Source organism: Alligator mississippiensis, chromosome 4 (genome assembly GCF_030867095.1).
Source record: "Alligator mississippiensis isolate rAllMis1 chromosome 4, rAllMis1, whole genome shotgun sequence".
Taxonomy (NCBI): Eukaryota; Metazoa; Chordata; order Crocodylia; family Alligatoridae; genus Alligator; species Alligator mississippiensis.
Genome location: NC_081827.1, coordinates 143,974,806 through 144,095,744, shown reverse-complemented (window position 1 = coordinate 144,095,744; position 120,939 = coordinate 143,974,806). Strand labels below are relative to the sequence as shown.

The following is a 120,939-nucleotide window of genomic DNA, read 5'->3' as shown; positions in this document are numbered from 1 at the left end:
GATGGAGGTGAGACTGACTGGCCTATAGTTGCCCAGGTCCTCCTTCCTCCCCTTCTTGAAAATGGGGACCACATTGGCCCTTTTCCCGTCCTCCGGGACTTGGCCCATGCGCCACGAGCGTTCAAATATTCCCACCAGTGGCTCTGCAATGATGTCGGCCAGTGCCTTCAGCACCCTCGGATGGAGCTCATCCGGTCCTGCCGACTTAAAGGCATCCAGTTCTTCCAAATGACTCTGCACCACCTCAGGATCTACGTATGGAAGTCTGGCGCCTTGCTGCTGCCTCTCTACAACCCCAGTGAGAGACTTGTCGTGCCCCTCACTTAGGAACACTGAGGCAAAGAACTCATTGAGGAGTTCAGCCTTGTCCCCCCTGTCTGTCACCAATTGTTTCTGCCCATTTAGCAGGGGTCCTATTCCTCCCTGGGCCTTCCTTTTACTCCCTATATATCTAAAAAACAATTTCTTGTTGTCCTTTACTTGGGATGCCATCCTCAGCTCCATGGTAGCTTTGGCCCGTCTAACTGCCTCCCTACAAGCACGAGCAGAGGAGGTATATTCATCTTTGGTGATCTCTCCCTGTTTCCACTTTTTATGTGCTCCCCTTTTGGCCCTTAGGCTGCCCTGGATTTCTGCGGTCAGCCAGGGAAGCCTCATGGCCCCTTTCCCTCTTTTACCCCGCACGGGGATCGTCTCGCTTTGTGCCCGAAGGATCGTTTCCTTAAGGCACAGCCACCCTTCTTGGGCTCCCATCACTTCAAAACTCCTACTCTGCAGTGAGTCCTTGACTAATCGCCTGAGTTCATTGAAATCAGCTTTCCTAAAGTTCACTTTCACCCTACTAGTTACCTTACCCACTCGACGCCTTATGGTGAATTCTATTATTAGGTGATCACTGTCCCCCACATGGCTACCGATCTGTAGGTCCCCTACCATGTCATCCCCTGTTGCCAATACCAGATCCAGTATGGCATTCCCCCTAGTGGGACCGTGTACCTCCTGCGTCAGGTGGAGGTCCTGTACACAGGTTAGAAACCTGCGTGAGCTGTGGGACTTTGCCGTCTGTGTCTCCCAGCAGATGTCTGGGTAGTTTAGGTCCCCCATGACTACCGCCTCTTTAGCTTTTATGGTCTCCATGAGCTGCCTCAGGAGCCCCGCATCTATTTCTTCCCCTTGATGTGGGGGTCTGTAGCAGACCCCTACCACCAAATCCCTTTCTCCTTGCCCCCCATGTAGCCTAACCCACAATCCTTCTACTTCCTCATCCTTGGATTCCGTCTTGATGAGGGTTGACGTATATTGCTGACTGACATAGAGCGCAACCCCTCCCCCTTTCTTCCCCACCCTGTCCTTTCTGTACAATCTATAACCCTCAATATGTACCGCCCAGTCGTGGGACGAATCCCACCAGGTTTCCGTTAGCCCTACTAAGTCATAGGTGTTTTGTGCAAGCAGGAGCGCTAGTTCATCCTGCTTGTTTCCCATGCTCCTAGCATTAGTATATAGGCACTTGAGTCCTGTGACAGGTGCCTTTGCTGCCCCCCTGCTCCGAGTCCCAAGGGGCCCCTTATTTCTTACCTTCTCATTGCTTACCTGTGCCGTAGTGCTGGCCGCCCCACGTCTTGCAGGTTCCCAATGTTCTCTTTCTTCAGGCTGGGCTGTCCTTGTGGGTGCCACATGGTTTGGTGGTCCACAGCTTCCCCCACCCTCATCTTCCCCTCCCCCCGGCGAGCCTAGTTTAAAGCCTGCCTGAGACAAACTCAGCAGTCCTGGAGAATCAAGCAAAGAGCTCAGGGTTATACCAGGCAGAAAAGGGCTTTGAGTTTTCCCTCAGTCTAACTGACTGTCATCTCCCATTACTGCAAATGGAGGTAAAAGTAACCAGATAGCTGCTACAGTCTGGTGGAGAGGAAGGGGATGCAATCAGGAAAATTAAGCTACTGGACATCAAAGTGGCTACCAGATCCCATTTTTTTCAGGGAGAGTGAAGCTGTGCACACATACACATTAGTGGCCCCTCTGGTGCAGGGGGCCATACAGTCCCCTCTCATGCCTTGGGCTATGAAGGGAATGGAGACCTTGTCGGAGGAGGGGGGAAGGTCACTGGGGCCAAGGGCTGTGGGGAGCAGGGGCCTGAGGGGCTTCAGGGGCAGCGATAGAGTAGGAGATGGAGGAGGCCAGACAGCAGCTTTGTGTCATGTCCCCGGGAAACAGGCAGAGAAAGACAGCACCACCAGCTCTGGCAAATCAGCCATGGGTCCTGGGTAGTGGTGCTGCAGGAGGAGCTCTCCTTGCCCCATGTGAAACTCCCCCACTCCTGCAGCGTCCAGGGCAGGATGCAGGCAGAGGTCTGTGCCAGAGCTTGCCCCAGTGCCCACAGCCAAACCTCCCTGCTTCTAGCTGCAGTGCTGGGGTGTTTCCTCTGTCTGGGCCCTGGGGAAGTCTGGACAGCAGTATCCACAGAGAGGTGCGGGTGTGCTACTGGGTCCATGCACAGGGCACATTCAGTGGCAGTGGGAAATAATTAAAAATAATTATTTTTAGCAGTTTGGGCAATTAAAAAAATCTATTATATTAGAATAACTACATTGACAGCAGTCAGTGGGAGCTGATCAGTTCTGTTCCTCCTTGCTGCAGACTAGGGTTTCTCTTCAGGGTGGCTCTGGGGCCCAGGGAGATGTTGCGTACTTCACTTGGGGTATCACTTCCATGCCCAGAATGCAGGTGTAGCATGTGCATAACTCACCTGTCCAAAGGTCTGACTACATGACATTAATCCTGGGGTAACTGACAATGCTTTTGTCCCACCAATGTAAATTACACCAGTGTCCAAAATGGACAAATGGCCATCTCTCCTTTGGTAGCCACTGCAATGGGTGCTATTACATCCAAGATTCATCTACCTGCACTTATACCAGCTTCATATACAGGTAGTCCTCGACTTACAACATTTCAAGTTACAACATTTCATGCTTACAATGTTTATAAATCGACACCCTGTTTCAACTTTACAACACCAATTTCGACTTACAACGCTTGATCCGATGCAATGACATGCCAGCGAATAAGTTCGCTGAGTCGCTCATCTCCCTGGAGAACATCTGTCCAACCTTCCTTGGACACTTTCTTTAAGAAAGCAGACAAGACTCCAGAAAGCCTTCAGCCAAGACTCCTGAGAAGACTCCATCTAAGAGCCCTTCAAAAAGTCCAGCAAAGCCACCTCAAAGAAGTCCTTCCAAATCAATGTGATTGCTATTTACAATATAAATATATTAACGTAGCTATATTACTCATCTATAACTGATCGAGTACAAAATTCTGGGGTATTTTTGGTGAAAATAGGGTGTCGGGCCTTGGTTCAGGAACCAATCCCCCATTTATAACATTGTTTCTTATGAAAAAATTGGTTCTGAGTTACAACCTTTCGACTTATGACGTGGTTTTTAGGAACCAACTGTCGTAAGTCCGAGGACTGCCTGTATACCATTACTTGTTTAAAGTGCACCTCTGCTGTCTACATAAGACAGGGGTGAGTGCTACGAGTAAGAATGAATGAACACTGGTCTGACACCAGTTCCAAAAAGTCACACAAGCCTGTGGCAGAACAGTTTAACCTCCCTGTGCACAAAAAAATCTCCACAGACTGGATACTGTTAAGTATGGTCTAAAACAAGACTATTGGTTCTTATCCCATTACTTAGATTAGCTGTTATAACCCCTATGTCCCACAATGAGTTAACTGCTTTGTTTTTCTCTCCTACCCACCTTGCCTCTCTCAGAAATTCCCCTTTTTCCTCCCCCTTCCCTACCTTTTGTATTCTAATCACTGCTGTGATTAAACACACATAGAAAGCTATGTATAATCTCTACTTCTCTCAGTCCCTGCACAGAATCTGATGAATTAAGCTTGCTGCTTATGAAAGATTATGCTATACATCTCTGATATAGGTAAGTCTGTAATGTACAAATCTACCCTGCCTTCTGAAATGTGATTGTACTTTGGCTTGATTTACAAAAAGGATAATTAGTAAGGGAACTGTAATTGTCCCTGAATTCTGGGTCTAATCTTGAAAAGAAGTCCTGGTCATAGATGGGCCAGTGTCTTGTCTCTCAGAAGACTGAAAAGTACTTGGTTTTTGACACCAGGAATGGCTAATGGTCAGCAAAATTGCAGAAGAACAGATAGTTGGAATAGTTCAAGACCATTAAAAAGATGGGGGGTCGTTAATACCTGTGAAGTGGAGAGGGATTAGCGGGAATCAGGGGGAGGATAATGAGCCAGGAAGTCAATTGACTGTCTCAGCACTGACATAATAGAAATGCTGGTGCCCCACACATGCAGTCGGTTTTAAAGTTTGAGTGGAGCAGGAATCAAAGGGCTGGGGGTACCTTTGGCATCACTGTACCCACCCTGGAGGGTACAACTATACCACTGCTCCCCCCTTCTGCCCATAGATTTGTCCCTGGACATTCGCTACAGAGCAGGCTCCAAATGCACCGCAATAAAGAGACAGCTCTTCTGTGTCCCAATCAGAGAAAACAATGGGCAGCCCCAGTAGCACTTTACCCAGAGCAGAGCCTGGTTTTCAAATCAATCCTCTCAGAGCCCTGGGCAGTGAGGAGGAGAAGCAGAAATGTAGCTCATACATGGGCACAGTATTACCTACCCCCAAGGTAATTATCAGCCATAGTGAGAGTCAAGCTTTCAGGCCAGTCTATGCAGCCAACTGGCAGCCACTGAATGTCACTTCCAGGGCTGGTGCCCATGCAGCACTCCCATAGGTCTGCCCGTAGCTCCAGGGGCACAGCCAGGTCCTGGGATGTCAGCAGTAGCCCCAGAGATGCAGTGCCCATGGTGAGGTCTCAGGAGGTTCCTCAGGGCCAGAAGGAGCAGGAGCACCCAGCACTCTCCCAGGCCCTGCCAAAGGAATGGAGAAGTGAATGGTCCTGTCCTTTTGGTTGTCATGTGAAGCCTCAGGGTCTCCCCAGCAATAGCTGTGGAAGGAAGAGGATGTTCCATGGCAGCAGACAGGCCTCCCCCTGCCAGTGCAATGAAAGCAGCAATGATTTCCCCAAAAGAGCACAACTACTCTTCTTAAACACAGTGTTGGTGGTATCAACAACAAAGGGAAGATGCAATAAAGAACTTAGGCACTGCCACACAGGATCAATGCCCCTTTTGGAGGGGAGGGGTAAACTCTACCCCAGGGCTCCCCGAGAAGCAACCTTATACAGTCTCCCTCTCCTGAGAGGCTCCCCTGAAGTCACCCTGGTGTGGCCTCTCAAGGGGCAAGCTTCTGGCTTTGAGACCCTGGCTCTTCTAGGTCACTGGCTTCCCCCGTAACCCACAGCACACCCACTTCCATGAGCTCCTTCTTTTCAGTCAGTTCGTGGGAAGAGTGGGGTTTTCTTCTTCAAAGAGGAGGGGGGTCAGAATGCCAACATCCCCAACCACTCAACAGACTCTGCTTCAAAATAAGCAGTTTTATTAAGCCATTCTCTTTCCCTTTGTCCTTCCATGGATTCTACCTTGTCCTCCCTGGGATTTTATCTCTGTCCTCACTTAGACTTTCTCTCTCTATCCTCCCTGGGATTACCCTTTCTCCAGCTCTCTGTCCTCCCTGTTTTCCCTCTAATCTGTCCCCCCATGGGACTTTTCCTCTCAAGCCTCTAGCTCTTTGAGGCTCACCTTTTCTCCTCAGGCTCAGTCAGTCACACTTGCAATAAAACAGTTACAAAACACTAGTACTCTGTTCACCTGGGGATAACACTCACACAATACTATGAAGCAAAGACATGGGGTAATCAATTAGGAAACAGTCTTTGTGACCTGAGGTCAGGCCCAGACTGCCACCTCCCTCTAGGATGAGAAGGGCATATAGGTGTTCTGCTTATGAAACTATGTACAGGAATTATTTACAGGTCATACAGAGCCCCTCCACATTGTTCCCAACAAGAACTGCAGTGTAGAAGTCAGCCACATCAGCCTCTTCATCAGAGGCACCCAAAGATGAGGATGCTACAGTTCTGGACATTCAGGTGCCTGCTTTCCGGGGTGGAATCCAGACCCAGCGTGAGTGCCTGGCATCTCTATATGGATCCTCAACAGCCAGCATGCTGAGCAGTTTTTAACACACACCTGGTGTGTTAAAAACTCTGACCCTCACATCCACAGCCCAGACCCCATCCATGAAGGTAGATGCCTAAACCCTTTATTTAAACTAACTAAGTAGGGCTCAGACTTTGAAAGCATCATTGTTTGTTTGTAGGCAGTGTGCCCCTTCTTACATAATAGCCTGGAGGTAGGAGCAGTCATGCAAAATATGGGAGACCTGAATTCAACATTGATGCAAGGAGTGTTCAAAATGGCTGCTGATGGGGGCCAACCGCAAAATACGGTTCCCCAGAGCAAAGGGAAGCAGGGAGGGAAGTGGGCTTCAGAGATGCTCCTCCTACAGTGGTGCTACTTATACATTCATCCCATTGTCAGGGCTTTGCATAAAGGCACAATCTGGTCCTCAGCTCAAAATATGCTTAAAGGACACTTGATATAAAAGAGTAGTGACTGGTTGCCCTGTGTATCAGAGGAGTTCTTGGTAAGAAAGTTCAGATTTCTGTGGAATAGGGGTGGTGTGCGTACAAGAGAGAAAGCATTTAACTGAAAAGAAACCTTCTCCTGATCAGGCAATGCACCACAAGATATCTGGTCCCCTTCCCACTGCATCATACCCCAGTGCTCCTTTGTTACACCATAATGGACATTTTTTTCTGACAATGAAGGAAACTCTGCCAAACAGGACATTATCACACAATGTACGGACAGATATTCATTGGCATAAATCACGGATTTCTTTATTAGCATCACCACAATATACTATGAAGACAGAATGCATAGCTGCAGGTACCAACTTCAGATGCATGTCCTTCTGAAAAAGTGATTACCTTCTCAAAGCAGTAGAGGAAATTCTCTTCCTTGAGACTTTTAAAACCGTTTTGGGGAAAACACTCAAGGACAGGCTTTTGGGATTAATCCTGAATTGACAGAAAGATGGACTAGACTAAATGGTCTAAACAGAGGGCGTTGCACCATCTCTAACTCATGGGGCTGTACCTTGTTGTCCTCAGCCTCTTGTTGGTCAAAAGTCCTATAGTCTTCAAAAGGAAATAAAAGCTGAGGAAAGGCTAGATTGCCCCCTAAGGCTCTAGGAAAACAGCACTGTTTGAACATGTGGTTCCAGACATAGAAAATAATTTTTCCCAAAGATTAAGAGAACCACAAAATGATTTAAAGTGATGCTGAATGAAATACACCATCAACTGTAAATGTAAATTCATCACAGGTTTTGCATTCATTCCTGATATGGCTGTACACATTGATCTGTAGACTGGGTTCTTAGCTGGGTGTGCATAGTGTTAAGAAAGAGTTTGATGGGGGAGAAAAATACATTTCTGAAGAATCCCCCCAGTCACATTTCATTGGGACGGGGTGGGGGGAGCAATGGGAAATGGCTTCAGAGAGAGGAAATCTGATCATTTTCCATTTCTGTTTTTTCCTACCAATATCAGCAATTCTGTGCATCAGGAAAACACGCACTTTTGCTCCAAGGATCTCAAAACACTTCACAAAGATGGGATATTGCTCTTATCCCTGTTTCACCATGCAGGAAATTGAGGTACAGCATTTTGAAAACTGGCCCTTGATGTGGATCATTGGAACAAATTTGAGATGTTAGCCTGAAGCTAGGCACCCAGAAATCACTGCCCTTTTCTGTAAATGTGGATATAAGTGGCTTCTCTACAGCTACACAGTGAGTAACTCAGCCTGTGAAACTCAGAGATTGCAATGCCCTAACTCAGATTTGGAAATTCACACACATTCAACCATATGCATATGTGAAGCAAACATGGAGTCACCTGTTATAGCTCTGTTGAACCCAACAGAGCTGTTCAGATCTGGCCCATTGTTTCAAAGTGTAATTTGACTGCCAGGATACTGCCAAGCCCCTGACAGATGCTAAAGTCACAGATTTCCATTGCACAAGCTATCATTACTAAAAGCAGAACAAAAGAGAACCCTGATTCAGAATATGAAGTAAAGCAAGAATGTTTTGTTTATCCTCCCTACCAAGAAAAATCTGAGTTTCATCTTTGAATTATGAGTCTTAATTCTTTGCACTACTATAGCCATATTTTCACCCCTGATACTACTGTATATTGATTCCTATTTTTATTTCCTACACTATATTTTTCTTGCAATTGTTATTTCCTATATTTCTGCTAATTTTCATTAAGTTTTATATATCTGCAATCACCAAATAACTACCAAGCTGAGAGTTCTTTAGAAACAAGACAACAGAAGAAGAGAAGCTGTCATATTATGTTGTTTTTTAAATCATAAAGACAGAAATTTCTTTCCCAGTAGAAAGAAATTGGCTAAAGAGAGTCCCAGTAAGAAAGGAACTGATCCGGGTCTAATGTGCAAAGAGTAAGCAAGAAAAAAAGCTGAACAGAAGGTCTATATATCATTCACATTGATTTAGCCTTACGTTATTTCGACTGACAGCTAAAACAGCTGCAGAATATTGGATCAATCATAAAGTGGAATGACGGTTTTCATCAATTCCATAGTTTTGCCCTGTCCGTCCTAACCAATCACTCACTGAGAGATGTATCGTTCCATTGGATTCTCTGACCATATTGGGAATGAATCGGCCAGTTGCTGGGAAAGATTTTCCTCGATAGGCCAGCCCCATGCCTTAAAGAAAGGAGCCAAATTCTTCTTCACCTGCTGAGAGAACATTTCTACCCACAGATTCATCTTCAAGGCCTTGTCTCTTGGGATATAAGGCATTTCTTGATATTTAAAAAAGATTTCGATGAAGGCCTCCCATCCAAAGGCCTCTTGTAGCTGAGGATCAGGAAAATAAAAACATAATTCAAAATGCAATCCCCTTCCTTGGAATTTTAGAACATGCTTAAACTTTACAACTGTGTGACACATCTTCACTTTCCTCTTTTCTTTTTGCAAACACGGCTAACAAATTTTAGGGACAGTCATAAAAATTAGAATAATCTCTTGACGCTACCAAACTACTTAGCAAACCCTGTGCTAAATAACCTCTATATGCATTCTATTTACTTCTAACAATCCTATGAAAATACAAATAAAGAATATTATATTTATTGAGCTCTTTTCAGCCAATGTGCTGAAAGATCGCTTGCCATCCATATGTGCACATACATCCAGTCGTGTTCATATACCACACATACGTGCACACATAGAGAAATCTTTTTTGCCATCACTAAAGTGCAGCTGAACACCGCAGCTGTGCTTTAGGGCAGGAAAAGATACAGAATACGGTTTACCATTTTAACTAGAGGGGAAATAAGCTGAATGCAGCTACGAGAACTGGAATTTGGCAAAGACAATGACAGCTGACATACTCTTACAAAAACAGCCCTGGTACATCTAGATCCAAGCTGCTGGGCTTCTCATGGGCCAGATCACAGGACCATGGCTGGTGGCAGTGGCATTTATACTCACTGCTCCAGAACCCAGGGAGTTAATGCCACTGCCATCCACACCTCCTTTTTCCTTGCCACTGATCTTAGTTGCCAGGGGCAACTAAAAACCCCAGTTTCAGAAGCACTTAAGGAGCGGTGAAGTGGAAGAGACAGGCGAGTGGTGATAACTCCTTGGGCTCCATAGTCACACCAAAACAGCAGGGATTCATACCATCACCGCAGGGGCTCCAGCAGCCATGGCAGTAAGCCCCATAGGCTGAATTGAGCCCATGAATGTTGGTGGCCTAGCCCACAGAAAGCCCTGAATCCAAATGACCCACCTCTGGGGTCCAGATCCAGCCCATGAGCCAGATGTCTGATGCACCTGATCTAGATTGTGATTTTAAAACTGCCTGGTTTTGTGCATAATAGTTCATTATTGTACATCTGAACATAGATGTAAATCAGGTGGTTTTGTTTGTAAATGCTATATTATGCACCCACAAATCAATCATGGGCGCAGCTGCATGGATCACTTCACTAGCAAAATGCGGAGGTCAAGTTGAGATCTTTTCTTTTTTAACACACACACCCACACACAAGCCCAAGTAGTCCATTAGTGGTCCATAGTGGTCAGGGCTGTGGTTTGACATCTTATTCAAAACAGAACCTCACAGTACTGCCCTACAAGCAAAACTGTCTGCCTGCAACCTCCTGCTGAATTCTGCTCTCCAGGCACTGAGCAGGGCCACCCCACCTGAGTCTGAGCGATGCAGTGGTATCATAGACAGAGGGGCTATTGCTTGGAGGTTGGTATTCATCAGAAGAAGAGAGAAAACAGTTGTGTAGTAAGAGATGATGGAATGAAAAGGGAAAGATATATCTTCAAATGACCCACTCTCAGTCCCCTGTGCATGCTAGTTATGCAGTTAATTCAGGTGCATGTTACCTGCAGGTAGGTCTCCAGAGCAGTGAATGAATTCCAGCCCTTCAGCTGTGCTCCGTTGTTAATATAATTTTGAATCCTCTGTTCTCTCTTCTCTGGTTTAAGTGCCTCATGGGCCTTATCTCTTGGGATCCCCAGCACAGTCTCATGCACATAAACAGGCCAGAGATTGCAGGTGGCTTCAGTTGTGTGAGGGGGAAACTCCCATCCCTCCTGCTGCTGGTTGTGGCCTAGCTCATGTATGGGTCCCCAAAAGCCTTTGGTTTTGATGGACTGCACATCTGTCATGCCTGTCACTGACTCCAAATGCACCATGACTGGGTAGCCAGCATGCATCCAACCTAAAGGGAAGGAAGCACATAAATACTGAGAGACCATCACCCTCAAGACACCTGTTGGGTCCTACTTTCTAAAGAGTGCTTAGACAATGAATTGTCTTATATCTGTAATTGTTTTCTAAGCTGCAAAAAGTAGTACTCTGCTGACACAAAACACATAGACTTCCTTCTTGCCAGTGTAACTCCAAGGTCACATTATCTATTGGGCCACCTGTCCCTCAGCTGAATTCCTCATCCCACCAGCAATATTCACAACAACTAGCCTTGGCTCCATTATTCCCACCTTTACTCTCCACATCCTCATCCCCACAGCAGTAGCTACCACAGGGTACAAGTTACTTGTCATCCTACATGAGCCAGTCAGTCTCTCTCGCAAAAGTTGCTGTACTTTGTCCCACAGTCACCTGCATTTTGTCCCACAGTCACCTGCAGGTGATGTAAGTCCTATAGAGGAAAATCTTATTCACAGAAACAGGTCTTACTCATGTGACCCATCTCCCCAAGGCCATGAGACTGTTCAGGAGAACAACCATTTGCAGGATCTGATTATAATATTAATACACCATGGAACCTAGTAAGCCCAAAGAAAGGTAACATGTTATGAATATAATTTTCCTTGCCAGCAGATATTTGGACATCTGCCACAATCCTCTCCGGCCTTGGGAACGTGGCTGGTATGGCTGCCAGCTCAGCCACAGCTTTCATGCTCAGGTCCCAAATGGAGAGCAGAGTTTCCGGGTTTTGTATCTGGCGCACACTATCAGCAGGCACTGTCAGGATGACATTGTCCACAGCCAGCTCAGCCCAGGGAGCAGGGTAAAGGCGGATGGTTTCCTGCCAGTCAGAGGTGCTGGTTTCCCCTAGTTCAACATTACAGACAAGAAATAACTGACTTAATAAACTGCTTTGCATTGCAATATAGAAAACACCACCACCCTAATCTTACCAGCAAAGCTCAGTAAATTTGAAGCTCATGTGGATATAGCAGTCTGGTTTTTTAGGGAGGAGGTTGGGGGGGGGGGGGTGTTGATCACACCAACTGCTAGACTTGCAGGAAGCATATAGTGACCTATCTTGGTGACTGTTCATGACCAATGACTCTATGGATGTTGTCACAGTTTGAGCAAAAGATTGTTCAACCCAGAAACCTTTTTAGTACATTCAGATGAAGTGGTTTAGAATTTGTTGAGGAGACAGCAGTCAGACTAACTAGCTAGGACTCAAAGCCAGGAGCACAACACCTTCTTCAGTAAGTTCATGAGAAAGTCCTTAAAATAAATTACTGTACCATGGGTACTAAGATGTATCTCATATAAGCAGTCAGTGTAAGATGTCAGGAAAACACAGTCCAGTCCATGAACAAGGAACTATTCCTTTACTTTCTTTGTCTCAAGAGGGGCAGCAGCCACTTACCGAGCTTGAAGAAAGGAGCCTGCACAGCACCTTCTATTGTGACAGATATCTGACCAAGTGTGCACTTCCTTGGCACTAAGACATATATGAGGCCACCCCACAGAGTCGAGACTTTCATTCTTTCTGTCTCAACTTTAAATTTCATTATCACCACCGGAGGACGCTTTAGCTCATTGGTGTTGCTTAGGTTATCAGAGTGACAGCCAATTTGCACCTAGAGGAGGAATTAGGAGTCAGCTGATAGCAGTGGAGCGCTAACACATTTTGAACAGTTGCTCTGAATATATACCCCCATCTGTTATAGATAACACACTTCAACTCCAGAAGGACAGACTATAGATTGTATAAAAACCCAGGTGGGCATCAACCCTTCAGACTGCCTCAGAGGGGGGTGACAGGGATTCAAGGACAAAATTGAGCCAAGTGCCTAAGCAGACTATCTAATTATGTTACCAGACTTCTCCTTCCATGGCACTGCTATGGGAGGGGGGACTTTCCCATTTACACTATTTCCAGTGTGACTAAGACCCTAGTAACTTACACCAGTTTTAGCCAGCCATGCCCACTCACTAACATATTCGCACTGCTGCAGATGGGCAAAGCCACTGTTTGTATCAACCAGTCTTACCTTGGGCTTGAAATTGGGATGAAATTGCACCAATGCAATAACTGCAGAGTCTACCTGTTGCTGGCTAAGAACACAGAAATCTCTGGTGAAGACAAGAGCTAGGTTGGCACTCAACTCAAGGATCAGACAACACTCCAGTCCTTCTGTTGCTGTCTTTTTAAAAGGAGAAATAATCCTACCACACTATAGCATTATGTGTGTGGCCAGATGCATTGTGGGACTCGCACATTTCCCTCAAGAACTGACTACAGACCAATGTCAGAGGTAGGGTTTTAGATTATATGAAATCCAAAGTTATTCCAGAGTGGTAGTTCTCGTGACCTTATGGCAAAGTCAAATAACTCAAGAAGGAAAAAGAGAATAAGGGGAATTAGGATGAGGAGGCAGAAGATGGAAAAAGATGTTTCAAATGAAAAATTGGAAGGGGAAAGATAAAAAGTCTACCTGGCAGTGGCATCCAACTGTTAAAATCTTTTCTATGCATAGAGGCACTGGGGTTGCTTCAGAAAAAGCAGCTTCAAGGGGAGGAAACAGTCACAGACAAAATGTCAGATCAACTTGGAAGTACCTAGAGCAGAGGTTTAAATCATAGATGATGTGGCAAGCCTGAACACCATGGGATACATGAGATACTAAATGCACAGTAGACTAATTCTACTACACATTAACATGTCACGGCAAGAGCTGTGCTAATACGCTAATGTGCAATAGTATTAGTCTACTGCACATTGGCATCACTTAAAAGGCATGCACCAGCACTACTGCGCAGTAGCTCCAGTTCTGCATATTGATTTACTACCTGGTAATACAGGTATTAAACTTAATGTGTGGTAACTACAGTCCATTAATGAATGTATAGACGTGCCCACTAAGGGTATAACTGTGAAGGAAAGAGGAAGGAGAGTAATCTGAGGAAATGAGGATTTTTATAGCACAAAGTCAGGAAGAATTGTTCGTGTGTCAAGCCTGAGAAAAGGCAAAGCAAACTTTGAGGAAACGAGAAATACTCTTCTGGCTGTAATGAGGAGCTGGCAATGGTTACCTTCAGGTTGGCTGTGATGGCAAAAGCAGGAAATACCAGAGTGGCTGTTTCTCCTGGTGGGATATAAAAGCCAGTACTTCTCCATGCTTCTGGACCTGTAAGAAGTCATAGCAGATGAACCAGTTTCAAAGCATATGATGCTAAGTCACATGACAATTACAGTTAAGGCTGAGCAGCAGTTTCTATTCTAATTCCCTAATTTCATATGTCCTTATTTTTCTGACATTTTCACCCTTAAGGCTGAGACTTTCTAGCTTGGACTGTGGCTGAAGACATTTTTGTTCTTTTTTCTTAGAGTCTTTGACCAAAATCCCTCCAGTTGCTTTTAGGTTATGGAAGAGTGAAAAGTAATATCATGGACCTTCAAATGCTGCCCTCAGCAACATCTGTGCAGCCCTTTTGCCTCCAGTGTGTTGCCGTAGTTGCAACACTTTGATTAGAACCTGAGCAGCAAATCTGTCAGTGCTGCGTGAGTCAGAAAAGAATATAGGCCTTTCAAAATGGATACGTGATTTTGGGTGCCCAAGTTGAGACACCATCAAAGGACTTAAATTTTCTCAGGAACATATCCATTAAGCCAAGCAAAGTACACAGCTCCATCCAGTATGACAGTGGTGGTCAATTTTCTTGGCAAGCATGCCACAAATTCCGTTCAAAGTATGAGATAACACCACTCTAATAATCAGCCAGCTCCACTACCCAGTGTCATCAGATCCCATTGCTACCTGAACGTGCCAACATTACATTTGGCAACACCCGCCCTCATGGCTTCTGCAGGGCCAAAACCTTGCTGGCCAATCCCTAAGTACCATTCTAATCTCTGACCCCTTTCCAACTGCTGCCCCAACCTGCATTACCAGCACCAGGTATAACTTGGCATTTGGGGTTTATAGGCCAAAAACACCTGCTGCCTGAGCCATTTGTGGCACACATGCCATGGGTTGGCCACCATTGCAGTAGGATCGGCAGCGGCAATTTGTTGAATTAGAAAAATGTAAAAAAAAAAAATAACAACGCAGAATTAAAACAGAAAATACCTCCTACCTTCATTGCTTCCATTAAGCTGAATAGTTACAGGAGGGGACACAGGCATTGCTGGAAGATTTTGACTTGGAACATGCACTAGCGTTTGGAATTCAGGGAGGGTGTTGTAGAGCACTGTAGCTAAGCTTATTAAAACTGCTTCCACGGAGTTGGTTTTGATGGGGTTTTCTTTGCTGACATCAGGAAGGCTTGTAGCAGTGATTAGCTCGGCCAGCGACTTGTGAATGGAGGAGACAGATGGATTATCCTGAGCTGAGATCTTCAGAAATGCTGTTGAATCTTGCAGTAGTTCCTTCAGCCATGAAGAATATGGTGGTATTAGAGCCTGTTTTTTCTGAAGGTGTTGCTGAAACCAGAAGAGTGCCTGGCGGAAGTGGTAATATGAGGAAATGTTGTCAGGTTGGACAGCTGAGTATTTTGATGCCATGACATATTTCCCCAGGATCCCAAGCCCAAACTTGTGCAGGATTTTGTTTCCAGGATACCCAGACGTAGTAACTTGATCAGAGTTCCTGCTAGCCCAGACCCAGGCCTGTCCCCCAATCAGCAGGCCACCACCTTCTGCAACAAACTCATGGATCTTCTCCGCCTCTCTAGCACTGTAGGCTGTGCAGCAGTACACGCTCAAGTTGTCTGTAAGGTCTGTTAGCTTGCAGGGGATTGTCTTCTGATTTAGTGCAGCAAAAAGGTCCTGAAGGTCATCTCCAATGCCAACTAGGCCCCCCTTGCCTGCATCTAGCCAATAAATGGCATTCAGGATAAAAGCCCTCATTTCTGGGAGCTTCATATAGCTTTCGTGAGGGATTACCACAATGCGACCCCAGCCATAGTGAGCAGCTGCAAGTAATGACTGGTGGGAATAACTATCGAATCCAATAGGAAATGCTAAAGATCCATGCACCAGGAGAGGCGAGGGGACACTGCTGTTTCTGATGTCAAATTCAACCACTCCATTCAGAAGATCCTCCAAGTCTTTTTTAACATTTAATCCATGTCTTGAAAATGAAGAGAAACAATTAACACCAAGAACATTACATAAAGGATCAAAGTAGTACTTAGCCACATGCTACCATATTTTCTCATAAACAACTCACACCTTTTCCCAAAAAACAGCCTCTGGAAATTGGAATGTGCAAAGAAATATGGTAAGAGCAGTTTTCACCACTTCTGGGGCAAATGTGAAAGTAAAAACTACCCCCAGTTCACAGGAAGCAGAACAATAAGCATGCTCAGCTCTCTAGCTGCTGCACCAGTCACATACTATAAGGAAAGATTTTTTTTTTCTTCATTTTCTAAAACAAGGTACATGTCTTATTCTCAGGCATATGTATGCTTGTATCTAAGAAAATACCATACTTTCTGCAACAGTATAACTAACTTCTAGATCTCATCATTTCAGGATACTTACTTATCAGCATGGCTTTTGACAGAGCCTGTATTGGTGCAGCACTGGGACCCAGGAGGTGAACACTGCCATTCCTTGCCCCCACCCCCCATCAAACTCCTTGCCTGCCACTGAATTCAGTGGCAGGGGAAAAGGTGGAGCAAGCAGTGGTGGCATTCACCCCTGGCTTCCAGACCTGTGCTAATGCAACAGCTCCAGCAGAAGCCACGCTGTAAGTCAGTATGCTCAGACCACACAGCTGAAGTGGTGTTCAACCATACTTTCATAGATCTGTTCTTGGCTATATTTATGTTACAAGAGCTATCAACCTTCAGAAGAGTTAGAGTTACAGGGGTTTCTGAAGTGTTTGTATCTTCAAAGACACAAGTTCAAGGCTTGCACTGGACTCATGCTGAAAACTGATGACAGTCATCTGAGCTGTAAATGGGTATGTGGCCATTCAAGCTGGAGAGTCAAAGCAGATGGATGTGATGCTAGCTACAACACTCTCTTGAGTGCTAGAAGCTGGCATGTCTTGCTAACCCTAAAGACTGCTAGGCTTGGGGCATACTTTGACTAACTCTCACGGTTTCTGCAGCTATAATATTGCTACCTGTTCTTTCAGTCAAGCATCTTCCATCAGCTATAATTTACTCCAAGTAAAACTTTACTCTCAAAAGTAGCTACAAAAATACCACTTTTTACTCTGCAGATCTGCACCTTAAGCATATGCAGAGCCAGATTTCCTTAATGGTAATACCTCTTGGCAGCCCTACCAAGCCAAATGCTCCAAGAAAGAGGAGATAAAATCAATTTCCCCTTGCGCAATGTCCGAGTTGCTAGTTACATGTGCTCCAAGGGAAGGGTGAACTTCTGCCTTTGTTTACTTTGTGCCTCCTGCCCCCATGAAGACCTTTTGGGGGTCATTGAGGGCAGAATTTAGCCATGGGATGTTTCTTTTTGGCCGCCATGTGTGAGAAGGAAAAGGCCCAGCTCAGCTCTCAAGTCTCGGGCTTATTTTGTGAGACTGTCTTTCCCCCTGTAAACTAAGCAGGCTGACTCTGGAGTCACTAGGGTGTGATAAAGGATGTTAGTACAAAGTTACCTTCCAGAGAAGGACTGCACTGCATGGCAAGCAAAGGGTGTAGTTTTCTTGCTGCCTTCTCCATCTGCACTTACCCTTCCTTGATTTTGTGCTGTAGCTGGTCCCGAAAGAATAAACGTGGGTAAAATGATTAAAGATACTCACTGGGTGATCAGAGGAGTCTTTGGCATTTCTTGGAACACTGAGAAAGTCCCAAGTTCTCCCATATTGCCTGTGAAGTACACGCCAGCCACACTGGTCACCTGGTTCCCAGGGAATTTGAAGAGCACCTTGTCCACACCGTGTTGAGAAGCCCAGTGCCAGGCCTGGCCTCCGATGAGCAGGCCCCCACCTCTCTTCACAAACGGAACTAGAGCCTCTGCCTGGGTGTAGTCATAGGCATCTGTACAGTACACCCCAAAGGAGTCACTGAGCTCCACTCCAGCCTGTACTTTGGTGCCAGCCTGGAGCAGCAGCTCAGAGAGGGGATCCAAACTGTTATGGACACCAATCAGCACTCCTGGGGAGGATCTGAGCCAATTCACAGCATTTTGAAGGAACTGGGAAAACCTGGGATTCCCTAGGTATCCCTCATGAGAGATGACGACCAGCCGTCCTTTTCCATACTGGGACGCTGCAATCAGCACTTGGCCATTATCACTCACCACAACTGGGAAAGCTTTGTCTCCAGTGATCAGAAGCTCACAGGGCTGACAATCTTCAGTGAAGTTGAATGAATCAATGCCTTTCACCAGTGAGTTATAGGCAGCTTTGGAATCCATTTGGAAGATCCCTGTTTACTGAGGGTACTGGAAGAGAAAGAGATTCTGGACCTTTTAACCTAAAAGCCATAATTTAAACATCTCATTAATATCTCCTGTCCTCCAAACATTAATGATCTTACCTAAGTTGCTGTTCAACAGTCGCAGGAAATGCCCGTGATTGTGGATGAGGGCAATGTGCACTTTTATATATAGATGTGCAGATAGCCACAAACGGATTTAAAAAAGAATGATAAGAATGGGGATCCTTTCAATTGGCTGTCAATCATAAAAGACAATATCCCTGCTGATTTGTCACTGAATGTGTGACAAAAGGCCTAATCCCAATGAAATCTTCCCATATTTCTCTGCCTACCACTGTTCAAATACTAATAAAACTGATTTATTGCCCCAACATGTCCAGAATTGCAGGAGAAAAATTATAAGCATTTTAAATTAAATATTGGGCAATTTCTAATGCTTTATTACCCTCAGATTATAAACCCTGCTCCTGTGTGGTTGTGTTTTTAGATCTCCAGTTCTAAATAGGAACATTCTGACCTAAGCGCTTCACGGAGTCTAAAGCTTTCCGGGTTTCATGGGTTTATGAATTCTTTGCTGGCACCACACAGGCAACTGGGGTTCATGTCAAAGTACACCCCAAGTGAGGAAAGTGTCATGCTCCCGTGCAATGAACGTCCATTATATAATTCTACCCATTTCGACAGCTTCATACTTCGGCAGCACACTGGGCTCATGGACACGAGGGTCTTATGTAGCCAGTTATGCCTACCTTCCTTCCTGCTAGCTTCTGTGCTGGTCATTGAGTTTTGCCATGGTTGCTTTACATGTGTGTCTACTGAGCCTACCAGTGATTCTCAACCTTTTTTAGACTTGAGAAACCCCTAGATAGACTTGCAGCACTCCTTGGAAAATGTCAGCTCTAACTTTTCACTCTTTTTTTGACTACAGAAAAACAATGGAGCATTTTTTCTGTTGCAAAGAACTCAGAAAGATTGCAGCAATGGATTTCTATTTGAAACTTCTGGGTTTATTTTATGGATCATATTTGCAAATCTAAGAGTGCTAACATTATGAGGGACCCCACAGCACCTTTGAAAAGATCTCAAGGTGCTCCTGGGTGCCTTGGCACCTTGGTTGATAATCACTGGTCTACACTAACAGAATCGCAAAGGATCAGGTCCTACCTCCCTGGTACTGAGCAGACAGTGTGAGTGAATTTGTGGGGAGCAATTGTAAATAGGTGTTCCCTCAGTATCGGTAACGGGCAGTGTCTGGCCTTGAGAGAGATGCCTGCTGTGGATAACAAAGAAGTTAGAACTATAATTTTTCTCAGAAATCAGCTGAAATTGTCATCTAGAGCAGACATTTTGTCACACTTCTGTTTTTTCAATCTAGCAGCTCATTTAATTTAATAGAAATTAATGGGACTGTGGAAAATGTTTGTTTTTTTTGTAAATCCTTAGGTAGTGCTCAGATACTATAGTAATGGGGACAAACAAGTACCTCCCTAGCTAGATTTTTAATAGGAAACTTCTCATCTGTAGGTCACCAGTTCAAAATCAGATCACATTAACAGTGTGAATTATTTTTATCTGATATTTGTTCATTACAATCCTTGTAAAAGTCAGAGTTGATGGAAGTCCTTTCCCCAGTGGGAGAAGGATGTATTTTGTGGAAACAGCCACCGCAGGCACCTGTTTTCTGGCAGTCCCAGCAAATAGTCATAGGGCACATCTACATGTCACCCTATAGTGATGTTGTTATTGCACAGTAGTTTTGGAAGTACTAATGTGCATTGCAGTAACCACCTGTACTGTGCCGTACATGCGGTGCATGGTTATTTTTAGGTGCTACTTCACTGTGGTGGCATGTTAAAATGGGAGAGTGTGCTGCTATAGCAAAGTAGCTGCCGGTGATGTGTAGACACATATGGTCACTACGTCGCCGTAGCATGTCACCACAGCGACATAGTGCAACGTGTAGATGCACCCATAGAGCCACAGAGAAGTAGAGCTGGAAGGGACCTCCAAAAGTCATCTAGTCCAAACCTCTGCCTGAAGCAGGATCATCCCTATCCAAACCATCCCATACAACTATAATCTAAACTCTACGTAAGACTACCCTCAACCCTGACACAACATAGATCTAACACCCTAACCTGCCACAGGTTAAGCAGGGGAACCACAGCAGCCTTAGCTGTAGCCAACACCCAGTGCCTCTGGGAAGGCTTAAAAAAATAAAGACTAGAAAGTGCCACTGGACCTGGCCTCCCCTCTCACATTGAAAACTGGTCCTTTGAGAACATGATGGGAAGCAAGAGGAAACAGGTGACCAGGCTAGTGGATACAGTCCTAGCTTTGACCTTGGCAAGTGGAAAGATATCATGTTTGAAGCATTTCAAATGCCTTTGAAGCCTTTCAAAGGATAAGACAGACAGATGTACACCTCCTTTGAAACACACCAAGTACTTCACACATTATGTCTGTCCACAAGCTCAGAAGATGTGGGTTCTGTAATAAATCCTTCCAGTGACACTGGGTAGATGATATTCATTCCCTGTCTCTGATTCCTGTCCTACACCCTTTGCCTCTCTTGCCTAGTTAGACTTGGGGACTGTCCAACTTCTGAGCAGCTGGGGGCTGCATGCCACATCTGGCACAGGCCCCAGGCTGCACACAGCACAGGTCACATACCACACAAGCTCCTTGCTCCCTGCTCTCACTGTTTACCCTCCCCCCCTCCTGCCATCTCCCCCTCCTGCCACCTCCCCCGGCCCAATTCCTGCTACCTGGGTAGGGCAAGTCCCACCCTCATTCTCCTGCCACGTGAGAAGCAGGCTTACCAAGTCCCTTCCTGCCATGCTACCCTGCCCCAGAGACCCCAGCCCCTGCAACAGCAAGAGTTTTGGGAGGAGTGGCAGCCAGGAAGGAGCCTGTGGACTGCATGTTAGCCCCTTGCAAGTCAGGTGTGACCTGTGGGCTGCCAGTTAGACAACCTGGTTCAGACTGTAAATCTTTTTGGATGGTACCATTGACAACTGTGTGCATGTGCAGCACCTAGCACAAAAGGGTCATGACCTCAGTGAGACCCTACAGAGCAAGTGCAGTCATCGTCATCCAACCCTGCCCATGTTGTAGCTGTTGTGCGAATGAATAGAAGGTGGTGTTTCGCAGAATTCTCATTTTAGCTTCCGCAAGCAGTGGGTTACTTATTATGATTTTATTTAAATAGGGAAAAAAGGTCAAGGTCACCTTTTCCTGACTTGTACCACAAAATGCACACCCTCCATGAAATGTCAAACCAATGGAATATGAATCACAAGACCAGCTAATCCCTTGTTAAAATCAGAAACACATTTTTCATTTTTTTTCCTGTTTGCTTTTCTTCGGTCAACCTAAGAAGAACTACTGTGAGGTTTTTTTTGTCATTCTAAAGCAGTGGTTCTCGATCTTTTTATACTCAAGGCAACCCTTGTTACACTCAGTGTGCCCCTCATTAGATTCAAGGCTCCCCTCAGAAAATGTCAGCTCTTAGTTTTCTCTCATTTTTTTAATACAAAAAAAATTATAAAGCAATTCTTCTGTTGCAAAAAAAGACTACAACACATCAAAATGTTTTTGAAACTACTGATTCCTATTTGATGTCTCTAGTTTAGTGTTGTGAATTATGTTTGCATGCCTAACAGTGCTAACATTGTATGGTATTTCAGAGCAGGCTTAAAAGGATCTCAAGGCACCCCGGGTGCTGTGGCACCTGGGTTGAGAATTACTGTTCTAAAGACACAATAGGCTGAAAATGCAGGGAGAAGATGATGTATCAACCTGCACTGCAGGTTAAGCCTACATTCCACCAAAACAAGTCACATCTCTGTAATATCATAAGGTACAGGACAGGTGATGCCCTCGTTCCTGCAACTGGACAGTATGAGCCTTTCAGTACAACTAGCAATACTAAGCTGAAAGGTACTTAAAGTTAAGAAGCATGGAAAAAGCCCCAGATACAAAGAAGTAAATGGTGTGTCCTATCCAAGAGGAGATGGGGAGACATGGATTTCAGATGGAATTTGGCCTGGAATGCATAATTGTCTTTAAGCAGACAAGGTTCTTTGGATGAATCTGATATCTTTTATTAGACCAACTTAAATAGTTGGAAAAAAAAATTTAAGTAAGCTTTTGGGTTCAAAAACCCTTCATCAGGCTGAGGAAGTTTCAGCAGTTGGTGTGTGCTCTTCCTGGATGGAATGAAAAGTAAAGAAGCCAGAGGCTGGTCTGATATGCATACCAGATAGGCAGTCAGTAGATTGAGGAGTCAATGGGAGAGAGACAGGCTGGGTCGGGGGGAGACAGAAGGGGGATGAATAATGGATGAATAGTGGAGAGATACCTGGGGAGTCAGATGTCAGGCAGGTTATAATGTGTCATAAATCCATTGTCTATATTTAGTCCACAAGACATACAGAAAACTAGAACTCTTAGTTCCAAAATTATACCTTTTATTAGACCAACTGGAAAATGGCAAGAAAATTGCCCTTTTCTGCAAGCTTTCAGGATCAAAGTCCCTTCATTAGGATCTAGGAAAAGTGTAGATGGTACAAGATGGTAAAAAGTCCCCATAGGTAGGAAATAAACTTCATTTTTTGCACAGAGGGATAGAATTTTTAGTATGTTATAAATGGGGGATTGGTTCCTGAACCAAGGCCCAATACCCTATTTTCACCAAAAATACCCCAGAATTTTGTACTTGATCAATTATAGATGAGTAATATAGCTACATTAATGTATTTATATTGTAAATAGCAATCATATTGACTTGGAAGGACTTCTTTGAGGTGGCTTTGCTGGACTTTTTGAAGGGCTCTTGGTTTGACTTTTTGAAGGGTTCTTGGCTGGAGTCTTCTCAGGAGTCTTGGCTGCAGGTTTTTCTGTAGTCTTGCCTGGCTTCTTAAAGAAAGTGTCCAAGGAAGTTTGGACAGATGTTCTCCAGGGAGATGAGTGACACAGCAGACTTGTTCGCTGCTGTGGTGTCGCATCATATCAAGCATTGTAAAGTCGAAACTGACATCATAAAGTTGAAAGAGGGTGTCAATTTATAAACATTGTAAGTGCAAAAGGTTGTAACGTGAAACATTAAGTCAAGGACTGCCTGTACTTCACATTTATTGTGATTTGACTTCAGTTGTTTGTCATTAAAAATACATTATGTCCATTAAAAAAAATTCTTACAAAATATCTGGCCTCTGAATACACATTATTAACTTCACTTTGCAGGAGGGCTTCTTAGCTATAGGATGAGTTTGTCCACAGTAAAACAGTTATGGATGCAGCCCAACAGGCAGTAAAAGCAATCATCTCTTGGAACCTAAACTCTGGGACATGGTCCGGCATGTCCACAGAGCCCAGGCCTGATAGTGACCTCTGGAATTGGCAATGGTATACTACCATTATTCTCAAACAGGGGTCTTGAGATCCTTTCAAAGATGCCACACAATGTTAGCATTGTTAGGTGAGCAAACGTGATTCACAAGATAAACCCAGTGTTCTCAAATAGGAATCCATCGTGTTAAAAACACCCCGACTCATTGTGGTGTATCTGAATTCTTTGCAACAGAAGAAAGAGTGAACATTAAGAGCTGGCATTTTCCAAGTGGTGCCTTGACTCTAAGAAGGATGAGAACCATTGATCTACCAGAACTACTTGCTCAGGTTAGTGTAGTCATCTTAGTACAGTACTAATGGGATAATTAGCCAATGTGGTAAGGGGCTGCATACTGCTTCCAATAGAGCTAGTTAGCAATCAGCACAGCTAACTATCCCACATGGAACAACACAGGATGACAGCAGGACGATGTGTGCTGCCACAGGAATGTCTGGTGGAGGAAGGCAAATCAAGGACAAATTACCATCCTATGGGCCTTTGGCAATACTGGGACATGGCCCTGAAATTTGGATCTTTCCTGAAAACTTTGGGTTGTTCACATTAACCAGTAGCTAATGTCTTGCAGCTGCCAAGTGTACCTACAAGCATTTGATATTGTTTTAGTAGTTTTCTGGATCACCCTGGAGTTTGACTAGTGTTTGACCTGCTCTGCTCTTGGGTCGTGCTGACCTGATGTCAGCCCACTGTTGGAAATGTTGGCATGCAGCTATGGTTTGTCCTCTTCTGTTCCAGCGTGTGGGAATTTCTCATACCAATAATCACACTGCTGATGGTCAGTTATGGGCATCAGTGCCTCAAGCTTGGCCTCAGGCCATGGCCCAGGGTTTCATTGCCCTCTGGAGAGAGAAGCCACCCACACAGGCTCACCTGAATTCTAATCACAGGTGCTCACAAACATCTCAGCAGTTATCTAACCAAATAAAAGAGGTGGGGGGCATGACTGGGACCTAGTCCAGTGCTGCCAGTCTGCTATACTGTAAAAGACTATAATAGGTGCCCTGGGAGGCATCAAAGGTGGCTACTTCCAGGAGCTGAACCATGTATTTGGGAAGGATACCCTCACTGGCCTGCTGCTTTCCTTGAAGACCCCAAAGATGACCAAGACAACAAGCAGGAGGACAGTGACACAGATCCTTCCTATCTCATTGCCCAGGGTGACCCAGAGGTAGATAAAGCCTTGAGGACTGAATTGCTGACTGCAGTCAGATGACTCTGAGCCAACTGCATTGGGGGGAGAGGCAAACAGTGGAGGATAGAGAATAGAAAACAGAAACTAAGCATGCAGCTTGATTTTATCAACATCCTCCATTTTAGCCAACATGAATGGTTTTGCAGCAATCCCAAAACAGCAAACAAATATAACAGAAATGACAGGAAGTATAAAGTGTGCTAAAGGATTTAATCCATCATAGGCAGGAAAGACTAAGCAAATGAATCGTTTCTGAAGCAGGGTTTCATTAACGCCCCTAATTTTTAGGCAACATGAATTGGTGTGAGGAAGAAGTTCCCAAATTGTGATGCAGACACGTCAAAACAGAAAGAGATTTTAAAGGCACTGGAAGGAATTAAACCCTTTGTGCTACTGAAGAATTCTATGTATAGTGCAGGACAATCCCTGGGTGTTACAAAAGGAAACTTAAGCCAAGGGAACTGCTCTAAATTAGTAATGAGATGACCTGGAAGTGCAGGACTGCACTTCCTCAAAACTGCCCACACATCTGGTTACCTTCCATTCCTACATCCATTCGGCAGTGCCTCATGTTTTCCTGGGTTCCCATTCCTGAACAGAGGCCTGTTCTTTTTGTACCTCCCTCAGGGTAATGTCTTCCAAAATATACCCACACTGCAGGTGGGCACATGCCATTAGTAGCCTGTGTCTCCTGTTGGGAAATCTGGTTACCTGTCAGGGGGATCCCATTCTGCTGGAAGCCTGCTCCTCTAGATACAAAGATAAGCACAGAATGCACTACTTATTCTAATGTGACCTTTAAATTCCAAAACCTGGGTCCACATTTCAGTTCTTAGCCTTGTATTTTATTTTAAATGTCATAATATCTTTTTGTTTTGAATAGTTCTTAATGGCTTCAGTGTGTGCAATCAATTTATTCATTGCTGTTTCTTAAATATGCAAATAGTATGACCATGTGTAATGTACTATGATATTGAATGTCATGTACTATAATGCTGTCATGTGAACTACAGTGCCCAGGGGACTGGAGGAAGAAACTGTAGTGTGAACTGAAACTCCCATTAGCCCCAGGGGACTGGAGGAATGAATTGCAATGTGCAGTACAACTCCCAGAAGGCAGCAGGGGGCAGGAAGAAGCAGAAAGAGCAGTACTGGAGCGCAGGGTGTCGCAGCAGAGACATGTGGCCAAAGAATCGAAAGAAGTGGTGGAGCTAGGACTGCAAGCTGCAGCAGCAAGGCTTAGGCATGGAGACTGGGCAGCTGACAATTAAACATTTTATGGGACCAGAGACTGGTTTGGAGCCCTCTAGAGTTGTGGGAGGGTTTAAGGTTCCCAAATGTATATGTATCATGCTGCTGGTGTTCTCTTACCGGTTACCTGTTCTTGGGAGATTACACCACAGCGTCACTGTTTATTTCCTGTTACCCAGATCCTAAATGTATGTACCTTAATGTTAATGTTTATTTGCCTGTATCTGTCCCCCTCTCCTTAAACTGTTGGCTTGTGACCCCAATCCCCAGCATCCCCTACATAAAAGTGGGAACTTCCCTTGCCGGGTCCCTGTGCCAATTCCTGGGGTTTCAGGGTTTAATATACATGTGAGTCAGGTTTCACGGTTTAATATACATGCGAGTCTAAAACAACCTAAGAAAATGCTCATCACTACTGCACATTTGTCCATACTCTGCTACACTCCAAACATGCACAACCTCAGGGCTTTCCAACTGGCAGACTGTGAGGGGTTAAGTGGCATCCTCTGTGCTCCTGTGCAACCACTGCTCCCTTCATCACTCTAGCTGCAAGAACAGCCAGAGTCTCTGCTGCTCCACCCCATCCCCCTTCCCCACCCCTCCACCCCCAGCTTTCACTGCCTGCCCCTGCCCCAGAGCAGTGAAGCAGGGGGAAAAAGAGCATCTGTGCAGCATGGGGCCCCAGGAGCATGCCACATGCGGCCCCCACACTGGTGCATCCCATGGGGTATTTGGTTCCCAGCCACTTAGAAGTTGGACAGCCCTGCACTACCTCTAAGTAACCTCATTATCTCACACAGACTAGTGAGTTTTGAAACTTTCAGGTATTTCTGATATGTCATTCAAGTTCCAAACCCATATAACTGAGCAGGGGTAACAACATCCTGGTAGATTAAAAGTTTGGGACCTGATGTCATAGTCCTTAAGGACACAATTTTGGAAATATCCAAAGGCAGCACTGGCAAACTTTATTCTTGAATATTGTTGTCTATATTTACTTTTTGTGAAAGCTGGCTACCCAGGTTGGGGAAATGCTCAACATCTTTCAGTGATTGCTCTCTAATTGAAATATGTGGAAGAGCAGATGGTTGGTTTTGGGGTGGGCTGGTAAAGTACTGAGGCTAGTATCAAATAATTATCTATTATGTTTAAATGTAATTAAATTAATTCAGCCTAATATGGTCATTTTCTTATTTGGAAAGTGTGGATCTGATAGAAACATCATAAAATGAGATGGAGAACAGCGACTACAGATTATAGCCACAATACAACAAAATACAGCCCTATCTACAAGCACCTGTCTAGTCTTAATCAAGTCCTTTTTGCAGTTTTCCTGCAATCGCTGTTGAGTAAGTACCAAAGGCAATTCCACTAGCATGCTGTTTGCTTCCCATGCAAGGTACTTAATAGACACCTTCCCCTTATCCAGACCTCAGTGCGGTCAAGGAAATCTGTTCTACTGATATCAAGGGCATTGGATCAGATATTCAGGGCTTTCTCATTTATCCACTAACCCACTCCTTGTTTTGTGTATAATTCTTCTGTTAAATAAGAAAACAAAATCTACCTCAAAACATTTATATCCAAGCTATTTGAATTTCTTTCAAGAGTAAGATTTCATGAGGCATTCTCAAATGCCTTCCTATGTTGATGTGCCCAAGACCTAGTTACTACATATCATTTGGTTGTTCACAGTCAGGAAGTGATGTATCAAATACATCACAGCAACAAATTTGCTGATCCCCCTTTTGAGAGTAACAGTCAATCTCTGGTGCTTTTCCACAACTGATATTTTTGACCGTAGATTATAAAGGGAGGTACACTGATGTGAGCACAGTGGGTGCCATGCCATCTTCTAGATGATCAAATAATGAATCTCAAGGTCACCAAATTCATAAACACATCAGTATCTGGATTGAATACTGGTAGTTAGTAGTGACACACAGGGTTGGTCCAAGGGTAATTGGTACCTTAGGTGAACTGTGTACCTCGGCACCCCCACCACTTCCAATAAAGAGGAAAACAAGAAGTCTAGAATGAACTTTTACATGTACTTATTTGATATTCAAAATGAACAATAAAACAATAAAAACAATTTTTTTATTGTTTCACATTTTTCATTAACCCTAACACAATTATAACAGCCAGCCAGGGTAGTTATTTAGAATGATGTTCCTGTTATTTTGTTCTGCATATAATTTTGGCGCCCCTCAAATGTTGGCACCCTAGGCAACTGCCTAATTCACCTAATGGTTGGACCAGCCCTGGTGGCACAGTAAACAATCACTACATCAAACAGTACAGTTCTGATTTAAATACCACTTTATTATGATTAGGGTGAGGTGCAACAGTCCCCAACTTCCAAATTGCTCCTAAAGAGTGCTGTAAACATCATTTCATACACTGATTATTACCTTGTACGATGCCACATGTACACTTGAGATGATATCAATTAACGATTTATTGATCCTTGAGAGGGTTAGGGATCTTTCTAATTTCTAGCTCTTTTTTCCTACGAGTTTTTGTAATTAATTTAGTCTAGAGGAAAAAATAGTCTTCCTTGAAATATAGGTGTAGGAAAATACCCTTCTTCCCAGGAATATCTTATGTAATTCACCATAATTATTAATACAAACATCTGCCTAGACTATGACCTCTGCAATTGTGTTCCTTCTCTCCTGTAGATGTTGGTCCCCCACATCTTAGAAAAAAATTATTGGGGTTGTCATTTTCAGTGAATTCTACACTGATTGAGGTAAGGATGATGAGACTTCGGGATTAACTGGGCAGCTTGTCCCACACATCTTTGAAATAGAATTAACCACTGCAATGGACTTGGATTGGTTTGTCTTCCTCTCCTTTTGCCTAAAAGTAAGTGGGAAAGTCCTGGGAAAGAAAAATAATTTAATTTTACCTTAAAATTGGACATGAAGACTGACCTTGCTTTTTAATTAAGAAGTTCAGCTTGAGAAATCAAAACCTTATGCAAAGTTATTAAGTTCACAGGCCTTTCTTTTTGTCTTGCTTTTGCCAGACTGCAGTATGGAGATTCAAGTATTGATGTAGTGGTTCATCACAAAGTTTTAAAGAGTAACCGGAAACCCATTTAGAAGCCATATAAAATAGAAGTTAGTTTATCAACAGCTTGTTGGGAGAAATTTCCAGTCCACAGGTTATAGGGACAATGCTTCAGAAATCTTCCAGGAGTGTTTTCTTCAAAACAAACTATTTATCTTGATCTGCAAAATTAAGGCAATTAGCTTTCTGATTGAGAATGTCTACATACTGTGACACATTTGGTTGAAAGGTCAAAAGTTTTTACTAAACTGGCTCCACAATCAATGGTTTTACACCAGCCACACAAATGTAATATATGCACTCCTAAAGTCTGTTAAGAGTAGTTACAAATACATTATTGTAACAAAATTCAGACAATGGTGTAAAGTCTGTAAATTAATTTAATGTAATGAGCTCTGAGTACCCAGCCCAGGCATGGCCTGTTTCTTTAGCATTTATAGTTTCAGTCCTGAAAGAGTATTTAACTCTGTTGGAACCTCAGAAGTAGAAATGTAGCAATACTCACACCTGATGAGGTTAGCAAAACAAGATATCCTCATACTGATGATAACATACAGAATGAGAGTGTTTTCCCCAGGTAGGTTTTACCCAAATTTAGACACATTAAGCATAACTTTAAATTAAATGTCAGTGACTGAAAATGTTTGGTACTTGGTTTTTCTTCAGATTCAAATCTGATTTACTATTTGAGATAGAATTGAGCAAACTTGAACACTTTTTGAGGATAAAAAGAGAAATTTAGCTCAGTCCTAAGCTTCCATGGAGTACAACTCTCCAATTTAACAATACATGGCATCTGGTAGTACTTATTTAACAAAAATAGTCAATAAACATAATCTTAGTATTCTCAACTTTTTGAAAGGTGATTTCACTGGATCTTTATTTTTGTTGCAGTTTCTTTTCCAGATCTCTGTAAAATTAAACTTGAGCTTATAACATATAAAGTTACTTTGAGCAGTGACTAATTCTTGCACTTTGACAATTTTACTTTTCAGTTATTTGCAAACAATATACAAAATATCCATGTTGTCTTTGGGTTTTTAATGCTTCTTATAGAAGAGTCTTTAATTCAGTACATATTACACTCCAGATCTCCTTAGATTCTGGAAGTTGTGGAGGGAGTATAATCCCAACTTCTCTCTCTGCTACATAATATTTAACATATATTTCAAGAGCAGAAATGCTCAGCCATTCACAGGGCATACCCCTAGGACTGTATTCCATTGTGGGGATCTTTGGGGCTTTTGATAGGGAGCATCCCCTTAATCCTGCCTCTGGAATATTATTTTATTGTTAGGTCCCTTTAATTATTTTCATAGTAAAATTCCTAACTTATAAAAGACTAAAAATTACAGACCAAAGTATATATATTCAACAAAAATATTAATTTAACCTTTTAAAATAAAAGGAAATCCTGTTGCCTAGTATAGGATTTAGTTTCAGACCCAAACTGGTATTCAAAATTGTTTTTCTTCTGCTTCTCCATAGAGAGACAGAAAGAAATGGGGAAGGGGAAGCCCTAAAGAAAACAAACGGATGTTGATATCTATGAATAAATATACCCCTTAATTTCCAAACGTTTAATGGTGCACCAATCTTGATTCAATTTTCCTGTTGTTGTTAAACACAAGAGACTAAAAAGTAATAAAGATCCCATCTTCTTAATTTCCCACTGAGCCCACTTGATTTCTCTATAAAGGGAAAAAGACCTCAGTTTTGCTGAGAACAGGACCAGCAGTCTACTGCCTGGATCACCATATCCATTGACCCCTAGAGTAGATTTGAAGGTCTGAGGGTTTCTTTTGACAGGCCCTATTCGCTTGCAAAATTAGTCCTTCGATGGAGTGAATTTATAAGCAAGTTTTATTAGAATTTCCAATTATGAATATGCTAGCAAATAAAAAATAGCAAAATACATAGCTAGATATATCTTTATGAACCAAGCAGAAGTAAGCAGTCTTACAACTTGGAATCTCTGCATCTTAAAATCTTATGAATTATTAACAACTAACCAGCTTGTTAGGGCGATCTTATCCACATTTAGAGACTGAGCCCCTTTTTATCACCCTTCTCAAACAAAGACGTAAAACATTACTTGATAGAAACTTTGACAAGTATGGTAACAAAAAGATGTCATTCTGTTAGCCAAGATGGTATACACTGAACTAATCCCTTTATTAAGATTAGATGTTCTCAGACTGGCTAGTCTTCCAAGAAGCTTTTCTCACCTGTGACTTAGTTCCTTTTACATTTCTTCCCTTAGCCTCACTGGGTGCGTCCCCATGAGCAGGAATGTGCATTTCCCCAAGGACAAACAGCACTGTCACATGTTTGTGCCGCTAGTTGTCCCCAGGCATGCCTCTGCACGCATGTTCTGGAGAATGGCAAATTGACCCAGGTCAGGTAAGGGAGGCTGGGGCCAGCACCTGAGGTCCCGGAGGGGAGAGGAGTCAGGTGTCCAAGAAGAGTGGTCGTTCCTTAAGGATACAATCCTCCAAGTCCAAAGGGAGGTAATCCCAACACAGATCAAAGGGGGCAAGAGGGCGCAAAAGCCCCCTTGGCTCACCAAAAGTATATCGGAACATCTCCTAGCTAAAAGGGAGGCATACACCCAATGGAAGGGAGGGGCCATCACCAAGGAGGACTATACCTCAGTTGCTCGGGGCATGGGGGCCAGTCAGGAAGGCCAAGGCGGAGATGGAACTGGGACTAGCTACCCAGATCAAAGACAACAAGAAGTCCTTTTTTAAATACATAGTGGGTAAAAAGAAGGTACTGGGTAGCATGGGGCCTCTGCAATACACGCTAGGAAATCTTGTCATCACACCAGACGACAAGGCTAACCTATTTAACAATTTCTTTGCCTCCATTTTCCTGAGCAGGGACTGGGTCACCCCCCACCGGGACCCCCCTAGAACCCAGGGGAGGTGCACCCAGGCCTAGAGTCAGTGAGGATCTAGTCAGGGAACTTCTGGAGGGACTGGACGTATTTAAATCAGCTGGTCCTGACAACCTCCACCCCAGAGTGCTGAGGGAATTAGCAGAGGTCATTGCGGGACCCCTGGCATGGCTTTACAAGCACTTGTGGTGCTCTGGTGTGGTGCAAGAGGACTGGAAAAGGGCCAACGTGGTTCCTGTTTTCAAAAAAGGGAGGAAGGAGGACCCAGGAAACTATAGGCCAGTTAGTCTTACCTTGGTCCTGGGTAAGCTTTTTGAGAGAATTATCCTGGCACATGTCCATGAGGGGCCAGCAGGGGAGGTTATGCTTAGGGGCAACCAACATGGGTTCATTAGAGGCAGGTCCTGTCAGACCAACCTGGTGCCTTCTTTGACCAGGTCACAAAATCCTTAGACACAGGGGTAGCAGTGCAAGTAGTCTTTCTGGACTTCAGGAAGGCCTTCGACACTGTCTCTCACCCCATTCTCATTAAAAAACTAGGGGACTGTGGCATTGACACCTACACAGTCAATTGGGTCACTGACTGGCTGGAGGGCCGCACCCAGGGAGTGATGGTGGATGGGTCATTTTTGACCTGGAGGGATGTGGGCAGTGGGGTCCCCCAGGGCTTGGTCCTTGGACCCACACTGTTCAACATCTTCATCAGAGACTTGGACGGGGGTGTAAAAAGCACCCTGTTCAAATTTGCAGACGACACTAAGATGTGCGGGGAAGTGGGCATGCTAGAAGGGAGGAATAGGCTGCAATTGGACGTAGACAGGTTACAGGGGTGGGCGGATGAGAACAGGATGGGTTTCAACACTGACAAGTGCAAGGTACTGCACCTGGGTAGGAAGAACCAGCAGCATACCTACAGGCTGGGGAACTCCCTTCTTGTCAGTGCAGAGGCAGAAAAGGATCTTGGAGTCATTATTGATGCCAAAATGAACATGGGCCGACAGTGTGGGGATGTGGTCAGGAAGGCCAACCGCACCTTGTCATGCATTCATAGATGCATCTCAAGCAGGTCCAAGGAGGTGATCCTCCCCCTCTATATGACATTGGTCAGGCCGAAGTTGGAGTACTGCATCCAGTTCTGGGCGCTGCACTTCAGGAGGGATGTGGACAACATGGAGAGGGTCCAGAGGAGGGCCACTCGCATGATCGGGGGCAGCAGGGCAGGCCCTACAAGAAGAGGCTGAGGGACCTGAACCTGTTCAGCCTCCACAAGAGAAGGCTGAGGGGGGATCTAGTGGCCTGTTACAAACTAGTCAGAGGGGACCAGCAGGCATTGGGGGAGTCCCTGTTCCCCCGAGCACTATCAGGAGTGACAAGAAATAACGGTCACAAGCTGGCAGAGTGTAGGTTTAAACTAGATATCAGGAGGCGCTACTTCACTGTCAGGGAGGCTAGGATCTAGAACCAACTTCCACGAGAAGTGGTGCTAACTCCTAACCCGGGAGTCTTTAAGAGGAGGCTAGATGAACACCTTGCTGGGGTCGTTTGACCCCAGTACTCTTTCCTGCCATGGCAGGGGATCGGACTTCATGATCTGCTCAGGTCCCTTCCAACCCTATCAACTATGAAACTATGAAACCTGGTCCTGCAGGCCTCCCAGGGATGCAGCAGTGGTGATCTGGGTGCACAGGTGCATGGAGCCTGGCCAGCAACCAGAGTGTGACTGTGGCTGGCCAGGTTCCGGTTTCAGGTGGCACGTGCTGCAGCCACATGCGCCACCCTGCTATTTTTGGCACGGGCTTTTTTTGACACCAGGATCAAACCCACTACACTATGCTAATTTGTAGCATGGCAAATGCATGCATATGTGGTATGTGCTGTTTGCAGTGCCACAGATGGGTTTGTGGCGCTACAAACTACACATGCTCACTCGTGGGGATGCACCCACATATACTAACTTGGACTAACTTATAGTTAATGCAGCTACAAGCCTACTAAAGTAACTATAATGCATGTTAAAAGGATTCTATCTAGCTCAACACAAGGTTTTATACCCCAGGTTTCAAAGCAGAGTTTAGGGCCTTTGGTTTTTCTCTCACTTCTGGACTTTGCTGGTTGCCGCATGGTGCCAGGAAGGATTTTTCCCCTGCCTATTGTTACAGGTGTCAGAAGTATTTTTTTGCCTTCCTCAGAAGTGTTAGGGTTGGCTGCAGCCAAAGTTGGGGATTTTGACTGTGTGTGCCAATGCTCCTGCTGGGGCTGAAACTTGGAGTCTCCTGGCTAGAGAGAGACTCAGTTCATGGTCAGACCAATCACCACATCTGGGATCAGGAAGGAATGTTTTGCCTTCCTCTGCAGCAGGGGGGCCATCCCTTTTCCTCTTGAGAGTATTTTAACAACACTTTTCTGAGTCTGTGATACTATAAGGGATCTGAGAGAAGAAGAACCTAAGGACATGGAGGCTATAGTACAGGGTTTGGCTGTATTATTAAAAGGGATCTATCATTAAATGCTATCGAATGCTTCACTGTGAGTAAGGGGTGTTCAAAGAGGAGCCTCACTGGGGAGCAAACTGTTTCCAGCCACAAGCTTAACCTGAAAGAGTTCTCATTCCACATGCTACCTAATCCTGGAGAAATATCATGCCTATTTATTTTGTAGTCTGCCTGCAAGTGTCTTAGGCAGTCTTAGAGACACACTGGAGAAGTTAAATTAACTTTGACTAGGCAGTATTAGGAGTTTCTTTGCCAAGTTATAGGAACAGGGGACTATCTAGCATGTGTGTGGACACTAGCAAGTGATGTTTCATCAGACAAGCTGACTGTAAAATTAAAAGCAGAAGGCAAGGTAGATTTTCACCTTAAATCAGCGGTTTCCAATCTGTGGTACGGGTACCACCAGTGGTACACAGACAACCTGTCAGTGGTACGCGTTAACAGATTTATTATAATTACTTTAGATGACAAAAATTTGCTAGTGGTACTTAAGGTCATTTTAAATTAGTGGTGTGCAATCTGTCAGAGTTTGGGAACCACTGGACTAAATCGTTTGGAGCCAACCCACTGGCAAACTTGCCACAAATTAGCCCCATACCCTCTTCAAGCACCAATCCAATCCCCTTCCCCTACCCAACCTGCTTCTCTGCTTTCTGCTTCCTACCCTATCTGTCACTGTGATGCCTGTTCCTTCCCTGATCTGCAGTCTGCCACACACAGAAGCTTCCTGTGCCACTTGTGGTATGTATGCTGCAGGTTGGCCACCCTGCACTAGGCCATAGATGCATAAGCTTTCAGAAGCAGCAGTTTACATTATCAAATGCTACACAGGAACTGCAGCATGCAGAGCTCTTGTCCCTGCAGTCCCTTCATATAATCTGATTAGGTAAACTACTATTTATGAAAGCTTGTACATCCATAATTTAGTCTATAAGGTGCAAATGTACCCTGCCTTCTGGCTGCCTTCAGACTAACATAGCTAACTACTTCTTGTGAAAAGAAAGTCAATTAATCACATTTAATTAGAAAGTTTCACAATGAACCCATCGGTTTTTGGAGTTTATTGGAGAAGGAGAGCCTGGTTTCAATCTGTCTGAAGTTAATATATTTTCCAAGTGTATTTTCTTTTTCTGTTTTTCTGTGAAAGACTGCTCTCAACCATGACATGAACTTGTTCCAGACAGGACACCGACTAGTTTCATTGATCTTTCTGGGATCTCTCTTTACACCAATGTCTTGTTTTACTGCTGTAGAGACCAAGTCGGGATGCCTGTTTTTGCAACCAAGGTCCCGGCTGGCATTTACCGAGCAAAATTTTTATCCAATTTTTCCCATTTTATGGCATTATATATATTTTTTTTTTTACTAAAAAGACCCCACCCTGCCAACAAATGAAATTGAATTGGTTGTTTTAAAACTGGGTTTGATTAACATGCATCCCTAAGTACATCAGATCAGAATGTCAACTGGCATAAATTGTGATCGCTCCACTGAAACTGACGAAACACTCTGTATGCCAGGACTTGGCCCCTCCTCTGCATGCTTGGCCTCTCTCTGTTTTGTTAAGAAAAAATAAATTAATGCCACAGCTTCAACACCATAGAGTTCCATAACAGAACAGACAACATTCTTAACCACTTGTTTCCATCCATGCATTATTTGACTTCTGTTTATAAGTTCACTGAGGATGAAGTCCACTTGTGTAGACACCATGACAAGTTTTATTTTGGGTCTTCAAAACAGGGCTAATACGGGATTGAAGAGTTCCCTGCCCTGTGCCAGAATACCATACAGACTTTATTGGAAAACCCTCTTATATCAGTGCCAAACAACAGAAAGTAACTGTAAAATGCGAGGCAAAAATTTAACCTCACACATTTCAGTATCACAGAGTAATTGGGAGCGCAATCAAGACAGAATACAAATGAAAATTAGCAAGACAAAGCAGAAAGAAATTATCAGCATCTGGGTTATCAGCCAAATGACAGTTGTATAAAAGCATTATGACTACTGGGTTTTATGGTAATGGGTGTGGAAACTACTAGAGATTAAAGCTTAAAAACTAAAACTGGTCAAGCCTCTAATGGAGGTCTTGTATTACCTAGATTAAAACAATAAACTAGAAGAACTCAATTGCCATTGACAGTATTTGCATTGAGGAAGAATATCCTGAGATATGATCCACAAGGTAAGCACAGTGAATGTTCTGCCCAGGAAGAATCTATGGGTGCAGAGACAGGTTTTGCAGGAACTGCATGCAATCACTTCTAGGCAGAGGGCCAGTGTAAGGCCTGTGCACTATGTAAGCCCTCACAACAGGTCTTACATAGGACTTGAATGGTATATTGACCTTTGCTGAGTCCTCTGCAAGCAGGTGAATTTCACCCAAACAGCTGAAGCATTCTGTGCAAAACTAAGGGTAATTGCCCAATGATACAAAGACTAGTAGTTTCAGATATTGATGTGGATCAGATACTTGGGTCGATGAGGGGGGTAATATCAGATTTGTTTAACTTATGTTTTAGAAACTTGACCCTAGCTTTTAAAAGGCATTTAGGCATCTTGCTCACAAGACCAATAGGAGTTAGGCACTAGATTTAAGGATCTCACAACCTAGGTCATTTTTTCACAGGGATATACTTCTTCATGGGGTTCTCCTCCCAGACTGGTAGAGTTGCCAGCTCTGAGGAGACTTCATTCTTTATAGGCCATCCCCAAGCCATGAAGAAAGGAGCCAGATTCTTGTTCACCTGCAGAGAAAACTTCCGAGCCCACATATTCATCTTGGAGGGGTTGTCCTTGGGGATGGTGAGGATCTTCTGGTATTCAGAGAAAAGCGCGATGAAGGGTTCCCAGCCAAAGCCCTCCTGCAGCTGAGGACCAAAGAGAGGGAAATGTTAACAGCACAGTTGTCTTCCACAGCTAGAACATGAGAGACTGCTTCATCCCACCTCATGCAACTTTTCAGAACACAAATCAAAATTAAATCAACCTCCATATTCAGAATATGAAGACACTTCAATAAAGTACATTTAACCCTTGCAAGGACTTGTGGTCCTCACATCACAGACATGAACTATTTTCAAACATTACTCATCACAAGAGGTACACATTTTAATTAAAACAGTTCACATACTGCTAGTTGAGGCAGATCATAATCCTGTAAGGTTGACAAACTTTATGTTTTGCTTGCTGCAAACAAAAAAATCTCCCACTGGCATTACAGAATAATCCAGAGACTGAAGCTCCAATAGGACGAGCAATAAAGCCATCACTGCAGCCCCAGCAGCCTACCTTCACCCTTTCAAGAGAAAAGGGTGATTGGGCACGGGACAGGGAATTCAAGTTAAATGGTCAAGATTAGATTGAATTAGAGGGCTGGATGATAGTAGAATGGGACTGGTTAGGATATGTCTGTGTATTGCTACAGCAAATCATCATCTCTCTTGTTTTACAGGACCATTTTGATTGTAAAAATTGTTCTACAGCCTCCACATTGTCCTGAAATTCAGAGAAGATGCCAAGAGAAATTCTTATACTTGCCGAAGAGTAAGTTGTGAAGGATCACCAAACTATGACAATCCTCTATTCAAATGAAAGCCTCCTAGGACCAGCAAGGTAACCACACAAGAAAAAAGTCTATCTGGACTGGCTGGTAACTAAGTAAGGGATCACTGGGTGAGAGACTTAGATCACCTGGTGAATATGACATGGGCAAGGTGGACTATTACTTTATGACTTTTGAGAGAGAGAGAGATCCAAAGCAGTAAACCAAGCTGTATAGGAGAAAGAGGAGAAGTTAGAGGACTCTGACCTAAACCCAAAGGATGTTGGAGTGGTAAAGAACCCATCAGGTGCTTTACAGACCTATGACATGTCCAACTCCTGAGCACATGTTTGTGTAGGCCAAAGACAACAACCTGGGGGTATTTTATCTGCCAAAGGGATTAATAAATCCAGTGAGAACAGACCTAGTTTCATCTCTCCCAGAGTTACCTGCAAGTATGTCTCCAGTGCAGTCCACATGCTCCAGTCCTTCAGCTGAGCTCCTTCCTCGAGATACCCTTTTATCCTCTCCTTTCGACACGCTGGCCGGAGGGCTTCATGGGCCTTGTTCCTGGGGATACCCAGCACCTTCTCATGTACATAGACAGACCAGAGGTTGCAGGTGGCCTCCGTAGTGTGAGGGGGGAATTCCCAGCCTGCCCGCTGTTGATTATGTCCTAGTTCATGGATGGGACCCCACAGGCCAGTTGTTCGCATATGTTCCACATTCACCATCTCCTTCACTGAATCCAGATGGCCCATAATGGGGTAGCCAGCATGCATCCAGCCTAGAAGGAAGACATAATGCCAACATCCAGTGTGAGTGATCACCCCAGCACCACAGATGCACTTACTTAGCATGCTTAGCACTATCCATGTTACTGTATATCACTTACATTCCTATTCCATCAAAGGAATAGAGCCCTCATTACCACAGCATCCAAGTATCTTTAATATATTTCCCCACGTGATACCACAAAGCAAGGCAAGTGCTACTATGTCCATTTTACAAACTGGAACCAAAGAGCAGGAAAATTAAGGACAGGATCCCTTTTGAGTGCCTGAATGAATTTTCCAGCTATGTAAATGGCCTTTTTGGCACTTGCACAGAGTCTGCAAGTACCTTCCCAGTGCAGACAAGTTAAGTGCACACATCTATACAGAGCATGCTCAGTAGACTAGATTAGTGGTGTCCAATCTTTTTGCCCCTGGCAGGGCTGGATTAACCCTTTAGTAGGCTTAAAAATACCACTTATGTGACTGAGTATGGGCCAATTAGGAGTATACAGGGAGCGCGTCACACGAGACGCGTACTGCACATTAGTATAACACTGCACAGTAGTGTATCACAACAAAAAACATTCTAATAGCCTACTGAATAGTTGGAAAAAAGTTCTTAGCAATCTTTTGGGTGCAATTACCTGTCATCAGGTCCAGGGAGTCTCTTTTGGTCTGAGACTCCAAGGAATGAGAGAAGCTAAAAGTGTGGTAGGATGTCAGTGAAAATGTAAATAGGTAGAGATAAGCAAGACAAAAGGTAAAGCAGGGGAGGGGATGAGGAAGACGGCAGGGCGAAAAAGGAAAAAAAGGTCAGAGAGAAACAACAGTGATAAAATACAAGGTGGAAAAGAGGCTGTCTGTGGAAAAGGGAATAGATGGAAATCAGGAAAGCAGGAATGAGAGAAGCTAAAAATGTGACAGGATGTCAGTGAAAATATAAAAGGGTAGAAATTAAAAAACCAAAACATAAAGCAGGGAAGGGAGGGCAAAGAAAAACAGGGGACAAAAAAGGCCAGAGGGAAAATACTACAGTGGTAATAATAAAGTAAAAAAGAGGCTATAAATAAAAAGGAAATGGAATTTAATGGCAGTTACTGGACAGCTGCCAGCAACTTTACACAAAAATTCTGCCCCTCCAGCCTTAAAAAGGGAGACAAAATGCAAGTCCATCAGAAGCATAGAGGAATTTTAAGTCCAAAGAATTGCAGGGGTTTAGGTTGTAGCCGTGTTGGTCTAAGGATATAGGCAGACAAGGTTCCTTGGGTGAATTTGATATCTTTTATTAGACCAACCCAAATGGTTGGAGAATAGTTATTAAGCAAGCTTTCGGGTTCAAAAACCCTTCGTCAGGCTAAGGACGCTGCAGCAGTTGCTGCGTGCTCTTCCTTAGCCTGACGAAGGGTTTTTGAACCCGAAAGCTTGCTTAATAACTATTCTCCAACCATTTGGGTTGGTCTAATAAAAGATATCAAATTCACCCAAGGAACCTTGTCTGCCTAAGTCCAAAGAATGCAGTTCTAGGCAGCTGGCATTTATCCAAGATAACCAAAGTTTCACAACAAACAACTTTGATTTAACCACAGGACAGGACCTCAGTATTTGTGCACAGACCTTGTGCAGATCATCTGCACGATACAGATTCTCACCCACAAGGGTTGTTCTGCTCTGGGAACAGACTCCATAAAAATAACAGATCCATGTCTATCATCCAGTAGACAACAGATCAACTAAGATGGCAAGTTAAAATACTACAAACTTATGCTAGGTTTTCAATGCCAAGCTGAGTTTGTTCTCTCTTTCTACCACTACCAGCAACAAAAGTTTTGCAGGCAAAGTTCTGCCCACAGTTGCACCCCTTTGTCTTCAATGCACCCCTTTGTCTTCAATAAACATGCAGAGGTGTAAATATAAGGGGCTGTAATTGAAAGTTAGTAAGCAAGCCTGTTACTGAGAAAAAGAAGGAACTGAATCTAGGTCATACTTGCCAAGATATACTAATTCTGCAGAACAACCATGAGGAAGTGGGGAAAAAGGAGTAAAATAAGTATTTGAGCCACTAAAGTTAGGAAGCACTGGGCATTGCACAGTAGACTAATATACTGCACGGTAAAGCATCAGCATCTACACATGCACACCATTTACTGTGCAGTAAATTAGCCTACTGTGCAGTTAGCTACTACCTGTAAATACGTTATGTATAGATGCTGTTATGTATAGATGCTGAGCACAGCAACCCTTTATAGTATTAATTACACCTGTAGACATGCCCCCTGACTGAACACAGCTAAAGGAGCAGATCTACTAAGTAAGAAAGTGCCAACTTTCCAGAGTAGAGCTGCATGTTAAAGCATCTCAGTAGTTTATAAAGCCCTTCTTTAGAGTGTATCTATGCTTTAAGCACACAGAGGAACCAAATGGGCGTGCAGTTCTATTAGACTTGCATGTTTCTTTCACCCTTCTCATTCATCTAAAACTTTAGTCAATAAAATAGCCTTGGAAGGAACTGGAGTTGTTGTCTGAAACCCTTTCTGTCAGAACCCCTGATATGACCATACACTCACCAGCTGAAATCTGGACATCTGTTACAATCCTTTCTGGCCTTGGGAATTTTGCTGGTGCTGCTGCCAGCGTGGCTATTGCCCACATGATCTGATCCCACAGGGTCAGCAGTGGCTCTGGGTTCTCTACATGGCGGATGTTGTCAGCAGGCACAGTCAAGATCAGATTCTCAGTCGCTAGTTCTGCCCAGGGAGCAGGGTAGTGCCGGATGTTGGTCTGCCATTGGCGTTTACAGGTCTCTCCTGCATCACACAGAAAACAAATTAAACTACCCCAGTCTCTCAGCTAGGTCTGGTTACACAACACTTAGGAAGCAGTAGTCGGTAACAGTGTCAAAAGAGGGCACCCCTCAGCCAACACTTCTATGCCAGCAAAATCCCTGGTGTGGATGTAGCAATACTGCCAAAAAAGGCCTTCACTCAGCTTAGCTTGGGGGCTACCACCTGTCCCTTCCCATTGAATGCTAATACACCTCTCAGAAACTAGGAGGTGTCAAACTGCACCACATTATTTTAATTTAAAGTGACACAGAGAAAGAAGTTCCGTAGAACAAGAGAAGACCAATGGGAAAACCAGGAAACTTATCAGAGTGGCTAATTATTTTATTTTTTACTACAATGACTTGAAATAGCCACATAAAGGCATCAAAAGGAAAGCAAAATAAAGAAAAGGAAGCTGGGCAAAATGATTATAACTGGATGGACTTTTTTCAGCAGAGTGTTTTTTTGTCTTCAGAGAATGTCAGTCTATCAATATCTAAGTGTTTGGGAAAATGTCAATATTTCAGATACTTTCAGATGCCAACCTGGGTTCCAGTGCCAACTCTTCCTCCACCTACTATCCACCTGCAGTAGTCCACCATTTCACAGATGGGGAACTGAAGCAAGAGAGGCTCAAATCTCACCTGGAGTTACCCAGAGGGATACAACAGCCTAAGAGCTTAGAAACCTGGGCTCCATTTTCTATAGTAACACCCAAACCACTGGATCAGCTTTCTCTCACATACCCATCACAATAGCTTCTCAGGAGAGAGGCACCAAAGAAAAAATACTTACCAAGTCTGAAGAAAGGAGCTTTGATTGCTCCTTCTATAGCCATAGGCACCTTCCCCAGCTGGCTTCCGCCTGGTACGACAATGTAAATGAGGCCACCCCAGAGGCAGGAAACTGACTGGTTCTGACAGTTGACCTGGCACTTACGTATCACCACTGGGGCCCGCATCAGCTCCTTTGCATTAGTGAGGTCATCAGAATGACACCCAATCTGCACCTGGGAAATGGAAAAGGAGGAAAAGCAAGGTAAAGAACTTGAAGCAAACCCCTCTTTCTTTGTCTTGGGGCCTGTCGTGTACAAAGCATGAAGAAGGGAGTCACTAGTTCCAATCAAACTCAGCCACAGAGTGACCAACAGCAAATGCTGCCTGCTGCTTGCAGGGGAAACAAGCTCGTAAGATTTAGTAAGGTTCTAGATGGGCAACTCTTCTTTTCACAAAACACCATTCTACCACATCTCTTGTATGACCTGCCTCCCTCAATGGCAGCTTCGGCAGAGTGGCCAAGAACTGAGAGCACCATTGTGAGTGACATGTCCCTGCTCATAAAGGTGGGAGCACACCCAACAAAGTGTGGCATGTGAGCAAGAGGCTTAGCCTGCTGATGCCTCTCACATACCAGTTTAAGGGAAAACAGCAGGATTCAGCCCCACCATGAAAGCCAGGTCATGTAAAACAGAAAGCCGCATCTTCTTAATGCACGAGGTGCTGCCACAAACTCAGTGCCCAGTGGCTTTCCCCTCCACCTTGCATGCTTGCACTGATGCATTAAAACCCAGTGTGTCTACTAGTCACAGCACTGACTACAGAGCTGGATAGTGATAGACGAGCTAGCTTAGATACTGGCAGCGGTCTATCCATGGCAGCATGGAGCCTGGCACAGACTAACATACCCAGCTGAGAATCTGGGTAGAAAGCCTGGGAAGAGCTCTGTGTTATTGTGGCAACAGTGTTAGCAGTATCACTGCTAGGTCATTTAAAGCAAGACCAAATATGTCAGGGTAAGCTGAAGTCATTGAAGTGACTGTCTCTCTGGGTGTGTGTACGTTCCAGTGTTCCAGGGAAGCACAGAACTGAATTGGTCTCTTGGGAATGTACAGCCACTTAGGCTGGGTCCACCTTCATTACATCTTTCTGAGCACATCTGCACAAGAATATTAATGAGATGCAATAAACTCCAGCACAGTTCACGATAGAGTTTATTGCTCCAGGGTGCAGCATTTACACATGAGCCCTGGGACCGCAGCATGTTGAGCTAAGACAGTGCAGCCTCGGCTGGCAGGAGGCCCGGGGGAGTCAGCCTGCCAGTCCTGGGGCTTGCTCTTGCCTGGCTCAATGTGCTGTAGAGTGGCTGGCTGGGGCACCCTGATGCCCCAGCCTACACTGGACTGGTCACTATCTACACGTGCATTGTGGTAGAATAAATAGCTCTGTTGTAGAATAGTATTTGTGTTGGGCAGCACTATGCCATGGCAGAATTAATTAGTTTACCCTAGCCTAATAGCACAACTTGTGTAGACAGTGACGCTTTACTGCAGAGCTAATTAGGCAACTGCAGTAAGCACCTCCTGTAGATGCATCCTTTGTGTAACAAAGAGAGAAGCTCAGCCTTCAGACAGCAGCAAATCCTATTACCCAATTAACAGGGAGAAATGGAGCTACAAGTATACAGCCTGGGAAATATAAATAAATATCACTGTAGCAGCACTGCAGTAGCCATGATGGTCTAGGGAATGCATGAGAATCAGGATGTGTTTAGCAATATTTTTTACAGGACCAAATTTGTAGTCAGGAAGGATGTTAGGCAAGCTTTTAGGCACAAAAATCCCCTTCCTCAAACATCTGGGGTGCAGACAGAAGTGCAGCTCCCAGCCGTAACTCAGAACTATTTTTGCAAAGTGTTTTCTGACTTACAACCTTACCCCAGACCAAACAGAAGTTCACTGTTGGTTCCAGGGGAGAAGGGAATCCAGGGGAGAAGGGAGCCCTGCAGCCAGGTTCCCATATCAATGGCCAGGCTCTCTGCCAGTGATCCCTGTTTTCAGAATGGGAGGGGGAAAAGGCTCATCCTTGGGGCTCCCCAGCTGTTGCTGAAGAGTGGGGTGGGTGAACTGGAGCCTCCACACACACACCTTGGTGGGGGCTGCAATATACCCGCCCCACCCTCCAGACTGAACTCCCTCTGCTCCCTTTCCCTCCTCCCATTCTGAAGAGAGAGACAGGCTGGGAACTCCAGACACAAGTTACAAAAGATGCTACATTTTGCAACATCTTTATCAGATACCTCATGCAATGAGGGGTCAGATTTTCACCCAATTGGTCATTTTAAAGCTGTTTGCAACCATGCACTTGTGTTTGGTCACAGCCATAAACTGCTTTCTGTGGCCAGATCAGGCAAAAATTGTCACTTCTATCTGCTCCCTTGTGTGGTATGTAAAAACTGGTCTTATCTCTCCCAACTAAATTAAAATCAATGTAATAAATTAGTCACAAGGTGGCAGCAGAGGGCAAGGAATGGGAAAGGATAGGGCAGCCTTAAGGAATGGTTCTGAGCAGCTACAACTCATGTCACTGATACCAAAAGCTCATTAATGTATCAGTGCATTAAGTCCACAGAAGTCACCTGCAGACCAGCACTGATTGCCGTACAAGGAAGGGTTATCACAGCCGTGCTCCCATCAGGTAGGTAAAGACCAGTACTTCTCCATGCTGTCCCACCTACAAACAAATCAGAAGACAGGCCTACACATGAGAACTGATTTAGCCTCCGTAACTCCTCCCCATCCTTGTGTTCTGCCCAACCTAACATATTCCTGAGTTTTCAGAGCAAAGAAAGAGCTGGTCGTTTTCCCCTTTCTCAGTCCTCTCAGTCCATGTTTTACCAAACCTGCCCAAACATGATAGTTCCACATCCTGTGGATGAGTAGCAACCAGTGGTCTAATGTCACAGAAACTCATTTGTACTGCAAATGACATCAAACAGTTAAAACTCCTCCAAATGCTGTTTGATGTCATTTGCAATGCAAACAAGTTTCCGTGACATCAGACCGCTGGTTGCTGCTCATCCACAGTATATTGGAACCCACCCAAATTACGATTCTGAGCAATGCCACTAGCTGAGTGCATGACAAATTTAGCACAAAGATCTTCTTCCACCCTTTTCTGGGTCCAGTTAGAAGTCTGAGGACCTTTAGCATTCCACAGTAGTGTCACTTGAATCTAGATACCACCCCAGAGAAATGCAATCATCTGGCTAGAGATTGTAAACCTGTGATAAGCAGCAAAGCATGGATATGACACTCTATACTGCCCAAGCAAAAGAATTCCTTACTAGCTCTGCATTAAGGTTGCTCCAGCAGACTGCAAGTCTGAGCATTAACGGCTCATATTGGAGAACCTAACTCTACTGAAGGTAACTGATCTATTTGCATGTGTTACACCATGTCTATATGGTCAAACACAGCACGCTGGGCAGTGGTGCCCTCGAACATACTGTGCAGCCCTATATAGGCTGTCCCCTAAACCAGAAACATCACAGGTATTATCACATAATGCTGCACATGGGCTAATTGGCCCAGGAGAGAACTAACTGGCACAATCATTCAGTGTTAATCAGTTTGCCCAACGCATCAAGCAAACAGGGCTATACTTCTTTTGGTTCAGGAGTCAACTTCCACAGAACAGCACAACATATTTGAAGGTGTCGCTGCCTGGCAAAGTTTGCATTGGAGACATGCTCTGAATGCTCACCAAGTTAAATAAAGATTCCAAAATCTGCCTGAAAAATCTAGGAAATCATGAGTTAAGCAACATCTGATTCTTTTCTGGTCAAAAATCACATACCTTACAAGCCAAGTACTGTACTCTCCAAAACTCCTGGACAAAAATTTGATGCTCAAAATTTTTTGTGCAAATCTAAAGGCACCAACACAGTTCAAAACTTCACTTCTACTTTGCAGGATTCTTCATGTTGAAAATGTTTTTAAAACAAGGTTTCAATTTTTCCATTCAAAACTACTTTTTGCCTAGAAACTTCATTCCATTTAATTATTTTTTTTAATTTAAAATGCTCAAATCATAAGTAGAACATGTGGCATTTGGGGCTGAACACAACGTTTTGTTTGACCCAAAAAGAACAGAAACAAACAATTATGGGAAACTAACTGTAAGCACACAGACAAACAACAACAAAGCAGTTCTGGCCATGGCAGTACACTCCAGACATTCATTAACTCTGCAGCTCAACAGTCACTTCTAACATGGGACCACTCATAATGATACATGCAATTCCATACAGCTGCACAAGATGCAAGCGCCCCATCCAGATCAAAGCCCCTGAAAAGAGCCATCATGTTAAATCATGGTATGCACTCAGATAAAAGAGTGAATCTGGCACTGGAGTGCAGTCTCAGCAGGGGGATGCTTAAACATAAATGCACATACATATACACACATGAGCATACCTACACAGCATATCATAGTTTCCCATTGCATTTTTATGTGATTCTATATGGGGAAGGGGACAGAAGAGCTCACCTGCATTTGCACCATCTATTTCCACAGTGATACGAGAGGTGGAAGGTGGCAGGCAGACCCCATCACCAGGTTTCTGTACCAGGGCAGCACAGTCTGTCATGTTTTGGGACAGCTCTGTTGCCAGGCTTAGCAGGACAGCCTCCTTGGAGTTGCTCTTCACTGGGCACTGCTTGCTGACCCGTGGGATCCCAGTTCTACGCAGCACCTTGATCAGGATGAGGTGGAGTGAGTTGTAGGTAGGGCAGTCTTCAGCTGGGATGCGCAGGAAGGCAGAGCAGTCCTGCCTCAGCCTCTGCAGCCAGCTGGTCAAGGGAGGCTGGAAAGGCTCTTCCTTGTCCACGTGCCTCTGGAAGAGAGAGAGCGCACGGCGGAAGTGGTAGTGCTCCATGGGGAGCTGAGCTGGGTACTTATCTGCCTTGATGTTCATGCCCAGGATGCTGATGCCAAAGTGGTTGAGGATTTTGTTGCCAGGATATTCAGCGACAGCAGCTCGGTCTTGATGCTGGGAGGCCCAATACCAAGCCTGGCCCCCAATCAGCAGGCCTCCTCCTTCTGCCACAAACGTGTGGATCTTGTCAGCCTCTTGGTCGCTGTATGCAGAGCAGCAGTAGACACTCATGTCATTCCTCAGCTCTGACACCTGGAACTTCAGCCCCTCCTGAGAGAGAATGGGGCACAGCCCCCTCAAGCTGGCAACAACTCCAATCAGCCCTTTCCACCCAGCATCCAACCAGTTCACAGCATTGAGCAGGAACCTGGCCAGCTTCGGGGCGCACAGCTGTCCCTCATGGGATGCCACTACCACACGGCCCTGACCATAGCGTGCTGCGGCAAAGAAGCAGTGTAGTGAGCCATCCAGGCCAAGTGGGAAGGCCAGCACACCATGCACCAGCAAATGGGAGGGTATCCCGCCTGTCATGATATCCAGCTCTGTCACACCATGCATGAGAAGCTCCACATCATGAAAGAGATTGGCTCCATGCCTGCAAAAATCAAGAGACACCTCTCCAAGGTCCAATCAACCCATCTTCCCATCCATGCCAGCTTCTGCTGCCAACTGTCATTATTCTGTAGTGACTACCACAACAGCTGGAGTTTTTCTTAAAGCCTCAGCTCCTGGAGTCAAAAGATTGTGTGAGATTCTCAGCTTTTATTTTAAATAAAAATGAGTTTCTAGCCCTCATGCTTGTGAAGAAAAGCTTAAATTTGTCACCTGAGTGTACCATGAAGGTTCAAAACACAGAAGACAGACCCTAAATTTACTGTCTTTACAAAATCTCATCTTTGTTGTGCCCAGCTCATGACTTTTGCAGGTCTGACTCATGATTTCTGGACACAGACAAGGCCAAACTTAAGACAGAACTAACCTAACTAACCCATCCCAAAAATTAATCATCTAGCCAAGGTAAAATATTTTCCTGTGCTCTTTCTTTTACTATCAGTCACTGACACACACTAAGTTAAGTCTTTCATCTCTGTAAAGAAATTACCTCTGCTTCTTAGCAGTCCCATTTCTTTTTACTCAAGACTCCTCTTCTTACCCTCTGCTATCTCCATGTGTGTCTCACATGTCAGTGTAGTCAAAAGTCATTGGTTCAGTGTTTTGTTTCAATTCACTCTTTCCCCTCCCAGGCCCCCCCCCCCCCCCCCCCGTGCTTGGCTGTTTAATTTTCCCTCCGTCAGTTGTGAAGAATTTGTTTTTATTGGTAATTTTCCTCCTAAGCAAAAATGCGACTACTTGAGAATAAATGAAGCAATCCCGTGTGTCCGCAGGGCAAGAATTAAAAAACTTAACGTTCCTCCTAATATCTTTTTCCCAGTTTCTTCTTCAAATGAGACCTATCACTGGGGCAAATCAGTGATCTTAAAGCTTAGTTTTATCCTCTGTGAATTAAATTCTCTATTATGCGGGGGATCAGCTCAAATAAAATGTACCATGGAAGCCCGATTGAGCTACACAAATAGGGTGGAAGTCACCCTAAACAGTAATTCAAGGTGCAATTATCTCTGTAGAACTTCTCCCCAATGAAACTCTTGCATTGCTTTGCTGCCAATATGCTTCAGGCAGCAAAACAATTAGTCATTAGCAACTTCAAATTAATTTAGTATGAAGCTGTATCCTTAGCACCTCTAAATCCAATGGTAACATTTCTCTCTCTAAGTGCAGGAAAACAAATCCAGAATCCAGATAGCAACACTCCTAATTGTTCTTCCAAAAGAGAGGGAGAAAAAAAAGAGTTTCCTAAAAGTGCTAACAGGAAGAGGGAGAGGGTGGGAGTGAGAGAAAGAAAAAAAAATGTGTGGAAAATGTTATTACAACTGCCATGCAATATAATGGCCAGATAATGGAAGCAAAACAGTATTGTAGTCATTAAAGACCTTGGTATGCTTTGTATACATCAAAAGCGAGCCATGTCAAGCTCAGAGGAGGAGGAAGAGAATGAATATATGCTAGCCAGATTGTGGGGCCAGCTGGGCATTTGCCTTATCTCCAGCCAAAGTTTTACATCTATTTTTCTTGTTTTCTGTTTTTCCTGACCCCAAATGACCATGCTGGCAGCTGGGACTAATTGGTATGTGGAAGTAGCTTGCACTCATTCTGTGCCAGGAACCAAGAGGGCAGGTGGCATACAGATCTTCCTCAGTCCTGGAGACTAATTTCTGAAAGTTCCCAGAAAGCAGGTTAAACTGGTTTTCTGGCTGCCAGTCCTAATCTAGCGCAGGGTGTTACCCTGGGCATTCCACCAAATATCCACTTCTAAAAATCCCCAGAGTTTCCTCAAATACAGGAGGAGGGGGGGAATGAGGTACCTCTCCCTTCCCAAAGTTGTTGCATGGTTCAGAGTTAATTTTGCTCCTCTACAAAAGATGCCTGCATTTCATTCATGATCACAAAGAACCTGGTCCACCTTCTGTGGAGACCATGGGAGACCAACCTTTCACTTTACTAGAGGAAGACTACAACACAAGTCTATTTGAGGATATCTCAAAATATGGAGTGTCTTATATTTGGGTAACATAGTCAGAATTAAAAACTATTTCAATCTTAATTTCTGTTTTCTAAATCAAAACAATTAGTTTCATTAAAAAGCCACAAAACAAAACTAGCTATGATTTACATATAATTCCTACTGAACTCCAGGACTTTCTCCCCAGCCTTGATTAAGCACCAGGGAAAAGAGCTAGCCAGGTGAAGGCATTATATTATCCCTGTTCAGCATCTACAGCACCTGGAGAACAGGGTCAGAAAGTAAAATCCTGATGAGCCACAGGGATCAAGCTCAAGAGGGATCCTGAGGCTGGATACAATCAGCTTGGGAGCCACTAGCTCAAGTACTCCTAGCAACATAGTCTCAGCAGAGAACATGGCTGGGGCTGCAAAACCCACCTGAGAAAGTGAACAAATACTTATATATTTAGCCCATGCAGAGCTTCACACTGCCGTGAGTAGCCTCATAGAACACCTGTTTAATGCAGGTTCAGGTATGTCAACACAAATTGTAGCCATTGCAGCTCAGCTATCATTGATGCCCCCTACCCTGCTCTTTCCAGCAGGCAGTAGTCTTATTTGGTCCTAACAGCATCTGTTCAATGGCCTGCAGACGTGAAACCCCACAATGTCCGTGAATCCCAAGGTCCCTCTAATACTACTTCTTAGCGTGCAACAATCTTTTCAGGTGCCAGAATCTATGCCAGTGACAAATTAACTAGGACAGTCCTAGTACTGGTTTTTGTCTTAAAGATTATGACTAAAGAGACACCCTTTTCTTTTGGTATAAGAATGTACATCCACTGCTGAGTTTCAGAAAATGGGGTATTTCCCCTGATACCCTCTGTAAATGTTCTGGGCAGTGGCGATGCACAGGAGGTGCATGTGCAACCCTGAAATCATCGGTCCACACCTCCCCCATCAGTGAGATCAGCCACAGGGGGGACACCCCCCCTCCCCCCCCGTCAGCAAGATTGGCCATAGAGGATAGCCCCCCGGCCACTGACTGGTCACTGGGGGGGCAGGTAAGGCTACACCAGTTGCCCATGGTTCTGGGAGAGACTGTGCCCATAATGAGAAAGATGAGTTCAGATACTCACCTGACAGTGAGAGGGATTTCTGGTATTTTCTTCGAGACTTTGAAGACACCTGTCTCCACAGCATTTCCTGTGAAGTACACACCAGCCACGCTGGTCACCCGGTTCCCAGGGAATTCAAACAGGACCCTGTCCACACCGTGTTGAGAAGCCCAATGCCAGGCCTGGCCTCCGATGAGTAGACCCCCACCTCCCTTCACAAACTGGACCAAAGCCTTTGCCTGGGTGTCATCATAGGCATCTATACAGTACACCCCGATGGAGGCAATGAGTCCCACTCCAAGCTGTACTTTGATGCCAGCCCCCAGCAGCAGCTCAGAGAGGGAATCGAAATTCCTATGAACACCGACTAGCGCTCCTGGGGAGGGCCTGAGCCAGTCCACAGCATTTTGAAGGAACTGGGAGAACCTGGGGTTCTTCAAAATCTCTTCGTGGGAAACAACCACTATCCGGCCCTTTCCAAACTGCGAAACAGCAATCAGAACCTGCTTCTGGGGGCTCACCAGCACCGGGAAGGCAGCCTCTCCTGTAAGCAGCAGCTCACAGGGAACAAAATCTCCAGTGAAATCCCACTGCCCAATACCACCCACCAGGCGCTCATAAATGGCTGAGGGTTTCATCTTCAGTCTCCTTTTATCTGAGAGAGAGAGAGAGAGAGAGAGAGAGAGAGAGAAGCAATATTACAGCTCCAAATGCTTTATTCGAGCTCTGTAGTCAACTCTGAAGAACTATTGTGATACTGCAGCATTGCCTCTTTATGGTCTCAGTGACTCCAGAGCAAACATGCTGTATTTGCAGAACAACGTTTTTCTACCTCCCAACCCTGAAGATTCACTCCATTCTCTCTTTGTCTTTTCCCTTTGTGCTCCTGTGCTGCTTCTGTCAGCATCCCACTGGGAGCTGACAAGGACTCTGTGGACCTATCACCTTTCTTAGTTGGTGGGGTGAGGGAACTTTTTGTTTGCTTGGGTATTTTTTTTAGTGTTGTATTTAGCATTTAAACAGAAAGCAGTGACAAAACAACACAATTACTTTTCACCAGACCAAAATATTTAGACAAGAAAACCATAACTGATTCCATTACACATAGTGAAAAAAGACAGAGTAAAAAAAACTATATGTACATATGTGGATATGTATATGCATTTGTGTGTGTGTGTACACACACACACACACACATATATGTAAGTATGTGTGTATGTATCCAGATACAGAAATGTATATAAAACCCCAGCAACAATAAACATTTCCCATTCTGATCTTCACTGGGGAGAAATGCCAATGCGTGTGGACAAACACATTCAGCTTAAGGAATGGGAGGGGAGAGGTAGGAAGAACTTTTGTGTAGCCACTCTGATCCATGGTAGTGGACTCTAACTCTTGGTAATTTAGCAGTTTTCTTTTAGAATCAGACTGCCCTCATATGCCTTTCATACAATGGTTACTGCAGATCAATTAGCACGTGCTCTCTCTTTTCCTTTCCTATGTGCCATTCCTTGCTCCAAAGAAAAACAGCTCCACCACCTTTTAACACTGGGTATAACTTCCCTGTCTGTACTCAGAGACTCCATATCATTCACTAACAACTTCACTATTGCAATTGGCTTTATATGGACGATGACCAGGTACTACAGCTATGGGCAACACCATTAAAACTTCAGACAGATACGACTTCAGTCCCAGGAGTGTGATTGGCACCTCTGGAAATATCTGGACCGTTGATAAGGTGCTCTAGAGAAAGGAACTGTAACCTAACAAGATTTAGGAGACTCTAGATTTAGAAGGCAAAATTCAGGAGGTTCTGTTCCCAGCTCTGGTCTGCTGAACAGTCTTGGGAAAGTTGTTTCCCTTCTTTGCGTCTCAGTTTCCCCACCTATAAGAGGATGAGAATGGTCTTGACTTCCTTCATGAAGCGCTTCCAGACAGACGGTGCCACAGGGCCTTACTACTTCAAGGCTTTGCTAAATTTACTAGGCCTTACTTTATACAAGGCCTCACTACACCTTAAACTTTAATTAGGCTTTTAGCAACAACATATAGCTTAATATCTAAACAAATACAGAAAAACACTTAGTCTAATCTTCACAGAGCCTTCAGCAAGCACCTTTATCGCACAGACATAATGTCAGCTGTCACAGAAGGGTCAGGGTAACAGCAAGTACACTGCAATGAACCACAAGTTCACCCAAGTTAGCTCTGCCTCTGGAATAAGAGAGTCCCAATACATGAAAAATATGTTTGCCTGGCCATGGGATAGGACACACACACTAACTGTACCAATGATCTTTTCCTTCTCCTCATTTCAGTCAAAAGATGTAGAAAATGGAAATAGATCTAGTTCACTATTAAATCCTGCCTACTTCAGGCTGTCTGCCACCTCCTCAGCCAGTGACAGACCGTGCCTTGCCATGTTTCCTGCAGTCCGATTATGGATGCCACCACGCCCTTGGGGTGACTAATAAGTCTTTGTGAGGAAAGAGAAGAGCCCCAGAGAAGTAACTTGGTCCCACCTGAATTGCAAGAACTGTGCAGGGCTCGTTCTTCACCCGGTGTTTCAGGAGGAGAGGAAAGGGGGAGTCAGCCACAACGCCAGGATAACAGGAGACATGGGGCAGGCAAAAAGGGAACACCAGAAACTGGCAGTGGCTGACTCAGGCAGCGAGACGGCAGGGATAGCCGAAGGCACTGAGAAGGCAATGGGGATCGGGTTTAAGAGAAGCAGCTCTGTGGAGGGAGCTGCAGCATTCTCTGCAGCCTGGGGAGAGAAAGTGGAACTGCCAGGAGGCACTTAGATCTACCATAAAGACCCTAATAGCAGGGCTGAAATAAAAAGGGTAACATAAAGTTGGGACTATAAGGGCAGGAGAAGTGCCAGTTTGTTTTCGTTCTCCTATTCGTTAGAGTGAGAGGGAAGTCATCCCAGATAGATAGTGCATTTGCAACTATCGGGACAATAGGCCAGTAAAAGAACTGGCTAGAACTAATGGCAGGTCTGTGCCAGGCTCCAAGCTGGGTGAAGTACAACCGGGCCTATCCGGGCTATTGATTGGCCAGACCTAGAGAACCATCGAGCATTTGTACTGCTCAGAGGCAGATTGCCGAGACGACTGAATTAACAGCCGGTGGAACAGGCGAGGGTATAGGGGTTGGTGGAGTCCTCACTACACTAAGACAGATTTCAAGAGTGAAAGCGTCAAAACCCACACACCCCGGCATTCTGTTTTCTCCCGTAACAACAAGTCACGGCAGGCGTGGTCGCAGACGTGTGGGAGAGTCCAGCAAGACGTGGCGGTGGACTTTGGCCAGCTAGCCGAGGTGCTAAAACTGCCTTGGTACACAAGACAGAGTATGAACGGAAAAAAAAAGAGAAAAACTGCTCAGACAAAGCGACAAGCACCAGAGACCGATGAAAACATAGGACAACAGAGACAAGCCTCTACACCAGATAGGGGCGGGGTTAGAGCGAAAGCCCGCCATTGGACAATCTTGATGTTCAGTAGTTTTCCTCCCTCCTGAATGTTTACACTCCTCATATACCGATACATGGTCAAGAAAGAACCACAAACCTTTCTAACCTACCTGGCTCCCAGGAAAGGAAAACATTCACTCACATATGGAAGTCTCTTGCTTCCTGCAATCCAAAAAACAGAAAGATTTACACTCTTAATCCATCACAGTCAGAGAGCTCTTGACTAGCAAATAAAGAGGACCAAAGGGAAAGCAGTGAACAAACAGGGAGGAGTCAAAAAAGGATCTCATAATCGCTTCCTCTTTGTGGTTTGTAATTCTAGACGCAGAGGGTGCCAGTCTGGGAACGCCCCGTTTGGAAACCTGAGCTCCATACAAAATGGAAGAGGTTTTTCCACAAGTTTTCATTTGTTTCTCACTCTTGGCAGCTGGGCTCCTAAAGGAACTGCAGTGCTGCACGTGGATCCCTGGTAAGGCTAGGAGAGCTAACTAGGATATAGCCGGTGGCTGGGAGATTATCCTAGCTGAGAGGCAAGGGTAAGTTTTCCTTCTTAAAGGGGCAGAGGGCTACTTCCCCTTTTGGTACTTACGTTATAGCCTGGGAGCTTATTGTTTATGTTGAAGTTACATGGATGGTTTGGGCTGGGACTGTAGGGGCAGTATACAGAGGTCCTATTCGTGCCCGAGGGGCAAGGGTTGAGCCCAAAGCGAGGATTGAGCCTGGAGCAGGTAGACACTAAGGTCATGGAGCCAGACAGGGGCCAAGGGCCTGGTGCCTGAGAGAAGTGCAGCCAGACAGGGGCCAGGGGCCTGACAGACAAGGGCATGGTGCCCAAAAGGGCTAGACCAGAGCTAGTGCCTCAAAGCCAAGTCCAATACAGTGGGCCTGAGCTAGAAGGCCTAGCCAGAGTAAAGGAGCGGAGGCCAAGGAGGCTGAAGCCCCTACAGGAGTGAGTTACGACAGTAATGCCCATGGGGTTTGGTGTAACTGAGGAATAGAGCCATGGATTAGCTGCTAAGGCTGTAGGTGTCCTTCAGCGGCACAGTCTAGAGAGGCCCAGGAAGGGGCCTGGGAATAGTGAGGCCTGGCAAGGGGCTTGGGAAGAGTGTAGTGGGACCAGAATGGTCGAGTGGCCCAGCAAGGGGCCTGGGAATAGCATAGTAAAGACTAGTAGGGTGCCAGGGGACACTGGTATGCTACAACATCACAGACACACGCATGCGTCAGCATTGCTATGTTATTAGTTTTCCCCTAATCCTGAAGTTCAGGATTCTGCTGGTGGAAGGTACCAGACCTGAGGGGCCAGCAATCCATGGAAAGGCAAATCCCACGTTTGCAGATGGGTTTGGAACAACCTTCAACTCAAATAACTCAGTTTGCTGCCTGCCAAGGGTTTCCACCCAGTGGAGATCCCTCCATAGTACCTGCAGCCCAGGCTCTCAGGACTGGGGTAGAGAGGAATTAGGATTCACAGGTAGTGAAGGACCTATCCATCTGAGGGGTGGGAAGGTCAGTGAGAAGCTGACTAGGAACTTCCTTAGCACTTCTATGGAGGTTTGGATCCAAGGCTGGAATTGCATCATCACTCCTTGAGGTCACAAAGACCCAGATACCTAACCTAGCTGCTGAAAATCATTTTGGATCATGTTCATTGTCCTCACTTTACTTGAGGCAACTCTCCCCAAACAGCTCAAGAGAACCCTAGTTCTGATGCTGAGGTAGGGTGTGCTGTAGATTGCAACTTCCAGAACATCCCTTAAAGCCACCAAGATGGTCTGGCCACCTCCATAACCTGGGAAACAAGTGGACCCTGTGTCATAGGCCACAGTTGCTTTTTGGGGACTGATTTCTGGCATTCATCCTGCTTAGAAGCAAAAATCCTCTTTGTGGCACTGCTCCTAGTGGAATCTCCCCTCTTTGCCAGGTTATTTAAAAAAACCCTTTGCCTTGGAGTAGCCCCATCTACAGCCTTTGGGGAGTCTGGATTTCACCCAACCATAATCACCAGGAAAAGGTTGACAGCAGTTCTATCACTGGGCCAAAGGAGACAGGAATAGATCAAATAATCATTAAAGAACTGTTAGCAAGTGGCTCCCAAACAAGTCTCACACACACTAACAGAACTTTCCTAGCCCAACACCTACCCTGGGAGCATAATGCAATAAACCTCAAACACCCAGTTAATAGGAGAGCTGCAACTAAACCCATACACCTGCTACATTGCTACTCCGGCCTCAGCCCCGCAACACTGGATTAAAGGACCAACCTCCCCTTTGTTGGAGGTTGCTGATAGCCACCCATGGTGTAGGATTATACTGTCAAATCCTAGCTTCCAGGTGGCTATAGGTGCAGGCAGCCCTGGCACTAGTGTGCTGGCCAGTGCATCCTCCCTCAGGGACTGGGCCTCAACTCTAATTTGCTCTAGTGGACTTGATGCAGATACCCTCAGGCCCAGTGTCCAAAAAACAGACACTTTTTGCCTGCAATAGCCCAGTCTCTGCTGGATGGGTTAGATACCTGTTCAGCATCACCCCTCTAGCCTCCTCAACTACAGGCTGCCTTGATGCCTTTCCTAGCTGGATCCTGAAGACAATCCAGAGGAAGGTGCATTTCCTCCAACTGTACTGATCAGTAGGGTTATTTGAATCCTTTGCACACTAACCCTATTAGCAGCTGGTCCTGGGACAAGCTGCTGTACTAGCCTTTAACCCTGGCATGCAGGTTAAGGATGTGTAGAGTTGGATTTTAGCCTCCCTTGGCTCCCAACAAGCCTATCATGCTTTCTTCTCTTCCCTCCTGGTTAAGTGTCTGTTCCTTGGGCAGACCTATTCACAGCCCCCAGAAAATTCACCTGCCAGTGTTCTGTGTACTGAAATACATAAGCAGTCTAAAGGGATTTGGGTTGTAGCCGTGTTGGTCTAAGGACATAGGCAGACAAGGTTCCTTGGGTGAATTTGATATCTTTTATTAGACCAACCCAAATGGTTGGAGAATAGTTATTAAGCAAGCTTTTGGGTTCAAAAACCCTTCGTCAGCTGAAGCTGAAGCTTCCTTAGCCTGACGAAGGGTTTTTGAACCCGAAAGCTTGCTTAATAACTATTCTCCAACCATTTGGGTTGGTCTAATAAAAGATATCAAATTCACCCAAGGAATCTTGTCTGCCTAAGCAGTCTAAAAGTATTTCAGACAGCAGGTACTAGCAGGGAGCTTGCCAGGAACTCTGTATCTCCATCTCCTAGGTCTGCATCAGTCTCTGAAGACTGGAAGATGGGATGGATTTCATCCTCAGCAAGTTTGCAGATGACACTAAGCTGGAGGGAGTAGTAGATACTCTGGAGGTTAGGGCTAGGATTCAGAGTAACCTAGACAAATTGGAGGATTGGGCCAAAAGAAATCTCATAAGGTTCAACAAGGACAAGTGCAAAGTCCTACACTTCAAATAGAACAATCCCATGCACTAGTACAGGCTGGGACTGACTGGCTAAGCAGCACCTCTGCAGAAAGGGTCATGAGGGTTACAGTGGACAATAAGATGGATATGAGCCTACAGTGTGCCCTTGTTGCCAAGAAGGTTAACAGTATACAGGGCTGCATTAGTTGAAGCATTGCCAGGAGATCGAGGGAAGTAATTATTCCATTCTATTCTGCACTGGTGAGGCCACACCTGTAGTGTCGTGTCCAGTCTTGGGCCCGCCGCTATAGAAAGGTTGTGAACGAGTTGAAGAGAGTCCAGAAGCGAGCAACAAAAATGGTTCAGGGGCTGGGGCAAATGACTTCTGAGGAGAGGCTGAGGGAACTGGGTTTATTTAGTCTGCAGAAAAGAAGACAGAGGGGGGATTTGATAGCAGCCTTTAACTACCTGGAGCATGGTTCCAAAGAGGATGGAGCTGGACTGTTTTTAGTGGTGACAGATGACAGAACAAAGAACAATGGTCTCAAGTTACAGCAAGGGAGGTTTAGGTTGGATATTAGGAAAAACTCTCTCACTAGGAAGATGGTAAAGCACTAAAACAGGCTACCTAGAGAGGTGGTGGAATCTCCATCCTTGAAGGTTTTTAAGGCCTGGCTCAACAAAGCCCTGGCTGGAATTAGCTAATTGGGGATGACCCTGTTTTGAGCAGGGGGTTAGCCTAGATCAGCATTTCTCAACCTGTGGGTCATGACCCAAAAGCAGGTTGTAAAAATATATGGAAGGGTCGTGACCAGACTTTAAAAATGGATCAAAAAACTTTAAAAATGGATTTTCCTTTAAAAGAGAAAAATGTGGGAAACTGTGGCTTTTCCCTTGTAGGCTGGCAGAGTTCTAGACTGGAAGGGGCTGCATGCCCCCCACCCCTGCCCCACACACACCCCTCCTGCCCCACACACTGGGGGCAGGGGGAGCAAGTCAGGAGTGAGGGGCCCTGAGTTGGGGCTGGCTATCAATGTTTCTCAAACTGATACAAAAAAGGTTGAGAACCACTGGACTAGATGACCTCTGGAGCTCCCTTCCAACCCAAATGTTCTATATTCTGTGAAAAAGCCTGGATGAGGGGAAGGAAAGGGAGCAGGGTGGGACTTTGTTGTGCACGTAGCACTTAGAGGATCCAGAAGTCACCCTGCAGGTTGTGCCATCTTTACAAAGCCAGTACATGCTGATCATGATCCACACAGACAGCAGCTTGTTGGAGGGGGATTTCGTCTGAAGTAGTGAAGAAGCCAGGACCCATTGGGGATAGAAAGCCCCTGGACATAGACAGCCGAGCAATTTTGGGGGGGAGGGAGAAACAAAGGAAACTCTCAGTGTGCAAAATACTAAAGTTGGGGAAGTATGCATCCTGATTTCACTAGTCTCCAAACTAGTGTTTGCTACAGAGCTCTGTTTTATGTTCTACCACCTTTTGGAGCTTCAGACTCCAAGAAGAGAAAATAGAGCGGAGGTTTGGAATGCAATTCCCCCCCAGTGAGCACTGCCCGCTCCCACGGACAAAAACCACATGGCCGCAATTTCAGCACTTGAATCAATTCACTTCCCAGCCTTCTCCTTCTTCCTCCCAGCATACCTACCCAAGCTACTATAACAATTGTTTGAACTGCAGTTCCACCCACACAATGAAGAGTTAAAGCCAGAAGTGTCTGCTATCCAAGATGCTGGTCATGAAAACAAGCAATAAGTTGGCCTTTCATTTTCCTTAGATAAGAAGCCAGGGTTCTTCTCACTCCTAGCCACAACGGAGAGGCTACGCTTGCCCAAGCAGCAAGAGATTCTGAGAGCCTGCTTTGACCAGTTTGTCTTCTGCTTCAGGAATGCCCTGTGGAAGACCAGGAACTTGCTCATAAACAGATACACAAACCTCTCAGTAGAGGGCTGCATCAAAATGGGACTGAGTGAAATGTACTGGTACTACAGAGAGATGGCAGACATCACGTGGAAGAGAGGGGCCTGCCTCTCAATAAAACATCCTGCCCTAAATGCACGACAAACTGGGCACTGATACCAAAAGGCTTCGTGATCTTCAAGTGTCCCAGGAAGCGCCTGGAAGGGGTTGGTGAGTCAAGCCCAGTACTTAGCACTGCTGCTTACTGCAGCCCCAGGCTGGAGCAGGGCAGAAGCAACCCTGTTGTTTCCCCCACCCCTAGAGCAACTGGGAAAGAAGCAGTGGGTCCCCCTCCTCTCCCTGTGCCAGGAGGAAATTTTTTTTTAGACAAACACTGCTGGAGAAGGGGAGCGCCTGTGTGAAAGGGTTCATGGATTCAAAAAAGTCCCTGACAGCTGTTGCTGTTCAGTTTGCCCACTGACTTCTTTATTCTTGAATTAAAAGTACCTGGTTTTCTTTTTTGTTAAAGAGCCTGCCTCACTGGTTATCAAAACACAGGAAAAAACATAGGCTATTGGTAGCATGCTCTGGAGGGATATAGGTATGCCTGGTAGTGAAGAGAACCACATTCAGTAAGTCAGTTATTTTGTACTTCTTTGAATCATGGTTTCCCTCCCACCCCCAAAATGAAGCTAACACAAATCAGAAATGTGTTCATGACTTGTTATTTGAGGCCACATTTTTAAAGAAATGCAAATAACCTTTGTAACTATATCAAAGAAGAAACAGTGTAGTATGAAGAATGACTCCAAAATGTTTAAACCACTAAAATCCATTATAAAACCTGGCTTCAAAGAGAGCAACGAAGCAAAGAAGCTGACAACTTGTTAAGAAACACCTGTAGTAGTAGTAGTATGTGCTGATAAGGACCAGGTAAAGGAAAATACAAATCAACTACTATGGGTCATCAAGGGCATGTTAGGTCAAAACAATTTGTGAATATAATTACTGAACTACTGACAATTATTCTTTTGGAGCTACCAGAAAACCAATGGAAAGTAAATATAGTGTCAGTTTTAAAAGAAATCTGGTGACTGTGATGGCCTACTTATTATTAATTGTTATTATTAGCTCTTACATAGCATTTTCCAAGCACCGTCACTTTCATGCTTAGTGAAATACCATTAAGTTTAAACTAGGTGACTAGATGCTACACATCCTTTTTTGTGTTATCCAGTATGGGCTATCCACTAGCTAATCAAGCACAAAAGTGTAGGAAACTTGAGTTTATAAAGAATAAATTTTCCCAGGCAATCTTAATAGCTCTTTTAAAAATAGAATTTAAAAAACCAGCAAACAAAATGAATGCCACTAATGTTGGTCTACTTATAAAAGTCTAAGGCATTTTAAATTTGATTTCATAAAAACTTAATTTAAATGGCTTTGACTATTATCTTGCAGCTTGAAAGCAAGCTAATAGGCCAGGGGAAAAAAAAAAGATAAACAGTAATGTACCACATTGTCTGGGGAAAAGTCCCTCATCACAGAATCTAGTGTTGGCTCCAGTCTCATTTAAAAATCAATATTCATGAGCTCAAAAGAGGAGTCAACATTGCATAAATAGCATTCAGAGATAATACTATATAGAGAGGAGATGCACAAAGCAGTGCAAGAGGCAATATAGTATAAAGGAAACTACAGAGAAAAAAAGAAGCAGAAAATAACCCAGTGAGATTGAGCAGAGTTGTCACATTCCACCTTGCCTTAGGTCCCAATTTGGCAAAAGAGGCTCAAGTACATGTCCATTGTTAAGCTAGGTTTTTAAGCACCTTACAGAACTATAGTCTTAACCATTTTTCCACAGACTGATACCTTCAGCATCTAAAATATACACACTCTTCTGAATTGAATTCTATTACACTGCAGTGTCTAGAGCTAAAAGCAATATATCGGGCATGCTCACAACAGAGCTTTATAGAGAGGGACCTCCTGCTCCATTCCTTCAAGTAACTCAACAATGATCTTTTTAAATATCAGTACAGTATAACCTCATGAATCCGGCATGCTCGGGACTGAGCACCTGCCAGAAATTTGAAAACTCTGGATTTTTTAAACCAGAGCAGTGGCCAGTTCTGGGGCCGTGGGGAGGTAGCAGCAGGCGGTTCCAGAGTGGCAGCACGGGGTGGTGGATGGCGGTGGCAGCTGCTGCACGCAAGGTTCCCTCCTGCTGCTCTGGGACCGGCTGCCGCTACTCCCCAAACTAGTGTAGTTTTAAAAAGTGCTGGATTTTTGAGAATTTTGGATATTTGATATCCAGATTTATGAGGTTATACTGTACTACCATACACTGCATTGCAAACTTATTTCTACCTCAGTTTCCTCTGTTTCTCTTTCAGCTTCATTGCTTGCCCATTCTATTGGTATATGTTTCTGATTATTGTTTTGCAAATACATTAGTTTGTATTTTTCAAGCTAAATCTTACTGGGTTACCTTTGAGCCATATTTTGCCTCTAGGTCCCTTTACATTATCTCTTTTTCGCTGGCTTCTCAGATCATTCCTAATGGATACCATGTGAAAATGTCCCCAGTGTGCTATTTACTTCCAAACCATTGATGAGTACATAAGGTCAGAGCTAACATGCAGACAACAGTATCCTACCAACCAGCTACTCTTCACTTGATAAGAAATGTTATTTTATTTATTTTTATAATCTATTTTATTTTACCATTCCCCAAGCTGGATAAAGATTGATGATTTTTTTTTAACAACAATCTGTGTTTCCTTTTAGAGAGTAAATTATATCAATTAAGTGTTAAGGCCTAAACTAATTATAATCTATTAAAAGTAAATAAAAATAGCATTCAAACACTACTTGCTTTGCTGTCAAGGTTTTAAAGTTCAACCAACTGAATTAAGAGGACTCACTGACTAAGCACTTAAGACCAATTAGAGGTTTTGAAGCATTGCAACTATTATTTATTTATTTATGATAACTGGTTTCTTCTGTAGAGACAGTTATGGCAAATTATTCAGGAGTAACCAGTGATTAGGGATTGATAATGAGGGGGGGAAGAAGGCGGGCAAATTGGAACAGCAGCAAATGTTAAGCCATAATGGCAAATTGTCCCGTGGGCAAATTAGCCTGAGTTTACTGCATTTCCCTCAGTTAAGTTTATTTAGAACACACTTGTTTTAATACAGTGCGTGTGCGTATGGGTCAAAAATAAAAATATAAAAAATGTATAGCAGTTTACCCAAGTGGCTCTCCAGCTGTGACTGGTAGATAGCCAGCCCAACACATACATAGTAATTATGTTTGTGCAGCTCCACTTTTGAGGCTTCTTTATAATAAGAGTAAGTTACTGATTTCCATTTCAGGTGGGAGCTGCAGGTGGGAGCACGGCGCCTCTCCCAGCAAAAGAATATGGAAGGACAACAGACATGCTAAGGGAATTAAGGAAAAGAAGGAAGCATAAGAGGAAATTAAACGTTTATGATGGGGTTGGGGAAGTCCTTTGAGAGAGTCTGGGAGATAACGTCCACTAAGAACCTATCCAGGATTTGTGTTTCTAGGAACCTAGGGTAGTTTGAAGGGCTTATGAGAAAACTATAGCCAGCCTCCCCCATTATGCACCCAGACCCAGCACTCTAACCCGAATCTCCTTGGCTAGTACAGACAGTCAAAACATTCGGGGCTGAATCAATTCAGTCTTCACAGGTTAATGTAAAATACACAGATTGAGCCAATAAGCAAGTGAACAGACATTCACTTTTGATCCTAGAAATGCAGCCACATACCTGCAGTGGCCCAAGCCAGAAGCTTGGGGGCGCTAAAGTATGCTTCCCTGCTCAGCTATAGCAGACAGCTTAGGCAAAGGTTAGTCCACCCACCCTGGAAAGGTGGGGTTTGCAGGGAAGGTGCAAAGCATCCTGGGATGCTGGGGGGACTATGAATTAACTTGAATCTGGAGGGGATCTGGGACAGAAGTTCAGTATACCAATTTAATTTAAATCAGTAAAATCTAATAGTACATCCATCCAGGTTTATCTTAAACTGGTTTGGGCCATTTTGCAAGCAGCTTATGCACACTGAACTACAACATTGTTGTACTACAAATTTGAACCAGTTTCCAATCACTTCTTCCAGTTTATGTGTAATTTCTGTCCCTAGTCCTTACATTTCTCCTGTAGCTATCACTTTCACCCTTGGCTCTCCACAAACTCCATTAGAGTGAGATTCCACCTGCCTAATTTTCAGTGTAACTTTTTTATTCAGGGCCAGTTTATACATGCTTATGCTGTACATTTTGCCTCTATAGCAGTGGTTTTCAACCTGTGGTCTGCAGACCCCTGGGGGTTCACAGACTATGTCTAACGGGTCTGCAAAAGATGACTGTGATCAATCAAAAGTATGTGAACACCCACACTTACAATTCAAAGGGGTCTGCACCTCCATTTGATTTTTTTTTAGGGACCTGCAAATGAAAAAAGGTTGAAAAAGACTGCTCTGTAGCATTCTAGATACCTGCCTTTTTGCTGTTTGAATTTGGTTTGAAATCTACTGCTAAAATCATTATTATTCTGATCCCGATTTGAACCAATCGTTTCTCCTCTTTGAATCCCTCCACTGGCTCCCTTCCATCTGGCTTACTTCTTGGCCTCAATTTCAAGGATATAGCAGTCAGCTCTGATCTCTGTCTTTGATAACAGGCCAATTCTTTTACAGTGTTTTGGTACTGTATAAGCGCCCTACAAGAGGTAAATGAGAAGCAGGTAATTTGTTTCCTTTCACATCTTTTACTACACTAATGGCATCAAGGTTAAGGTCCCCTTCACACCCATAAAATATTTTTCCTTACCTTACCCCATTTCCCTCATTTTTATTTTTCCTAAAATTCTCATTTTGACCGTGTCAAACTGCTATAATTAAGTTACTGCAGTGTAGACAGAACCCACCATTTTCTGTCCAGCGGTGTATATAAAGTTTACACTATGAAGCCTATTTCATCCTCCTGTTCTTTGGAAGTATCAACTTTTGGTAGCAATTGCAGCGCCCTTCCAACAACATGCCCTTTTCTATAGAGCTGTAGTTAGCTGTGTTAGTCTGAAGCCAGGCAGAAGGCAGGGTAAATATGACCTGATTAACTAAATTAGGTATATAGCTATATAATCATAAGCTTTTGAGAGCCCAAGCATCAGATGCTGATGAAGTGATCTTGGCCTCAGGAAAGCTTATGCTATACATCTCTGATTTAGTTAAATCTATAAGATGCAAATCTACCCTGCCCCATGTACCTTTTGCTTTCTTGTCCCATGTATGAAAAACACAGAGTTCTACATTTAAAAATATTGATGTTGCTTTTTGTTTTATGATATAAAACAATGCTTGCTAGAGCAGGTAGAGAGAGGGTAGAAAGGTAGTGAGCCCAGGCTCAATTTAATGAGACAGCTATTCTCTTTCTAAGAGTAAGAATTTAATCACTTAAGGTCTTGGACCTGGAAAAAGCTTTGTGAGTGTAGTTGTCCCACAACAGAGCTCACATCAGTAGCTGGGACCTTGCCAACGGAAGGTAAACCTAGGCACGGTCCCAGGAGATCAGTCAAATACTACATATTGCAATTGGAGGGCATTTAGTGAAGATGTGTGTGACAGCGCAGTAAAAAAAAAAATCCTCCTGCTGTCTCAGAGGCAGCTGAATAACAGAGAATGAATAGACAGGCAGAGTGAATCAGTAGGAAAATAAAGCATTAGAAGCTTCTACGAAGAAAGCAAGCATAGACAAGGTGCTGCCTAGAAGCCACAACCCTTCCTCATATACCCCTTCACCAGCCACATCCAAGCCATGCTTCCTTGGAGCTGACAGGCACGTTGTTTCCTGGAGATGGGTCAGGCTGGCCAGCTGTACTGGTTCCCAGAAGGTGCAGAGCCCTCAGGGTATTTGCTCCCCACCCCAATCCCACCATTACGGTTCATGGGAGACAGGATGTGAAAAATATTAAGCTCACACAATCTCACTGGCTAGCTGCCCGCCCACCTGCTCTGCTAGACACCCACCATCTCCCTCTAGAAGGACCAAGTGATGCTGCGAGGAAGAAGGGAGAACAAAAGACAGACGTTTGGCTTTGCAGGCGCGGGGGGGGGGGGGGGGGGTTTACAAGGGCGTGCAGAAGGCATGATCGCTGATGCAGGGTTACCGTTTATTGCGTTTAGATACAGGTGATATTGTTTCTGCTTTGGAACACTGGTGAAACCCCGGCCTTGCTGGGACGACCAGTGCTTTCTGGAGAGGAGGGCGGCGGAAGGCTTAGGTGCAGGGTGGTGATGTCACCCGGCGTGGCGGGAGGCAGGGCCGCATTCTCCGCATGGCTGCGACAAGCACGAGCAAGGGGCAGCAGAGGGCGCAGCACCCCTTGCCAGCGCATTGCAGCTGCAGTGCCCGCCCCGCCCCGCAAACGACTTAGGTAGTGTCCAAAAAGCAGGAGAGGAAATGAGAAGAGAAAGTTCAAGAAAGCTGGGGAAGGTGCTGGCTGCTTTGGGGCTGTTCTGGACTCCCCTGGGGACAGCTGAAAGCAACTGTGTAGGGAGAGTCAAGACAACCCGCCCTGCCCCATGCCGGGGGACAGCGGATGAAAGCTGCTGAGCGAGAGCGTGCACAGAAGTGCCGCGCTCCCCGTCCCCCAGCCCGGAGCGCTGGTACCCTCGCACTCTTACCAGGCCGCCCAGGGCCGGCCCCGGATCTGCGCCAGCCCGGCCTCCACGTCACCCCTCACCCCTTCCCCCCAACCTGGCACCTGCACGACCTGACACCGGGGGGGGGGGGGCCGGGGAGCAGACACGTGGCAGAGGCGCTCCCGGGGCCTGGCTGGGCGCAGAGGGGCACGCTGCACCTGCCCAACCAATCCTACCCCGTGTTAGTCGTGTTGATGCTGACTAGGCTGCCCCTTGCAAGCAGGCGAGCTCCAGGCCTGCCTCACCGCCATGCACGCAGTTGCTCCGTGCCTCAATTTTGCTAGCTGCAGAACAAAACCGCCTGCCCCTTTACTTTAAAGTGGTTTGAGGGGGAGGGCTTTTAAACGCCCCGCAAGACCCCGAGAACGCTGACCGGCCAAGGTCTGTGGGGAAGGGGGAGCGCGCTATGGAGAGCCACCCACCATTCGCGCTCCGCGCGGCATCTCTAGAAACTTCTCGGCCCCTCCCCCCCGCCCGGGCGCTGCGGCGGGGCGGACAGTGCGCATGCGCGGACCCGCCCCTTCCCCCGCCTCGCGCTTGGGGGCTGCAGGAGGCGCCGCAGTCGCCAGGAGGCAGCGGGAGCTCGAGCGGAGACGGCGGCAAGGAAGGGGGGCGCGCCCAGAGCCCGGCATGACGGCGGAAGAGATGAAGGCGGATGGGGCCCCCTTGGAGGGGGCGGACATCACCCCCAAGCAGGATGGCGGCGTCCTCAAGGTACCGCGGGGTCCGTTTTCCCCCCCCCCCCCGGCCCCTCTGCCGGGGCGGGGCGACCACGCATGCGCGGCACAAGGGGGGCTCCCCCACCCCCAGCGGGAACGTTCCACTCTGCAGCAGCCCCCCCTCCCCCCACGTGGGCCTGGCGGGGCGCTGCGTGCTGCAGCCTGCTGGGGCTGCCGCCTCCTCCTGCAGTGCCGCTCCCGCCTGGCCCTGCAGCCCCTCGGTCCATCGCAAGCCTGGAGATTGCTATGGCTCTGCTCTCACTCTCGCCCCAAGCCCTGGTTCCCAGCACTGGGGGAGTTCCGTGTGTGTGTGCTGGGCGGGGTCTGTTAATGAGAGCCCCCAGGCAGCAAAGTCTTGCTGAGAAAGACGGCTCCAGCAGACACGTTTTATTTCCTTTGCAAGTAGGAGTAAAGGGACTGGCAGTAGCAAAATATCTCAGCCTCTAGCAGGCTTTTCCCTCATAGCTGGATGGGGATCTGCTTGGCGCAGGGAGTACATGCAGTATTGAGTGACACTTGGGGATTGGGGGGGTGTTTGAGCATCCATCCCATGCTCCTGTGTTTAAAAGGCTGCTGCCTTGCTCCCAGCCGCACAGGATCTCCCCTCTCCATTTCTGTGGCATGGCAAGCCATACAGAGTTCAGGGCTCCAGTAGGCTGCAGGTCCAGGCTTTGTCCAAGTCTTTAACATGGGGCTCAGTTATTGGAGCAGAGTGCTTGGTTTTAGAGTGCTGCCAAATGTTCCCACCCCAAACTGCACTTGGCTTTCTGGTGCGTGAGGAGAGTAGAACAAGACCAGATGGAAGTGATAGAGAAAAGCTAAACAGAAGAGCAAGTGCCTAAGTCAAGGTGCAAAGGACTCCAGAAGCCTAGCCAAGCAAGCTGTCTGTCTCCAGGGGGAGGGAGTGTCATATTCAAAGTAGGAATCCATCCAGGTCTGATCCCATTGGTGGAAATCGTAAAACTTGCATGGAAAGAACATATCACAGTTAGTAAATCGGGCCTAGGACTTCCATAGGGCTATTTCCAGCACTTGCCAGTGTTGGAGAGGAAACTAATTAGCTGGTGCTGGAATATATAATTCAGGGTGAATTGACCGTACAAGATGGGGTTCTTGTGCATTGTTACAAAACTACCATTCAGAGGATCTAATGTGAGAGTGGAGCAGTGGCATTGAAGCAGATGATGCCGCAGGATTTTCCCAAATTCTGACTCTACACCCAGATGCTATGGTACAGCTGAAATGTCAAGTGACTCTGTTTGCAATTGATGGTTTTGACTGGTCTTTGCTTTCACCAGACTTGGACTTTTGTCGTTCCAGACATTTCAATAGGGGGCTTTTGGTTCTTCCTAGTGGGGTGTTAGAATCTGGTCCAGTGGTGTCTCCTTCAGTGACCTTGGTGTCACTGAAAACATCTGGCTTGGTAGCTTGGAGTATAGCTTGGTTGTCTAATAAATACAATTAAACTTAATAATAGTTATAGGGTGGAATTGTTATATTCTGAATATGAATACAAATGTTAGGATTTTTTTTCCAGAAGGGAAGCTTGTATTTCCAGGGTCAGATATTGGAAACACTGCAGTAGTGCTGAGAAAGCAAATGAAGTTTGCCATGGTCCAGGCTGACTAATACAAAAAAATCATTCATGTTTAACCATCTCTGTATAGTTTGATTAGGGACTTTTGTGGGGAAGGATGCCCTCCCTACCTGACACAATTTATAGAGTGACTTTTCAGGGTGCCCAGCACATTCCAAAAATTGGTTACCTTAAAATGTTTTCAGACCAGACGCTCCCAGATCACTATCTACTGCTGAAGATTCCAATTTTAATTATGGTTAATTAGGTTATACCAAGGGCCAAAGGCAACAGCTTATTTTTATATACATCTATCTCCTTAAATCCAAAGACAGACATACAGGCACAGCTTCTGTTTGTATAAACTTGTGCACATAAAATTTGATTTTTTTCCCTTCTTATATCTGGCACTCAGATTTCCGTTGTTACAAACTTCTGTTCTTGATTACTTAGAAATCTGACAGTCTTTGATTTTTGGTTTGACAGTTCTCACAATTGAATATTCTGTTTGAGGCCACAGGAACCAGATTGCTTATAGCAGTGAAATTGGGAAAGGGTTTCTCTGCCCTGTACTTACAACCTTGGTACTCCTGCACTTTGAAGCAGGAAGGTGAGATTTGGAAATTTAGTTCTGTGGCTCCTTTCAGTAAAACTATATCCTGATTTAATAAGCCATAGGAAGAAGTCTTCATTTAAACTACTGTTAGTGTTCTGGGTTTTCCAAGGTTGTACCACAAATCTACCTGTCTCCTGAGAATGGCCTGAAGCTCTCTAGGTACATATAAAATAAGCTGAATGGGTTGTTTGCTTCTGTGTGGCCCAATAGAAGTGCTAATCTGGGAGCCAGGAGATTGAAGTTCTAGCTTGTTGTTCTGTTTATGGAGTGATGCCTGCTAATGGGTCAGGCTGTCTCTGCTATGTGGAAAGAAAGGAGGTGCAGGGGTGGTTTTTTGGATTTTTTTTTTTTTTCCTTTTTATAGATGGGGTAATTGAGGATTAGTGAAGGTTGCTTTTTGGAGAACTGGGAGATGAAGCACTATAGCTTAGTATGGGAATTTCTTGGAAAGAATATACCAGACTCAATACCTGTAAAATGGGACTGCCTTCCCATTTCTCTTGCAAAAGTGTTCTGAGACTCTTGGTGAATAAAAATTAAGATCCTGGATTACATACTGTTCAGTCTGCTAGTAAAGCTGTAACGATGATTATGTTTTTGAGACTTAGGAGTAGCATCCAGGAGTCCCAACTCTTGTTTGTTGGAAAAAAAATCTTTGAATGAAAGGAGTTAATGGCTTTTGGTTATAAATTAAAGAACATTATAAATCACATACAAGGAGACAAATTAGTCCATGGAGCCTTTATTTTGGCACTTCATAACTTATTGATGTTTTGATAAATTTCTGTGGCCTACTGGTAATATAGCATAGCTCCCCCTCTAAAGGTTTTGGGCGGAATGAAAAGTGGTTCTGAGAGTCCCCCATCCCGTCCCACCCCTCACCCCGCCAGGTTAAATTAGGCAATGCCAAGTTAGGTGATTTTTAAAATATTTCACAAGTTTAGTTCTTGCTGACATGAAGACACTTCCATGGACCTAGGAGGAAAGCACTATCCCTCTATTCATGATTTCCTGAAATAGGAAGAGATTTTACATTATTACATAGTAAATTTATCTACCTAAATCATGTATTAGGGTTTTATATACAGTTTTAAAATACAACCTCAGTTGGAAGCATAGTTCAAATGTCACATCCAACTGCTTGTTTTCTTTCAGATACTTAGCAAACTCGCTCAAAACAGTGGTTGCAACTTCTGAAGTTGTCTCCCTAAGGCCAGATGCCTGGATCTGCATGGCTAATACGTACTTGACTCCTCATCAGGTGTCACTCTCTTGGGATCATATAGGCTTTTCCAGCACTAAATATATAGTTAAGTTAATGTCTTGTCTGTACTGTTTTTGTACCTTTTAATAAGCGTCATTTACTTGGCATTTATTTCACAGGTTATCAAGAGGGAAGGAACTGGGACAGAATCCCCCATGATAGGTGATAAAGTGATTGTGCACTATACAGGATGGCTTCTGGATGGCACAAAATTTGACTCCAGCGTGGACAGGAAAGACAAGTTTTCATTTGACTTGGGAAAAGGTAACTTCTTTCATCTGTTTAAAAGTCTGAGGGAACCTAGGATCAGGACCCTGTGAAATTAATGAGACTGTGGCTCTATGAATGTTCAGTGAAAGCATATGTTTTTTTAATTTGTTACCAAACTTACCTCAACTCAGAATGGTGACAGGCATTAAAGAATTCTTGAGAATTGTTTCAAACGTGAGCAGAGAATAACTGGTGCCTGCCTAAGGTAGAAGGCCCAAAACAGTTGTTCAGAGGGAAGTGAGCAGCGCTTTTCATCTTGGTGTGGATTTGTGCTGAAGGATAAAGATTACCATTAACATGCATCCTGACTATTTTGCTGCTGACCAGTTGGGGCGGCTGTCAAACTGTACAAATGGAGGAGGAGGAAATATGTCTCCTCTCAGTTCCCAAAAAGAGAGAACAACTTGTCAGTGTTGGAATGTGCAAAGTAATGCCCATGAGGAAAAATGACCTCAACTAAATATGCACCTCAACTAAACCTAACTAGCCACTACCATTTGGAAGAGAGACCTTGAAGTCACTGTAGTCTGAACCAACGTTTTGAAGTATTCTGCAGTGACCTAAAAAGCAAATAGTCTCAGATATTGTTAAAGGAATTGAAAGCATCATGATGTCACTATATAAGTCCATAATTTACCCAAATCATGAATATTCCATGCAGTTCTGATCCCCACATTTTAAAGCATGTAGTAAAATTAGAAAAGATACAGAGAAGGGCAGCAAGAATCATCAGGAGTATGAAGCAGCTGCTAGGTTGAGGAAGACTTAAAAAAAAAAAAAAAGGCTAGGACATCTCATTTTGGGAAGAAAGCCAAGAAGAGTTGTGATAGAGGTCTGTAAAATCATGAAGGGGGTGGATGAATTGAATCAGAAGAGTAGGTTTGAAAGAGACCACTGGAGGTCATCTGGTCTACCTCTGCCCCTTTTCTCAAAGCAAAATCATATCTGAGCCAAGTGTCAGTCTGATCTGCTCTAAAATTTCCAAGGATGAAGATCCCACAGTCTGTCTGGGTAGCCTGTTTCAATGCTTAACCAACCTTAGAATGAGAGGGTTTTTCCTGATTATCAAACTGGAATTTCCCTTGCTGCAGTTGAATTCCATTGCTCTTTGTCTTGTCACCTGCAGCCACAGGGAACAGTCGCTCTCCTGTGTATAACCTCAGTACACTTATCAAATTACCTATCTCTTCTCCAAACAAAATAATCCAGGTTGTTTCAGGTTGTCCCAGACCTCTAACCATTTTTTTTTTTTTTTTTTTACTGCTCTCCGCTAAATTTTCTATTTTTTTATGTCTTTCTTGAAGTGCAGGGTCCCAGAGTGAACGTAGTACCTCAGATGAGGCTTTACTCATGCTGAACAGATTGGAGGAATCACTTCCTTGTCTTGCAAGAGATGCTTATATTAATACAGCCTAATACGCTGTTAGCTTTTTAGCAGTAAGAGCATGCTGGCTCCTGCTTATGGTTCACTATCATCTTCAGGTCTCTTTCTGCAGTATTGCAGACTACAAGTTATTCCACAGTGTGTATTTGTATTTGCATGTGTGATTGTTCTGCCCAAAGTGCAGGACTTCATACTTGGCCATTTGTAATTGGGTTTCATCTGGTGGGGTGCTTTTTTTTTTTTAAATACTCTCTCCCCAATTTACTGCAAATTTGCAAGGTTATGTACTCAGTTGTATTAATACTGGGCTCAGGACAGATCCCAAGGGAAACTTACTCCAGTATCTTGACTAGACAGGGAGCCATTGATGATTACTGTTTTAACATGATGATCCATCCAGTTATGTATTTTCTTTACAGCAGTTCTGTTCAGGCTAGATTTCCTTAGCTTACTGATGAGAATGTCATGCCAGTGGCTCTGAAAATACCTCAGCTAGCTCTTTCAGTACTCTAGGATGCACCCTGTCCAGCCTTACTGACTTGAAAACATCCAGCTTCTCTAATTGTCATCTGATTGTTCCACTATTCTAGGATGCTCATTTCCTCCCCTCTACTGCTGACTGCACTCCGCATCTGGTAGCTGACCTTATGTATGAAGACTAAAGTAAACAGAGGCATTAAATACTTCAGCCTTCTATGCATCATCTGTTACTAGACTGCCTTCTGCATTCAGTGGGGCCTAAACTTGCCTTGGTCTACATCTTACTTCCAGCATATTTGTAGGTGTTTTATTGCTTTTTTTTATGTCCCTGGCCAGTTGCATCTCAGTTTTATGACTTGACCTTCCTGATTTTGCTCCCAGCACACCCAGGCAATACTCTTAAAATTAGGGGTCTACCTAAATGGCAGTGGTATTTAGCCAATTTTCCTGGGTTGATCACAGTTTAAAATTCTAATTCCATTGTCATTTTGTGGCAGCCCCTTGGTGCTGATTGGCAGAGAGGCCCCGCTGCCTGGCACTGATTGGTGGCCACCATCTCGATTGCTGACTCCCCTTAGTGTGGCCCTGCCCTTGGTGCTGATTGGCGGAGAGGCCCTGAGTGGGAAGGAACAAGGGAGAGATGGCCATCTTTTCTGCTGCTCTTTGTGCTGCCTCATCAGCTGGCAACTTTCCACCTGGCAGTGAAGACTTGTGGCTCCCACTGGGGAGCTAGCATTTTATTTTTATTTAGTTGGTTTTTATCTACAGATTATGCAGCTTCCACAAAAACTGCAAATTAAGTAGATCCCTAGTTATAATCCTCCCCAGTAATATGGCCAAGGTCCACTCTCTACGATTCCTTTTTTAGTTTCAACTTGCTGAATAAGACTTCATTGTTCAGCCAGACTAGTTTCCTGCTATACTTCCTGTTCTTTCTTCACATGGGGATCTTGGTTTTTCACTCTTAATATGGCCTCCTTAAGGTGCATTCAGCTGTCTTGGGCTCCCTTTTTCCCCTCAAACTTGACTTTCGGGAGATCTTGCCTACCAGTTCCCTGAGTTTGTTAAACCTTGCTTTTCTGAACTCTAGTGTCTTAATTCCATGGCTCTTCCCTTTTCATAGGAATTTGAATTCTAGCAGTTCATGGTCACTGTCACCCATTCACTTTCCACCTTTACATGGTCAGCTGATTCCTTCCTGTGTGTGACCAATTGAGAAGAGCTTCCCTTAGCTGATACAGGTGATGAAGAGGAAGAGGCAAGAAACTTATCCCCAGTGCACTCCAAGAACTTGATGGACTGCCTGTGCACCTCTACAGTTACTCTCCCAGCAGATGCCACAGTAATTAAAGTTTCCATGAGAACCAAGTCCTGTGATTTGGAAACTTTTTAGTTATTTAAAGAAGGCCTCATCCAATTCTTCCTCCTAGTTTACTGATCTGTAGCAGGCACCCGTTACTGCTCTTTCCTTTGACTTTGACCCTGATGCTTTTTCTGCAGCCTCATCTCCCATATGGTACCACATCTCAGTAGAAGCATACATCTTGTGCATATATAGAGAGAGAGCAACACAACCTTCTTTTTCCCACTGCCTATCCTTGAGCAAATCTATACAGCCACTCCTCACTTAATGTTGTAGTTACGTTCTTGAAAAATGTGACTTTAAGCGAAATGATATTAAGCAAATCCAATTACGTCATGGTAGTTACCTACTAGCAGGCGGCAGCCAAATGACGTAATAACCGAATATTGCACAACTTTAAACAAGTACGTTCTCTAATAGATCAGCAAAGTAATAATGAAACAACATTAACCGGGATGACATTAAGTGAAGAGTACCTGTATCCATCTGTGACGCTACTCCAATCATTTCCATAGGGAACTTTTATTCACCGAGTCCTAGACTACAAAAATTAGGGAGCACCGCCTGAAATTATTGGGTGGCATGGGGGAGGGAGAGAACACACCGCAAAAATATTTTATTATTATTATTATTATTATTTACTTAAAACACAGCATATAAGTCAGTTTATGAAATTTGTTGCCACAGGAGGTTTTTGAGACGTAGTGTAATCAGGTTCAGAAGGGGATTGTCCATGCATGGGGGACAGATCCATTTGGAAGCTATTAAACAAATTGGTATAGATTACATGAGATATGTTCTGCTTATATGCTCTTCCCTAAAGCATTTACTATTTGCCACTGTTGGAGATAAGGTATTAGGCTAAATGAACCACTGGTATGACCCAGTGTGATACTTATGTTCTTGGAAGATGCACGCATCTAACACCAAAACCTCAGTTGTTTGCTGGATTCAAAAAGTACCCACAGCTGTGACCAGTGGAGTCCCTCAAGGCTCTGTCCTAGGGCCTATACTATTTAACATCTTCATCTATGATGTGGACATTGGTGTCAGAAGTGGACTGGCCAAGTTTGCCGATGACACCATACTCTGGAGTAAAGTATCCACACCTGAGGACAGGGCAGGGGAGTGATCCAGGCAGACCTTGATAGGCTCAGGAATTGGCCAGATGAGAACCTGATGGTGTTTAACACTGAAAAATGGAAGGTTCTCCATCTTGGGAAGAAAAACCTGCAGCACACTTACAGGCTCGGCAGTGGTATGCTGGTTAGCACTATGGACGAAAGGGACTTGGGGGTCATGATTGACCACAAGATGAACATGAGCCTTCAATGTGATGCTCTGGCTAGTAAAGCAAGCAAAATGCTGGCCTGCATCCATAGATGCTTCTCAAGTAAATCCCAGGATGTCATTCTCCCGTTTGTACTTGGCCTTGATGAGGCCACAGCTGACATCCAGTTTTGGGCTCCACAGTTAAAAAAGGATGTGGAGAAGCTTAAGAGAGCGCAGAGGAGAGCCACATGCGTGATCAGAGGTCAGGAATACAAACCTTATGATGAGGGGCTGAGAGCCGTGGGACTCTTCAGCCTGGAAAAACGCAGGCTCTCGGGTGATCTGATGGCCACCTATAAGTTTATCAGGGGTGCTCACCAGGAACTAGGGGAATGTCTGTTGACCAGGGCACCCCAAGGGATTACCAGGTCGAATGGTCACACACTCCTCCATGACCGTTTCAGGCTGGACATAAGAAAGAACTTCTTTACTGTCTGAGCCCCCCAAGGTTTGGAATAGACTGCTGCTGGAGGTGGTTCAAGCGCTTACCTTGAATGCCTTAAAGAGACATTTGGATATTTATCTTACTGGGATCCTGTGAACCCTGCTGACTTCCTGCCCCTAGGGCAGGGGGCTGGGACTCGATCTTTGGAGTTCCCTTCCAGCCCTAGTGTCTATGAACTAGTCAAGCTCAGCGGGTGCCAGAACATCCAACTCCCTGCCCGACCCCCAAACTTTCTCCCTGGTGTATGAATATGGTAGATCTGAAAATATGCAGCATTTTTTACAAGGATGGCATGAAATAAATATATATTATAAAGTTAACAGGATTCATGTGACTGGATGAAGAGATAGTGAATAAGTGTCTGGGTGGAGGATAGCAACATTGTTTGGTGTTCCAGCCTCCATTAACTCTCTGGCTTCAGAAGCAACATGTTTCTTCCTCTGCAAGTGTGTAACTTGTGCTGACCTCTGCCCACTGATAAAGCACAAAGCAAAATGTCTGTTTATTGTTAACTTCGTTCATATTTTGAAAACGGTATCACACTAAGATATTTTTCTTTCAAGCATTTATCATTATTATTATTTCATAGTACTTGATGTTGTGCCAGGCACTTAAGACATTGTCTGAATCTCAAATAACTTGTACTTTGCATAGATAAAGGATTGGGTGAATTGAGGACTGCAACAAATTTAGAATTAAGCACTTGAAATCAGTATTTTTTTGTTTGTTTTGGTTTCTTTTGGTTGGATCAGCATTAATCCTACCTTAAACAAGCCAGTGTACAAAAAGTGAGTATTTTCTCAGTCTTTCTATGAAGAAGCCCACCAACTTTTGAGTGTTGTATGGATAAATTATTTTGTAGTTGGTGATATCTCTGATATGGCTAGCAGTTCCATGACTGGTTTGGTTTGTTTTTTGTAGGTGAAGTGATCAAAGCCTGGGACACTGCTGTGGCAACTATGAAGATTGGAGAAATCTGCCGGGTTACCTGCAAACCAGAGTATGCCTATGGTTCTGCTGGGAGTCCTCCCAAAATACCTCCTAATGCTACACTGATATTTGAGGTGAGTTTAAAAAATGCACCTCTTTCAGAAAGGGCATGTGTTAGCTTTCCTAGGTGGGACTGGCTCAACTAACCTTTGTTAGTTTGATAGGTGTTATTAATCAGTGTCTCATTGGGAATAGTCTAGAATGTTCCTGGCACCTCAGAATTCAGGACCATCAGTGGAGTTGAGTGGCTAACTCGTGATAAGATATTAATCTTTTTGTGTAGAAAGGACAGAGTTGTAAGTAAGACCAGCATGATGACTTGGGATTTATTTGACTTCTACTTCTAAAAGATGATGTTGAGAAGGTGGGAGGACAGGGAAATACAGCTTGTTCTAGAGAGGCCTCAAAGGAAATGCCCTATGGGTGGTCAAAAATACTACATATTTTAAAGGACTTTTCCCCATTTAAAAAAAAAAAAAAGAAGATACAAAGCAGAGAGTGAGAAAACTGGTACTGTTATAGCAGCTACTAACATGTGTCGCTACATGTTCCCTGAGTTAGTGGTTCTGGACAGTGGGACTAATACTTCACAGGCTTAATTTTTTAATAACTTTTTGGAGTTGCACAGGGTTGTTCTAGAACAGGGGTTGTCAACAGGGGGTAAATGTACCCCTGGGGGTATTTGGGGAAGGCCCTAGGGGGTATGGGCATGTGAGGTTAGAGTGCTGCCACCCACCACTGTTGCTGCCTCCCAGGAGCAGGGACGAAGGCAGTGGTGCCCAGATGGGGGCCAGGGTGGAGCTTGCAGGTGGTGACCGCCACCTACCACTCTGCACTGCCACTGCTCTGTATCTGGCTGCATGCCGCCACTCCCTTTCTCAGTGTCTGGCCACTGGGGGTACACTTACTAAAAAAATGTTGAAAACCTCATGTCTAGAATTTTCTAAAGTAAAATTAGCAAGGGAAGCTGGCTAAGGCCTGTTCATTTAAAATTAATGCTTTGGAGCCAGTTTTCACAAAAATGCAGAATTTGATGTGGTGATCACAAAGTCATTTTTTTGCCAGCTAAGTTGTCACTAGCTATAGTTGGAATCTTTAACAAATCTTTTGCATAGACTTTTATAGCTATACATTCTTTAATCTGCATGAGTAGTTTGCTTGGTAATCCCATAAACTCTGTAAGGGAATGACTGTCACAGTACTCGTGGATCTGTGCTTATACTTTCAGCTTCTCATCCATTAGTGAAACCAACAGACATAAGTTTGTGGCCTTGGCTCCCTGTACAATACATGAGGAACCTTAATCTTCCAAGAATGAGTTTCACAAAAGTTCGACTCTGAGTGGATAGTTGCATACACCAGGCAGTAGGAAATTATGAAGAGTGATAAATCTGAATTCTCTGGGATTTTGGTACTTTAACCCAGGGCTGTAGGAAGGTACCTCCCTCCACTTAAGATTTGCAGCCCTGAATACTCTCCTAAAAGTACATTCCGCAGATTAAATTGACAAAGAGACTTGGGCCTAGCCTGGAAGTTAGGCTTAGTAACTGAAATTTAGGGGTTGAAAGCAGTTTTGAACAAAAAATGTAAGCCCTTAGGGGGACTTGGGCAGGGTGTCTGTAAACTGCTATCTTGGACTTAAATGCCTACGTTCCACTTCAAGTGTACTGGAGCATGAACAAAGAAAAATTACAGAAACTTAATAGTGGGTAGAGGACTTGATGCATGTTAATGGCTCTGTAGTAATTGTCCATGTGCCTGCCCTTACCCCATAATAAGTGAGAAATAAACCAGTGCCAAGTTAGCCTTGTTTTATTTTTCCACTTACTGCAGGGTAAGAACAAACATGTGGACTATTATCAGGAGCAGCTAATGCAGCATCTCCCTTCCTCTTTGAATGGTTGCAATCTGTTCCTTAGGACATTGAATCATACCACTTGCTTTCAAAAAAGAGACGATACCCTTTTGTACATTGGTTATGACTGACTCAGGATATGGTAGACCTGGTTCAAATACCTTTCTCTAAGGAATCAAGACATATGTCTCCCACCTCATGAACACCCTAATAGTTAGGCCATGGGCTAGTCTGGGATGATGCAACTTCTCAAAACAAATGCATCATAGCTGTCACTTTAGCATCAAAGTGGGGCTTTCCTTTACGAGGCAGTGACTGGAACCCAGTTGTAATTTAAAGAAAAATAAATGATTAAGACTTGCCGAACAGTGTGAATTTTCTATCTTGACACTTGCATATGTGTCTCTTCTCATTCTGGTGTGAAGTCTGAGAACCAAACCATCTGTCTATATCCAGCTGCTTCTAATGAGAAGACTGAAAGGGGAATCAAATACAATTGAGATTGAGGGCTAGATTGTAAACTTTAACTTCCAATGATGAGCATGACTAATTTATTAACTTCTTTGCTAAAGGGAGTAAGGATTCACAACTTTAAATCCTTACAGTCATATGAGACTTGAGATCTTGCCAGACAGTCAGCAGTGGCTGATTTGTATTGGGTTATTGAGCTATACTTTGCACGTTCATCTGCAAGGTTCCTTACATCTGTAAAAAGGCAATAGACCTAAAGGTGGTACAATAAACAAATATTTTTTGTGTTTTCAAAATTCCACTCTGCCATTCCCCTAAAACGGGTAGGCAAAATACAGCCTATGGGCTGGATCCAGCCTGCCAATTGATTGGATCTGGCCCACGGCTACCCCAGGGGCACTCAGCATGCAGCCAAGCCCTGTCTGGGGTGGCCAGCACTGTACAGCTTCTCAACAGGGCTGCTCCCAATGCTGCTGCAATCACCTGGGTGCTTCTCAGCTCTCCCCACCTCCAGTGGCGGCTCCTCCTCCTCCTGACCCTGTTGTGCCTCTCCAGGTAGGGGGCGAAAGCGGCAGCCAGGCAGCTCCTGCCCCAGCGCACAGGGCTTCAGCCCTGGCCGTCTTCCACATGCCCAGCACAATCCACTGTGGGTAGCCAAGTGGGTAAAAGGTGGCTGGGAGCTAGATCTCGAGCCCTGCACTGAGGCAGGACCTACCTAGCTGAAGCTTCCCCTCACCCAGAGCAGAGGAGGAAGAGGACCTGCTGGAGGCTAGCGGAGCCAAGCAGCCTTGCTGGGAAGCTGTATATGCTGGCAGAGATGGGCAGGAATGTGGCATGGGCTGTCCTGAGTGAAAGTGGACAGGGCTCGGCCACATGCTAGGCAGCTGTGGACCTCACTGCCTAGGTGAGCTCTGCTGCACGTGCCCCTCTTTCCACCCTCTGTCTCCCTCCCTCCCTCTTCTCCCCCCCCCCGGCTGGCTCCTCGGACCTAGCACCCAGGCAGCCCCCACCCACCCACTACACAGTATACAAGAGTAAGACTATTTTAAGCTATTATGCAATTGCCTCTATATACACTGCTCAAAAAAAAAAAGACAAAAATCACGTCTTTAAATAAAATTAAAATGTTACATTGAATGTTTGTTTTTTAGTATATGATTTGTTTTACTGGGAAGTAGGAAAAACCATTAGATCTCAGGGGAACTGCTCTTGGTCATGTACAGCTGACTTAAGTATATTGGGGCTTTAGAAGTAGCATGCAGGGGCTTAAAACCAAACCACTCCCTGTGTGGCTAAGGAAAGAAGCAGCTTCAAGAAATTGGGTAGTAGGAGGTTGGCAATGATATTGGCTTTCTTTCCCAGCTTAATTAGCACACATTTCAGCCCAAAGCAGTCTGTACACCTCAACAAGAGTTCAGCCAAATGACCAGGTGCAAACTTATTTGCATTAGCTGTTAATAATTGGATAGGTCTACTAGCAATGAGCATGGACTGTCTTTTGACAACATAAACTTGCTCCTTGGAAACACTTCCTTGCCTTCAGGACTGCAACATACAAACCTCTTCATCCCTGTTAATTTTGTGCTGTTTTCTTTTAAATCTTCCTTGCCTGCAGGTTGCATATGCTGACCTTTTAGACTTTCCAGTCTTGTTCTGCCACAGGCCCCTGTAACCTGGATTAGCATAGCTGAATGTAACCCCTTCTCCATGTTGTCTGTTACTTTAAGTGGGTAAATGTGTAACTAGTATTGTATAATAAAAAATGTTTATAGTTTTGAATAAAACCCCATGAAAGTAAGCATGACTTTTTTTTTTTTTTTAAAGGGTGAGTGTCATTTTCCTATGGGGTGTCATACACTCATTGTCCTTTATCCCTTATTTCTTGAAGCTCGTTCACACTTTTCAGTATGATGGTAAATTATCCATGCTAGAGAATGATTTGTGTGTGTGATGCATTTCTGCATCCCATTTACCCTTTCTAGCAATGAAGGCTTTTCTTTTTTACTCCTATATAAATACCACCCCAAAGATGAACAGAAGCAGCAAGGGCAGATGGTGATCCTAAACCAGCAAGAGACAGCAAATATGCTTCAGCATTTATGGTTTAGGAGAATTTATAGTTTGATCTTCCAAACACTTACTTTGGCCAAACTTGGAAGTGACTTTTTTTCTGTGTTTTTAAAAAAAAAAAAAATAGTTGGCACGCGCTTAGTCCGAATGACTTTCTCCAAGAACCACAAAAGTGAAACTCCCTAAAGTCTGGCAGCTGTGCACACCTGCAAATTCAGCTCTGTGCAGGTGAGGTTTATGAAAATATGCTCTCTGAGTGATACAGCTTTGCCAGCAGATGCTCCTAGTTATGCCAGCAAAACTGATAGCAATATAACTTGATTTGCTTGGAGAAGATAGTTTTTACTGTTCTAGCACAACATGCAGTTTAGATGATATTTTTCTAAGCATGGTAAGAGTGCTTGCCAGTAGTAGTTTTTGTTTTGTTTCTCTGGAACAGAGCTCTTTTTTCCCCACTAGCTTCAGACTTAACGCTCACTTATCTTCTGACTTCTCCCTGGTCTTTTCTATATCTTTGATTTAATTCATTCAGCACAAGAATACTTAATGTGGGCCAACCTTTTTTGGTGGGTGTGCCACAAACTAAACCCTGCATCCACCGAAGTGCCACTCTGGTCTCCTTCCCATACGTGATCTCTGGGGAGGGGACAGAAAGCAGTCTGCTGCAGTTGTCTGCCAAAAAAAGGATGCTTCCTTCCACTTGTGCCATGCAGGCTGCACCCCCCTGCCGCTGCCCAACACGCACACACTCTAAAGGGCAAGTTGGAACTAAACTTTGGTCTGTCTTAGTCTCTTCCCATTTGGGGATCTTCCTCCAAGCACATTCAGCTTAAGTCAGTAAGGAATTTGATTAAAAACAAACAAAAGCAACTGTTGACATAAGAGGCAGCCCTGGATCTGCATGCAGTCTGCTAGGAGTTAATTTGTGATCACCCCTTCACGTCCCTGGCCACTCTTCCCCACAGCCTCATCACTGGCTGCAACAGCTGGGGTCTCCAGGTTTCCCTCCCTCCCTCTGGTTTCCACCTCCTGCCACAGACAGCAAGGTGGTGTGGCCCAGCCTGGTCTGGGGCCACAGCCCAGCATGGGAGCCTGCAGTTGGGGAGCTGAGAATGAATCCAAGGGGGCCCATGGCTTACCTGGGCTATCCCAAAGTTGGATAGCCCAGAATAGCATTTCCTAGCCAGTATGCCACAGCATTTTGGGTTGGAGCCACGCCCCTCACCTGCTACTGCTGCAGACACAGACAGATGGGGAGCATGGCTCCAGCCCAAAATGCCGTCCAGCTGGCTGCATGTGGCCCCCCCCCCCCCCCCCCCCCCCCCCCCAGTGTCTGGTGTGCCACGGTGCTTTTTTTATATAGGCAAGTGTGCTGTGGGGTGAAAAAGGCTGGGAAACACTGGCCCAGAACTAGGCTAACTTATAAAACTTCAAGTAAGCTGGTGCAGTTTATCTGAAAATAGTGCTTATTATAGGTTAGGTTATTACAAGTCCTATTAGTAAAACTTGCAGACAAGTTAGCTGATTCTGGGGTGATAATTTAGCCAAAAAGATCCACTTGTTACACAGTCGAGTGAGCAGTCTTCCTCTGCTAAGCGTAAGGTCTGCTTAACTGCCCTACTTCATGCCCCTAAATAGATTTTTCTAGTCTACAGAATTTGGTTAGTCCAAATATGCATCTACTAGCTGAGACTTTCTAGAGCATATTAGCACTCCAAAACGTAACCCTTCCAAATCGTTATACAAAAACATGGCAAACTGAGCAATGCTGAAATCCTGCCTTGGAGGGAGACAGTCCCAGGAGCTCTTTCCCTGAAAATCCAAACTAAAATGAAGATTTGTTTAGTCTCTTCTCTGTTCCATTAATGTGCTACTTTTTCATCAAGGAATCATGGCTTCTCCCAACTGATATCTTATGCAAAGGAAAAGCTTGTGAACGATTGTAGTGTTAGTGGGAAACAGAAATGAAAGCAGCCTCTCATGGCTTGTGAGTCTGCTTTTGGAAATGTAACTCCTTACCACATCACTATTTGGCACCTCTCCACTGGTCATAGGTTGGAACACTGGACTAATTCCTCATTTTTCTTACTTCATGCCAGGTTCAATACATGCTGAAAAGTAGAGATAAAGCAGAGGGTGTAAGTAAAAGGTGCAGAAAAGTAGCCAACATGGGGCTTCGAATTCCTTATAGTAGGAATGCAGGGCAGAAATGGTACTGTCAGCAGAATTTTGTAAAAGTTGGTTTGTTTTGACCTGCTTTTGCTTTTCTCAGTATCAGCATTACTGTAGTCAGGATGTCAAATGGGCTAAGTCTGCCAGGATCTCTGCTGCCCTTAAAAGAAAGCCCAAAAAACAGTCAGAATGTACAAGCAGAAGTTTTCTGCAGTTCGTTAATAATGTTACTACCTTTGTGACTAGATATTTGTGGTCTGTTCTGTAACTTTCCCCACAATAGTGACCTAGGATAAATGTATTTGCCATCTAAAGACAGGGTACTTCAGACTAAACAAGGCTGATTATAATAGTTCATTTGTGCTGTTAAGAACGAAGGTGGTAACAATATGTTTGTTGATCTAAACAATGTTTTGTTACCATCATGGTCTGTTACAAGACTTGTCATATATAATCAGATCGCTGGTGAGCACTGCATGCATCATCCCAGAATAGATTTCATAGACATTAGGGCTGGAAGGGACCTTGGAAGATCATCGAGTCCAGCCCCCTGCCCAAAGGGCAGGAAGTCAGCTGGGTTCATACAATCCCAGCAAGATAAGCATCCAGTTTGCTCTTGAAGGTGTTCAATGTAGGCACTTGAACCACCTCCGGTGGCAGGCTGTTCCAGACCTTGGGGGCTCGGACAGTAAAGAAATTCTTCCTTATGTCCAGCCTGAAACGGTCTTGTAGTAGTTTATGACCATTCGACCTAGTCGTCATCCCTTGGGGTGCTCTGGTGAACAAACATTTCCCCAGATACTGGTGGTCACCCCTGATAAACTTGTAGGTGGCCATCAGATCACCCCTGAGCCTGCGCTTTTCCAAGCTAAAGAGCCCCAGGGCTCTCAGCCTGTCATCGTAGGGTCTGCTTCCCTGACCTCTGATCATGTGCATGGCTCTTCTCTGGACTCTCTCAAGCTTCTCCACATCCTTTTTGAATTGTGGAGCCCAAAACTGGACGCGGTACTCCAGCTGCGGCCTCACTAAGGCCGAGTACAAGGGGAGAATGACGTCCCAGGATTTGCTTGAGAAGCATCTATGGATGCAAGCCAGCGTTTTGGTTGCTTTACTAGCTGCAGCATCGCACTGCAGGCTCGCATTCATCTTGTGGTCAATGATGACCCCCAAGTCTCTTTCTTCCATAGTGCTAGCCAACATAGCAGTGTCGAGCCTATAAGGATGCTGCGGGTTTTTCTTCCCAAGGTGGAGAACCTTGCATTTATCGGCGTTGAACACCATCAGATTCTCGCCTGCCCACTTGCTGAGCCTGTCCAGGTCAGCCTGGATAGATAGTCATCCATTTCATTTTGACACCTATTCACAAAAATCCTACCCAACTAGACTCCTGCAAGCTTGCTATTGAGAACCCAGTTCCAACCTAGCCAGCTTTTGGTGGTAATGTGGGCTATTTTTTATTTCCCTTCATGTAGTCAGCACAGGCAGTCAGTTTGACTTTCTCACAGTGTGCCAGCTCTTCCCAACTGGAGTCCCATGTACAAGAATAATATGATTACAGCAGCCTGTGCTAGGTAGGGATGGGTCAAGGTTGATGTGGAAGATGGAAAGCCATCCTTTACCAGTCCAACACAATGGGGTAGGGAGGGCAGACAAGCAGGTCTGGAATCACTGAGTTAAGCTAAGATAGGTGTGGCTGAACCTCAGTGGTCTTTTGAGTCTTAAAGATCTGCTCTTGAGTTTGCTTCAGTCCTGCGGGACTGGCCTGTTGGTATCAAATATAGTCTGAAAGCATGTGAAGGTAGAACTCACCCAGAAAGCACTGAAATCCAGTGTATAACCTCACTTCCAGGAGCAAATCTGGCCTTATAATACCAAATGTAAGTAATTTCTATTATTTTTGCCTCTAAGGGTTATTTTTGTGATTACATGAATCCCTACTTCTGTTCACAAACACAACACTTTTAGAACAGCCTGTAGAAAGAACGGGGTCTTAATTTTGTAATGTGATCCAAGCTACATGGAGCATCATTGTTGTCAGTTAATCTGTACACAGTAGGCAGTACTGTATGCTCACAACATCTTGGTGAATAAAGGGGAATTTTTCATGGTTTACAGTATTTACACTTTAAATGGCCTTTAGCAACTAGAGGGCTGGACAGAAGCACAGCTTGGCAGGCCCGAATCTGTCCAGCACAAAGGCACATCCAGCACTTGCATAATGCAGTAGCTATGGCCTTGGTTGTGTAATACCTGTCAAAATGTTATATAAAATGGTGGCTGCCTACAGAAGGCAACATTTGGCTGTTGAGCTGTCTGATTTTTCCTCTGTCAGAAATCGGAGGAAAAGACTGCCCCTGAGGTGCAAACTCTTCCTCAGAGCCCCAAGTTGGTACTACAGAAGTAACTGGAGTGCTTCTCTTTTTTGCAGATAGAGCTCTTTGAGTTTAAGGGGGAGGATCTCACAGATGATGAAGATGGTGGAATAATCCGAAGAATCCATAAGAAGGGGGAAGGCTACTCCAAACCCAATGAAGGAGCCCTTGTAGAGAGTAAGTCTGTTCAAGGAGCAAGCTGAGAAATAGCAAAGGAGATTGCCTGTGAGTGGGTGGTAAGAGAGTACGTGCATTTCACTTGCACCTCCTTCCTTCAAGACAAATAAACACATATTTCCTCTTCCTCTTATTAGGTTGCCAAGAACCATTCTAAAACCACCTTTCAGTTTGCAGGTGTTTTGAACTTTGTAACATAAATTTGTTTTGTATCTGATTTGCCCATGGTGGTTTTGTTTTTTTTGTTTTGTTTTGTTTTTATGAACACCAGTCCAGCTAGAAGGTAGACATGGAGAGCGAGTTTTTGACAAGCGGGAATTGCGGTTTGAGATTGGAGAAGGAGAAAACCATGATCTCCCTCCTGGCCTGGAGAAGACCATTCAGCGAATGGAGAAATTGGAAGAATCCGTTATTTATCTCAAGCCCAGGTGAGCATTTTCTGAAATTCAGCTGTTTTACTAGGCTGTGACCTTGGGTCAAGATAGGCCCAATACCTGTCTTTGAAGATTCATACAGTGCCATATTGGTTGGGGAGAATGATGCTTAATAAATAAGGCGCCTTTCTAATTAATTACAGTTCTTTGCCTCTCCTCTATCAGAGTCAATATTTGGAGGGCACAGAAATTCTTATATGTAAGGCATGGAGCTAGCTGAGATCCAGGTTAAGGGAAGCAGCATTATGGTCAGGGATACTTTTAGAATGAATATGACCTGGGTTCATTGCTGCTTAGTGGGAAAAATAACAATGACTCTCTTACAGAGCTAGATATCATGTAAGAACAGAAGTATTGCTACACAAAAAACAGATCATTGAACTGGTTAATCCAGTTTCTTAATTTTTTTAAGGGGCTAGAGAGGTATAAAAACCCCAGGCTGTTCCTAACTGAATACTACATAATTACAAGGGCTAGTGCCTTTTCTACCCCCATATGGTGGGTTGGTTTATTTATACCCTGTTGTCACAGAGCACTGAGGTGCCCTGTGCCTGAAAAGGGGAAAACTGCTAGGGAAGAAGCCCTAGCAGTGACTAAGGAGCCCAGCTGTGGGTTGCCAGGGCAACCAGTGAAGGCCAGCTGACCGGAAGGGGCCAGGCCTGGCTCCCTTTATAAACCCAGGGAGCTGAGGCCAGGGGCAGTTCCCTGCCAGCAGCCAGAGAGGCAGGAGCTCCCTAAGGCAGGATGCAAGGAGAAGCCAAACTGCAGGTATAGCTCGACCTGAGTTGAGCAATGTTGTTTTAGCCGAGCGGCTCTAAGTTATGTTATAGCCTAGGGGCTTGTGTGTTTTGCGTTGTTGTTGTTGTTACACTGATGGTTTGGGTAAGGCTATAAGGGGATGGAGGAGGCCTCATAGGGGACTCACAGCAGAGTGTGAGGACCCCAGTGCCAGTGAGGGCGCAGCATACGGGGTGCATAGACCCTAGCCCCAGAGAGGGGCATTTGAGAAGCCCCAGGGTGGGCGTGGCGAGCCCCGAGAGGGGGCACTATTGAGAAGCCCTAGTGTGGGCGTGGTGAGCCCCAGAGAGGGGGCCCTATTGAGAAGCCCTAGTGTGGGTGTAGCAAACCCCGGAGGGCAGTCTCCCGCTAATTAAAACTAATTATTCAATTAAGATCAAGGCATGGCAGGAGAGTAGGCGGGTGGTTGCCCCAGAGACAGGTGTGGGGGCCACATTAAGGGCGGCCCAGAGTGACGACCTGTCACACCTGTAGTGGTCAGATGAACTGTCTTTGCTGATTTAAAAAAAAAAAAAATAGCCTTTTTATCCCAGCAGGCATATCTACCTATACTACTCCTGTTTTTGTAAATGTTGACATCCTTTCTGTTGCCTCTTGATTAGTTAGTTAAACACTCTTGATGTGTAGTGATGCTTGAGAGGGAACTTGGGATAAGAAGTGGCCTCAGAGGAATGAAATTCTTGAGGTCAGCTTTCTAAGCACCACCGTTTGAGGAAAATGATAATCCTATAAATATTGTGGCTGGAGAGAGAAAGTCAGGAAATCAGTTAGATAGAACTATGAACAGTTTGTGAAGACCTCAGGGAGAAGAGCAAACTTTCTGAAATTAGACACTGTTCTAGCCAAAACCCTACTTTGCTGTAGGGAGTTGTTCAGAAACCTCTTTATATTCTTAAATAAGCTAACAGTTATTGACCCTGGGGTATGGGGAGCCAAACACAGGTTCTTGGTAGTCTTGGGTATAAGTACTAGTCCCTCTTTCCAGCGAAGCAGCACAGAGCACATTTACTTCCAGCCTGGGTATGACAGAGAGAAGTTTGTCCTCATAGTATCCATCAAACCCAAATTGCTTTTGGTTTTTGAAACATTTTAAACTGAATACTGTGCTGGCAAAAAGTGCTGGGTAAACAGTCATTGGCACAAAAGTCCTCTGTCTGGATTGAGCCTAGGTTTAGCATCAGTAGACAAACTTCTTAACCTGGACAGGCTAGAACTCTTAGCTTGGAGGGCTCCTTTTAGGTGGAAGTAAGTAGTTCTTTCTCCAAGCAGAATAAATTATTGGTCTCTTGGCTTCAAGTTGCAGCAAGGGAGCCACCTAGTGCCAGTTTATCTTATTTTTACAGTGGAGATGCATCCATGGGAACTGAATTGTGGCCAGCAAATTTTTCACATAGGCCAAGGATGGCACAAGTGAGTGGCGCAGGCAGCCTCTGCATGTGGCATTTGCTAGATATTGGAGGGGATAGACAGCACAGCAGCAAATAGGGGAGGAAGTAGAGAAATCATTCAGGCAGGGAGCACAGGGAATACAGCAGAAAGCAGACTAGCAGATCAGGTAGGGAGCAGAAAGAAAAGCAGCAGATTGGGCAGGGGAGGGGGATCAGAGTGGCACTTGGATTGTGCAGGGCTTATCTGTAGCATGGCTGCCAAAAACATTGGCCCCCATTGACATAATGTTATTCCACAGTCATGAGATGGTAAGAACTTAAAGATGCTGTTGACATAATATTATTACAGATTGGTAACCTAGAAATAAGGATTTAATTTCAGTCCCTTCCAGTTCCCTTATGCCCCCATGTCTGCTGCTTTTAGATAAAGAGCCTGTATGTGTCATTATCTGTTGTTAACACTGCAACATACAAGTTTGATACATCTATTAACCTGTTTTCTTAGTCATTTTTTCACTAATATTGAAAACTGGATTGTTTAGAAACAGCATTTTTTCCCTCTCTATTATAGCTATGGTTTTGGGAGTGCTGGGAAAGAGAAGTTTCAGATCCCTCCAGATGCAGAACTGCAATACGAAGTGAAACTCAAAAGCTTTGAAAAGGTAGGAACTGGAGATGACACCTCAGGGAGATGGGTGTGCAAGGACAGTCCCTTCCTCAACAAGAAAAAAGTTTGGAGTTCAGTTAGCCAGGCATGGGAATGGTTACTTCTGGGAGTTCCAGTTCCATGTTCAACAATGCCCCCTTTGAGTTTCAACATGATTCCCACCCTCCCTTTGGTCCATGGTCCAATACAGCATATCTTAACTATTCTTCCAGAATCAGAGGGGTGACTGATTTGTTTCTGTCTGGACAGGCTAAGGAATCCTGGGAGATGAACACTGATGAGAAGCTAGAACAAAGCTCCATTGTGAAGGAGAGAGGCACTCAGTACTTTAAGGTAAGAGTCCTCCCTATTTGTTGTCAGCGTTTCCCACCCTTATACGTTGATGCAGAATGTAACACACTGCTGAAGACAAGACTGTTTTTAATCTGGTGCTGAAGAATTGCACTAGAATATGGGTGTCCCTTTAGGGAGCTCTTCACAGTATCCAGGCTGTATTTTCCCTGGATCTAAAAGGCTGTAACATGATGTTTCATGGGAAGCTCTTTCTCGTACCCAACTCTGTATTTTCTTGAACTACAGTGACTGTAGTGGCGCTGGAGCTTTGCAGCCCTTCCCCTCTAGGTAGTTTTGCATGGTACCTGAACTGAACTTTCTCTGATTTAAAGTGATTTTGGGGCTTGGACAAGAAATCTGTAGCAAAGTTAAAAGACTTGAATTTGATGTCATGAGACAGGGCTGTTAATGGACTGTGATCCTATCTAGAGAGGGTGCCTGAAGATGCTGTGTTAAAACTGGGTCCCCTCAGGGGAAACTGGCTGGAATCCATGTAGCCCCAACATGGCAGCCCCAAAGACCAGAGTGGTAGCCCTGGTGTCCTTAGGGTAATAGTATGTTCATTGCTTTGCATGTACATATTTCTGGTGCAGAGGGAATAGTGCCAGCCTGCCTCTCTCCCCTGCTGCTCCTATAGGTGTTAAATGCTTGGAACAGAGGAAGACTACTATACACCCCAGGAAGAATTGAGGTGTGTTCTGTGCATCTTGCACTGATACAGGAACTGACTAGAAGCTGGCCTGATAGTATTTTACTTTCTCCCATAACACTTGGGTGGCATTTGGCTATAGAAACATTTTCTGTTTATGATAAGATGGCTTCTAGGTTAAACTGAGGGGACAAGAACATGGTGAAGCTAAATTGTCTTGGGTTCCCTTGACTACAGGAAGGAAAATACAAGCAGGCAACACTACAATACAAGAAGATTGTTTCATGGCTGGAGCATGAATCAGGACTTTCTGAAGAGGATGATGCAAAAGCCAAAACCTTGAAGCTTGCTGCCCACCTTAATCTGGCCATGTGCCATCTGAAGCTGAAGGAGTACTCCCAGGCTTTGGAAAACTGCAACAAGGTAACAAGGCTTTTCACACTAGCTGTTGTTTTAACTGGAACACAAATCACTGTGTTGTTTGTTCTTCTTTCACCTACCCATATTGGGAGAAGTAGCTAATATCCGGTTCGTCAACTGAAGCCACAGTTGCTTCTATCTTCATTGTCCTTGAAACGCCTTAGAACTTACTATCTGATAGTACTTCAGAAAGTTAAATGTAGAGGTGCACCGATGCATCAGTCCATATAGTATCGATTATATGCGCAGCCACAGCATGCAAGTGCCCAGGAATGCAGCCTCTCAGCTGGGAGACCAGGGTCCAGCCAGTAAGTGGAGGGGGGCCTTGGGGGAGGGGGCAGCTGGAGGCCACCACAGTGAGGGAGGGAGTGGGGCTGGGGCAGGTGCAGGCGCTGAACAGCCGGGGTGGGGCGCAGGATGGGGCCCCAAGCAGTTCTTGGGGGGGGATGGGCAGCTCCCACTGCTGTGCACACCCCCGTAGGAGGCATGGGGGGGGTGCCCCCCAGCTCTGTGCACAAGGCAAAGGTGGGCTGTGAGCTGGGGCCTGGGGCAGTGCTGGGCTCTTCCTGGCAGGGGGGTTGGGTCAGGGTTGTATGTGGAGTGGGTGACAGCAGTGCTGGGAGGGGGGGCCACTCCTGAACACCGTCCCGGCCCAACCACCCCACTGGGAAGAGCCCGGTGTCACCCCTGGCCCTAGCCTGCAACAGCAGCCTGCCCTTGCCCTTTGTACAGATCTGGGGAGCACACCGCCCCCCCCCCCCCCCCCCAGTGCCTCCCTCAGGGTTGTGCACAGTAGCAGGAGCCACCTGCTCCCCATACACCTCCTGGACAAGCTGCTCGCGGCTCTGTCCTGTGCCCTGCCCCGACTGCAGCGCCTGCCCCAGCCCCATTCCCTCCCTCACTTTGGACCCCCCCCAAACACCTCTTCCTCTCCCCCCCTAACAGGCTTACTAGCCAGATGCTGCTCCCCAAGCTGCCAGGCAGGCAATCTTGCTGAGATCCTGTGACCCCAGCTGACTTCCTGCCTTCAGGCGGAGGGCTGGACTTGATCTTCTGAGGTCCCTTCCAGCCCTAATGTCTATGAATTGGTATTGGCCAATATGACTCATTAATAATCAGCCATTGGTATTGGCCCAAAAAAATATTTATCCTTGCACCCCTAATTAAATGTGTTCTTTGCAAACAGGGAAACTTTTTCAGAGTTTTAAGTGACTTCCCAAAGTTCATAAGTAAGGGAAGTCTCTTTTAGAGCCAGGACTAGAATCAACAGCTTCTGACTCCCTCTCTGATGTCTTGCTACAATCTGCTCCCTCCCTTTTCCCTCTGAAGAAACTCCTTGAACTACGTGCTCCCTAAAATCTGAAAGATCATCCCATTAAGAGTTTTCTGATGATTGTCTGGATTTATTTCCTGGAATCAAATTCTTGCTTGTTTCATTGTTCTCATCCAGGCACTTGAGTTGGACAGCAGCAATGAGAAAGGTCTCTTTCGGCGTGGGGAAGCCCATCTGGCTGTCAATGACTTTGAATTGGCCCGAGCAGATTTCCAGAAGGTGATACAACTCTACCCAAGCAACAAAGCAGCCAAAGTGCAGCTAGTAACCTGTCAGCAGAAGATCCGGGAGCAGCATGAAAAAGAGAAAAAGATGTATGCCAACATGTTCCAGAGGCTTGCTGACAAGGACTCTAAGGTAACTGGTAGCACTGTGCCAAACTGGGAGAGTGGAATGAGTGCATAGTGGGTTACAACAGATATGTCCTTTAGCCAGATCTACCACATGGAGCTGTGTCATCTAGCCCACGGGGCTCTTTGGGGGGCCAGAAACTAGGGGCCCAGCACCAAAATTCACCATATTCCTGGGGATGCCTGCCCTCTGTTGGCATGGGGGAAAACGATGGCTAAATTAACTGTTGCAGCTCCCTGACTGCTTATCCCAAGTCCACCATTGGGTCCAAGTCCAACCCCTAAGGAGTCCTGGGGAGGCTGGATGAGATTGATACTCCTGGATAGATGCAACAGGAGTCATGGTGTTTTGCAAGTCGACATTACTACCTCTGTGGGTGCTAGGTACACTCCTTTTGGTATCACGTTTGCTCTCTTGGAAAAAGGATCCCCCCTACACTGACAGCTGTGTGGGATGCAAATGTTTCTTTTACAAGTTTTCATCATTCAGAGGGAAGTTGGGATGGGAAAGTGGGCATACTGGTGGGCTGTTGCATGAAATGATTAAGCACAGATGTGGCCTTATTTAAAACAAACTGCAAGAGAAGAAACGCAGTCAGCCATCAATGTGCCTGTGGCTAAAATTCAAGAGATTCCTAGCTAACAACATTTATGTGTGTATGTGTACCCTGGAAGCCCTCATGCTTCATGCCAACACAGTAAAGGGCAAAGCACAGCATGCACCTTTGGCAGACATTATGCTAAAGAAGCAATTAACTGGTCAGTTATGTCTTAAAATGTAACATGGCCACACATTCAAGCAATTAATGGCACAAAAAGTGAAACCAGCCACAATCATTACACAAAAAATGTGTAATAATTTGTGGCTGGTTTCAGCACAACCTTAAAATGACAAATGTGGCTGGATGGACTGCACCAGGATTTGGGTCAGGATCCCAGGCTCCCTCTGTCCTGGTAGGAAGGGTGAAATTGTGGTCTGATCCCCAGTCTAAAAATTGTGCCTTCCCCCATGCACATACAGCATGGCAGGAGGAGCTGTTGTTGGGATCACAGATGAGAAATCCCCCACCTTTAACTGAATGTCCATAAAATCGCAGAAAAATAGGGCTGGAAGGGACCTCAGCTTGTCATCAAGTCCAACTCAGGGCAGGACACACTAGAACTACATATCATTTTCTCTCAACTGACTTAAAGAAGAAGTTTTGTATTGAGTCGTCCATTGAGAGTTTTAAATTTGTTTTTCCGTGGAAAGTTGTTAAATGGTTTTTCTAATAAGTTAAGTGTTGGTACAGATTTTAATAGACCTTGACTTGGTAAACAGCTTGGTCTACCGGCAATCTGTCAGTTTTTTTTCCTTCTGGAAATTTGGATCCAGTACATCCTCTAGGTTTCTGCCCACCTTGTGACAGGCTACACCAGCCAAGCATGCCACTATAGCCTAAGGAAATCTCTTACTCCAGGAAAATGTTTTCTTTCACCTTTTGAGCCTGCAAGGAAGAGAAGCTTGGTTACGTATTTACCTTCTGAGTGTGTCTACCCAGCATCAGACCAGAACTCCAGGGGCCCTGGCCATGTCTTCCAGTAGCCAGTATGTGAGCACAGCCTTTCTACTTTGCAGAACACCTGTGTCTTACATCAGCCAGAATGGACAAGAAAATGAGTTTGGCTGAGATGAAGGGTGGAAAAGAGTTATGAGACAGAGATATACAACAAAGAGTTCTCCCAGAAGATATTTTCTCTTTCACTGCCTTCATGTGAGGCTTTGCAGCCCCAAACAGTGTTGGACAAACTCTGGTGTCAGAAACCCCACACAAGCAGTAGGAAGTTGTGCTTACGCTACTGTCAGAAACTCCCATGTCCTGATTCCATGAGTTTCTTTGTTTTTTGGCACTGACTTCTCTGAAAGCCTCTCTGTAGTCTGGAGGACCAACCTACAACACAATATAGAGATACAAAAAGGTTTTCAGGACACTTGAAATTGCAGCAGCCCACATGCAGAAAAAAATGTTGTAATGTACCCTACCTGGACAACTAGCTAGCAAGGAAAAAAAATCCTCATTGGGTCCCAGATGTCATCTGCTCTGTACTCAATTTATGCCAGAACCTACACTTGAAAGTACATGCTGAGTTTACCCCATTTCAGAGATTTATTCAGCAGAGCATTTCTGGAGTCCATGATTGACTAAATCCTTGGATGATGGTGTCGCTGTGGACATAGTCTTTCTAGACTTTAAGAAGATCTTTGACACTGTCTCTCACCCCATCCTCATCAATAAATTAAGCAACTGTGCCTACACAGGTGGATGGGTAAAAAATTGGCTGATGGGGCGCACCCAGAGCGAGATGTGAGCAGTGGGATACCCTAGGGCTTGGTCTTCAGGCCTGCACTGTTTAACATCTTCATCAGCGACTTGGACGACGGGGTGGAAAGCACACTGTCCAAGTTTGCTGATGACACTAAGATGTGGGGTGAGGTGGACACACTTAAAGGGAGAGAGAGGCTGCAAATAGATTTAGACAGACTACAAAAGTGGGCAGATGAGAATAGGATGGGGTTCAACATAAATAAATGCAGGGTGCTGCACCTTGGGAGAAGAAATCCACAGCATACATACAGGCTGGGGAGTTCCCCTCTTGAAAGCTCAGAGGTGAAACGGGATCTTGGAGTCATTATTTGACTCCAAGTTGAACATGAGCCGCCAATGCCAGACCGCAGCCAGCAAGGCCAGTCATACCTTGTCAGGCATCCAAGGATGCATCTCAAGCCGGTCCAGAGAGGTGATACTCCCCCTGTATGCGACTTTGGTCAGGCCGCAGTTGGAGTACTGCATCCAGTACTGGGTGCCGCACTTCAAAAGGGATGTGGCCAGCCTGGAGAGGGTTCAGAGGAGGGCCACCCGCTTGGTGAGAGGGCACCAGGACAGGCCCTATGAGGAGAGACTGAAGGACCTGAACCTGTTCAGCCTCAGCAAGAGGAGGCTGAGGGGGCACCTGGTGGCTGCCTGCAAACTTGTCAGGGGAGATCAACAACAAATAGGTAGAGCCCTTTTCTCCCCAGCACCACCTGGGGTGACAAGGAACAATGCTAATAAGCTGATGGAGAATAGGTTTAGTTAGGTTAGAGATCAGAAGGTAATATTTTACAGTTAGGGTGGCCAAAATCTGGAACCAACTTCCCAGGGAAGTGGTCCTCGCCCTTACCGTGGGCAAAAAAGAGGAGGTTGGATGATCACCTGTCTGGGGTCTTGGGAACCTGGCATTCATTCCTGCCTGTGGCAGGGGGTCAGGCTAGATAATCTGTTCAGGTCCCTCCTGACCCTAGCTACTATGAAACTATGGCTATTGCTTGTTTATCCCTGGACAGGCTCCAAAAGATAACATTTGATCCTGGAACTGGAATTCACTCTAGTACCAGAGAAAGAACTTGTCTCACGCATCTTTAGGCACAGCACACCACGCTGTATTTCAGCACACACAGACGCTTTTCAGTTCATGATGAGAGCGCAAAAATTCTATCATTTGGGAAATCTCTTCAGACTAGGGTTATCATGGGCAAACCAGTTTGTGACAGAAACAAAAGGAAGTATCTGATTTTCTGCGCTAGGGAAGGCCAGAGCCAAGGTCTTGGTCTAACACCTCTCCCATGAAGATGGTGCCTTGCTGTACTTTATAATCTCTACAGGGCATGCTACAAGACCAGATAAAACCAACCAAAGCAATATTAGTAGCTCTGATATGGCAAGGATAATTTTGATGACTAGATTATCTGTCAGATCTGTCTAACTTCCTAGCAGCCAAGGGCTACATTGTTGGGGGTCATGGCTGTGGACTTTCCTGGCAGTACAGGTTGTGTAGCACCACACTGCTCCCTGGGGCAGAGGTAGGGAAAGGGAGCCTGGAGTCCCTGGCTGTAGCAACAGCTGGCACAACTGGAAAAGTGGTGATTGGGGGAGACCAGGTACTGCAAATCAAGCCCCAATCCCAGGTTCCCCCTGTACTAGCAAGAAGCAGGTTTCTGTGGTTCAGAGCCTCATACATCCCAGTTGAGGGGCTCCCAGCCACAGAAGCGCCCCACACACCCCTGGGGCTGGAGGATCCTTGCCGTGGTGATCTCCCTGGTCTGTGGGTGCAGGAAGGTTCTCCACAGGTTTCCCATGCCCCTAGAGCATGGAGATTGCCCCTGCCACAATCCCTAAGGTTGAGGATTTTTTCACTAGGCCTGGTCTGCCCCTGTGACTGGGAGCCCCATTACCTCACAGGGCTCCCAGGTGCAGGGGAGATCCCGCTACACTTGGAAATTAAAGCTTGATGACAACTAGCTATAAAGTTAGTACACGTTTTCAAGGTCTATTGTTATAGCTGGTTGGACCTTTTTATTCTGTGATACCTACTTTGCACATGTAGCTGGTGGTCTCCAGGTAATTGCACAACCTGTAAAATGTAGAGGGGGCCTCAGAGTACAAGCACCAATACCAGCTTTATTAGAAACATCCATCTTAGGCATCTGTGAAATAGTCTGGAGCTTTGCTTACAGTCACAAGCAATACATGCAAGATGTAAGGGGATCTCTGAGGAGTCCAGATCAGATGTCAAATCCAGTAAAACTGCCTCAGTTACTGTTCTCTAGACATGGCCTGGTCCCACATACACTTTGGAGTGCCGTATGGAGAAACATATATGAACACTCATCTGAATGAGGTGTTGTACATCTTGGAGTAATAGGATTGCTTGAGATGTGATGTCCATATCCTCATTCCAAAATGGTTCATCTTCTGTGCATCCTGCCTTGGCAGTGACCCTGAGTGCATATAAACATTAGAGGGTGTTGGTTGTAGCCACGTTGGTCTAAGGATATAGGCAGACATGGTTCTTTGGGCAAAGGTGATATATTTTATTAGACTAACTACATAGTTGGAAAATTTGTTCTTTGTGCACTCTGGGGCACAAACACTTTTCTTCAAGCATAGGGAGAATCTGCTGGAGTCTGCTATAAACATTAGGGGTATTTATGGCAAAATTACTCAGTTCAGCACCTGAACCACATCATCATTACTAACAGCGGAATAATGAATTACCTGTAGGGTACCTGGACTGTGCATGTTACAACTCCAGGTACCCTACAGGTAAATTACTCATTGGCCAGGCAGCCTTAAGCTCCTCCTCATTTCCTAGCTGCCTGACAAAGCAGCAAGGAATCAGGACATTGGGGTTCAAGATTTTGGAAATCTTAGCTGACTTTTAAGAAGCCCCAGATACAACAGGTAGAGGCACCAAATTAATGTTTGTAGAAGCAGCTTGGTACTTGGGAAGGGGTGAATGTTTAAACTCTTTAAATTTCTCCCTTGTAGTCAGAAGCTGACGCTCTCCAGACAAGTGGCAGCCATACCACAGATGCAGAAATGAAAGACCAAGAACAGAACGGAGTTGAAGATAAATCAGAAGTTGACACAGAGGCATAAAAACAAACCCGGTTCCATTAGTTTTGTAAACTGAAAAATTTCCAGTGAATTAGACCTTTATTTTTCTATCTGGTTGGACAGCGGCTTCAGGGGAGCAGAGGCTGGGGCCACAGTCGGTTACAGCTGTGCGTGTGTCTGTGTAGGAAGCTTGGTGGCTGCACGCATCTGGTATACTCTTAGGGACTTTATTTATTCAATCTGGCTCGGTTATTGTTGGAGGTTCTGTCCAGATTCCTTCTGCTTTGTTTAATTTCATTCTGCCATTGGTGTCTCTCTTTGTCCTCCATCCTATTCATGCTCATTCTGATCCCAGGTTTTGCTTCCTAAATCGTTTCCTTGATTTTTACGTACTCCCCAAGAGTCCTCACATGAGACTTCAGAACAAATTGCTGCACCCAATTCTTCCGCCTCAGCCTTGCCCCTTGCTGTTTCCTCTGTTAAGCAGAGACCCACCCCCCCATGAGTAAGTGTTGTAACCTTCCTTGTATGCCTGTTCTTTGCACATTGCTGAAGGTGAAGACTGTGAAGTCAAAGCTTGAATAATAAAAGCTCCAGATAAACTCCAAAAGTAATAATCTGTGTGTTTAAGCAGGAAGAAAATTTAATTCTCGCACTCTCCTGTAGGGATTTAGAGCTTCACGTTTATGCAACTGCCAGTTTTAGCTTAATGGCTGCTGGCTACACTGTTCCCTGCATTCACTGCTATAGAAAATTGCCTTTTCTCCTGCCTACCTTCTAGTTACCAGGTAAAAACTGAATTTGCTTATAATGCAAATTGTACACAGAACAGCTGGATGTTCAGTTGCAGCTGTGCTGTAAGAGAAAGGAAAAGAAATATGGTCACTTGAACCCATATATACACGATTCTATATATATACATACATACACACACATATACATACACACTTTATGGCAGCATTTTTAAAACTGGGGTATTCACCCCTGGAGGGGCATGAAGGAACATTGTGGGGGACACAGTACAGGGGGGAGTGGGCAAGAAGTTTGCAAGGAGCTAGTGCCAGTGCTACTGCTGTCTTGTGGGAGGATGCAGGGGGCAAGGAGCCCCAGGCAGGCTTCACCTCCAGCTGCTGTACCTCCAGGAGCCCAGCGCAGCAGACATGCAGCCTAGAACCACAGTGGGGCCAAGGCAGGAGGCACTGGAGCCACAGTGGATGGAGCCTGTCCCACTGAGCTGTAGCAGCTGCTAGGATGAGAGTCACCCTGTGTCTGGCTATGCTGTCCTCTGGGGTGATGATGGGGTGCTGGAGAGAAAGGGAATAAACAAAATTTTAACTCAAAGGAGGGCTCAGCTCAAAAAGTTTGGAAACTGCTGTTTTATAGAGATGCTGTAAAGCAGTGGTTTTCAATCTGTGGTCCATGGACCCCTGGGAGTCTGCAGACTAGCTAAAGGATCTGCGAAAGATGATTATGATCAATCAAACTATGCAACTACCCACACTTACAATTCAAAAGGGTGTACATCTCCATTCAAAATTTCCAATGGAGTCTGAAAATGAAAAAAGGTTGTAAACTACTGCTGTAAGGAGTTTGAGGTTTAGAGGAGAGGTTTTGCTTCTACTCGCTTACATCTCTTCATTTACAAGCCTGGGTGGGGTAACGTCTAGGCTACACGAACCAGCATCACTTCGTTTCGACTTCTGTTTTGCCTTTTTGAAGGGACAGTATGTCGTTTTGAAGCACTGTTCCATTTTGTTTCGTCAAACCTGTTTCAACATTTTGCCTGTAGGCTATAATGAGGAATCATGAAAATGCCTAAAACTTTGTCATTTCTTGCCTGATTCAAATAAACATTGCAAGGATGGTAGCCCCTTCTGAGGGTATGAAGCCTGCCAAGTTTCAAGGAGATAGGTGCAGGGGTTTCTGGAAAACTGCACCTTAAGGTGCTGACAAGCAAAACTGGTGTCGCTGGCAGCGGCAGCCTCCTGTAATCTTTTGTGCAGATCTGGAGACCTGCACCCCCAGGAGGGCTGCTGGGTTGTGCCGGACTCCTCCTGGCCACTGGGACCAAACTGGTGCTGCCACTAGCCCCAGGCCACAGCAGCAGCCTCCTGTCATCCCACATGCAGAACTGGGGGCCTGTACCCCCAGGAGGGCTGTGCCAGACTCCTCCCAGGGGTGTGGGCCCCCATATCTGCCCTTGGGATGACAGGAGGCTGCTGCTGCTGCCTGGGACCAGCACCGGATGCAGCCTGTGCCCAGCACCAGGAAAACTGGTGCTGCCACTGGCCTCAGGTGGCAGCAGCAGCAGCCGCCTCCTGTCATCCTGTGTGCAGATCTGGAAGCCCATGCCCCCCAGGAGGAGTCCAGCAGCACTGGGAGGGCAGGTTGAGCTCCATAAGACCTGTGGAGCTACTTGGAGTGCAGCCCTGGCTCTCCGCGCCTCCTGCCGCCAGGTTGCACTCTGAGCAGCTCCACCAGCCCCATGGAGCTCACCCTGGCAGCGAAAGGCAGCACGAGAGCCAGTAGGGGAGCCACTCGGAGCACAGCCCTGGCCAGTGGCTCTCCCCTGCCTCCCACTGCCAGGCTCAGCTCTGTGGGGCTGGCAGAGCTGCTCAAAGCTCAGCCTGGTGGCAGGAGGCAGAGAAGAGCCAGGACTGTGCTCTGAGCGGCTCCACCAGCCCCACAGAGCTCAGCCCATCTTGTTCAGACAGATGACTGCAGCAAATTAAGCAAGAAAACGTTTATCATACAGGATCCACAGAACCCAAACAGACCAGGGTTTTACCTTTTTTTCCTATAATCATTCTACACACTTTCCTATTGCATGTGTGCACACCCATTGCTCCTTAAAAAGCTTTTGCTACAGAACCCATTACAATGCACTGTGATGAAGATTTAAGTATCCCGCAATGCAGTGCCTGCTGCAGAACAATCTTTAAGCATTGTAATGATAAACTTCATAATGCTTTATGAATATGTGCACTGTCATTCTTAATTTACAGATGAGGAAACTAAGGCCTGGAGATGGTAAATTCTTTGTCCAAGGTCTCACACAACAAACAGCAGACCCGGGAATTTGGGTTTCCCGACTCCCAGTTTAACATTTATAGAGGATCTGCTTACAGTGCTCTAACTCAGTACTAACAGCCTTCTAGAGCATAGCCTTCTGGGAGCCAGAGGTATCCACGTCTCACCTCTACACGGAAGTGAAGTTGTGCTCTGCCAAGTGATAGCCTGAATAGCACCATGGAGCTCCAGAATTCTTGGCTCTCAGAAACTGTCATCTCTTCAAGTTAAAAAATAGTGTTAACAGCCAGATGAGTGCAGAGAGTTGCAGTTGGCTCTTTCTATCATCATCCCTACTCTCATCCTGTATCCCTCCTTTAAGCGAGCTGTTGCCAACTTTTGAAAGGCTGAATAAGATACCAAATAGTTTTGAAGAAATGGACCCTTGCCCTAGGATCAACTGCTACAACTGGGAGTCAGCCCAAAACTCTGAACGTGGCTTTAAAAATCACAAGGTGTTTGTTTTTTAAAAAGAAGCTGGGTCCTTATTTGCTCCCTAGCTGTAGAGGTGGACCATTTTCAAGTCCTCCTTTTCACAGCTAGATGTGGTTACTTAGGACAGTCTGAATTTAGGCAGAAAGCAGGGCAAGGTAGTACGTCAGAGACTGACTGAAGGCAGAAGCTTCTATTAGCAACAACCTGCTTCACCAGATGCTGCCCTGCCTCGGTCCAATAGGTTGTTGCCAATGAAAGCAAGTGCCTTTCTGAACCAATTAGTCTCTAAAGGCCCTGCTACATATTTAAACGAAAGCTGGAGAGCAATCAGGTAGAGCGCTTACACGTTTTCAAGCACTAATTTGATAGCCACTTGGCTCTTTTTATAGCTAGATGGACATTTTTATCATGCAATAATTACTTTGCATGTGTGGCCAGTCCACATTTATTGCACATTCACCAACGAATTGCATAATTACTGTGCACATGTGGCCAGCCTAAGTTTATTGTGCCGTTCCCCAGTGAACTGCATAATAATTACCGCGCACGCGTGACCGACCTAAGTTTACTGCACGCTTCCCCAGTGAATTGCATAATGCATGTAAGGTGTAGCAGGGGCCCAGACTGGAAGTTAGTGCCGGCTCTTCGTCTTTGCTCATTTTTTTGCCTGCAGAAACCTCCTGGAGCGATTCTTCTGCTGCAAATAAGGGAGCAAGACCCAACCAGCAAGATAAAATGTCCCTGATGCCACAGCTTCCTGACCCAAACCTCTGGGGTGACTGCAGGCGCACCCAACCCTGCCGGCCTGGCGCAGCACCCTCGCAAGACTCTCTTGGCGCTTATTACACACCAGCGGAGAGCGGTTGTCCTCCATATCCAAGCAGGCGCAGAGATCCCAAGGCCGCCCCCAGCGAGCTGAGGGCAGGGAAGCACCTATCCCCTAGGGCACATGAAAGCAAGCTGCGCAGGCGCACGGGGACCCTCGCTCCTCGAGGCTCTGCTGCCCTCTCCTGGAATGGGCAGCAGCAGCAGCAGCAGCAGCAGCAGCACGTGACCTCCTGCTTTTCACGCCTATGGCTGTTTGAGCCTGCAGAGCCACCGTAGCACCCCCACCTCCCACAGAGCGGCGAGCTAGAGCGTCTTCCATCTCTATGGTCGGTGGTGCGATGCGGTCGGTTAGTTATGTACAGCGGGTGGCGCTCGAGTTCAGCGGGAGCCTGTTCCCGCACGCCATCTGCCTGGGGGACGCCGACAACGACACGGTACGGTACAGCAGAAGCGGGGTGCCGGCGCGTGAAGTAAGCGAAGGGAGGGAGGCGGGGGGGGGGGAAGAGAAGGGCTGAGCGCATGCATAAGGAAGGGTGAAGCTGGGAGTATGCGCAGTGTGCTGTGAACGGATTTCGTACTTTGTGCTGCAAAAGGGAGTGCGCGCATGCGTAGTGGAGAGGCTGGGGGAGCATACGCAGTGCTGTGAGCTTGGCAAGGGTGGGTGTGGTCTGAGACAGGGGTTGGCACGTGCTGTGCTTAATGCAAAATGCTACCCTACAGGGACCCCTGCCTTGTTGCGAGGCCCTGCTCCTACCCCCAGTAGCGCTGGTGGAGCACCAAGCACAGGAAGCAGGGGGACACACGGGACTGGGGGGGAGTGGGGCCCTGGCTGGGCCTGGTGGTAGGACAAGCGGAGGCCCAGGGAGCATGTGCCCTACAGGCCTCCACTTGTCTCCCACTTCCCTCAGCCACTGCTCCTGCCTGCGCCCCGCTCCCTCCCTCCCCGCTGGGGCCTCAGTATGTCCCCACTGCACAGCCAGGGTTGGCACAGGGTGGAGCCACGAGCAGCTTGACGGGGTGGTGCGCAGGAGAGCATGCAGCCTGGGAGGGCACAGGGGCATGTGCACCTGGTTCTGTACATGGGGTGGGCTGGGGCCGGGGCCACATGGGGCTCTTTCCAGCAGGGTGTTGAGCTGGATAGCAGTGCTGGGAGGGGGGCTGCAGGCACCTGAAAAGTTGCCTTAGCCCCCCAACCCACCTTCCCAGCACCACCACGACCTGGCTTGAGCACAGCATGGCCTAGCCCCTCCACTGGGAACAGCCCACCACTGCCTTCCAGCTCTAGTCTGCCATCACTGGGCATATGGCCCTCATGCCCTGCTGGGGGGAGGGAGAAGGCAGGGCTGGGCTGGGCTGGGCTGGGCTGCACTCAGGGTGGGTGGAGGCAGTGCTGGGAGAGGGGTTTGGGGGAGCTACAGCAAATTTTTGGGTGCCTGCAACATCCCCCCTCACCGTAGCCCTGCTCCCAGTGGTGCTGCCACCTGGCCCAACCCCCACCGGGAAGAGCCTGGCACAACCTACAACAGCAGCCAGCCTGGCCGGCATGCAGATCCAGGAGCGCACACACCCCATGCCCTCCTGAGGTGCGTGCCCCCGTTCCCCTTGCCCCCTGGACGAACCGCTCACAGCTCTGCTCTGTGCCCTGCCCAGGCTGTTAAGTGCCTGCGCCTGCTCCAGGCCCACTCCCTCCCTCACAGATGCTGCAGCCACCTGTGCTGCCCTGCATTTGGGGGGATGCATGCCCCCCGGGTCTGTGTGTGGCGGAGGTGGTTGCCATTGCAGACTGGCTTTTGTGCCCTGAGCCTCACTGCAGCTGGCCTGGGAGTGGATGGATGCCATGTGCATCCAGCCGCTGGACTGAGCCTCATCCCCTGCCTGCCAGGCAGCTGGACGCGTGTGGCGTCGGGGTGCTCTCAGGCCAGCTGCAGCGGGGCTCAGGGCACAAAGCCCAGCCTGCAACAGCAGTTACCTCCACCGTGCGGAGATGGGGGGGCATGTGCCCCCCGGGGCCTCTGCCAGGATGTGCACAGCGGCTGGAGCCCCCCTCCCTGTGCCCCTGGACAACTTCCTGTGCTCAATCCCCACCACCCACCTGGTCAGGGCCCCATTTACCTCACCCCTGCTCCTGCCTCTGCCACAGTGTCCCTCACTGATCTGGCCCTCGCCCTTCCCTCCCCCACAGACTAACCTGCTGGGCTGGGGTCAGGGGGTGCACTCTCCCCTCTTTGCTTTCCAACCTGCTGCTTCTAGGCCCCCTTATATAGGGACTTTGGTCTTTATCTCCATCCTGGGTGGCTCTGCGTATGTGTGTGTGAATGCATGCATGTGTGTGTGTGTTTGCATGCTTCCCATCTCTAACTTCCTTCCTTCTGCAGCGGAACGAGCTGGTGGTGGGGGACACCAATGGGAAGCTCTACGTGTACAAGAATGATGATGCCAAACCCTGGACTGTGCGTTCATGCCAAGGAATGGTCAGTTGGAGCGGAGGTTCTAGATTCCCTAGTCCCTTAGCAGCCCATACGGATTGTCTGCCTGGAAAGTTGTGTGGTAGTGTCAATTCCAGGGTGTACCAGCAGCCAAGATGGACTCTGACATCTGGCACAACTGCAGGAGGCACCCTTCTCCCCCCACAAGCTTGCTCTGAGTTGCTGGGCTGCCTAAAGCCCTAGGGAGCCACTAGTGAGGAGATCATGTCCTGGCCATCCCAATGCAGTCCTGCCTGGGCTGAGTGTTTTGCCCCCACAGCTTTGCATGGGTGTGGGCCTGGTGCCTGGAAGCTGAAACTAGTGGTGGTGTCAGTTAGAGGGTGCCATCTGTGAGGAGGACCCCAAGAGGGTGGGGGTTGCTAGGGCAAATTTAGCTTTGTGTGCTGTGCCCTTGACCCTAGTGACTTGCCTCCCTCTTCTCTTTTGCAGCTTACCTGTGTTGGTGTCGGGGATGTGTGCAACAAAGGCAAGGTAAGAGCATCTGGCCCCTTCCCAGTTACATGTACCTTTGTCTGGGTAGGGGTCCACAGCCCAGAGTGTGGGGCTCCGGCATGTTCTCAGTGAGAAGGGTGGTATTACCTATGTTACAGGTAACCTTGTGCTACTAATATGAGGCAGAAATGGGTCTACAGCCCAACCTTTTATTTGCTTGCACCTTAAAACATGAAAGCAGACTTTGGGATAAATGTCTATCTGGTTACTGGCAACAGCACTCATAGTCTTACCTATACCAACTGGGGAGACTCAAAAGGTGGGAGGAAGGTGGCTTGCAGTTTGGCAGTAGGTCTTCTTGAATTTGCTGAGTTCTCCGAATTTCCCTTCAGTTATGCCCAATATTTATAGGTGGCTGGTTTTAATGTTCTAATAAATGATCTCTGGTTGGTTTTATTTAAGTTTCTTTGTTTCACTGGAACTTCTGAACCAGATCTCTTGTGCACTTGGAAGGTATCAATTAGTTGGGATTTATATTCTTGGGAAAGAGGAAGGATTTCTCCTTTCTCTTTTCCCCATTGTGGAATGCTGTTCCAGTTTCTTCCTTACATTAGTTTATGGTTTTCTCTAACAGGCTTTTTTTTGTTTTTTACAAATTATCTAAGGATTTTAACAAAAGTATATCTATTATAGCAAAATAATATTTAATACATTTTGGTTACATCAGTCACTACTACTACTATTTTAAGAGAAAGAGAAAGATATATTTTAAGATATAGTGTATATGGATTATATAATGTGTGGGCTTCCCTTATCTCCTTTCAGGCCTTATGCTTTGTTTAATTGTTTGATGGTTTCCTTTACTTGCTGACCAAGTTAGTTGTCACATCTGCCAAGGTTCACACTACGGTTACTCAGAAACAGGCTTTGAGCCTTCTGCTTTCCCTTCCCTATTTCTGGGAGAGCTTACATGGTTGGCTGAAGGACTGTCCCCTGATTCATGTGTCAGCTGAGTCCCACTGAAAGGCTTCCTCTCCACAGCCCCTTCCTGGGGAAGCAACATAGTAGTGACTGGTGCATCTCCACAGGCTGGCACTGTGCAGCAAAAGTGGCCATGGGACTGCCTGCCTGACCACAGAGGTCCACTCTGTGCAGGATCCTGCTGCAAAGCTGGTTCCCACATGCTATTCAGCCTTCTATGTTGAGACCTGCAGGGCAGAGTGGAGAGAAGCCCACCCCACACAGCAGGTATCTCTGGGAGTGATGCAGCAGCCCTTGCAGGGTCAGTATCTGGGGAGTGGAACCCAACACCTGTGGATTCCAAAGACCACACATACATTCTCCAGCCTTACTGCTGCAGCAGGCTCATAACCCCTTCTTACTCTGGAAAGGCCAGAGCCATGCTAAGGAAGTGGGAGGCAGCCAAAGCCTTCATCTGGCAAAGGAGACTGTGCTGCTGCTGCCCCATTTCTTGTCAGCACAGACAGGATCTCCCCTGTCCTGCACTGTGCTCTCCAAGCTCCCCTCCATTGGCACACTACGTTGATCAGAGGCCTTTCTCCCCGCACCTCCCAGTGTCCATCTTGATGGTCCTGCCCCTGTGTCGGATAGATGCAGGCCATTCTGCCTCCCTTATATCAACTCAGAGCCTCCTCTCCCCACTCAGAACCTGGTTGTGGCAGTGAGTGCTGAGGGTTGGTTCCATCTCTTTGACCTCACTCCACCACCCTCAAAGCACTCAGAGGCCTCCAGCCACCATGAGCCTCCGCCATCGGATGAGCAAAGGCCAGTGTTCAAGCAGCATATTCCTGCCAACACCAAGGTCATGCTGATCAACGACATCGGTGAGCAGGGCTGCAAAAGGGCAGGGAAGGCTTGTGGCAGGGGGTCAGAGCCCAGAAAGGGCCTTGTCACCTCTTGGAGATCAACCCCAAGTGCCACGGGCTGTGGTGGGGAGTTTGGGGATCACAACCCTGGGCAGCATCTTGCACAGGATTGTGAGGATTAGAGGGATCGGGCCTGCTTTGCATGGGGCTTAGAGGGGGAGCCCAGGTACCAGGGCATAAAGGGGAAGAGTTCTCTTTCCTGGTATAGTAGATGTTCCACCATGGCCCAGCTGAGCCCTTTAATAGAGTGGGAAAGACTTCTCAGGCTGTTGGCTTGCTGCAGTACATGAGCTGTTAGAGGGGCTGAGGTGACCATCACCAAGGCACGTGGGGGTAGCACTGGTACAAGTGAGGTGTAGGTGACTCCATGCCAGGGCTGCTGCAGGCTGTGAGACCATACCATCTAGACAGACCCTGTTGCTGTCTCCCCCCATGTCCCCTGCAGACGGCGATGGGAAGTGTGAGCTAGTGGTGGGTTACACCGACCGTGTGGTGCGAGCTTTCCGCTGGGAGGATTTGTCCGAGGGCTCTGACCACCTCCTGGGGCAGCTGGTCCTCTTGAAGAAGTGGCTACTAGAAGGGCAGGTAGGAAGCAGTGATTCTGTGGCTGAGGCATGTCCCTGTTGGGGGGGGGCGGGGTCTCAGGATGCAGTGTTTCCATGTGTGGGGGGCTATTCTGGGATACATGCAGCTGCACTGATTGCTCTGTTTTTTGGGAGCTGTTCCCCCATAGGGTGTTCCTCTGCCCTTGGAGAGGGCACTTGCTTTACATTGCTCACTGGTGCTTTGGGAAGCCTGTGGCTTCTCTGCTCACAGCTGTCCTTGCTGCTCCTGGGCGGGCACAGGTGGACAGCCTCTCCGTGAACCCTGGCCCCGATGGCGCCCCAGAGATGATGGTGTCTCAGCCAGGCTGCGGCTACGCTGTCCTCCTCTGCACCTGGAAGTTAGAGCAGCAGCAGCAGCCTGCAGCAGAGGGGGGAGACAACTCTGCAGCCAACAGGTGAGAGAGGTGTGGGGATCTGACGGGAAGGATGGGAGAGTGCAGTTCCAAAGGCCTTCCACAAGGTGGCACACTGCACCACATGGTCAAAGGCTGGTTTCTGCCATCCACCCCATGCCGTTTTCAGCCTCCCTGGCTGCTGTTTCCACCTGATCTAGGGGCATCTGCCTTGTGCATGGGACCTCCCGTTCTTGCTGTACCAGAGGCTGAGCACTAGCTATGAGCCTTTGCCTGCTAGCAGGGCAATGAGGGGTCACTCCAATGTGCACAGGACATAGGGGGTGTGGGTGAGGGAAGCAGATGAGAGCCCCGGGGATATCAAGGGTTGGGGGGGGAGGTGCAATCAGTGTAGGGGTGTGATCTGGGGAGAGGCCGAATCCAGAGCCCCTTCATGGGTTATCAGCATTAAGGTTTTCATGTTTATATTCATCCATGTCCATTGTGGGGCAGGTTTTTATCATGTGCTTGGCATCAGAGGTGGGGAAAGCCCCATCAGCCTGCCTCTTCCTGGAAGGTGGTGAGACTGGTCTTTGCAGAAACAGACTGGAGTGGGCAAAAGAGCACTGTCTGCCTCCATCTCTTCTTCCAGTGAATGCAAACCAGAGACTGGAGGGTCCCTGCTAGGGATGTTCTTTCCTTCCTGGGAAATGGTATTTCATTGGCTTGTTTTCCCTTTTTTCAGCTCCCTTCTGAGTTCTCCCCCAACTTCATTCTACTGTATTAAGTGTTAGCAAATCCCCATCCTGCACCAGCAGGGGTCCTGTAGATAGACCGGCCCTGTTTCCTATTCCCCTCTCTTCATTGATTGGGAAACAGCACACGTTCACTCTGCACCGTCTCCCTGCCCCTGCCTTGGATGTGCAAACTCCAAGGGATGACTTGGCAGTTCTGGCTGGCTGGGAGCCCTGACCCTGTCCCTCCTGTCTGCCTGTCCCTAGGGATGCTCCAGTGCGTGACGTTATTCTTCGCCAGACATCTGGTCGCATCCATAACGAGAACGTTTCTACCCACCTCATTGGCAGCATCAGCCGAGGTAAGAGGCAGCAGCCGTGCCCCAGGAACCCAGGGTCTGAACTGCCACCCCTGAGGGGCTCTGACAGACCAGCACATGAGTACATCCAAGGTAGAAGCAGGTATCTGAAAGTTAAAACAAAAAAAGCTGAGTAGAGTAGGGCTGAGCTTGGCAGTGGTTTCAGCCTGGGAGTGAGCACATGACCAGAGGAACCACTTCTCTCCACAGATTTTGTGGCTTTGTGCTAATTTCCCTGTGTTGCCAGCTGATCCTCTTCCCTGTGATGACCTCCCCTTGCTCTCACAGGCTGAGTTCAAGCTAAAAGAACAGACACTTGCTTAGGCCCCTGTGCTCACCCTCCTCTGGGATACTAGCCTGTATTTGTAACATACTTCAGCCCAGATCCCCACAGGTCAGCAGTAACCATGTCGCGCAGAACCCAGGCAGCAGCAGGATGAGCCAGCTGGTCCCTTATCACTGGAAATTAAATGTTGAAAATTACTTTGTAATGGAGTGGAGTTCCCTGCAGAGGAGGATAATCAATTCAGAGCTGTCAGGAAGCAGGGGTAGTAACAAGACAGTGAGACTACAACCAATAACTGCTATACCAAGTGGATATTCTAGGCAGGGGGGCGGAAATGGGGAGAAATGAGGAATGCTACATTCCTCCTGCTCCATACCCATGTATCATAATTCTGTTTTGGTGGTCCCCTGGCTTATTGCTTGGTGGCCAAGTACTGTGCAGATTTGCTGCCTGATCTGGAGCCCAATGAAGTGCACAGGAGGCCTTGCATAAGATTCCTAGAGTGCTATTCAAATTACCAGTACTAGTGATGCACTGGGCCTGACTTCTCTGTAGTGCTGCTCTCTGGCTCGCACCAAAGCAGCTGCATCACACTCGGCCAAGTATCTCCTACTTCACACCTGCATTTGTGAGAGCAGGGTCGGACCCATTGCTTCTGTTGTAGTGTTGACCCTTTTGCCTGGGGGCACTCTCCAATCCAGGCCATTTAGTTACATTTCAGAGGGGTTGGAGGAGGCAAGCCAGGGTGTTGGGTCCTGATTGAGCTCCAGGCACATTCTGCCTCCATATGGGGCTTTGAGGAGAGGGCATATTCCTGGCCAGGGCAAAAGGGGAGTTGAAATATGTCCTTCAGTGGGAGGCCAGGGCAAGAAGAGAGTTCTCCCTCCTTGGACAAGGGGCTTGAAGAGAAGTGGAACAGCTGTTCCAGACACCCTAAGAGGTGGTGGGAGCGTCGGGTCGCAAGGGTAGGAGTGGGCAATGTTCTGACAACAAATAGAAGTACCTCAGCCACCCCGCTCAGCCCAGACAGAGGGAGTAGAGCGGAGGGCTGCAGAAGCCAGGAACATCCATAGAGGACCCAAGCTTGGGACAGCAGCTAGGTTGAAGCTGTTCACTCCTCTGTTTTCCAGTATGTCATCCACTTCCAACTAGAGGGGAAAGACTAGGATGATGACCTCCATGCCCTCACCTCCCCCAGACACATCAAAGATATGCTGCTCTGGCTAACTACACCCTGACTGATACTGGTCCTGCTGCTCCATTGAGAAGGGGCAGAGACTGAGGGGGTGAATACTGAGGCTTTGGAGAGACCACAGCCAAGTATGAGCACTAAGGTCTGGGGAACCTGCTCATAAACAGACACTCAGACCCCACAGTTGAGTATGGTATTAAAATGGGACTAAGTGAAATGTATTGGTACTACAGGAAGACAGAAGAGGATGACAGGAATGAAATGGCAGACCTTGTCTGGTGGAGTCTGGCATAGCCTTTTTCAGAAGTAGACCCTCTGAGGAGGGCAGTGGGTAGTGGTACGGGTATAGAGGTGGGTGCATGGTGTGAACTGTATAACAGGTTTTTAGTGTGCTTTGAGTTGCCAAGTGTTGGCGCACAGCCCACAAGGGCCACTTGGCAGAGTGTTGGAAGTGGAGTTGTATATTTATTTATATATCTAAAAATAATTCTTTTTGCAAAAAAAAAAAAAAAAGAGGTCTAGGGTAGGCTGCAGCATAACCTACATCTGCTTCTGTTCTGTGTTCACAGGCTGCCCCACAGCGAGTGGTGGCTCGGGCCTTTTTGCCCTGTGCACTCTAGATGGTAAGTCCTGCTGCTACCTTTGGGTCACAGTCAGAGAAGGAAATGCCCCCCAAGTGCAGCAGGGTCTGGGGTGCAGTCCTGAGGCACGTGGGAGGCTGGATTCAGGGCAGGATGGAAGTAGATGTTTGCAGTGAAGGCTGGGGAGGTTGGTTATGCATGGGTATCATTTCTCAGTCTTCTCACCCCCACAGGGTTTCTTATGGGTGGAAACCCCTCTGTCTTTGCCTTTACTTTTGATCTTGTGGCTCCCTGTGCACTAGAGCTGAAAAAGGCACCACCAGGAAGCAGGCCCCAATCCAACTACTGACTGGAGTGCACAGCTGAACAGAAGCACAGGCCTAGTCCCATTAAAGTTTAGGCCCATGTTGACTGGGGTCCTGTACTGCAAGGTTTTGTTCCCTACAGAGAGACTAAAGTAGTTTCTCTCAGTTCATTATTCATAGAAGCTTTCCTAGGGTGTGCCTTGTACAAGTGCTAATTGCTGGTATGGAGTGATGCACTCTTTGACCAAGCAAACTGAGGGAGGCACCCTCCTTATGTCCTGGGAGGTGCTTGAGATGTAGTTGAATGCAGCCAGAGAAATGGATACTAAAATGTGGGCCTGAGAGCCACATTCTCCTTGTTGCACCCCTTATGGGGAGACAGTGTTTGGATATATGAGTAGTAAGCAAAGGGATTCTTTAGGCAGGTAGGAGCCTGTTGTTCTCTGCAGCACTTTAGCTTACAAATAGCCTAGGCTGCCTTAACCAAATGTCAGCACACAACACAGGTTCTCCCTCAATCAGGGCCTGGCTCAGCAGTCCTGGACAGGGAGGAATCATTTGGGGTGGGCCCTCTCATGGGCCTGCCTGCCAGACACTATCCCATAACAGCATGCCTGTGACAGCTACAGCGATGGCTGACATAGCAAAGGAACATTAAGGAAGTATCCCTTGTGTCTTAGTTTCTGTGCAGCCACAGTTTGGCAGCTGGTAACAGAGAGGGAAGGCAGGCTAGCAGGGTTCCAACCTGCAAGGGTCTGCTTGGGGGATCCATGGGGCTCAGCTGGGAAGTACTGTCTGACTCTGCATGTTAAGGTTTGGTGAGGAGTTCCTTCGTTCTCTGAGTGCCATCCAGTTAAAAGAGTGGCTTCTGTTTTCTGTCTGTATCTTCAACCGCTGACAGGTTAATGGGTCATTTGTGTTCCCAATAATGAGATACACAATTGTATGTAATGTTATAAACCACCATCTGCCTCCCAGGCCTTTTTTTCCTTAGGAGCTTGGGGCCTATAGATAGGAGTCAGTTTGTAGGGCCCAGTGTCTGCTAGGGTAGATGTCCTGGCCCTCATAATATTCTGAAGAATCCCAAGCCATAAGTCTGTCTTCCCTTCCTTCAGGGACATTGAAGCTTATGGAGGGAGCAGATAAGCTGCTGTGGTCTGTACAAGTTGATCACCAGCTCTTCGCTCTGGAAAAACTGGATGTCACAGTGAGTTTAAATGCTAATAGGTTTGGGAAGAGGTTGCTTGGGGATGGAGAGTGTGGCATCACCTGGAGGCCAGCATTTGCCAGCTCACCTAACAGTATGAAGGAGGGCATTCTGGGATTGTCCCACACTCTCCTAGAGAGCCCTGTCATCAAAAGAAATGGAGGCTGTACTACAGCCCCCAAACATTGTACTCAGTCACCTGGGGGGCAGGGCCCATGGCAGTTGCTTTGGCCCCACAAGTCCAGTATAATGCTGTGTAGCCTCTCCTTTTTCTCAGAGCATTTTGTTGCTGCTCTTGTTCTATTATTAGGCCTTGTTTTTCCTCAAACTGTTATGATGCAAAAGAAATGGGATAGGGAAAAAATATCAAACCCCTTAGAAGGCCCCTCTATCAGTGGTGCAGCCTCACTTGGAAACCATGTGTAGGTCTGGCTTCCCTGTCCATAAGATGTTGCAGACCTAGGGGTTTTTAGAGACGAACAATAAGAAGCATTAAGAACCTGGAGAAACCCTTGGGTAAGAAGTTGGAAAGACCAGGATTGCTACCTCAGGAAGGAGGTGACTGATGGAAGGGGTGGAAGCAGGTGTGTTAATGAAAGATCTGTAGAAAGCAGGCTGGGAGCTTCTGTGTCCACCATCCTGTTCCCCCCACCCGCTACCACGTAACGCTAGAAGAAAGGGGAATATTGAATGGAATAACATGGTGGGAAAATCAAAATCTGTCAAAGGCAATGCACATCCCTTGTGATTAAGCTGTGGCACTTGTTGCCACAGGGTGATGCTAAGGCCAAAATATCACAAGACTGAGAACAGGAAAGGACATGAGGTCCTGGGCATCAGAGCTGAAGCCAGTCTGACCAGCAGGAGATCCAGGAAGGGGCAAGTTGTCCCCCATCTTCCTCTGATGCTGGCCAGTATCCAAAAGAAGATGTTATGCTGATCTAGGTGGAGCAGGAGGCTGGTCTGGTATAGCAGTTCTCACATTTGTGCTCTTGGGGAGCCCTCTGGAAGAAGGATGGTCAGGCTCATGCACTTGGAGGCACGTGCAGGTGCTGAAAAATGATTGAGTCGCAATGGAGACAGGGGGAGGGAAGCAGCAGTGAGTAGGAAGTCCAGGAACTTGTCAGGAAAGAATGTGTGTGGGAGGACAAAGGGATGAGAGCATGAGGGGATGGGAGCAGGAAGCTGCCTCTTCCCACCGGTGTTCTGTGCTGTGGAGTAGGTTGAATGTAGAACAGCCACTGAGGCAAGGGGTCCCAGATTATATTCCCCTGATAGAAGGAGACGATTTGTATCCATTGTTCGGAGAATACTGAGCTCCTTGTGGAGATTCAGACATTAACCTGTATTCAAAGCAGAGTGCGGGGATGGATGCTTTTCCCTCTGGGCCTCCTGGGATGGCTGGTGCCTATGCTAATCAGAGACCTTTTCTCTTATCCCTCCCCTCTGACTCCCAGGGCGACGGGCATGACGAGGTAGTGGCCTGTGCGTGGGATGGTCAAACATACATCATCGACCACAATCGGACTGTGGCCAGGTTCCAGGTGGATGAGAATGTCAGCGCGTTCTGTGCAGGTGAGAAGGAAGCCTGTCCCATTGTCCCTTGCCTGAGGCACCCAGGCCTGACAGCAAACTGCTGGGTTCCTGGAAACAGGAGGCAGAACCCTGGGGTTTTGGAAGAGGGGATCAATAGCATGGAAAGGTTTGTCCTGGAGGTAGGAGAAGACCCCTTGTGCTTCCTCACTCTTGGAGGCCTGTAAGACTGAAGGAGGCCCAGTTGACCTCTGCCCTCTAGCAGGATGAGAGGGAGGTGTGCTGGGGAACCCACCACAGCCCTGAGGAAGTGCAGGTCTCTTGCCACTCTGTGCTGCTCTTGTTTCTGGATGACCTGGTGTGGAAGCCCTGGACCCATCTGGTGAGGCCTTGTCTCATCATGGCATGTTCACCTCTATCTGAGGGACTTCTCTAGCTGTAGTCTGGTGACTTGTACCTTGGCATATGGTGGTGCTCGCAGCACCCTGCAGCTCATCAGCAGACTGGCCTCTGGTTAGGGTTTTGTACCAGCGGGAACACAGGCCAGTCCAGCTGCATGAGGCTGGGACATTTGGTTGCAGGTGAATGGCAGCAGTGTTAATTGCCACTGCTTCCCCACTGTCAAATTTCTGGACCTATGGGGAGACCCATGGGCCAGATTACATGGTTCCATGGCTGGGGGTTGAGCACCCTTGGGCTACGCCATTGTATTTTCCCTCTCCCACATGTGTCTCTCAGCCTCCACCTTGCATGCCTGCTTCTTCCTTCCTTCTGCCCTTCCATAACCACCAGCACTGCCATGCCTTGCTCTCCACAGGCCTCTATGCCTGCAAAGGCGGCCGCAACAGCCCCTGTCTGGTTTACGTTAGTTTCAACCAGAAGATCTATATCTACTGGGACGTGCAGCTGGAGAGAATGGAGTCCACGAACTTACTGAAGATACTGAAGGCCAACCCAGAGTTTGAGGACCTCCTCCAGCAGCTGGGTGTTGGTGAGTGGTGCCCAGTGTAGAAAGGGCTGAGATGTGGGAGAGAAGTGGGGAGGCTGGGAAGGGTAGTGATGTGCAGAGAGCTGGGGTTCTAGGTATGTTCTTGGTGCTACAGTGTTTCTTGCTTATGGTGACAACCCCTCTCCTTTCATGCAGAAAGCGATGATGTTTCTGCTGTCAAAGACCTGATTCACAAAACCCTGTACTTCCCTGAGAAGCACCTGCAGAACAGCCCCTCCCAGCACCGGAGTCCTGCTGGAGCTGACTCGTCCAGCAATCACACTGTTGCCCAGGACTCCATATAAACCGAGCTGGGTGTGGACAAGCACCTATAACAGCAGTGACTCTTCTCTAGTTGATGGTTGGAGTTAGGCATGTGCCTGTGACTCAAGCTGAGTCTTGCAGCCAGGATCAAAGAGCATCTTCCTTTTCCATCAGCCTCAGCTTCCAGCAGGCTAACAGCAGTTGGACAAGAGACTTGGTTAGAACTGAGCCATTGCAGTAGGGCTGGGGTGAGGTGAGTTCTATATTATGAGTCATGGGTTGAGAGCGAATTGACTGACCCAATAGCGTCAAGATCTGCAGGCAAGAAGTCTGGTTTCTTCCAGCCTTGGGATAAGGAGATTTAGTAGTAAACTCTCAGCAGCTGTCTTCTCTGCAGGCCAGAGCATTTAGCTTGTCTTTGGGGAAGTGAGAAGTAGGAGGAGGAAAATAGCAAAATGTCAGTCTCTGGTTCGTGGTGTGGTGTTTAAGAAGGACCTGTGTTAGGGGAAATCTCGAGTTCCTAGCAGACGTGGGGGAATCAGAGGGTGGGAGAAAGGAGGTTTTGGTGGTTCTTTCCCTGTATGAATCTCTGGACAGATGTATGTAACATTGCCCTGCTTCAGTGGTGAGGGAGAGCAGGAGAGCATCAGGTCAGGCCTGATCTTGCACAAGCAGCCTTCCCTGCCAAGGAGACAGGACCATGTGCTTACATGGCTAATTGTTTCCCATGTTGTGCTGATAATGGCAACGTGTGTGCAAGCCATGCATGGAGAAAACTGAGAAGTGGATAGCATTGACTAGCAGACCGTGCAGTGCTCCCTCAAGAGAAAGTCTAGTCTCTTACCTGTGGACAGGCAGCGAGGGTGTCCCTGATGCTTATTGTCTGTGCAAAGCAGCCAAAAAGCAGTAAACTGAACTGCGTATAAACACTGTTCCTGTTGATGTCAGTTATTGGACAAATTGCCCCTGAGCCTTGTAACTGCCCATCAGTAGCAGCTGGGGAGGAGGGAGCGCTTCTTGTCCTTGCACTGCTGAGCCTGGGAGACCCATGTTGGATCCAGGGCTGTCCCTGGGGGAGGAGGGCACTGCATTTCCAGGCAGTGCTTCTTTGCCCTATTCAATCGTGTCAGTCCTGGCTTATTAGGCTGGGAGCATCAGGCATACTTGACTTGCTACCTTATCATCTGCCCTCCCTGTGAAGTTTTATTTAGTGTGTAATGACTGGAATTCCCCCATACAGAGACCTGCATGCGAGTCACAGCAAGGATCATTAATTTGGCTTGCTCCCCTCAGCAGATAGTAACATGTAGAGATCCCAGCTGCTGCTTGGCAGAGCCTGCCACCCTGTGTTCTGCAGAGTCACCTGCAAGTTGCCTCCTCAAGTGGAGCTTAAGATGGGGCAGAGAGGGCTGGGCAAGAAGGGAGAGGAAGCAGTAAATAACATCTGATTCTCATACAGTAATCCCAAGCCCTGATGCACAGTCTTCATCCCCATATCACCAAGCATTTTACAGACGGTTGCTGTGCTGCTCCCTATTAAACAGATGTGGAAACCAAGGGAAAAGCCGTGGCCCTAGCCCACAGCAGTGAGCCAGCCACAGACCTGGAGACCATGGAGTTTTCCTGATTCTAAGTCCTTTGCTGCCTCTGAGACAAAGCTGCTTCATTGCTGCACAGCTACAGAGAGAGTGTTTTCATCCACCCTATAGAGTGCTGCTGTTATTGATATCACTTTCTAAAGTGGCTGATGTGAATGAAGAGCTTGTCTCACCAATTTCCGCCTCCCTCCCCAGCCCCTGCACGACAGGCTTCTTGAATCGTTTAAGTGCTTTGGAACTGTTTTTCTCTGAGAGTAGGGGGGGTTTGTGGTTTAGATATGTTTTGCTCAAACTAAAATGTGGCCTGTGGTGGTTTTACAGAAGAATGAGCTGGGCTGTAGGAATTATCCAGCAAGTGGATGGAGCATTGAGGGTTGCCAGCCAAGGGCTGGTCTCCCCTGGCACATGACCTTGAGGAGTTATGTATGTACCCATGGCTGAACACAATTGCATGTAGGGACCCACTCTATTTGACACTTGGCTGGTGCTGGCTTAGCTCATGTGCCTCCTGGGACTGTGCTTTAGCACAGCATTTCTCAACCTGTGGGTCACGACCCAAAAGTGGGTCACAAGACTATATGAAAGGATCATGAACAAGCTTCATAAAATGGATCAACAAACTTTAAAAATGGATTCTCCTTTGAAGGAGAAAAATGTGGGAAACAGTCAGTTTCCCCTTTCAGACTAGCAGAGTTCCAGCCTGGTTGGGGGGAGCGGGAAGAAGGTGATCAGGCAAGGGATGCCAAGTTCATGTGCATGTGCACACTTGCACGTGGCAGCCAGGCAGCGTGGAGAGCAGCTCCCTGCAGGTAAGTCTATGGGGAGGGGGGCATAAATGACATGTCAGGGGGATGGGGAGGCACAAGTGACACTGCCTGCCACCCCATCTCCTCTCTGGGTTAGAGCTATGGCCTGAGGGGAGCAGTGACAGTGGCTGGGCCGTGGCAGTGAGGTAGAGCTGTGGCCTGGTGCATGAGCAGCTGGCAGTGGAAGAAGGTGAGGGCAGCACAGCTCCCCACTGCCCCCCGCCCCCCATCAGTTACTCCTTGCGCTGCTGGCAGCGTGACTGGCACAGGAGTTCCAGCAGCAGTGGCAGCAATGAATCTTGCTGCCCCACTCTGCCCTCCTGTGCTGAGTCATGCCCACTGGGCCGCAGAGACAGCTCCTGCCTATGTCGGTCCAGTCAGGCTGCAGTCCCATGCCCACTGTGGCTGCACAAATCTGTGGGGGGCACGTCCTGTCCCCCCCCCCACACACCCACCCCCTGCCCCCCACACTGGGGGGCTGGGGGTGGGAGGCAGCGGGTCAGGAGTGAGGGGTGCCAGCAGGGCTGGCAGATTTGGGGGCTGGGGGTTGGGAGTGAGGGGCATCAGCAGGGCCAGGGGGCTGTTTTCTACTTAAACTATTTAGTGGGTCAGGACTGGTCATCAATGTTTACAAATGGGTCCTGGTACAAAAAAAGGTTGAGAACCACTGCTTTAGCTTACGGTTCTTTCCTAGTGAAGATGAGCCCCAAAGAGGTTATAAACTGTGCCAGGATTTAGCACCCTTCTACTGCCTCCAGACCAGCTGTGGACTCAAACACAGCAAGGTTTTGCAGAAGAGCTGCATCCCTCTCTGCCCCCCGCCCTGCCTGCAGTGATACTGGGATCCCATTTTGTGATGTGGGCCTGAGCCTGCTGGCACCAGAAATGAGGCCCTTACTTTAACCACCATTTCCACAGAGAAATGCACACAGTCATAGGCACGCACCTGCTCCTGCATACATTTGTGCACGTGGATGTAACACTCCTTCAGTGCGCAAACCCTGTAAGGTGCACATGAGGGCACCCCCCATGCAGTAATAGTCATGTGTCTGCCCAGCCCCAGCTCAGTGCCTTGAGGAAGCTTGGTTCCCTATGTGTCCTGCCTTGCTTTGCTGCAAGTTCCCAACTGAAGCACTTTCTCTCTCTACTTCCATCTTTACCACATACAGCCCCAGTCCCCAGAGGACCCCACAGCCCACTGCCAGGAGCTCTCCATATGCCAGTGGTCTGACCCAGCAGCACTTCTTTACCTCAGGTCAGCTCTGGCAGAGCTATCTGCAGGGGCCTGTAAGCTGCTGCCCTCCTCCCCCACTGCAGAGTACCCCCAGCTGCCTACTGCAAAGCAGCTGAGCAGGGTCACCTTGTGCAATCACACAGGAATACCTTGCTTCTGGCAGCCTGCTCCAAGTGGAAATCGTTATTAATATGAGAGAGAGGAGCATGCGGATGATTGTTCTGATGCCATGTTTACATCTTGGGCACTGCCATAAAGATCAATCTGTTACCAGTAGAGAGAGCCCAGGGTGGCAGCTGTGGGGTGATGACCTCTGAGCAGAAGCAAAGAGAGGCTTGGGCAAGGGTAATGATGACCCTTTGATCCAGACAATCCAAAGAGGCTGGCAGTGACAAGGGAAAGTGTAACCTACTCAACCTGACTGCCAGCCCAGGGGTGGCCTTGGCATATAGGTCCCTCAGTACCCTCTCCTGGGAACAAAATGGTTCAAGTTTGCAACATTGCCTCCTTGAATGGAGGGGAGCAGGGTGCGCCAGGTTATGTCTCTGGATGCCCAGAAAAGAAGATGTGGAGGGCTGGTATTTAGTTCTTTCAAAGGGGTCAAGAAAGGGGATCTCAACCCTGCCATTACAGTTTGTTGCACTCATTTGGCTACCTGGCTGTGAGTTGGGTCTGTGACAGAGCTCAGTAGCTCTCAGCACTGCAGGAGAATATGAGCATCTTTATCTACTGACAGAGAGGAAGAAAGGAGGTGGGAGAATGTGTCTGCAAAGGCAAAGTGCAAAGACTGGCAGATTTAAACATAGGATTCCTGCAAGCAGGGAGAAGAGAGGAAGATGACCAAAATCCAAAAAAAGAAACAGGCTGTAGGTGGATTGTGGGTGCCTAAGGTCAAAACTGTGATCCAAAGACCTGCTTAGTAGCTTCCAAGTCCTGGGGGTGCCTAAACATTGCTTGGGGCTTCCCTGTGGGGCCTGAAAGTTTCTGGGGCCTCAAACCTTACAGAACTGCCCCAGTATGGGTACCTCAACACCTAGCTGTCATCTCAGCCCCCACTAGGGCCCACAACCTTGGCTTGAGGGGCCTGTTCAAGGAGGTACACTCCAGGCAGTCCTACGATGCACTAGCAGAATTGATTCCCTCAAAATGCAGTCATGGCTGGTTTCCGCTGCTGCAGGAGGAGCTAGCAGTGATCCTTTGTGTAAAGGTCTCCTGGTTAGAGGACTCACACAGGAAGCAGGATACCTGAGTTGAGCGTCCTTCTCAGCCTGAGTGAGGGGAGGGGGTCAGACCTACATGGCTTACCCCCTGGGAGAGTGCCAAGCCCACTGGGCCATAGGCTATTTTGTAGAGAGCATCCTTCAGTTGATGTTGAACCACTGGGCAGTAAGAAATGCAAGAGTCATAGGGTCAGAAGAAGCAAGCAAGAGGAGGCCTGACTGAGCTTTAGCCCAGTGAGAAGCTGATTGGGGCAGAGTCCAAGATGGATACTGCCCCTGGTCCCAGGATTATTTCTAGTTTTTATCCAATCATTGTTAAAAGTTGGATGCCTCAACAGTCCCAGGAGCAGAGATAGGAATCCAGGTCTCCCTCCTTCCAACCAGTTGCCCTTCCCACTGGGCTACAGAATCAGGATCCTCCTTACTTCTTCTACTGGCCCCATGGCTATGTAGAACCCAGGTTATGCAGTACCCTGGCTTCAACAGAAGGGTGTGCCCATCGAGCCTGTGCCATAGCCTGGTTTAAGTCACTCTCTTGGTCACTAAAAAATGTGGGTTTGAAACCCCTTAGGTGGAGGAGGGCCTTATAGCCTAGATCTTATTCTTCCCAGGTTAGCACTTTAACCACTAGACCAGGGGCGCTCA

At 46.3% G+C, this 120,939-nt stretch overlaps 4 protein-coding genes and 2 long non-coding RNA genes across 13 annotated transcripts; 3 read left to right on the top strand and 3 right to left on the bottom strand.

The window, feature by feature from the left end:
• Positions 1-8,088: 8,088 nt before the first annotated feature.
• LOC102569554 (TRPM8 channel-associated factor 2) lies at positions 8,089-18,165 on the bottom strand. The gene is made up of 7 exons (XM_019482132.2): positions 17,549-18,165; positions 14,900-15,910; positions 13,872-13,950; positions 12,202-12,415; positions 11,409-11,648; positions 10,454-10,791; positions 8,089-8,908 (listed from the first exon to the last, which is right to left on the bottom strand). Exons 1-7 carry the CDS (start codon positions 18,163-18,165, stop codon positions 8,657-8,659), a joined length of 2,751 nt encoding a protein of 916 aa, XP_019337677.1. The 3' UTR covers positions 8,089-8,656.
• A 12,802-nt stretch (positions 18,166-30,967) lies between these two features.
• On the bottom strand, positions 30,968-67,009 carry TCAF2 (TRPM8 channel associated factor 2). 5 transcript variants are annotated; one of them, XM_019482154.2, is made up of 9 exons: positions 66,992-67,009; positions 54,651-54,702; positions 51,075-51,708; positions 46,986-47,968; positions 45,073-45,167; positions 42,454-42,667; positions 41,401-41,640; positions 38,510-38,847; positions 30,968-37,386 (listed from the first exon to the last, which is right to left on the bottom strand). In XM_019482154.2, the coding sequence occupies exons 3-9, from the start codon at positions 51,689-51,691 to the stop codon at positions 37,132-37,134; spliced, it is 2,742 nt and encodes a 913-aa protein (XP_019337699.1). In that variant the 5' UTR covers positions 51,692-51,708; positions 54,651-54,702; positions 66,992-67,009; the 3' UTR covers positions 30,968-37,131. The 5 variants fall into 5 exon arrangements, with proteins under 5 accessions (XP_019337699.1, XP_006265442.1, XP_014461874.1 ...); XM_006265380.4 differs by lacking the exons at positions 54,651-54,702; positions 66,992-67,009 and adding an exon at positions 66,746-66,945; XM_014606388.3 differs by lacking the exon at positions 66,992-67,009 and having other exon boundaries at positions 54,651-54,813.
• Positions 54,884-62,710, top strand: LOC109281886 (uncharacterized). The gene is made up of 2 exons (XR_002088669.2): positions 54,884-55,076; positions 59,716-62,710. It is a non-coding gene; the product is annotated as an uncharacterized LOC109281886 (long non-coding RNA).
• Positions 67,010-67,104: 95 nt separating the features above from the next.
• On the top strand, positions 67,105-98,524 carry FKBP4 (FKBP prolyl isomerase 4). Its single transcript, XM_006265381.4, has 10 exons — positions 67,105-67,283; positions 70,864-71,008; positions 76,940-77,082; positions 86,005-86,125; positions 86,397-86,553; positions 89,317-89,407; positions 89,662-89,745; positions 90,632-90,817; positions 92,265-92,504; positions 97,846-98,524. Exons 1-10 carry the CDS (start codon positions 67,200-67,202, stop codon positions 97,954-97,956), a joined length of 1,362 nt encoding a protein of 453 aa, XP_006265443.1. The 5' UTR covers positions 67,105-67,199; the 3' UTR covers positions 97,957-98,524.
• Positions 97,978-102,443, bottom strand: LOC109281887 (uncharacterized). Its single transcript, XR_002088670.2, has 2 exons — positions 102,269-102,443; positions 97,978-98,769 (listed from the first exon to the last, which is right to left on the bottom strand). It is a non-coding gene; the product is annotated as an uncharacterized LOC109281887 (long non-coding RNA).
• Positions 102,444-102,513: 70 nt separating this feature from the next.
• On the top strand, positions 102,514-116,366 carry ITFG2 (integrin alpha FG-GAP repeat containing 2). Of its 4 annotated transcripts, none has more exons than XM_019482159.2 (13): positions 102,514-102,680; positions 104,622-104,717; positions 105,162-105,203; positions 106,253-106,412; positions 106,831-107,008; positions 107,496-107,635; positions 107,896-108,050; positions 108,989-109,083; positions 111,128-111,181; positions 112,560-112,651; positions 114,109-114,226; positions 115,002-115,175; positions 115,329-116,366. In XM_019482159.2, exons 1-13 carry the CDS (start codon positions 102,601-102,603, stop codon positions 115,475-115,477), a joined length of 1,533 nt encoding a protein of 510 aa, XP_019337704.1. In that variant the 5' UTR covers positions 102,514-102,600; the 3' UTR covers positions 115,478-116,366. The 4 variants fall into 4 exon arrangements, with proteins under 4 accessions (XP_019337704.1, XP_019337703.1, XP_006265445.1 ...); XM_019482158.2 differs by having other exon boundaries at positions 102,514-102,716; XM_006265383.4 differs by lacking the exon at positions 106,253-106,412 and having other exon boundaries at positions 102,564-102,680.
• The last annotated feature ends 4,573 nt before the right edge of the window (positions 116,367-120,939 follow it).

Bases quoted from the DNA above. Each gene is read 5' to 3' on its own strand.
- LOC102569554 (XM_019482132.2), bottom strand. From the start codon at position 18,165: ATGGATTCCAAAGCTGCCTATAACTCACTGGTGAAAGGCATTGATTCA. The intron at 15,911-17,548 runs GTGAGTATCTTT...TTCATTTTCAAG, and splicing joins AAGACTCCTCTGATCACCCA to ACATGGATTAAATGTTAAAA. The intron at 13,951-14,899 runs GTTTTAATTCTG...AGAAGCATGGAG, and splicing joins GAAGGTAGGAGGTATTTTCT to AAGTACTGGCTTTTATATCC.
- FKBP4 (XM_006265381.4), top strand. From the start codon at position 67,200: ATGACGGCGGAAGAGATGAAGGCGGATGGGGCCCCCTTGGAGGGGGCG. The intron at 71,009-76,939 runs GTAACTTCTTTC...TGTTTTTTGTAG, and splicing joins TTCATTTGACTTGGGAAAAG to GTGAAGTGATCAAAGCCTGG. The intron at 86,554-89,316 runs GTGAGCATTTTC...TCTCTATTATAG, and splicing joins GTTATTTATCTCAAGCCCAG to CTATGGTTTTGGGAGTGCTG.
- ITFG2 (XM_019482158.2), top strand. From the start codon at position 102,601: ATGTACAGCGGGTGGCGCTCGAGTTCAGCGGGAGCCTGTTCCCGCACG. The intron at 107,636-107,895 runs GTAGGAAGCAGT...GGGCGGGCACAG, and splicing joins AGTGGCTACTAGAAGGGCAG to GTGGACAGCCTCTCCGTGAA. The intron at 114,227-115,001 runs GTGAGAAGGAAG...TGCTCTCCACAG, and splicing joins TGTCAGCGCGTTCTGTGCAG to GCCTCTATGCCTGCAAAGGC.
- TCAF2 (XM_019482154.2), bottom strand. From the start codon at position 51,691: ATGAAACCCTCAGCCATTTATGAGCGCCTGGTGGGTGGTATTGGGCAG. The intron at 47,969-51,074 runs GTGAGTATCTGA...TGATTTTTGCAG, and splicing joins GAAATCCCTCTCACTGTCAG to GCATGGAGCCAATCTCTTTC. The intron at 41,641-42,453 runs GTAAGTATTTTT...TGTGTGATGCAG, and splicing joins AGCTCCTTTCTTCAGACTTG to GAGAGACCTGTAAACGCCAA.